Source organism: Chrysemys picta, chromosome 2, assembly GCF_011386835.1.
Source record: "Chrysemys picta bellii isolate R12L10 chromosome 2, ASM1138683v2, whole genome shotgun sequence".
NCBI lineage: Eukaryota > Metazoa > Chordata > Testudines > Emydidae > Chrysemys > Chrysemys picta.
The window spans coordinates 139,455,600-139,599,778 of NC_088792.1; the positions used below are offsets into that span (position 1 = coordinate 139,455,600).

At 41.7% G+C, this 144,179-nt stretch overlaps 1 protein-coding gene and 1 long non-coding RNA gene across 5 annotated transcripts; one reads left to right on the forward strand and one right to left on the reverse strand.

Annotated features, from left to right (window-relative positions):
• Positions 1-9,772: 9,772 nt before the first annotated feature.
• On the reverse strand, positions 9,773-15,057 carry LOC135981505 (uncharacterized). The gene is made up of 2 exons (XR_010598558.1): positions 11,220-15,057; positions 9,773-10,063 (listed from the first exon to the last, which is right to left on the reverse strand). It is a non-coding gene; the product is annotated as an uncharacterized LOC135981505 (long non-coding RNA).
• On the forward strand, positions 13,385-86,570 carry BASP1 (brain abundant membrane attached signal protein 1). Of its 4 annotated transcripts, none has more exons than XM_065584258.1 (2): positions 13,385-13,479; positions 84,970-86,570. In XM_065584258.1, the coding sequence occupies exon 2, from the start codon at positions 84,980-84,982 to the stop codon at positions 85,715-85,717; it is 738 nt and encodes a 245-aa protein (XP_065440330.1). In that variant the 5' UTR covers positions 13,385-13,479; positions 84,970-84,979; the 3' UTR covers positions 85,718-86,570. The 4 variants fall into 4 exon arrangements, with proteins under 4 accessions (XP_065440330.1, XP_005290264.1, XP_065440329.1 ...); XM_005290207.4 differs by lacking the exon at positions 13,385-13,479 and adding an exon at positions 15,003-16,109; XM_065584257.1 differs by lacking the exon at positions 13,385-13,479 and adding an exon at positions 15,063-15,521.
• Positions 86,571-144,179: the final 57,609 nt, after the last annotated feature.

The following is a 144,179-nucleotide window of genomic DNA, read 5'->3' on the forward strand; positions in this document are numbered from 1 at the left end:
TGTGCCAGTATATAATGCCTGCATCTGTAACTTTCACTCTATGCATCCGAAGAAGTGAGGTTTTTACTCACGAAAGCTTATGCCCAAATAAATCTGTTAGTCTTTAAGGTGCCACCAGACTCCTTGTTGTTTTTGTAGATACAGACTAACACGGCTACCCCCTGATACTTAATATCTGGGGAAGCAAACAGCTGTGCATATCTTTCTATCAGCATTATAGAGAACGGACAATTTAGGAATTTACGCTGTATAAGCTTTATACAGTGTAAAATGGATTTATTTGGGGTTTGGATCCCATTGGGAACTGGGTGTCTGGGTGCTGGAGAGGTAACCTCTGAGGTGTTTTTGGTTAAAGTCTGCAGCTTTGGGGGCGTGGCCCAGACCCTGAGTCTGTGTTGCAGCAGGCTAGCATGTCTGGCTCAACAAGACAGGGTTCTGGAGTCCCAAGCTGGCAGGGAAAACAGCACATCAGGTGACAGTCCCAAGGGTATCCCTGTGACCGAACCCATCACACCCATAATGAGCCAAGTGCTGTATACGCATAAATGAATCCCCTGCCCCAAAGAGCTCACACTTTAGGAAGACAGCAGAGACAAAGGTGGAAAGTTGGGAAAGGGGACCAAAACAACAAAGTGGCCAGGTGGTGACTGGAGACATTTGTGTCTGTATTATTAATTGCAGACTCGGCCTCTCTGTAACCCAAGAACCTCTTAATGCCAACTGGCCAGGGAGTGTAGAGAAGTTAAAGAAATATCCTGAGTCTGGTGTGTTCATTCTAGTTCACCAAATAATGTCATGTTAGGTCTTAAATAAAAGTCTGTGTCATGCTGGTCATTGATAGCAGTGTGAAATGTATGTACGGCCACTATTTAAAGAGTTATGTATATATACTAAAAATGTTCTTAGAATCTCTAGGAGGGTTGGTCACTAGCAATGGTGAAAAACAGGTTTTCTATCAGACAAAGAGATGTTTATCCACCTGCTTGTTTGAATAAATTGAGTATTGTCTGATTCACGGTGGGTCTCCAATCACCAGTCTGAATTGAATGCAAATGAATGATTGTGGGAACTTCAGAAAGAAACTTACAGGAAGAGAAAAACAGCAGGGGAAAGAAGAGAGAGAACCTTATCTTGAGATTTCCTTGACTATATCTGGGGGGGGGGGGGGGAAGGGGAAGAAGAGAGGACACCTGGGTATTCCCCACCTTGGAGGTAAATGGATAGCAGATTTGCTTCATGAAAATGTGATCTCAGCCAGGTTTGGTTGAAAATGCTGAGACCTTTGGGTGAGAGAAGCTTCTTCAGCAGGAGAAAAACTTGTTAGTTAAGTTTAGTGTCTAGAAAGCATGTTATGATTTTGTTTTATATGAAACTATTTGTTTCTAATATTCTCACTCAGTCACTTGAATCTGTTCTTTGATAATAGACACACTTATTCTTCTTTTTACTATAAATGTATCTAAGTGCTGTGTGTTCAGCAGGGCTGAGTTGTGAGGTATAACTAGTAAGCTGTGGTGTACTGTTCCTTCAGGAGCAGCAGGCCTGGTAGTTCTGTTAGTGTTCAGCGGATAACGGGGGGACACTACAGGGAATGCTCAGAGGACTTGGGGGTTGTTGTGTGCCTATTACTACATGTACAGAGACAGCGAGTCTTGCAGAGGCCTAGAAGGTGGTGCTTGTGTTGCCAGAGGCTGGTGGTTTCAGGGAGCTGATCCACAGCAGACACAAACAAGGCTGCTTCAGACTAAAGGCGAGTGGGAGTGAAGTGCCTCACAACCCTGGGTACTGTCACACTCTCCCAGTATAATGCTGAAACACAATATAAACACATATATATTACCAGTTTTGGGGATAAGAGCTTTGCTGACCTAAAGGGAGTGAAGGAGAAAAATGATAAGGGAGGGAAGGGTAAACAATAGGAAGGAAGAGTGAGGGTGAAGGCAAAGGCCAAAGGAATCTCTTAAGCTTTTATTTATTAAACACTTTACGTTTCAGCAGCTGTAGAGCCATTCTGGGTTATGTAGTTCTTCCCCCTTCTTTCATTTTAATTTGGAAAGTTTAATTAAAAATATTAGTATTGTATAATAGCTGTTTGAGGGAACTTCCTGTTAATTCAGGAATAACCATATACTGAGCTAACAAATTCCTTTGCTTTGCTTTTAACTTTCAAATTGTTAATATAAACAGCTCAGCTTTAGGCTTTGGAGTTCATTCTGTGCAGAATACCATTATTATCTAATATAGACAAAGCACCTTTGAATTATAACTGTATTAACCTCATTTTACAGCTGGCTAAAGCAAGGCACAGACAATGACTTAATTGAGATTATAGAACAAGTAGGGCTGGTTGAAAATTTGGATAGTATTGTCACAAACTGTTATGATGGTGACACTTTATCGTCCAAATCTGAAACTTGGGAAAATGTTGACCTGCTCTAACAATGAGTCAGCATATAGAACAGGAGAACCCTAGACACCTGAGCCTAAGCTCTTGCTGTCCCCAGCTGATGCCAGCTCCTCTGTGTGTAGCTCTCTGAAGAAGCAGAGAAGGGCTCACAATTAGCAATTTTTATACAGGCGTTGGGTGAACAGTCCAGTGACATTGAAACCTCGTCTCTACAGAATGTTGTTATTCACGCTTTCTGTTCAAACAGAATGCTCCTTGAATGGGCTTTGCATCAGGCTTGAAAGACAACGAGAAACCTTCCAGCAACTTCAGCGGATTTTGTATTAGGCCCTAATTTCTTCGTCCTGTATCCATAGTTTCATTGCCAGCATCTTTCCCTTAAACCAAATAAATGGAAACCTTTGCTGCCATTTTTCAAAATCAAGCTTGGATGGTCTTGGCAATCAATTGACCTTGCCTGAGGGACCTCGTGGTGTTGGCAGTTTGTGCCTGCCAGGAAGGCTGTTACCTGTCTCTCCCTATAAGTCCATCCATGTCACTCGGCAAGTAAACATCTGCCTTTGCGATGCACAGGCATGCAGGTCAGCAAGTTCTAATCGCTCAAGCAGTAGATACTTAGTGGTCTCTTCACTGTAGCTGAGTGCATCATCTGTTTCTCTATCTCCACAGACACCACTGGCTTCTCTCTCATTTCCTTTCTGAAGTTTTGTAGTATAGTTAGGGGATAGTCATTTCTAGTGTGTATATAATACAAATATCTAATACTGAAAACTGCCTTGATCCTGCCATATGTTTTAGGCCTTCCCCATATGTTCATTCATTTGTGGCATCCACACAAGTCACCTAATATAGGCAAAAGGTATAGCAATTAGATCCTCACTCAGTCAGAGATAGACAGCTGGTAGTACACATCTTCAAGATTCTTTAAAGCTCAAGTTCTTTCTCCCTCCATGGTCACTAAACTTAGCACATAAACAGATGAAAATAAACATCTCAAAAAAAATGGGGTAACATTTCAAAGCATGGCTCAGGAGACAGACAGCATGTCTCCCTATAACACAGACAAGAGTCCTGTGGCTAAATCCTTGGTGTACCACTGTGGGAATGTATCCTACTTAATGTGAGATAGCAAATTAACTTGTATGCAACCACACCTTAATGACCAATGTCTCTGTTGAAACTCAAGTCTCCCAGTTTGAAGGTCAGTAGAAAACAGTGACCATTGTGCTATATACTCTTCAGTGACCATTGTGCTATATACTCTTCAGAATCTTCTGCCAACATTTTCATTTAACAGAAGAGTCTCATAACTGTTGACTGTTAATTTGCCAAACGAGAATTCCATTACCAAATGGGAGCAATCTATATTACAGAATAATGTATTTTCTTGACACGGTCTAATCGTTATAGCTGAGAACTGACAGTCAGCATTCGCTGCTTTGCCAGCTTCTATGGGACTTTGGGTGAGTCACTTATTCCCAAATTTCTCCTTCAGTTTTAGATGCCTTCACTTTTGGGTGGTTAGCTTAATTTGATTGCTAGAGTTCAATTCCCAGCTGTGCCATGCTCATGCCCTAGGTGGATGTATGGTATATCTTTGTTTGCCCTCTTGGGTACTGAATTCTACAAAAATCAGATCTTTTGAATCACTTAGGCCCACAAACTCTTGTGCCCTTGCTTAACTCTGTGCACGTGAACAGGTATGTTGATTTCAGCAGGACTGCTAATGTGCATGAAGTAAAGCACGTGCATAAGTGTTTGCAAATTCAGGGCCTTGATGCTATATAGGAGCTATGAAAGGCTCATAGTGTAGTAAAACAAATGTGGTTCTTCTGGGCTACGGATAGGGTTGCCGGGTGTCCGATTTTTGACCAGAAAGTCCGGCTGAAAAGGGGACCTGGCAGTGTCCAGTCAGACATACTGACCAGACACCAGAAGTCTGGTTACCACTGCTGGGGAAAGGCACCAGGTCATCAACCCGCACTAGCCCCTGCTCAGCTAGGGCCACCTCCTACCTGCATCTTGTGGGCGGGCAGTCAGCAGACTTCATGTCAGGCTGCATCTCCTGTCCCAGCCCTGGACAAGAGGGAGCCCAGCTGGAGAGAGGGGAAAAGGAGGTGGAGAGGATCCAGCGAGGAGGAAGGAGGGGGAGAGGAGCAAGTGATGAGGGAAGGAGGAGGAGTGAGTGGGGGCAGGGCCTAAAGGGAAGAGGTGGAACAGGGAGTGGGGTCTGGGGGAAGAGGTGGAGCAGGGGAGGTCCAGTTTTCAGAAAGTAGAAAGTTGGCAACCCTAGCTATGGACCTGAATCTAGAGAGGTCATATCACTGAACATGGCAGCCTCCTGAATGGCACAAAGCCAATTGTTCTGGCAGAGCAGTCAACGGGAGCATAGAAAGAGGGGTGGGGAAGAAAGGGGATGGGCCTGTCCACACTATGCAGTAGTAACCACAGGGTGTCCACTATGGCAGACTGGGGCTGAGGATTGCCTTCTTCAGCGCCAAGTGCATGTGCATTCAGGTTGTGTGCTTTTTTCAGAATTTGGGATTTAGCCATATTGGAACAAGGATACTTGTATACATAAACATTCTGCTTCCAGGAATGGAGCAGGCAAATAGGGCCAGTCCCGGCAGACTTTTCTGATGTTATATTAATAAAAATCACATTCTTCTTTCTCTGGCCTGTCAATCAATCATCAAGTATTTGTATAATAAAGTGGAGAGATTTATGATCGAATTACTTAGATGTCAGATATCGCTCATGGGTGTGATATAAGAACCTAAATAGAATGGAATTTTTTGTATATATATATATATATATATTGGAATAGCGCCCAAAATGTGCTCAGCGCTTACAAACATATAGAAAGGCAAAGGCCCATATCTTCAAAGATAGGGAAGCTCCTAACTTCCATTGAAGCTAGGAGCCCAAATACCCTTGAGGATCTGGGCCAAAGAACTTTTCACAGGAATTTGCAGGCAACACTCTGATAAGATCACATTGTGCTATGAGCTGTGTTGTTGTTATGTTAAGGCTGAGCCCCAGTGCTTTAGAAACAAGCCCCAGTAATGACTAAAAAATACAAAAGGTTTCAGATACAAAACTTGCAAAAATACCTCCCCCATACTTTAAGCTTTATGGGCCCCCACTCATCAGTGCCCTGAATGTGGGGTAGTTAGGTATACTTGTGTAGGTGTGCATGCAACTGGATTAGAATAGGGTTTTACTCCCAGTCTGCACTGATTTTGCACTGGTGTAAATGACTGCATGAAGTGCAGGTCAACAATGAATTGGACTTTTAATGCATTTTAAAATCCTCTTCAAAAACCGGAGTGACAGACTACTAGCAGTGGTGCATTGACCTTTGAAATCCCAACAGCAGTGCAGCGTTGATCATCATATGGAAAAGGACAAATGGTCATCATTATTTAGGGAAATCTCAGCATGAGTGAAAATGGTACAAGAATTGACTGCCTTTCCTTCCGTGAAGCAAGAAGTAAAGGCGTCTTCCTGAAGCATGTGATGAACTGAAAGCACCCCCTTGTGGCCAATTCATGGAAATACCTTTGCAAGTTGCTCAGAATGAAGGATCTTCCAGATGCCAGGCCACTGAGGCAGATGGTGCCGTCAGAGTTGACAGATGCACAATTTTGACTTGGAATGGTGATGGGCCATTTCTTTTTTAGTTTTTATTTCTGATCACCCATAATCTAAATGGAAGGGGAGAAAGACTTTTTTCTCTTGCCATGCTACCCTCTTTCCAACATCTGGAGGAGGGGCAACTGGACATTTGTTCATCTCTTTGTTCTTGCTGACCTCTGCCAAGCATTTCTGCCCTTTCCCCAGAGGGTAAAACTGAGGAGGAAAAGGGAAGAAACCTTCACTGTTTGCAAGCTCCTGCCACTGATTGCCAGTACTGATGTGTATGCAGGTGTTTGCTTCAGACTGAGGCTGTAATCTGTATTTTCTTGGCATCTTCTTCAAGCTCCCGGGGGGCAGTAAGCTGCCACCAGTGGCTTTTCAATGTAACTGAAAGCAAACCATGTAGCCTAAGGCTTCCTAACACTTCTCCTGCTGACCCCTGCCTGTCCCTGCACACTTCCATTACTTGCAAGTAGTGTGTGTGTGTGTGTGTAAACTTTGTGGAATCTTTGCAGATTAGCAAAGAAAGCGTGTCGGGGCTATGAGCAAAGAAATCCCTGCTGTCCCAGCCCAGCTGTGCTGATTATCAGAGGTTAGACTGTAGCAGGGTTACTGAGGGGAGAGTGGCACACCAAGTGTGGGTTTGTGTTTGGTTTGGCCATGTGTCCTCAATTTGCATATCGTTCTATAAAGAAGATGGAGTGCTAATTGGTAAAGCACCTGCCTGGCATGCTTTCAGTTGTGCCCTCTAGCTAATTAGCTGAGAAAAGTCACTCTCCCAGGTGTGATAAAGGAAAACAAGTCAAAAAATATCCTGCAAAACCAGTAAAGGGGCAATTTTTGGCTTTGCCAGGCCTCTCCTTTGTTTGTCTTGCTTCCCACCCCCCGCCCCCCCGTATACTCAGCACACGTTGGTCTTTAATTCTCCAGGTGTGTTAGCTTCCATTTCACTCACTCTCCCTGCCCATTTTCCCCAAGATTATTCAATTGTGATTATTCAACCTATGAGATACCAGCTTTCTCTCCAGCCTGTCATTGTGTGTGCTTCTATTATGAATAGGGCCCTATCCTGAGCTGGACTCTGAAGGTAGCACAGCTGCAGAACTTCCTGCAGCTGGGGGAGGTACCCAGAGGTGGGTCTGATCTCCCCCCAAAGAGTGGCCATGCAGGGGAAGCAGAAGTCCCATCCCTCCCCAGCCCTGGAGACTAGCAGCTGGAGCCTGGTGAACAGTAGGAGTTCCCAGCTGGGGTGCCTTCAGCTCTGCCCACTAATAGCTAGATTTCATGGGAGAGGTCTGATTTCATGGTCAGTGATGTGTTTTTCACAGCAGTGAATTTGGTAGGGCTCTAGTTTTGAAGTACAGGAGGGAGGTACAAATCCCTAAAGTTCTTTAGTCTCCCCCCCACTCCCTTTGCGCGATGGGTGTACTGATGTAGGACTATACTAGAATCCCTACTTCACTGTTACATTGTGTCACTCTCTGCATTATCTGCTGATTGTCTGAGTGCATCACACAAAATGAGCACTGTTCTTTGTCAGCAACCCTTGAGACACCTGATAAATTCACTACACCCAACACATTGCTTTCATAGTATTTATCCAAAGAGGGTCCAGTGAGGTATCTAATAAAAGCTTATGTCAGATTGTTCTTCATAATTGTTGTGAGATGTATGCACAGATGATATTTAAGGAGTAATATGTAGGTACTCGGTTTAGAAACTGTGTCCCAAGCAGAGCTGACAAACAGGTTTCTTCCAGGCAGGAGATAAGATGTATATCTCTGCCTGGTTGTAAGTCAATACAATGGAAGCTCCATCTGCATGTGGCTCCAACAAGGCTCTGTGGGCTAGTCTACATTGGGAACGTTAAAGCGCTGTTAACGTGGCTTGTGTGGTCGCGGCTCTAAAATAAACACTTCCACGAGGGGCGTAGCTAGCAGTGCTGGGAGCACGCGCTGGTGTACTATATCTACACTGGCGCTTTACAGTGCTGAAACTTGCAGCATTCAGGGGGGTGTTTTTTCATACCCCTGAGCGAGACAGTTGCAGTGCTGTAAAGTGCCAGTGTAGACGAGCCCCAAAGGAAACCAACAGGGAAGAGTTAGCCAAAGAGCAAACAACAGGAGAGCATTTCAAAGATTTAATGAACTATAATTGGGAGACAAGTAAGACATTTGTCATCCATTCACAGGGGAAACCCTTTGAAGAGTGTGGGGTGTTCAGTTCATGGAAGTTTGAATCCTGATTTTTGACTGGAAATCAACAGCTTTGTCAAGGATTGAATCCTTGGCAGAAAATCTCTTTTATTAATTAGGAAACATAATCATTAATAAGTGTAGGGCTAGGATTGCATTATATGTTTTGTTTTATATTTGAAGCCATTTCTGTTTCCACTTATTATCCTCACTCACTGTCTCTTAAAAATTAAAGCTTTGATAATAAACTTATGAGTATTCCACTATAAATATATTTCAGTGCTGTAATGTTATAAAAGACCTGATCCTGAGTTGTGCCAGTCATGTATTGCACACAGTCTCTCTGGAGACAGCTTACCTGGTAATTTCTGTGAGTGTGTGATGGGCTGGATATGATAGGGGGACACTTTCAGAGGGGTTCAAGGATTGGGGGGCACCTATTGTTAATCTGCAAGGCAAAATAAGGGCTGGTGAAGTTCTGTGGAGATTGTTTGGATGGCTGACAGACTGCTAGCATCAGGGAGCTAAGTGCAAACAAGTCCCCCTCTTGCTGAGACAGGGATAACAAGGTGTCTCACAATTAGGGCACCCCAAGATAGCATCTCACACACTCCTTGTGGGATTCTGAATTCAGATTGAAGAAAGGAACATCACTGACTTTCTGTGAGCCTAAGTAGAGCTTCCAAACTCTAAGCTCAGGGCACCCTCTAGAGGTCTGTGCTGATAAACTTACAAACTTACACTCTAGGCCAGGGGTCGGCAAGCTTTCAGAAGTGGTGTGCCAAGTCTTCGTTTATTCACTCTGATTTAAGGTTTTTGCATGCCAGTAATACATTTTAACGTTTTTAGAAGGTCTCTTTCTATAAGTCTATAATATATAATTAAACTATTGTTGTATGTAAAGTAAATAAGGTTTTTAAAATGTTTAAAAAGTTTCATTTAAAATTAAATTAAAATGCAGAGCCCCCCGGACCGGTGGCCAGGACCCGGGCAGTGTGAGTGCCACTGAAAATCAGCTCGCGTGCCACCTTTGGCACACGTGCCATAAGTTGCCTACCCCTGCTCTAGTTCCTATAATACATGCTGACTTTTTCTTTTAAAAGAAAATGGCACATGTAGATAATAGTGCACACTGACATTTATGAAGTCCTCAAGAAACACAACCATTTGTTAAAATTCTGAAGTTCATAAAGAGTGTATTCTTATGAACTGTAGTATTTCTTCAAGCCTGGGAAAAATACCTAGCTTACTTTATCAGTGTGCTCTAGGACTGTAACAATGGCTACTGCTATGTAAGGCATCTGTCTTCTCTTTAAATGGTGTGATTTGGTAAATAATGAATGCTATTGAATTATACTTGTTGAACGGCATATCGTGTTTCACAATGCACCTGTTGTTTATTAATGAGAATTTTTTTGCAAGCGTATGAGAACCTGAAACCAAAATTGATTAAGGACCGGCTACTCACTGGATTTAATTATCCCAAGTGAAAAGTAAAGAACATCGTTTTGTGAAACACAGGCCAAATGCATGTTTTGTAACTCCTTTAATAACCTAGTCTCTCTTCTAAGTTAGGTAACTTTTTTTTTTAATTGAACAGTGCCCTCCTAAAACGTACAATTTATGAACGTAGCGATGGATGTAGGTTTCACGTGGTGCAGAGGTGAAAGGGAAGGCATGATGACTCTTCCCAGGAGAGACTGGATCGCAACAAAAGCACGTTTCTCCCGTCCTTTTAAAAAAAGGTAACTTTTCTGTTGTCACTGCCATTAGTCATTTCCTCTTTATGTGCTCTTTAAACCAGCTTGTTCAGTAAAATTCACTGGGGAGAAGGAGAGAGAAATAAATATTTGAATACTAACAACTCTGGAGAAACTGCTTCTATGTAATATACCAATTAAAGTATACTACCCCCCAAATGGCATCCATTTGATTTGGAAAATGGATCCCCTTGCCAATAACTCACAACACAATTTTGACACCATATCAAATAAGAGAGTTTAAATTTGATACCTTTTATAACTGATGAGAAATTTTCTTAAAGAACTTTTTTCCTTAAATCCTTGGGGCCAAATCCCTCTCTAAAGACCCAGGGGTTGCAGAGGAAATTACACAAATTGTAACATAAGAGTCTGGAGTTCTAGTTCAAAATACAGTATTTTGCTTTTTCTCCATACTCCTAGTATCTCAGGCTGTTTATTAATAACTGTAAGGGCATTAAGCACCCTGCTGATGTTGAGAGGTCCATGAGTCTGACATGACTCTGGCCAGTTTAACACATTTTAGAGTAGGGTGACCAGATAGCAAGTGTGAAAAATCAGGATGGGGTTGGAGGGTAATAGGCACTTATATAAGACGAAGCCCTGAACGTTGGGACTGTTCCTATAAAATCAGGATATATGGTCACCCTATTTTAGAGTAAAATCACTCATCTTTGGCTAAACAGAGTGTGACAGATTGGATCACAGAAACCACCTTGGGGCTGCTAACTGATGTGCCAAGACTACTTCTGCCCCTGCTTTCCCTGCCAGCTTGGGACTCCAGAGCCCTGCCTTGTTGTGCCAGACACGCTTGCCGGCCACAAACACAGACCCAGGTCTGAAGTACATCACACAAACTGCAAGCTTAAGTGAAAGCAATTTACGGAAGTGTTCCTGTCTTTAACACTCAGATGCCCAACTCCCAATGGAGTCCAAACCCCAAATAAATCTGTTTTAACCCTGTATAAAACTTATACGGGGTAAACTCATAAATTGTTCGCCCTCTATAACACTGATAGAAAGATATGCACAGTTGTTTGCCCCCCCCCCCGGGGTTAAATAATAAGTAAAAAGTAATTTTATTAAATACAGAAAGTAGGATTTAAGTGGTTCCAAGTAGTAACCGATAGAACAAAGTGAATTACCAAGCAAAATAAAATATAACACGCAAGTCTATGCCTAATACAGCAAGAAAACTGAATACCGATAAAACCTCACCCTCAGAGGTGTTCCAGTAAGCTTCCTTTTACAGACTAGTCTCCTTCTAGTCTGGGTCCAGCAATCACTCATACTCCCTGTGGTTACTGTCCTTTGTTTCAGTTTCTTCCAGGTATCCTTTGGGGGTGGAGAGGCTATCTCTTGAGCCAGCTGAAGACAAAATGGAGGGGTCTCCCACGGGCTTAAATAGACTTTCTCTTGTGAGTGGAGACCCCCTTCTCTCTCCTATGCAAAGTCCGGCTCCAAGATGGAGTTTTGGAGTCACACGGGCAAGTCACATGTCCATGCACAATTCAGTTTTTACAGGCAGCAGCCATTGCCCACATGCTATCTTGAATGTCTCCAGGAAGACTTCTTATGTGGATTGGAGCCTTCCAAGAGCCATTGTTCGTTAAGTGTTTCTTGATTGGGTTCTTAATTTGCACATTCCTTTCTCAAGAAGCTGGCCAAATGCCTTACTAAGGCTATTTAAAATCAAACAAGTATATAGCCAATATTCATAACTTTGAATATAACAATGACATATGCATACAAATAGGATGAATACATTCAGTAGATCATAATTTTTACATAGATATGTTACATGGCATATGTAGCATAAAACATATTCCAGTTATGTCATAGATACATTCATAAGCATATTTCCATAAAGCCTGATGGGGTGCACCGTCACACAGAGTGCATAGGTTTGTTAATGCATTTGCCTATGATACACTAAAGAGATTTTGGTGTGTAGGGCCATTGTGTGTGTGATGCAGTACTTACAATGTAAATATCAGTTGCATACATATCTGCACTAGCACCCCAGTAACCTTCCTATAAATAACTTCATTTCTGACTTCCATTTTCTCCTCTGTTCAGTATGCCTTTAGGAGGAATATTTTTGAAATACTATGCACATTTACCTGATAACTGCATTTTCCTTTGGTATATATGGTCGAATCCTGTTAACCCTACAAATCATGAGTAGATTTAGGGCCATGTACATGAATGAGCATGCATGTAAGAACTAGTGGTGCTCTGATTTTGTGAAGGCAGGAGTCCCACCTACCAACATTCAAATCACAGTCTGTTCAGAAGTTATGTACTCTTGTGGACATGGTATTTGTCCTACTGAAAAATGACTTGGAGAAACGAACACACGCACGTGTAATGTCTGTGGACCTGATTCTCCGCTTTCTTCTTGTATAATCATTTATGGCTGTGCAAAGCCAATGTAAATTGCTACCACCATTCTGAGTGGACTACTCTGATTTGGCACTTTGCACAAGTATAACTGATGACACAAAATGGAGGGCAAAGGGGAATTGAACCCTATGTTTGCCCATATATATAGATGAGTGTAAATGATGTGCAAGGATTGTAGCAAGGCACTGCAATTCTTCCTCAGTCTCCCCGCTTTACTTTTTCTGATCTCCATGTGAATAAGCATATCTGATCAAAGGTCTCTTATGAAACACCGAGGGCCAAATCTCTTTCAGAAGAGTATTTTTAATTCTGTAATTTTTTCACACTAAAACTAAGCAGTTCACTTTTGTTTCCCTGTCTATCTAATATGCACTCCCACCCCACCCCACTTCAATATCAGATTGAAGGTACAGCAGCAGGGTAACTCGCTGATGCAAGTTTGTTTAATGTCACCCTCTGCAGGGCAATAATGTGAAACTGATCAGACTCAAGTCAGTTGCACTCTGGTTCAGGTGCCACAGGTGAACACATAGGTGTGTTAGCACGAGCAGCAGTGGCCCTAAACACCTAAGAGTGGACACCTCAAAATGTTTGAGAGTGAAGAAAAGCAACATTGGGCTCTTGCAATCAGGCACCAAATGTAACTGTACTGTCTCACCCTCTTTCTTGACAAACTCTGCTGGGCGTTAGGAGACTACTAGTCTGCTTAGTCAACATAGCTGTTCCTGCAGTGTCATTGTACCGAACTCCAACCTTACTTATATTGGAACTGCTGCTTTAACTTGGTGGAAAATCCCTTCTAATTATTAAACATAAGTTTAACCCTAAATTTCAGCACTGGTTACCAATTAACCAACCTCCTTTAACCAAACAGACTGGTTTCAAGGCTCTGCAGTCAATTACATTAATGCAGAAAGGTGTCAAAAAGCCATTTTACATTACAGTATTTTGCCATTTCACTGTACCTAAATTGCAAATGATTGCTCGGTGGAAGAGGTGTGTGTGTATGTGGGTGTGTGTGAGAGAGAGAATATACTGTGATGTCTTCATACTGTCTGAAAAAGATTTAAAGGTTAGTAAGAAATCTCCGTAACTGTACACATTGGAAGCTGTCAGAAGACATTTTTTACAAGTACTGAATTGTTCTTGGTTTACAGGCTTAAAGATATTAAGGGTGGCATTAGTTAAACACTGATTTATGGTAAGACTTTGAATATCGAGATTTGTTACGCTAATACAACCATTTAATCAGTGCATACGAAGAGCGCAGCATTTTTGATCTTGATAAGAACAGCTACTAGGAAACCACAAGCTGTATTCTTGTGAATTTGCAGCTCTTAATCCCGATGCAGGCTCTCTCTCTAGTTTCTATGGTAACTTGTGGATCTATATTCCAATCGCGTTCTCTCGGGCTTGCTGTCCCCAGCGTGAAAGCGAGCCAGCAACACAGTAGGTGTGGATTTCTTGACGCTTTCCATTTTTGGAAATGTACGGGAATGGCATAAACTATTGTATACTGAAAGAGGCAGATTAGCTAGATTGAAAGGACAAATTTGAAAGCGGAAATTTGCATGTCGCACACAGACTGTTGTATTTGAATTTCTACAAAACCCTGGCTCGTCGTTACTCCTGAAATATCGACAATGTATTGTACATAATACTCGAGTGCTATCACTTTAGCGAGATCTTTGGCTTATGCTCACTAACTCTCACCGTCTAGTGTATTTATGTAATTCTTTGTATTACAAAGCGTCCATATCAGGAAAATGGGAACTGCATTACTTTGCTAGCTATGCGCGCCTCTCTAAACAGTGTGATCTATTGATTTGTAGACGATGTGTTTGGAGTGGGGCTGTATATACATATAAGTAGAACCTTCTTACAGACGTCTTCCATTCAACGTGACAGTAAACTAATCAGAAGTCCCTAATAGCCACAGCTTGTACCTTGTGGTACCCAGAAACAATTCATTTTACTACGTTATAAAACAAGTCCCGCTGTATTCGAGTTCACTAGAAGTAGGTCTCCTTGCATATACCCCTGCAGCAAACCTGCTAGTATAGTCTGGTGTACTCAGATATTTATTCTCCTTGCCTCCAAATCTAATATATTAGAAGATAATATTTTGGTTTCCTGCCTTTTAAAGTTCTGGCATACCTGTCAATTCCACTTCGTGACTATGAAGCAGTCAGTCCCCCAGAGGAGATGCCACAGCCACTATTTTAACATTTTGTTCAATGAAACGGGTCCAGATTTACGATGTCCGATTCTTCTTCCCTTTCACTAGATCGCAAGATATACTCATCAACGCTGTAGCTAATCCTATCCCGTTACTTGTATTTACAAACTGTCCTGACTCCCTTTAAGGCGCAGAGGGCGTCAAAGTGCTGCAAATCAAAATATCAAGTGAATAGGTTTTTTTTTTGGGTAGCAATTTCATTGACATGTAGACCCTTAATCAAATAAACAGCTGAGTTAACTGCAAATAAAGTTGTTCCCCTAAACTCTGTGTTTGGGGAAACACTGAAATTCCAGAATGCGTGTGGCATTCATTTTCGTGTGTGTGTGTGTGTGAGGGGGGGGGGTATGATCCGAGGGCAGGATTGCCCTACGGTCTATGCAAGCTCTGAACATGACAAGAACTGCGGTGAGGTCAGACCTTACAGAAACTTGCGATCTCCAGGCTAGCTCGGCAACTGCGGGAGCGATCGAGTCAAATCCTCTCCGTTCTCTTGAGAAACGAGTGGCCTTCGTGGGTTTTAAAGGGCAGACCTGGTCCTTAGCTTGTTAATGGAATACACGTCTGGTTAGAGCTCTCCTCATCTCCCCGTTATGCCCCTCACATCGGGCTTCTTTAATTTCCTCCAGCAAAGGTGACACTTGAGGCAGGCAGCCCGGCTTGCAACTGAACGGACCATCGCGGCTCCCAACACCACAATGCAGCCTCCTGCTACGGTTTGCCGAGCTCCGCCTAACTTTAGGAGGCCGCTGATCTGCGTGTACTCCTGTGAGCTGCTGGCCGGTCTGCCGCACAAGTGCAGTGTGTGGAAGGCTCTTTTGTTGCTGTCTCCAGACGCAAATCCTGTGTTGGAAGTGGCGTGGGAGCTGCGGCTGGTAAGGAACAGCTTCGCCTCGCAAAGGGCACCTGCCTCCCTCCCGCTCTCTCTAGAGAGAGAGACGGGCTGTCAGAGATCTCTTTGGGCAGGAGGAACGGTTCCTCGGATCCAAACAACCCACCGCCAGGATCCTTTCTGGGATTCTATAATTGTACACGAAAAAGAGGGTTATGCACCTTCCCAACAAATCTTCCTCTAGCGTGCAAGCCTGTATTTAAAACCTTGGGTCAGGGCGCCCCCTACGCGTGAGCGTGGGCAAGCACCTCGCCTGGCTACGAGCTTCTTAAATAAATAAGAGTGCGTGTGGCTTTTGAACTGCCCACAGACTGTCACAGAGAGGGGGGGTGGGGTGGGGTGGGGTGGGGTGGGGGAGAGAGAGAGAGAGAGAAATGCAGAGGCAGCAGCAGTAGCAGCGGCGGCGGCATTGCTCCAACAAGCACTAGTCACTCCAGTCCCAGCAAGCGAGCAGGGGAGAGCCACACACCAACTCAGCCCAAGCCAAGCGGGCGCTAGGCTACCTAGGACTCTCCCTGTGACACCAGAGCACACAAACACACAAAGGGGGAGAGAGGAAAATATAAAAAAGGTAAGAAGCAGCGTCTCACTTATGCCATTTCCGTGGCAGACACCACGAGCTTTGCATTTGATTCTTTTCTGTCTAGATCTGTCTCAAATGTGGGGAAAGGATTAATTTTTTTAAACAGCTCCAGTGGAGAAAGCATAGCAGATTTGGAGGTGCTTTAACACTCATCTCTCACCGGGCACGCTGGGAAGGGTTATATTCCTCGAAAGGGAGAGAACGTTTGAATTCATGTGGGGCTCAAAAACGGATTAAAATCCAGTCCTTACATTTAAATGCCTGTTACCACGCTTTGGGGAGTGTGTGTGTGTGAGGGTGGGGGAACAGGGTGTTTGTAATACTGCGTAATTTTTAGTGGCTTGAATTTTCTTAGGAAGGTTGCTTTAAACAACACACCTCCAAACCTACCCATGAAATGAAGCACATAGAGAAGAAAATGCATCCATGTTAAGAACATGGAGGGGGAGGAGGCGAAGAGACACCATAGCGAGATAACATATAGCTGCTACAAGGGCAATGTCCTAGATTTGGAAGGATGGTTTTCTATTTTACCAATGGGGGATTTTGGCTTTTGGAATAGGATGAGTTAGGGAATGTGTTTGATTAAAATATAAATCTTGACGCAAACCCTCACTAACTGGGAGCTAGATCCTTTTAAATGGAAGCTCAGCCAGTTAACCTATTGTGGCTTTTAACAATGTGATTGTTCTTGATTAGGCAATAAAAGAGCTTGCTTATTGCTTTAACAATCACGGGTTTGCTTGAAAATGACAGCATACGCGGCAACAATTTTAATCCCCAGACTTGTCAATGCTTTATGCAAATTTTTGGAGGTTTAGCAGCGTTAGTTCTGTCTGGGCAGCAGCTAACAAACCAGACGTCCCATCAGGGGGAAAAAAGAGAGAGAGAGAGAGAGAGAGAAAAGGACCATCTCCTCTCCTAATGCAGCCTGTATTTCAGTAAATGTGCATGACTCCTAAACGCATTTTCCCCATGAATATGCATCGAATGCTTTCTCTCTACTCCAACAGATCTTTTTTTTTCCCAGTCAAAGCTACGTGTCCATGTATTTTTTTTTTGCCTTATTTTCTCCCTCCATCAACCCCTTATGATGCAGGGAAGGATCACCTCACCACACACACAAAATCTATTTACAATGAGAGACTCTCTCGCAACTAACTTCCAGATGTCTTTATTGTGTTTTTAGTGACTAATCCCAACACACACACACAATCCGTCCGCCACATCTGGTGGGTGTGAATAAGCCCCATGGTATTGGTTCTCTTTGCTAACAGAGCAATACTGCAGTGAAAATGAATGAAACTGTACTGTAATTACCTATTCCTTTGTCTTTGCCTCACGCATGCGCCGGAGAGCAGGGTGTGGAGAGAGGGACAAGTCAGAAAGATCTCTCCATCATTAATCAAGCTCATATCAGAATCAATGGAACAAAGGCATTCAGAGATGTTGCAATATACACATGGAAGCCAGGATGTTAATAGATTTAATCCCCATCACATTCCTCTCCCACGAGCTCAAATAATGTTTTAAAGAGCATAATATTTTGCTAGGATCTTAATTTTTTTAATTGGAGAATTTAAAGGGGGAATAAATTGCACACCCCTCCAATTCCATGTCATTTTTTTTATCCCGGTAACTACGCCATTGTTACACTAAGGAAATTTTTACTGGTTTATTTTTTAATGGTACTAAACCTATGTTTTGGGTGGGGGCAACCTTCTTGCCTCCCAAATTTTGATCAAGAAAAAGTGACCATGAAAAATGAGGTTGGGGTTTTTGCAGAATTCGCTATCATTGCAATGTAAGTCTTCTAGCAAAATGGCCTTTCGAGGTCTGTGCTGCAAATGGGGTAACCATGTTCGGCTGGCATGTCTCTCAATGTTCAGTTTCTTGTGGGAACTGCTGTCTGGCCAGCTCGTAGACAAAGGGGTATTATGTAGCAACACTAATGAGGCAGATCCATTTGTGAGTCCTCGTGGCTGAAGACGATTAAGTGGGTTTAATTTATCTACTGCAGTTAAAATCCACGTTAACGATCTTGTTTTTTTTTTTAAAAAAAGGCCATGCTGTGGGTGAGGGGGACACTTGCTGTGACAGATCCTACCAAGACTCCATCAAGAGGGAGACTCTCGTGGTTTTTAAGGCAGTCTCCTAAAGCACCTCCCTCTATTTTACTGAGATTTCCATGAGACATTTTCTCTCATTCAGATTGTCGCATCTTGGCAGCTGATCTGGTATTTCTCTTTCCACTCTCCTCCGAACAGACTCTTGTCAAGGATTATGATGCAGACTGTGATTGTTTCCTGGTGGAAAACTCTTGGAGGTGGTGCAGATCTTGTAGGCTTTGTAAATTACGACTGTTTAGACGATGTGTCTACAGTTACAGAGCGAGTGGATCTGTATGATTAGCTTCTGCCAAAATGTGTTCTTTGTAGGCGACTCTCCCCCTCCCCTCCCAAAGCCGCAGTCATTCACCAGACCGATCTTGGCTGTGGATTTTATTACCTCTTCTCAAACCTCACTTATGAGCATTGGCTGGAAATCTCACATTCCCAGGCCTTTTGTCCCCAATGGATGATTACCTCGTACTCTTTAATACCATCATTAAGGGCACTTGGGGGGGGGGGGGGCGGGGGGAAGCAGATGCACTGTCCATTATCAGAGCCTTTGAATTTGACTGGAGCCTGTGTACGCCTTGGCGTACAGACGCATGCCAGACACACTACCTGCAGGGCTGAACAGACTTCAGACACGCAGACGATTTTTAAGCACAACTGCTTCCCCCCTTCCACCTCCTCCAACAAAAGCCTCGCAGGAGAAGCAGCAGGAGGCTGGGGGCGTGGGTGGGGGGAGCTGTCAGTGAGGCTGCCGCGTCAGCTGCAGAGATGGAGTTTCCAGTAGAAGTACCTCTACCAGCAGCCTCTGTCAATTGGTTCTGGTGCTTAATATAGAGTGGGAGAAGGAGGGAGGAAAATACAACAATAATAATGAATTAATACAACTGGCTTTAAAAGGAGGTGGGAGTAGGGAGGGAGAAAAGGAACAAAGGTTCTTGCGTTTGCTGTCGTTCTATCGTTTCTTACAGGACAGGAACTTCCTATCAAGGAGATGCTTGATTTTATGATCTTCCTCCCTGCTGGATTAGTGAATGAGCAGTGTGTGTATGTAGGGGTTTCAGTTTCAGAGGGAGAATGTTAGCTACATTCCATGGTCTGGGGGAAAAAAAACCCCAAAACACCCCATGCAGAGACAGGAAAATCATGGTGGTTCTTTCTCTTGGTGTGCCTTAATGTATAAAACAGCTGATTGTGTAATTCAGGGAATTTGTTAGTACATAGCTGCTGGAACTGCACACCACACAGCATTTTTGTATCTAACTGAACCCCTGAGAATATCATAATTGTATCCCATTAAAATAAAATCTAGGTTAAAACATGAGACTATTCAGTTCTGTTTTTTGTGTGCAGTAAGTTTTCTGCCTTTGCTTGTTTTCCTATGGATTTAAACGTGTTTCGTTTAAACAGTGTGCCAGCAAGATAAGTTAAGTGATATGTTATCCCTGTTAACTATTTCTGAAATGAAGATTTCAGTTTTTATCCTCCCACATACCTTGAAAATGTAACCCTGAAATTACATAAGGAGCATGCACTCCTTATGAATTTTGAACCTTCCTAAATCTCCATGAAAATATTTGTGTATAATCACCTTTAAACATGAAGCCACTAGAATAAATTGTATTATCTAACTAATGCTTCATGTATTTGTCCTATCTTCCATTTGTGGATTTTCCCCTAATACAACTAGTCCTGAAAACCTGCAACAGAATGTTCTGTGTGCTGGACAACTTTTAGTCTGAAAAATACCATTCTGTGACTGTAAAACAGAGCCATTTTTTATTGGACACATCTTTACTGAAAACACCAGTATTACAAAAACCTTTCCTGAAGAACTTCCCCATCTCAACTTGTCTTTATCTCTTTAGCAAGATTACTTCCGGCTTAGTGGCTAAATCAGCTGATGAGACAGTTATCAACTATTTATACAATTAAGACTAACATACACTAATCAAACTTGCATTTCATAGGCCCAATATAGATATGTACGCTATCTTTTGATCAGTGTAGTTTCATTGCTCTTTGGATGCTCAATCTTTTGATTTACCTAGAATATTTGTTCTTGTATCCAGTCTCATTACAAATGTATGAGTTTATAGGCATTAATAAATATGAATTAATAAATTAAATAATGTGTGAGAAGTAACATCTAAAAATGAACTGCAGCACCAAATGGCTTAGATTCTTTAATATACTGGAGACTACTCTGGTAACTGATGCAACGATCTTGGCTTTACTGGTCTTATCAGACAAAATTCCTTGAGATGTGCATAATGCTAGTTGCTCAGGTTTATTAGACATTAGAAACATCAGTGTTCATATTACATAATTAATCAGGAAAGCTATATTTTGAAGAAGAGTTAAGACAGGCTCCTAAATCCATATTCATTCTTGGGCATCCATTTGGCCTTGGGGAGCTGGAGCTTGGTTTAGGTCTCTAGATACTACTGTAATTTCTTCTATACTTCCTAAATCTAAAGACTAGATCTTAGTTTCACAAGCAGGAAAATGGGCAATAGTAATTGTTCAGATACAAAGAAGTGATGACTACTTAGTTTTTTCAAAATCATTCTCTCTTCTCTTCCCTGCACAAAAAAGAGAGAGAGGAGGACCATAAAGGACCAAGACAGTTCCAAAGTGTAGATGTGATGGAATAGTTTCTTCCTTGATCAGAGTTTGAGAAACAGAATACTAAGGGGGAGACTCTGACAAGGAATAAGCCAACAAATCAGTGTGAATAGGAGTGAGCCAACAACCAGAGAAGTCGAAGAAGTAATTCCTGAAAGCATTAAAGCCCTGAAAATAGAAACCATATGCAACATAATGGAAGCTTAATGAATTAGGAAATACTTTCAAGACAAAATATTTAAAAAGTTTCTTATGGAGAATGAAAAGAACTTAAGATTCATGTCTAGCCTACAGCATTTTAACATCTTGCTAATCATAACTTTCTTGCTCAAAATAGTGATGCCAACTAAGCATCTTTTTTCAAAATGGAGAAACTTGGTTAGTAGAAACATGTAGATGTTGGTTTTCTGATGTAAAACTCATAACAATTTTAAAAATTGAAACTGATTATATTTGGAAAAATGTGCACTATTCATATATGTAAAGGGATTTGTATAATAATTGGTGATTTGGTAGATTTTGAGAATTGCCCACTTCCCAGAGGATGTCTGTAAAAACTTTTTCAGCACATCAGTAGATATAAAGAGAACTAATTTTCAACATGTGCCATAGTCAGAATTTTCCTGAGAGCAAGATGTGTAGTAATTCCTACCTCAAATATGATTGAATGGACTTTAATTCTGGGGAAACAGTTTTAATAACAAAATCCTTCTGACTTAGATTTGCCTTCTTATCTAAGTACTGTCTTCTGATCTGTTTGGTACACTGCTCTGCAAAATGGACCTAGCTAGCTTGCATACGTATATTATCCAACTTTCTTCTAGGTTGCAGACTGCTGTGTACCTTCACCATAACTGAAAGCCATATGGCACTGTCACTTATATGCTACATAGTTTGAATTTTAAGCTGGAAACATAAGTGTCACATGATTTATGTCAGACTATCCTGCTGATCCTGGGATTTTTCATTTTAGTTGTGTCCACCACATAGGAAGTTGGATATCCTTTTGTAACTAACTCTATGTGAATTTCTCCTCTAGCTATTCAGAGAACAGCACCCATTTGGTGCTGCATACCATGGGCTCTGGCAAAGTGAATTTCAATATTAATTAATTATAGGCATAATCTCAAGGGACTCAGCACTAACATTGAAACTTTTAAATGTAATAAAATAATCAGATTTTCACCTCCCCTCTTCCCTCATTCTACAGGTATCTCATTACAGAATAATTACTTATAATGTGTTAGAATAACAACTATAGTGACTTTACTTGCTCTGAATAGGAGATACTTTAATGCTCCATTGAAGCATAACTCTCAACTACTGGCAAAAGTCAAGTGGCTACAATATAAAACCTGTAAAGTTTCTTTAACAAGGCTTCGTTTTAATGGCAAAAACATGTGCCATCAGCACCAAGTGAAAAATAGAAGTTGCTTTATGTGAAAGTAGTAAATTCAGTGACTAATATCCAGGTTACATTTAAGTAAACCCTAAAATACTCAAAGGGAGGACTCTTTTGGTTGTGTAAGGCCTTATACCTTCACAGAAAATTCTAAATTGACAGTTGTAACTCTTCCTTTTATTTAATTGATGCCTTGATGGAAAAAGTAGAAATAGGGGCCTGTATTCAACATTATATGTTGGAATTACTGACCAGTTTAGAATCAAATTAGTATTCAAACAGCAAGGTGCAATATGTGATCACATTCTAGACAAAGCTAAAATGGCTACAGGGGCACAGAGGGCAAACAAAACAAATCTACAGACACAACAGACTAACAATAACAGGGCTGCTACACATCTCTCCTTACTATTGGATGGACTACTTAGTAAATATGCAGAATGCGATCACCAACTGGAAGGTAGAAATGCAGAGCATTATGAATGGGTAGTCAGCATGTCAGAGACTGAAACCAAATCGCAGCACCCAGATCCATCTCTCTGTCCCAGATACCCAGGAGTGCAAGAGATGTACTTCTTCAAACTCTCAGAAATAATAACACTTCCTCAAAGCAGAGAAGAGTATAATTGTGGGAGAAAGCACAATAGTATAGAGTAAATTGCTACTGAACTGGCAATGGACATTGACCAAAAAAGAGAGGACAAAGCCCAATTCACTATTGTTATTAAGGGCTTTACTGGACAAATGTTTGATGTACTGAGGAATTTCACACAAATACCTCAAAGCAATTTTTTTTGTTTTGCTGACCGGAAAATGTATGCAACTATTGGCAGATGTGTGTGTTAGTTGATTACTGATGTGAATGACTTATTTGCTCCATGTTTGTTCTGAAGGGAGCAAAATTACACTGGATAGGGAGGAAGGAGAGAATGGGCAGAAGGGAAAGCAGTCCCTCTGGGAATCTCACCTTCTCCTAATGTGACTGAGGTAAATGGGGACGACCTAGTTAATAGCTGCTCTAACAGTATGGCTGTGTGTGCAGACTGAAGCTGGCAGGGTAGGGGCATCCTACTTAGAGCAGCATCAGTTAGTTTTGTGCACGCACTCACATCAGAGTAGACATGGCCCATGCTGCCACTGCTGGGAATATGTGCCTGGCTGGGGCATGGGCTAGAGTTTCCTATGGATCTCTGCTTTTTTCTCTTTTTCTTCATGTCTGCCAGCTTACTGGGATGCATTTTCTGTTTTGCTTCAAAGACTGGAAATAAAGATCTTTATACAGCTACTTAGTCTCTGCCATAATCTAAGAGGGAGGATGGAGATGGGAGCATGCTGCTGACTAATCATTAGCAGTGTGCATGCAATCACTTTGGCCGGGACTGTCCTTTCATAGGTTTCTTCACTACCAATGCTGAAAGGGTGGTGATGTGGTGTAGTGCTGCCTTGTGGCATTCTCTCTTTCCTTGGCACATTGCAGAAGCTCTCCTATGATTCTGCACAGAAGCTGCTTGACTAGGTTTGTGGAGAGATGTCTTGGGGCAGTAAAGAGCAGGTCACTGGTCATATTCCATGTTCTCTGTGGACTGGCTAGATTTTGGTGTCAGATTTAATGCAACAGTTAATGGCATTAACACTCTGCCTTCCCTCCATGATTTCATTAACACTCTGCCTTCCCTCCATGAGCACCTCCAGGGGGCCTAGCCAATGGCACCATGGCACTTCCAGAGCCATGTTGCCAGAATGAAGAGCGTGCAGCTGAGCAGTTTGGAGATACAAGTCATCCATGTAGATGACTTATCTCTATGGATCTGGTATTGTCCTTCCTGTGGATATGAGAGTCTGGGAGGCCTGGTCCCATTCTCAGGCCACATTCCTACCTCCAGAAAGATTTCTTCCATATTAAAGGGGCAATTTACAGTTTAGAGATCTCAGTAGGAGCACCCACAAAAAACCTGGAATCTAGCTTGTGTACATTACTTTACCTGTTTAATTCATTCTTATGTAAAGGGCTTCCTGTAAATGCTATCTCTTCCTTCTTAGGATGCAGGAGTTGAGGAACATCACATCATCTCAGAATAGAAAGCTGGAAGATCCAATTTTAAGCCCAATTGCCCCCACCTTAATCGCACTGTCCCAACGAACAATATATTTTTCAGAACTGACGTCAGTAATTGCTGGCAGGCTCAGTCAAGTACTGTAGTTCACTAGAAGGTATTCAAGAGTTCTGTTCATAGAACATTGAATAAAGTCACTAGAATAGCTCCAGAAAATGAACAGCACAGTAGCTTTTTTCATAGGCATTTGAGTAATTATTAGGTTATAGAAAGTTCAGCTGTCAATGCTCTTCTCTAGATGAGTCACGCACTGACAAACAGATATCTAAACAAACTATTGATAGTTATGGAAGGAGAAGTGTGGAGTTCCTCATAGCAACTCAAACTTTGCTGAACTGTGTACAGTATTGACAGAGTCCTTTAAGGCATGACATCTAAGCTCTTGTGGTAATGGGTCACTTCCCGCAGTTGGTAGCTTATTTCCAAGTGCTCAAACTTTGCTGCATAACATGTAAAGGTATTTCTTTGTGTGAACTTCTCTTTTAATAGTACTGTCACCAAGCAATATAGCCAAGCACAAACATCTCCAGGTTAACAAACCACTAGACATTTTTGTAAGGTCTCTCTTGTATAGCTGCTATAACAGCATTGTGGAGTTAGACTTGGGCCCAAATGTTCCCCTCTGTTTGGAGCCAATATGTGGAAGCAGCTCAAAAGTTGGAGGGAAGGAGTGGAGTTTATATTGCATGTTCCTCCACAGCTAGTTGGGAATAAAGTTGGTTATGTGGGCCAAGAAGTTGAATAGCCCTCTAATCACACCCCCCCACCCTCCCCAAGGAAGAAAAAAAATCCCCCAAACAACCTGAATCCTGTAAAAGGACAGGAACTGCAATCCAGAGGAACTCCAGTAAAGAAATACACTGGGGAACCCTGACAGTGTCTCCATAGGCTGATAATAGAAATGTTTCCTTCAGCAGCTTCCCCGAACTTTCTGTAAAGAGCTCTCTTTGGCATGAAAGCTCAGGCTTCCTCCTAGTTAAAGGATAATGTCTTAGGCAAAGTGTGCGCCAGAGTGTCATGCTTCACAAAAATTTGTTCTGTGGTGATATGCCTTGGTCTTCCCACCCACCCAACTACCATATACTTTGTGGCAGAATGGTGATGTTTTTGTACATATGAAGACCAATGCATTTTTATTTAAAATATTCATTGGTCTTCAACAAAACCTAGGTGCCCATGACTTTTTAAAACATTTGAAAAGGCTGGGTGGTTAATCTTGGAGTTACTACTACTAATAAAGAGCTTCATGAAGTCTCTAGCAACTATAAATTCTTCAGGAATGTGTAACCTACTCTCTAAACTCCATAAAACTAAGTAGCTCTTCTTTAAGGAGCTTACGGCAGACATTTTATCAACATGCTGAACAGAGCCCAACAGCAGTTCTGAAAGAAATTGATTGCCTCTGAGTGGTAAGGTTGTAAGTCTGCAGGCTTTGCTGCCAGAGCTTACAATGCCTGCTGGTGCAGCCCATCCTATGGCTCCCTGTGCAAGATGCTGACCACCATGGATGTTACAAGATACTCTGATTTTATCTACAGAGTTCCTTCTCAAAGTCTACACACATTATCGTGATCATGAGAGTAGGGCAAATAACTGATTTTTTTTCAGTTTGTTGGCAATTTCAGAAAAATCAAAAACAATTTGTTCTGGGATAGACCGAACACAAACATATTTTAAATTTTTTTGGCAAATTGAAAAGTTGAGAAATTCATTTTGTGGTGAACAAAACATTTTGTTCAGCTCAAAATGAAACCCTTTTCAAGCTTATTTTACATTTTTTAAAAAAACCTTTAAAATAAAATTAAACAAAATTTCAAAATGAAAAGTTGTTTCATACCAAAAATCAAAATGTGTTTTGTTTTGAAAATGTCAAAGTGAAAAAGTATTGGATTTTTTAAAAAATGAACAGTTCAGTGAAACTTACATGAATTCATGAAATATTCACTGTCACCAAATCTGCTTTAAAAAAAAAAATGTGGTAAGTAAAATTTTGTTGGGCTCCATTGACCACTTCAGAGTCCTTTCAACTCTTGCAGAGCTGAGCCTGTGGACCTTTTCCTGTTCATGTGACGCACTTTGCTACAAATGAAAGAACCACATGTGCCAAAATAGGTCAGGTTTTACTGTCTCCCCACAAGGGTGGGGAGGAGGAGACAGCAGCCAGCAGTTGTGTAGAATGTAATAAGATGTTGTTGTTTATAGTAAACATTTTCTTGTATAACATTAATATACTTGTATATCCATGTGACAGGCAGGGATATGGGATTAGAGCTGTTCATTTATGGAACCTTAATTCTGATTTCATTCCCATTCTAAACTCTAAACAAGAGTTGTTAGATCATAGTAGTTCGTGTGTGTGCGTTAACGTCTAACTCAATTCTCTAGGTTATGATATTGTCAACTTAAATGCTTTAAATTCCATTTAAGAGCAAGCTAACACGTCTAACAAAATGTAGAAATCTTTCACCCCTTCAGTCAGCATAAAGGTTTCTGCATCTCTAATCTTTTAGAATTTGGGGACCTTTTAATTGTGAGTAATCCTTACTGATTGAAGATGTTCAGGGAACAGCATTTTGATTTTTTTTTCCTTCCCTTTCTAAAACTGATTTTGGTTTTTAAGGGTAACGTGGTGGCTTGCCTATACCGACACTTTCTAATTTTCAGAATAATCAGACCTCTGTGATTCTTGTGGGGTATTAAACAAATCGCTGAATTAGTGCATATATATCGTGATGAATGGCAATTGCTTTCCAAAGTGGTGCCTGTGTAGTGGGAATCGACATCATATTACAATGGGTATGGGTTGTTTGGCAAGCTTGTTAAGGGTAGCTATTAAGTAAAGGGCTCTATCCTGTTTGCCTTATATTGCTTGCACTAAAGCAGGCAGCACACTTTCTTTGGATTTGTTTTAACTGCTTGAAACTGCCATCGTGCTTGATTAGAGTACAGCATCTATAGATGATGGGTGACATTCGCATGACTGCTCTGAGAATTCATTATGAATGCTGTCTAGACAAATGCCGTGCTTGGGCCAAATGAATTCATGATGGCAAACTTCTACAGTAAACATTTCCCAGCTACTTCTGATAGAGATAAATACACTGAAGACAGAAGGCAAAATTCTGATTTCAGTTACAATCTTGCGACCACGTTGGCTTCAGTGCGATTGTTCCCAAGCATAGCACTTGGTCCAGCATGCTTGGCATTGTCTGCTGTGGTAAATCAGAGAGTCAGTAGCAATGTCGGATGAATACTTGCATCATATAGTAAACCTGATGGTTAACAATTAAAAAAGAAATACTGTAAATGCTTTGGCAAACTTTAATTAAACCAGCTTTGTGATTCTGGTCCCTGATTTAATTAGCTGGGGAGGCAGTTAAATATAATCCTGTGATTCTGGACTACTTTAACTGGCTCCCCAGCTAGTTAAATCCACTTGCAGTTCCTAAGAGACTAAGTTGTCAACGTTAAATATCCAGGTTTAGAACACTTCCTAGCTAATTTTACTGCATGTTTGCCAGAAATACAAATGTGCCACTTTTATCTTAAATATTACACCTAGCACTCTTGTAAAAGTGCTTTACAAAAGCTGGTAGGTATTTTCCCTGTTCTCTGGGTGGAGAAACTGGCAAATAATTGTATTTCTAGTTACTGACTGGTATTATGGCTTCCATCATTTGAGAGGATGCATGCAGCCTTAAGACTTCCTAGTGTGGACTCTGCACAGAATAGGTTAAACTCCAAATCTGAGGTAGATTCTGTCCCCCTCCCACATTCAATTTAATCAAATTTAACTGATTAATACGGGGTGTAAGGCAGTGCGAAAGGTAGAGAGTAATTTGTGAAAGAGTTCAAGTAATTCAAAATTATCTTTAAATTTGATTTATAAACTCTCTTGGTGAGATATAGACATTCCCCTATGATGGGCCAGATACTCTGCTTTGCTAACGGCTCTTTGCACCACCAGGAAAGCGCAAAGGAATCTTAAAACTGTCCAAAATGAGCAGCTGAGGATTCCTCTGGCTTGTTTTTGCTATTTAATATTCAAAATGTGTTACTTAGTTGTGATGGGTCACAAGCCACATGAAACAGAAGTGTTGTCCTAATGCATGAGAATGCAAATGTGTCTGATGCAAACACCGTTTTCTGTGCAGGTAAGTGGCTGAAGTGATATTTCCAGTTGCATACCACAGGCTAACCATGCGGCAGCTGCACAGCACGACTCAATTGACAAAAATTGTAAACCTTTTGTCCCTGAAGTAGACCTGATATTTATTTAATTTCCGTACCTGCCCCTGTTTGCTTACTGGAAATTTGCAGCATGCTCTTAAACATTTACAGGATTCACATGGTATAAGAAAGCAAAGATTCTTGTGCATTTGCCAATGTCTTAGTTTCACTGAAGGTGGGAAGTATTCACCTATATGCCAGTTTCTAACAACGAAAATATTAAGCTGTCTAGTCTCTGAGGCATGCACAAAAGAGTTGTGATAGGATTACTTCCATGTATTAGGGCTACTAATTTGACTGTAAAGATTGCATTCAGATCCATATGTATGTGTGTCTGGGGTGGGGGGAGAGAAATAGAAGACGCTATGGGCTTGACCCTGATTTTATTTATGCCATTGTAAGTCATGACTATTTCCATTGAAGCCAGTTGAGTTATACCAGTATAAACAAGTGCAAATAAAATCAAAATGAGGTCTCAGAGCTACAGTTGAATTTTGGATGAATAGAAAGAAACGGTCTGAAATAGTCACTGGGCATGCTCAGAACTGATATGAGTACAAAATATATTCGTTTGTTTGTAACCACAATATACAAACACTTGCAATAAAGCTAAAGAAAAAGAAACTTGCTTATCTTCATCCAACACACTGACTCCTGTGCATCTTTCTCTTCTCCCTCCCCCACAATATTTATTTTAATGGATTGACTCTTTGCACAAAAGGTTCCTACATTAACTTGTAACAGGACAGTCTCTAGGTTCAGATATACTAGCTCTGTTCATGGTCCTTCATTTATTCCAGTACACTAATGCAAAGTCAAAGAAAAACTAATATAGTAGTCCAATACTGATTCCATTGAAGTTAGGGTCAAAAGTCTCATTGATGACAGCAGAAGCAAGGTTGTCTCCTTTATCTCTAGAGGACACCTATCTGTAGGAATGCAATTCCTCCACGATGGGCAGTTAGGTCAGGAAAAGCCATAACTTAGAACAAAGCTGCTGTAGGACGGGATTTTTCTGATCAGTGGCAAAAATCTCCTGCACCATGCCCACACAGTCACTTCCTAGTATTAGAGTTGAAGGCCCATATAACGGGTATAAAGGGGATGTAGGGCACACATAAACCCCTTCCTCTCAAATACCCCAGTGTAGGGGGCCTGTATACTAGGAACAGACGTGATGGTGGTGTGTATTGAAGGAAGGGGAGTGTATAGCAGGAGAATAGGGGGTGTGGGCAGAGTAATCCACATCGCTGCAATAGACTTCTGCACAGAGGCCATTGAAGCAGGGGTGTGTGTTAGATTAGCCTCAGGGCTGCCCTAGCTTGCACCTGGGGCTGCCTCAACCTCCTGTGACTAGAATGGGTGACATTCTTTGCCTGAAACTTTTTTTTGCTGAAAAATGCAGATTTGGGTTGATCGAAACAGTTCACAAAGCCATGTTGGTTTCCGCTATTATTATTATTTATTATTATTATTACCTAAGCAAACAGAAATGGTTTGACATTTCTGGAATAAACCATTTAGCTTTTTTTAGGCTACATTCACAAGGAAACTTAAGCACCACTGACATTCACAAAATAAGGGTTGTGGTGGTAGTGCCCTGTAGCCCAATGGTTAGTGCACCTAGCTGGGAGTGGGAAACCCAGGTTTGAATCCCAACTCTGGAGCCAGGAACTTGGGCTCAGATTTGCCACCTGCCAGATGAATGCCCTAACCATCAGACTATTGGGCATTCTGGGGGTATTCGGGTATTCTGGGATCAGCTGCTCTCTATGTCTCCTGTTGAAGCTATTCCACTTTGTATAAATATTCATTGGAACTGGAACCTGTTCTGTCAAAGACTATTGTCTGTCTATCTGTCTCTCTCCCTCTGGATCAATAAATATTGAAGTATTTCATGCTTCAGTAGGAGTGATGAAAAGAGATCTGTCCCAGAATACCCAATATCCCACTGATTTGGGCACTCACCTGGAAGTGGGGGGAGTTCTGAATTCAAATACTTCCTCCAGAGTGGGGATTCAAACCTGAGTTTCCCACATCCAAGGTGAGTGCCCAACACTTGGGTGATAGGGTATAGTGGGGGCACCATTTTGTGAATGCCAGGGGTTCCTAAATCTTCTTGGCAGTCCAGCACCGTTTTATTTAAAAGGGGGGGGGGGAATGCCAAACACAAAATAATTTTTCCCAAACCCTTTGATTTGCTTAAATTCTGAAAATATTTGATTTCAGGTTCTGCCCAACTCCCCCACAATCCACCCAACTTCCAGAACTGCCAGTAAACTGAAAAATGAGTTAGTAGCACACTTCTAACAGCAGCCACCCATCTGTCAATATGCTGGCCTGAGCAGTGGTGCAGCAAATGAATCTGGCCTGGGATGAACTGCCTGTGTGTTCATAAGAAGTCCAATCAGTTTTTAGTAAGTGCTACTGGAGAGCTGTAGCACAAGCAACAGGAGTGTAGGATGAAGTGCTAAAAATGCTTGTCAGAATTGAATTCAGAGTTAACATGTCCTAGAAAATTTCTGCATTTCCCCACAAAGTATTATGTGAATGCTGAAGATTAAACTCTAGAGCTAAGCAGCACTGGTTTGTCATAGGAAACGTCTGACACGTATGACCCAGTTATATTTGACATAATTGGTGTGCCTCTACCAAAGCCTTTTCTGCCAAGAGACAGAAAATAAACATGAACTTTAGAATCAACCCTGAAGTTTGTACTGAAGGATTAAAATGTACTTTTATCTGCAGCAGTCGAGAGGGAAAAATTGTCTCCACTTTCCAACATGATGTGACTAGCCACTTTCCACAATTCCATCTTCGTGGGGGCTTTGGGACGCAAGGCCTTGAAATTTGCAACACTGCACAATCCTTAAGGGCTAATGAGGATTTGTGGAAAACCAAAAGAGCCCAGCAGTATGACAGCTCATGGGATACAATGACTATACTGTGAATTATTTTAAAATTGAATAATTCTAGTGGGTATTTGGTGGCATCCCTTATAGCCCCAAGTCTTCCATACTTGTTCTCTGATCAAATGAGGGATTTTTGAGGAAGGCAAATTTGTCTAAAATCTCATCAACAGTTTTGAGTGCAGTAGTGATATAAAAATACTTATTTTAAATTCTAACTATTTATTTATTTATTTAATTTATTAAGAGGGCTATAGCCAAAAAAGCTTGAGATTTGAAAATTGGCAATGACATCGTCTTAAAGGCTAATGGCTTTGCTTGGATTTGTAAATCAAATTCCTATCCAGGCGTATATTTCCCTCACTCCCTCTTCAAAAATACCATGAATGTTTGAAAATAGCAAGCTGAAAACGCTCAGAAGATGTTTTTCCAATAAAATCTGTAGGTGTATCCTTAGTTATACTGTGTATGTTTAGCTAAGGACTTGATACTGCTTCAGTTTAAGTAAATGGCAAAACATGAGTTGAAGTCCTGCCTTCCTCCTCCCCGCCCAAAAAATGTCTGTGGCCAGAATTTCACTCTGTTTCTAGAACTTCTAGGATTTTTTTTGGGGGGGGTAATTCAATCCCTTTTTGGACTCAAAATGTTTTTTGAAAAATGTGACCTTAAAAAAATTATAAAACTTTTTATCAAAAACTTTCATTTCTTTTTTTTCCAAATTGGTGTTTAAAAAAATTTAATTTTGAAAAGACCTTGTGATGTTTAGTGTGTCCTAGTTACATTGTGGAATTTTTGAAAAATATTTTACTTAAAAAAAACTTATTTTGCAAATTAAAACCAATAAATGAAAACTTTCAGTAAAAAAAGTTCTGTTACAAAGACTAACACAATGAAAATGATTTCAAAATGTTCGAATTTTTTAAGAAAACTGTTTTGATCAGCTCTGCTATTGACTTACCAAGAGTGCACTAAGGTTTCAAGACCAAATTTGTAAGTCAAATTATAACTTGCTTCAGAAGGTGAAGTATAGAGCTTGCTTATCTGCCGCAACTCTTGGTTTCCAGTAGACATTAGCTTATTCAAAGTATACTGCTTGATAAAACTAAACAAGATCAGTGATCAATAAATGAACATATTAAAATATTTGAATTAAAAACAATCACGATCTTTGTGTGCTGATACATAACAAACTCAACATAGATGAACCAAATAATGTAACATACTCCTTAGTCTACATACATCTGATTCATTATGAAAGATTCCAAAACCTTTAGTAAAGAAGGGTCTGATCTTGAAAATATTGTTAAGCATAGGGCTTAGTAGTTTTGATTCACTCTGCTTAGAAGCATTTCTAGGATTGGTCCTAGATAAATTCAGGTATTACACAGCCACCCCTAGAATAGAATGTCAGCCATTTTGGTCCAGCAACACCATGCAAATCTCTCTTAAGAAGGGAAGTGAAGAATATTAACTAGGCAGGATATAGTTACCTAAACTTAAGTTTCAGAGTAGCAGCAGTGTTAGTCTGTATCCGCAAAAAGAAGAACAGGAGTACTTGTGGCACCTTAGAGACTAACAAATTTATTAGAGCATAAGCTTTCGTGGACTATAGCCCACTTCTATTAGAGCATAAGCTTCAGTGGGCTGTAGTCCACGAAAGCTTATGCTCTAATAAATTTGTTAGTCTCTAAGGTGCCACAAGTACTCCTGTTCTTCTTTTTGCTAAACTTAAGTCTGGCCATGGCACTGAGGCAATACCCCTACCCTTGTGAAACATTCTGCTCTGTTATGAGGCTGATCAAGCAATTACATGCCCATCTCTTCTAATAACTCATCAGTCATGTCTACCCTACAATGACAACCAGTGCTAGATCTCTTCTACATGTGTACAGAGACTAGATTTTAAAAAAATATTACTACTGCTGTAATTTTTGAGAAACCAATTAGGAGCAAGCCTTCCTGTTCCAAACATTGGGTGAAAGCTGGATAACAGTTGGAAATATCCTAGCCTAGTAAATTTAGGCCTCTGTCCATTCATTTTCTTTGAAGTCATTAAAATGAGTATCAATGTTTCAATACTAATAACGGCTGCATAATACAGACTATTGAATGTCTTTATTCAGTTGTTTAAACTGAATAAAAAAGTACTGTACATAATCCAGCTGTGAGTGTTGCATAGATGTGTAATGCTAAATACGTTGAATGCGTCTTCTCTAATTTTATTTAAATGCTTTGATTTGGTGAGCTTAGCTCTCTATAAATGGTTATACATTCTAAGTTCTTAAAATGAGTCTGAACTTTTAAATTACTGAATACTTAAAATTTGTATCCATATGTTGACTTGAGAAATTGCAGGAGAGGAGTCTTGTTCTAGCCAGCTCATTCATTATATTAGACTTGGACAGGTGCACAGGTCTTGTATAAATGAATGACATGAGTGATTTTCAATCTCTAATATAAATGTTGACTTCGCAGGAGTCAGTTCTCTAATATGGCTCACATATATGCAATACTGTTATATCATATCATAATGGTGTTTTAAGACTTTGGCTCCAAATCACTTGAGGCGCTAGTCACTAATTGATAGTACTGCCTATCCATAAAACACATTTTGCTTGGCTCCCAAAGAATAAGGGAACTTAATCATGTTAATGATACAGTGTAATTTTATATTCAGATAACAAGTACTGTATACGTGAGCATATTTGTTTCCATTATGTTTGTCAGGGATATGAATCTATTAATAATAATGGTCTAAGATGAAATTGAAGTTTTGCGAATAACGTTTCAGGAGATTGTGATCAGATGGAGTAATCCAGTCTACTGCTTGATTAAGGCAATGTGAATGCCCTTTAGGTCTGAGCTCAGATGGTTAGCCTGAGCTACGGCCTGTGCCACAATGTCCACACTGCTATTTTTAGTGTGCGACCTCGAGCTAAGATAGTGCAAGTCTGTCTACCCAGGCTGAGACACGTCTCAGCTGCAGTGTAGAGATACCCTTAAGGGCAGGGCCGGCTTTAGGCCGATTCCCGCGAATCAGGCCCTGCGCCCACGCCTAAGAGGGCCTCGCACCCTAAAGAAGAGTGCCTAACTTAGGCACCTTTTTAATTTTTACTCACCCGGCGGTGGTCCGGGTCTTCGACGGCACTTCGGTGGCGGGTCCTTCACTCGCTCCGGGTCTTCAGTGGCATTTCGGCGGCGGGTCCTTCAGTGCCACGGAAGACCCGGAGTGAGTGAAGTACCTGCCGCCGAAGTGCCGCCAAAGACCCGGACCGCCCCTGGGTATTCGAATTGGGCTCCGCACTTCTTAAAGCCGACCCTGCTTAAGGGCCTCATTCAAAACTTGAAATCAGTAGAAAGACTTCTATTGACTTCAGTGGGTTTTTGATCAGGCCCAAAGGGCTGCTATGGCTTATCATAGTAAGAAAGTTGGGTGGGTGAAAGGAGCCTTTTGTGAGAACTGGAAGAAACAGATTCTATATTAATTTTGTAGCAGAACTCCATTTTAATAGTATCTGGTCACTACAAAAATCTAGTGTGGATGTTAATAGTCCCCTGCACTCTTCTGGAACGACAAACCTTTCTTTCTAAATTGCAACAAAGTGAGTTTCCAGTGTGGGTCAAATGCAAATCTTGTTTATGAAAAAGCTGCTAAAGACAACTTCATTTTTAATTTCAATGAAAGAGGCTCTTTGGTGACCTTTGAAGACACGCCAGTGGAATCTTCCAGCACATGCCTCAGTAAACAACAAATGATTCAGTGAGGTGCTCTAACAAGGATTGATGTGTCCACCCAATTAGAGGGATATAAAGAGTTCTCCATTGAACTTCTGAGTTCATTTAGGTTGCTCTGTCATTTACACAAACTAATGCTGAAGCACTGCTTGAAGGATATTGTTGGCATCAACAACTGACTTGTGCGTTAATTCTTATGTATAACAAATGTTATTCTGTCCATGCTGAAACAGCTACTTTTTTTTTTTAAATCTGAATATTGGAATGAAGCCAGCCATTACTCTCAACTTAAGTACAAGAGCTTCTCTAAATATAGCATCACTATAAAAACATCTGAGAAGGCTCTTAAACTGTAAACATCTATTTTCAGGTGTTTATAACTTTCAAAATTTACTTTTTGGACACCAAGTTTTTCATGCCAAAATTATGTGGTTTTGGTTTTTGTGCATGGAATGCTCTTGGTACAACGAGGTTATCTCCAGTGGTCAGATGGAGCAATGCATGGAAAGTTCATCAAGATCTTTCAGATTGTTTCCTTTTTCTTTTGGAACATTTCTTCCATTTTCCATTTTAGCCCTAAGTGTTGACTTGTATTGCTTCAGAATGAGTTTCCTCATGCCATCTTAATATAAAATGAGAAACAAAGGCCATTTTCTCCAACTATAGAGAATATTTCCATTCCTGAACAAGCACACTATGTGTCTTTTATAGAACAATATTTAAAGCAGTCATATGAGGGACATTAGGCAGGACATTACCAAAATACAACAAACCACACAGAGATCAGGTTACATTTTGTTATTTCAGCCAGGTACTCAGTGGTGTGACTCCTACATTAGTGCCTGAAGCACTTCAGGGTATGCTCTTAAGTCTTGTAGACACTATTTAAGCCTTCACTGTGACAAAATGTTGCAATTAAAGATGTACTACCTTAACTACAGTTCCAGCAAAAGAAAAGTACATCATGTGCTGTACAGGGTGCACTGAAAGTTCAGAAATACATGACATTGGCATGTGTGTAATGCTGTTTCCCAGACTATAAATGAAACACTAACTTGTGAAGCAAATAATCTAAATCTAGCAGCAAACCATTACAATATAGCACATCAAAAGAAGATCAGCTGATCTGCTTTTTACTTGTAAACCTGTGAGGAGCCAGCATACATGTAGGAGGATGGACCTGTTGGGTTGTAACGGATAGATGTGTGGACCTCATCTCTGTAGAGAATGATTTAACTATTTCCGTGGGGGTTTTTTATGGGCAGTTCTTCCCTTAATTATGATCATCAGTGATTTAATTCAGATATAAATGTTTCATATGCATAGCATTTTGCAGGACCAGCTAACATAAAGTCTTTGACTATTTAAAAAAAAGAACAAATATATTTTTCCTAAGAGAAAATCTACCAAGTCTCTTCTGAACCCTTTTGTCATAATGTGTATTTGGCTTTACAAGGGAAGAGGAAATTAATACTCCAAAACACATCATCAACATTTAATGAAAGGCCCTAATATCTCATTCTATTACTTACAGATTATAGAGAAGTTTAACACTTAAATGATAAACTCCTGAGGTTTAAATAGACCATCACTTCCTTTATGCAGCAACATGAAAACTAAACGTGAGATAAACAGAAAGATATACTGTAATATATAGTCCTTACCTTTTCATACAATAAAAGTTCTAAATATATCAGTGTGATGGGGTATACAACCCCACACTGGGCTGGAAAGGGTTAAAGGACAGTACTGGGCCCAGGTTGCCCCACACCTCTGGCCGTGCACATTACACTGGTCTACAATTTTTGAGAAGTCATCTGCTTCAGAGATAAAATGTGATATTTATTATGTATTTTGATGTGCTGAATTCAAATATGACAATTAAAACAACTGATTGGCAACTGTTTCTAAGATATTTAAGTTTTTACATTTTATGTCTATGTATATTGTGTAGATAGTAGAGTTTTAATCATAAATTGTAAACCTAGGACTTTTCATGTGTTTATGGCTGCTTTACATGATAATATTTCACCTGTCCTGTTTATGTCACACTTTTTAAAAATCAGCAAAAGGGTTATATAAATAAAATTTATAATGAAACAAAAGGCAAAAAACTATTATGTACATAGTTTAGTCCTATTCAGTGTCTACTCGGCACTTCTTGGCTTGTCTCTTGTATTCATTAAATGGAGCATCTCTTGTCAGTGTCCAGCAATAGTCTGCAAGCATTGATGGGCTCCATTTGCCCTGATAGCGTTTCTCCATTGTTGCAATGTCCTGGTGAAATCGCTCGCCGTGCTCGTCGCTCACTGCTCCGCAGTTCGGTGGAAAAAAATCTAGATGAGAGTGCAAAAAATGTATCTTTAGTGACATGTTGCAACCAAGGCTTTTGTATGCCTTGAGGAGGTTTTCCACCAACAACCTGTAGTTGTCTGCCTTGTTGTTTCCGAGAAAATGTATTGCAACTCACTGGAAGGCTTTCCATGCCGTCTTTTCCTTGCTACGCAGTGCATGGTCAAATGCATCATCTCAAAGAAGTTCACGAATCTGAGGACCAACAAAGACATCTTCCTTTATCTTAGCTTCACTTAACCTTGGAAATTTTCCACGGAGGTACTTGAAAGCTGCTTGTGTTTTATCAATGGCCTTGACAAAGTTCTTCATCAGACCCAGCTTGATGTGTAAGGGTGGTAACAAAATCTTCCTCGATTCAAAAAGTGGCGGATGCTGAACACTTTTCCTCCCAGGCTCCAATGACTGTCGGAGTGGCCAATCTTTCTTGATGTAGTGGGAATCTCTTGCACGACTATCCCATTCGCAGAGAAAACAGCAGTACTTTGTGTATCCAGTGTGCAGACCAAGCAAGAGAGCAACAACCTTCAAATCGCCACAAAGCTGCCACTGATGTTGGTCATAGTTTATGCACCTCAAAAGTTGTTTCATGTTGTCATAGGTTTCTTTCGTATGGACTGCATGACCAACTGGAATTGATGGCAAAACATTGCCATTATGCAGTAAAACAGCTTTAAGACTCGTCTTCGATGAATCAATGAACAGTCTCCACTCATCTGGATCGTGAACGGTGTCGAGGGCTGCCATCACACCATCGATGTTGTTGCAGGCTACAAGATCACCTTCCATGAAGAAGAATGAGACAAGATCCTTTTGACGGTCACGGAACATGGAAACCCTAACATCACCTGCCAGGAGATTCCACTGCTGTAGTCTGGAGCCCAACAGCTCTGCCTTACTCTTGGGTAGTTCCAAATCCCTGACAAGGTCATTCAGTTCACCTTGTGTTATGAGGTGTGGTTCAGAGGACAGGATGGGAGAAAATGTGGGTCCTGTGACATTGATGGTTCAGGACCCGAAGTTTCATCCTCTTCCTCTTCCTCGTCTGACTCAAGTGAGAATGATTCTGGTGCATCAGGAACAGGCAGTCCTTCTCCGTGGGGTACTGGGCATATAGCTGATGGAATGTTTGGATAATGCACAGTCCACTTTTTCTTCTTTGACACACCTTTCCCAACTGGAGGCACCATGAAGAAGTAACAATTGCTGGTATGATCTGTTGGCTCTCTCCAAATCATTGGCACTGCAAAAGGCATAGATTTCCTTTTCCTGTTCAACCACTGGCGAAGATTTGTGGCACAAGTGTTGCAGCATATGTGTGGGGCCCACCTCTTGTCCTGATCTCCAATTTTGCAGCCAAAATAAAGGTGATAGGCCCTCTTAACCATAGTGGTTATACTGCGCTTTTGTGATGCAAAAGTAACTTCACCACAAACATAGCAGAAGTTATCTGCACTGTTCACACAAGTACAAGGCATCTCTGCTCACTTTGGCTAAACAGAAATGTGTCCCTTTGCAAAATCAAACACTGACAAATAAGAGAGCACAACACTGTATGATTTCTAGAGCTGATATAGGGCAATTTGTTCAGCAGAGTGATGTAAGCTTCATTATGATTGCATCATCCGTGACTTCTAGGAATAACATGATGCAATTCATATCATGTATGACGCAATACCAACTTCAGATTGCATCATTCATTGTTTTGCCTAAAAAGCAAGTACTGTCCAAACCCAGTCATAGATTTATTCATAGATCCAGTCAAAGATGTATTTTAGTCATTTCTGGTTTAAATTGAGATCCCTTCCCTTTATAACTCACTTATCCTCCGCTGTTCCCAAGTCAAGGGTTGTATATACTGACCTAATAGCATATCTTGAAAACTAGAGCCAATCAACAATTTTAAGCATCATTTTCGTTCTCAGTGACCCAGAATTAGTAAAGTTTGACTACATTTATTTCAGAAGCATTTTGGCTGTAGAGCACACTAACTGGGTTGAAAAAGGGAGCAACCCAGCTCAGAACGGGGAGGCTGGAGCGGAAGGTTCCTGAGAAAAGGGCTGGAGAAGCCTCCCTGAGGGAACAGTACTATACGCTGAGTGTAGTTGGGGTTGATCGTTTGGTTTCTTTTTCTTTTACCTTGTCTGGGACCAGAAGCTGAGGGAGGAAAGCAGCAGCAGGAGGTGACCCAGGGAGGATAACTTAGAGGCCCCTTTAGAGGCTAAACATCTAGGGCCCTGGGTTAGATCCTGGTGGAGCAGGCAGGCCTTGGCTCCCCTACCACTGCCCCAACTACTGGGTGGCCGCCAGTCACTAGGCTACCCAGCCCTCCAAGGACCCTATTGCAATTATACAATATAAAAACAATTCACTTTACTTAAAAAAAAAAAAAAAAAGGAGGGGGGGAGGGGAGGAAAGAACTGACATGTTAAAAGTAAGTTAATTGAAGCCAGCAATTGTAAAGCCTGATGTAGGCTTTCTCCTGAACAAGCTTAGCCTACTTTGCTTGGATTGACCTATTCTTGATTTGAAGTTCAACAGAAGACTATCGTGTTAATGGATTCCCTATGTGTGAGATTATTTTGTTTAACTTTTTTGTGTGTCCATTACTTATGGAGTTTTGGGTCACTGAACCACTAGCAATTCAATAGTATACAATTCAGAGGTCCAAAGTGTACATATTGGTCTTGAGTCATTGGCCTTTGTGTCCATAAACTTATTTGCTGTTGTCTAGTCACAATCATGGTTGCCAAGTATGCCTGCATGCCAAAGCCTTGAGTATATAAATGAATCAATGTGTGTTTAATATTGAGGTTTTTTTGTTTAAGGCTTTGGCACAGGAAAATGCTGAAACTAAAATTTTGAATTAATTTCAGTAACACCATATTGTAGTGGTGACTGAAATACCATCTTTAAAGAATGAATAATTCTAATAGAATCAGATTGAACATTCAGTAGGGTGGAAGAACTGAGTTGGAATTTGTGCATCTGATGCTACTTCATTGCTCTTCACATTCATTTAGAAAATACTTACACTTAGAGGTCTTGTCTCTATATATTACTTGCTTACATGTGTTAATTCCTACTGCATATCACCTTCCTGTCCCTGAAGATATAGTAATGAGTGCACTGTTACCTGGTAGGCATACAATTAAATGCCTTAACAATTGCAGAGTAACCTGGACCAAGCAGCTGCTCTTTTTAGTTGGCCAGTGCCACTTTGTCAACTGGATCTTGTTGAAATTCTCTTGTGGGTCAGTTAACCCCCCTGGGTTTGATTTTTTTTTCTACTTATGGTTAATTATTTTCTAAATGAATACCTCAGAGCAGGAGTTTCAAATCCTCTATAGGATTTGGATTAGCCCCATTATTGGAGTTTTAATTTGTAAATGCCTTGTTTTTAAATATTTGGAGGAAAATTCTTTCATATACATTTCATTATGTGCCCCCAAATCTTGGGCCAGACACAATGTGTAAGCTTGAATGTTTAAAATAGAACTTAACCAATTTAGTTTCAGTGAATTCTCTCAGTCCTACTCTGCTGCATGCAAAAGTTTATAATTTTTATATTTCAGTTTATACTTCTAATATAAAATTCTAACTGAGGCTCTAGGCATCATTTAACTCCACTTTGTCAATTACAATCTCTTTCCCTAGGGCAGCTTTTGTTCCTCCAAGAGGACATTTACTGCAGCAGATCTCTTTTTGCACCTTGGCTTTCATTTTCCATCGGCAGGAGCAAGGGCCACTCTACCTAGAGGCAAACGAGGCTAGCATATTCTTCTTGAGGAAGTTGGGCCAAACCTGAATGGTGCTGTGATCCCGTGCACCAGGGTGCAGTGCCACTCTCATTCATGACAGAGGGTTGGCTGGGTCAAACCTGAGTGAGTGGTGGTATGACCTGGCGCTTGGTGCTCCCACATCTACCATAACCACAGAACCATCAGAAGGCTTGCTGTGCCTCCCCACCCCTGAAAGTCTGACATGCCCCCATGTTTGAGGAACCTCTCTTCTCAAGATAAATAAAAAGTTTTGCCCAGGCAGCCTTTGGTCAGGAATGACTGACACCATCAGGCACGCAAACTCCTGTCATTTTCCTTTTTTTTAAATCAAACCCATTGCTGCAGTTGTCATGGTCAAGCAGGGTGGATTGATGTAAATCAAAATGATTTAAATAATCAATTTTAATCATGATTTAAATCAGGAAGCCAGAAACCTTGATTTAACTATTCACTTTTTAATTGTGTTTGTACTTTTTAGCTATTTTTCTAAAGAAAGTTTGATTCTCATTGATTGGTAACCATTACAATATGTTGATTTGCCACTAAAACATAGCCTTTACACTAAATTTGGTGCTTCTTTTTACTAATCAGGAAGAGACATTAAATGTGTACACATTTTATATAAGCAGTTATATAGCTTAACTTATATTTATTCAGCTTCTCAATTTTTACATGATGAATGATGCATTTTTTATTTACTAGATAATGAACTTGTTTTTTTTGTGATTTGTGTCAAGTTCTATTTGGATGGAAATTAAAATTCAATGAATGCACAAAATCAGGATTTTAATTTTTTAAAATTAAATAAAAGTACCTTAAATTAGCTGGATACATGAGGAAAAAAGGTTATCTAAACATGTTTTGCATGTTATCTGTAGTTACTGAATTGAACTGATTGTTTCTGATAAACATGTCCTTCAGAATTTTCAAACTAGTAGATCTCATCCTTTCACACCTAGGTTTTTATTCACAGATTGGAAAAGGAAAAGAATCTTTCCTGCTTTTTCAACTCTCAATTGGTTTTTCAACTTTCATTGAACTAGGCACTACACTGAATTAGTTGAATAAACTGAAATGAAAAAAATATTCTCTGCACATGCAGAACAGGGTGATGTCAAAAGCTGATTTAGCACTTCAACAAACTCTGTTTTCAGGTGCTTAGCCAGTGACTGCGACCAGTTCAGTGGTTTGACTTTCTTTAAAACTTGGCAGCAAACACATATTGCTTAATATTATTTTTGGATATAATAGATTATAATAAATTTAGGCTTTAACATATGTTGTCAATTTCAAATTTAATTTTAAATAGGTTTATTCTTAAATAAGCCTATATTTAATTTAAATAAAACAAATCTGATTTAAATAAAAAATTAAAACTTTTTAAAAAATCATGTATCTTTTATCCACCCTGTTGTCTGGTACCAGTAAGTTTTTCCTCAAAAACTTTGTCTGCAGTGAGTGGTTCAATCTTTCTTCAGACTTTGGATGCTATTGACCATTTTTTGGTAAAGGAATTTATATTTTTTTCCCAATGCACACAAAAAACTAGGGGGAAGAGAAAAATATAGAGCTATTAGAACGAAAAGACCTCAGCTTGGTCAAAGCAGTTTGGCTGGCTTCCTCAATATAAAATGGATGTAAGCTGTGTTTGTATCATTAGCTTATCACTCTTCAATTTGTTGCTGCCCACATAAGAAATCTAAATCAGAGATCTCAAGTTGGTAAACTTGCAGTGCATACATTTTTCTGATAAGTAACATGATGTTACAGAAACTTGAGTAACCTAGCTGGTTGCTGAGGGGAGGACAGTGTTTTAGCAAAGGTGCTGATGCTTCATACTATTGCTTCCTCATCAACACAGGCTTTGACTACGCTACCACTCACCTCCAGCTATTGGCTACCCATTACCTGATTATTTGGGAGCTGAGAGTCGATTAGGTTCTGCTCAGGTCCCCTCCAGCAGTGGGCAAGGGTACACCTCAACCAAAGCAGATGAAGCAAGAAGAGCTGGCTGGCGTTCCGTACTGGCACGTTGGGCAGCCGGACCAGATTTGAGTGGTGTTATGATCCGGCACATGGATTCCTGTTCCCAGTCCTGGGTTGCACTCCATGAGTTTTCATGAGATAAGCATGAGTATGTGAGACAGGGTTCAAATGCATGAATCTCACAACTCAGTTGTGAGACCTCAGGTGTTTGCTGAGTGCACTTAGAAGTTGTAACCCATTATAAACCATTTGTCCCTTCTGTTAGGATATGGATTAGTGATCTAACCTCCCAGGCTGAATCTTTGATCTGCACACAGTTCTTACAAAACCTTTCAGTTGAGGTTTATTCTCCTATTGAGTGGCAGCTGTACCAAAGTCATAAACTGCCTTTTCTGCTACTTGATTACATTGACCCACATCTATCAAATTTATAGGCTTCCATTTGGAAGTTGGAGCCAGAATGTGACAATAGTACTAGGCAATGGAGCCTTAGTTTTGGAGACATTTTGAAAATATATAATGACTAGTGCTGGAGTGGATTTGATGTCCTGGCATGAAAACAAGACTATCCTACTAGCTCATGTTAAGTCAGTTCAAGCACTAATAGTTGTATTTATTATAGTAGATCAGGAATGCCAAACACAAGCCTGGCTCCAGCTACTAAGTACTTCAATCTGGACTGGATTGCCAAACAGTTATAAATTCTTTCTCTGGCTTCCAGGCTGCTGTAGCATTGACTTTGCACTGCTGGAGGCAAGGCCATCTAGCATGTGACTGAGAGAAAGCCAAAACCTTTCCCCAAACCATTAATTCTGCTGGGAATGCACAATTCAGATGGAGAGGGAGCCTTCATCAATTTATTTCAAAGCCCAGAAGATACAGTTTAAAGAGTAGCCTTACTGCAGAAAGGAAGAAACATGCTCCTAGATCTGGCCAGCTACTAACTTCAGTAAAGCAAAAGTAGCAGTTGGCTTAAATAAGGTTGGTTCCTTCGCAATAGTGTGTGGCAATTTGTAGTTAAGATCTCTGGAGTTTCTTTTAGTTCTATTTGTGTCTGAGTATAACAACTGATTTTTTGACAAGCTCTTGTTTCTGGGCTGCTCAGAACTGATGATTTATTCACTTATTTTTTGGTCATCTTACTACTGTTCTTTGCTTTGGAAACCAATTTACACAGTTGGTCTTCGTATTGAGAAAAAATAACATTGTCATTCCCTTCTCCTAGCAGCCCTAATGAAGTCCAAGGCTGAAGTATTTTTCGCTTTCACACTTCTATTGGCAGGTGCTTACAATGTGGCTTGCCAATCAGGTAGAAATAGTTTTCTTCTGCTGCTGCCCCTACTTTTCTCTCTTTGGTATGACCAGTGTATGGGAAGGAAACCTGTGTTCTTTTGCAATCTGGGATTGGTTTGTTTGTTTCATGAGACTCTTAGCTACAAAGTCTGTCTGTGCCAATGCCAGAGCCAACCAAAGCGGAGCCAGGCGAGGTACTGAGAATTTAACTTAATTGTTTATATGACTGATTTTTAATTATGGAAGACTGTAAATTTTGTGGAACTATTTGGAAAACATTCCCTCTCCTTGGAGATCCTATGGGAAAAGTTGCAAATATGCTACCAGTACTGAAGCTTACTTTCTCCCAGGATCCACTAAACACAGCTCACTAGCCTGTGAATCCTCCTACTTCCTCATGCTTTCAAAATGCAGTAACGCGTGAAACGTAACTTGTATACTTGTTTAGAGACTGAATTAAACTTCATGATCTTGATCTGAAAAATACTTTGGGAGTCCACTTAGAAAGGTTAGGCACTTAGGAAGTATCATCTATGTGTGTGGAAAGTTGTAATGTGCACCAAATCTAGTTGATATAAAAGCATCCCATCTAGTATAGTTCAAGAGTGATATACCACTTTAACTTGTCAAGAGTCCATGGTGATTGTGTGTTTGAAGATGTGTGGGAGCTGTAGAAATGTGACTTTACCGGGCCATTCCTTACACAGATATGTATGTACTTCAGTACTTGAATGGTAGTACAACATTAGGATTAATGATTACCGAATGACCTACATGAGTCTTATTCTGTTAGACCGCTCTTAAAAAGTGCTGGGCTAAAACAGGTTTTTGCAAAGTGTTAGGGCTTGTGTATTAAGGCTGTTTATAAAAATAAAACAGGCTGAGTTCAATGAAATCTCCAGAATATCAACCTGTTTGGGCCATCTATGAAATTATTTAATTCTAAAATCCAGTGGTGTCACCAGGTTTTGAATTTTTTTTCTTTAACTTGCATTTATATTTTTTTCCTCTCACTATGTAGTGAATATTATCAGCTTGAACTTCCTTTACCACTTTTCAATTAGCTTGTACACAGCTACATAGCAGAAACCACAAATGTACAGTAAGATTACTTCATTGGCATCCAATTGCTTGCATTGACCCAATACTACATTATCTTTCTGCACAGGCATTTGGCTGTGAATCTCTCCTCTTTATGAACTATGCTCTGGGGAATGAACAAGAGGTAGCCATGTTGTAATGCTAAGAAAAACAGCAATTTAAAATGTCTTTGTCTCTAAAACATTCCTAGCCCTCAATCTGATTATTCTGATTATCTTCTTGAAAACAGGTTGAAGGTTGGACTAAGGTGCTATTGTTTGTTCATTTATTTTAACTTTGACTATCCCTTAACTCCTTGGTGCTTGAAATCACATGGCCACCTTAAAAAGCCCTTCAGAATTTCACTTATGTGCAAACTTGAAAGATAACATTCCTGCATAACAGGATCCTTGTGTAAATTGTAAGGTTAGGCAGACTTGGAATGGGAGACGACTGGAAGTTGTCTATTTGTGGCAGAATAGGAGGGGATGAATAACTGGCATAGCCAAGGCAGGTACTGTCTCTTTTAGTGAAAACACTTGTGTGTTTGAATTAAAACAAGGTCATGTTAACGTACACGTTCTGATTGTAGGGTAATACTGGGTTCTTAGGAATTATTACGCTTCAGGTTATAAATGATCTGAATCACAACCAATACTAATGTGCAATCTTGTCCTCATCCTTTTTGCAGGACAAAATACTTCACATAGACTGAGCCTAGGCTATCTTCTCACCTAGAGCTGGTGCATCCAGAACAGCAATGTGATGCATAGTTGGGGCCTGAACCAAAGTCCATTGAAGTCAATAGGAAAACTCCTGTTGACTTTAATGTCCCCTTGGTGATAGGGAAGGTTGCACAGTCACTACCTATGCTGTATCTGTTCTGTGCAGGAACAAAAGACTTCATTCTTTGGTGATGTCAAGTGAACATCTTTTGCAAGTATTACAAATTCATGTATGAACCTTTCATGTATCCACACAACCCAAACTTAGCAATGACAATGCAATTGTTAAACATTTGTGCCACACATGGGGTTATGAGCTTGCATAAACTGTTATGTTAGTAATACTTCAATATGTACAGTTTGATTCTGCTATCTTCCTGGAATGTCATAAGGATACTTCTGAGAGTTCTTTTTTTTTTACTGAGGATTTGTTTTTAAACACATTAAACTTTTCTTCAGATTACTGCTAATTTGTGTTTACAGACTAATTTGAAATCCTACCTCTGTTCTATAATATATAGAGGTTAAGGTGTGGCTTAATCTATTTATTGTTAAGGCGGGAACCGAACACTCAAGTGATCTACTGATTTTTTTTTTCTTTAAACAGTTATATTTGATGTGAGGGTGGAATTAGGTTGTTCATGAAAAGTAGGTTATTTGTCAATATCCTCAACAGCTGATTTTTAGGTCCTGATCCTGCAACATCTTGGGCAGGGCAGACTCCCTTTGAAGTCAATAGTATTATGGTATGGTATGGTATTTATGTTGCAGGACTAAAGGCCTTAAGAACCAGGATAAATCTTATTGAAATTGATAGACTCCTATTGACTACAGTAGAAACTGGATTGGGGCCCTAAATCAGAATCCATTACAATAGGTTGAACTTTACATTGTTCAACAGCAGTAAGATTATATAGAAACTGTACTCTTGGCTTGCCAAACATTATCCAATTAGCTGACTCACAACATATTGAAGATCAAAAGGCTCTATACTTGAGACAATGTATTCTGTGTTTGGTGAAATATTTGATGAGGCTCATCTTGTTCTCTTAGTCACTGTTGGAAATAAGCATATTTGAAGTGAGGAACACAAAATTGCCACTAAAAACTGTAACTATTCTGAGAAGCATTGTCTGGGAATGATTTGGGGGAGAGAGCATGGGAAAAAGGGGGAACATACATGGCTATAAGGAGGGTTGATTGACCCCTTGCCTCCCAAAAAAGGGTGTGTGTGTGTGTGTGTGTGTGTACTGTGTGGTAGTTATTTCTGCTGCAGCTTGATTGACTTAGGTACCCAGCCCAGTGAGCAAAATAAAAACAACAGCGAATCTGTCAGGAATAGCCTTTAGTGAGAAGCACTACTGCTCATTTGGATTGGAATTGGAATGATGGGACCTGAAAAAGAACCTGGACTACCAGAAGTCACAGGCCTATAGCCTGTTGGTAATCATGTCTCCACCCATGAAACAGCCCTCCCTTGTAAACAAAGCATAGTCAGTCTCCAGTTGGTGTGGAAAGAGAAATCATAGGAATAGGCAACTTGTATACTCCATAAGGGAGTGGGTAGGTATGTAAGAGGAGGGGCTGGTTTTCTATTATAGTACTGTAGTTAGAAACCGTGGGATTATTAATCCTTTAGAATAATTTCACTTAACCAAAATACCTAAATTTATCTTTCTCGGTAAATTGAGGGAAAATACAGTTTACTATACTGTGAATCTTTAAGTTGATATGGATGTTGGTTTTCCTTGTTGCTATGGGAACAGTGCTAATGGATGCTGCAAAAAGATCAGAAACATCAGTATTTGATTTGAATCCTTTTCTAGAAGCCTGACACCATGTCCACTGAGGACTTGCGTCTCTGGAGCCTGAAGCTCTAAGACTCTTTTAAGATTGTCTCACTGGTACAGACTTCTTCCCAAAACAAGTCAGTCCCTTTCCCCTGTATGTTTGGTCTTTCATCCAAATGCCAGCAGAGCTCTGTCCATAATGGCTTTCCTGGTTACCATATCTTGGCTTGGCTAAATAAGATGCAGTTATAGAACTTGGGAAACAATAAAAATGGAATGATCAGAAATAGTTTTACTATTACAGCTTAATATGATCTTCATGCTATCAGAAAATTTTGTCACAGAGTGACATAGGCACTCACATACTACAGTGGGAAAGACCATGTAGCTCCCTGGACAGAGTGGATTAACAAAATAAATCCTAAAAACAAATGCTTGTGTTCCTTTATTTCTTGCAGTTGCCAGTTAGCTTTTTGCAAGTGATGGAGCTGGAAGAAGAAAATACTTCCTAAATATGTAATGTTCAAACTCAATGGTAAATATATGTACAAGTGCTTGAAAGTTAACTCTTTATCTAAATATAAAGAGAAATGCCCAATTTACTATAAGAAGTCTTGTCAGCATAAAATTTAAATTTTGACTGTAAAATATAAGTTGACGTTTAGATGGTGTCCTGCATTATACTATTGGTGTCTCAAATACACTATACTCTGCATTGCTGTCCCCGCTCCCTCAAGAACTGTGGCAAAACAAAATGTATGTCTTATGAGACTAGCCTCGTCAGAACAATCTTAAATAAATATGGGGTGTGTGTGTTGTGGGGAGAAGTAACAAATTTTACCCTATCAAAGTGTAACATATCAAGAAGTATGAGGCTGGTGTTTATGATATTACTGTTTACAAAATGAGCCTCTCAGACTTTGGCATAACAAACTATAAAAAACTCACTGAAGAGAACAGGAGGACACAGGATAACCAGAGTCCATTCTTAGCATGCTCATGAATTATGGACAAAATACTGCATTAGGAAAGAGCTATGGAATGGGATTATACACTTCCATCCTGTGAAAAGAAGATCTAACTCATAATCTTCAATTTGGGTAGGAATTTTAGTAGAGATCAACCCAAAGCAAGACCACACATATATTCACAACCTATTCTTCCTGTTTCGGTGGGAAGAAGGGTTGGGTTTGAATTGCCAGAACCAAATCCAGCTGTATGATATTTGGGTGTGGGTCAGATCCATAACCAGAAATATCCTGTTTCCTGGGAAATAAATGTTTGCAGCTATCATCCATAAAGTCTGATATGCTGTTCCTTGTTTCTGAATATAGTTTACAGCAAAAGGATTTCTTATTAAAAATCACCAAGGATACAGGATCCCTATAATCTTGCAAGACCTCTACTGATTGTCTACAGCTGCAAAAGTTAAACTCTGTGCTTAGAACTGCAACAATGTTGACATGGATTTTTCCTCAAAAATTACAGTGAAGGCCTTAATAAAATGAGCTGAAAATTAGCTGAGGAAGGAGGGAAGGGAGCACTCAGATGGATAGGATGTTTGTGGGGCCTCAACCTATGACAGTAAGACCAGCTTGTGGCCCAGTCTCTCAAGCAGTGTGCATTGGCAGGGAGGGGAAGATTTTTGCACTGATACACTTCTTTCCTTTGTCTTCCAATCATACCACTGGGGATGGGGAAGTGCAGTTTGCCCATAAACTGCTGGGTTATTGTGGAGTGCCCGAAAGACTAGTGTGCTGAACAGAACTGGTTGGAACATTTTTAATAAAATTTCATCTAAACTTACATCCCCACAAAACATTTATCTGTCTTAACAGTTTTGATTGGGAAGAAGTTTTTGGATCCAGGGTTCTTTGGTCATTTCTGATGGGAAAGAGAGAGACTTTCTCACACACCCCCTGATGGTTAGGGCACTATACTGGGTGTGGGAAAACCAAGTCCTTTCTCTGTCTGATTTGCAGCAAAGTTTTTCATCCCAGATCATACTGAATCCATCAGAGCAGGGACTTGAACCTGGATTAGCCTCATCCCAAGCTAGTTCCCAAACCATCAGGCTATCAGCATATGGAAGCATATCTTTTCAGAAGTGACTTTCTGGAACCGCTCCCAGTTTCTCAAATTGAAAAGCTCATGTTTTAGTATAGGATTCTTAGAGGCCCACTCAGTCCTCCCCATCAGTCAGAAAAGGTAGTTAATGGCTCATCACGTTAGCCAACTATTGCATATGTTATCTCTTAGGAATCAAAATGCCACCATAGGAGCAAGGGGCTGTCATTACCGGTCCCGTTACTGCCTCTCAAATAGATGGCTGTGAGTTTTCATGTACACTAGTGCTCCTCTTAGTCAGACTGCCCTTAATGAACAAACTAGAAATATTAGGCCAGATCTCAGATGGAGTAAATCCATAATCAACATTATGATACACACCAGCTGGAAATCTGGCCCATTATGTTCCTGCAGTGAAAAATCAGACAGCACCTTCTGGGTTCTAGGTCACATTGGGTACTTGACCAAATGGTAACGAGGGAGGCATAGATGAGATTATCTTGGTTAAGTATTTGGAGCAGAATTGTCTTACATCTATATACCTTCAAAGATAGTACAAAAGGCTTGCATTGATGAGCTGATAGCAAGATTCTTCAACTCTAACTCTTACCAACAAGTTTTTCTAAAACTGTCCATGGCAATGCATAGCAGCAGCTATACTCTAAACCAGCTATGTTTAAACGGTGGGATTAGTCTTTCCAACATATGGAATGTTGGAGGTGCAAGTGTGAGAATATAACAAAGCAATGAAGCAGGAAATGCTAATAGATGGGAAAGTATCAGAAGTTCTCTGGCTGATTCTAAAATCCTGCAAACTTCTGATTTGTAAATTTGTCAGTAAATGTGAGCTGTACATGAAATGGAAGGATATTTTGAGCCAAAATGTGATTATGGCAAGTGTAGTGAACAGGGGAAAACTGTGGCTTTAATCAAGAATGCATATTGCATAAGGGTTGCTGGTCTACACATAGTTCTTGTACTCATTTAAGCGTAGAAACCTATATGAAACTAAACTGGTGTAACCATCTAGTGTAAACACAGTTATGCCAGTAGAAAGGTGTAGTATAGTGTAGTATTTTAGTACAGTATAGTATTCAATAGCATATAGTATTTCAGTAAAGTTAATCTCACATGCTCTTTAAAAAACAAACAAAAAAAGTTCTCGAACAATGGCTGTGTTGCCAAATTATTAGTCTAAAGTTATTAAATTTATGCCTAGGGTTATTTAATTTAAATGCTATGGATGAAATTATGGCTGAGAATTTTTAAAATGATGTAAAGGATTTTTATACCCATTTTCCATTAACTCTGGGAGATCTGATGGCAACGGGGCATCCTAATCCCTTAGGCAGCTTTGAAAATCTAAACCCGAAGGCATAATATTGTTAGTTGTACCATTGCCATTAACAGAAGGAGTGAACATGCATACTCTAGCTTCCCATGAACTCCGCTGCAGACTTGCACCTAGATGTCTTTTTTGCAGGTACTTGTTCTAATGTAATTGATGCCACCCCACTGCCAATAAATGTAATTCAACAGCCAACCTTTTTAAAGAGGCAGATTAAAGTATTTTAATGTTGCCAGTGCTGAAACAAATATGCTAAGGCTGCAAAGTGCTTTTCCCCAACGCCGGAAGTGCTACTGACCAGTCTACAAGAGTAATAATGCCTTCATGCTTAAACTTGTATGTTTCTCATCCAACTATTTTGATTGTAAGCTGTCTAGGTTAGGGATCTGCTTTCCTGTGTTTTTGTGCAGGGCCGAGCACAATGAAGCCATTATTCCACTTGGCTCCATGGATTGTGGGTACTCTTCACGTACTGAACTCCTACACAATAGGGAGGTGCGCGTTGCCTTTGTGGGCTGAATATAACTTATCTGTGTGTGAGGAGGGAGATGGGCAGGCCTACTAGCTGCATTTCACTCCTACCTCCAGCAACCAGTGGAGAACCCACTTAGGCTGTGTCTATGCTACACACCACTTTTGGTGGCATATAGGGTGCAGGGCTGGATTAACTTTTTGTGGGCCCAGCGCCAAACATATTTGTGGGCCCCATGGGGCAAGGTGCAGGGGGACAGAGGGTCAGTCTCCAGCAGAGCCGGCTCCAGCTTTTTTGCCACCCCAAGTGGCAAAGAAAAAAAAAAAAAGCTGCGATCGGCAGCACTTTGGCGGCTGCTCTACTGCGCCGCTTCATTCTTCGGTGGCAATTCGGTGGACGGTCCTTCCCTCCGCCCCCCGCCCATAGCCCTCCCCACTGCCCACCTTCCTCACAGTCCCACCGTCACAGCTGCAGAGCACCTCATGTTCCTGAGGGGATTCTGCACCAAAAAATTAAAAATTCTGTGCACAATATTTTAAAATTTTGCAAATTTTATTTGTTAAAAAATAAATGTGGAGGCAACAACATGGCAGTGGGGAGCTAAGGCCACTGGTTGCATGGAGGTGGGAGATCACCCTGCAACCTCCCCCCACCACACTCCGGGACAGGGACTCGGCAGTGAGGCTGCACCCGACCCTGACACAGTGCAAGGGCCAGGCCTGCCCCAGAAACACCCTGGGGCCCTCCTCCCGCGTGCCAGGCACACCAGGTGTGGGTGAGCAGGCTCAGCCCGGCAGCAGGATCCAAGTGCAGAGGGACTTAGTGTGGGGGGATCCAGGTGGGGGTAAGAGAGGTCTCTGTGGGGCAATATGGGTGCGGACGGCTCAGTGGGAGATCTGGATGCACAGAAGCTCATTGGGGGGTTCGAGGTGCAGGGGCAATGGGACTCTGCAGGGGATCCAGGTGAAGGTGTTTGAGGCTCAGTGGGGGGGGGGTCTAGGTGCAGGGAAGGTGGGGTTCATTTGGCTTGGGGTCCAGGTGCAGGTGGTTGGGGCTCAGTGGGGAGGGTGTGTGTGGGGGGGCTCATTGGGGTGGTACAGATGCAGGGGACCTGGGGCTTGTCAGGGTGAGGGTTGGATGGGCCTGCTTAACAGGGGAGCCCCAACTTCTGCTAAGAGGATGCTGCATGCTGGGCTCCAGCTTCCCCCATCCCCTTCTCTTCCCCATCCCATGCCCCTTCCCCACCGCTCCATCTCCTCCCCAGGCTTGGGGGGCAGGGGGAAACCACCCCCCAGCACAAGCCGGCGGAGCGGACTGGGGCCGGGTCGCTCCACTTCCTGCTGCCTGTTGAGTGCAGGGTGGGCCCGACCCCTGCTGCAGTCCCCCCAGGATGCGTAGCTCGGGGGGTCGTGGGGAGCGTGGGAGGGAAGGGAAGGGGCGGGGACGGAGCAGGGGTGGGGGCGGAGCAAAGGTGGCTTAGCTTGCTGGGGGATTGGACTGGCCAGGGCCCCTTCTGACTCTGGGCCCGGTGCCATGGTAAACCCGGTACTGCACATATCTACACATTGCAGTGAAAAGCAACCTGCGTCCACGCTGTGGTGTGTAGCTAAGCATGTCAGTGAAAGGCTCTGGCAGAGGGAGGCAGCAGGGAAAGGCTTCAGCAGCTCCCTGCTGCCGTCCCCGTGCCAGTCTTTCCCTTTTGCTGGACCCTTTCCCTCTGGAAGGGGAAGGCTCTAGCAGCAGGGAGCTGGTGAAGCCTTTCCCTACTGCTGGAGCCTTTTCGTGCAGGGGGGAGGCAGTGGGACACTACACTGCTAAAAATAGCACTGTAGCTGGGGAGATACAGCTTGGGCGAGTAGAGAGAGACATGTAGGGCATGTACATGGGTACATACCCACACCCTTCAGGCGTGTCTTTACTCACCTAAGCCGCGTCTCACTGTCTACACTGCTACTTAAACCCTTGCAGGGAGGCTACCTGCGTACATACTCTATATGCCGCTGAAAGAAGCATGCCGTATAGATGTAACCTAACACAAATAAAACCTTTGGTTTTCCCTCTCACATAGAACCTCTGGTCTCAATTTCCCACTGCCCTGTACTTTTATATAGGGATTTATGCCAGTGCAAAGTGAATGTAAAATTATATTGTTTGGTGTGGGAAGAAGAGAATCAGGCTTTTCATATGCTGTGAGTTACACAGAAAGCATCCAGTGGTGAGGGGAGACCATTATTGGCATGGTGTAGAGCTGAGATTATTGGGACAGGGGAGGGGGAAATGGTTGGGGATGGGGCTTTAGGAAGTCACAAGGAAACATATCTGCAGGGCCTCTGTATGCACGGGTGTGGCCTCTGGCGGAGATGGAGATGAGAGGAGGTCTTAGCAGAGCTCAGGGCTGAACTTCTGCCTACTCTGTGTGAGGCACAAGATGGAATAACCTGTCGAAAACGCCACAAGGAAGACCTCATTGGATTTTCCTTCCTCAGGTCCTTTCCCCATATTTTTGCCATGGGAGGGGTGATCTGGCTTGTGACAGTGTTTGATATAAAACAAGAGATGGGATATAGCCCTTCTAGGAATGTTCTCCAGAGACTAGGCTCTCTTCCCCTCTAAAAACAACCAACAAACAAACACAACTCCCCAAATGAGACCAAAATCATACAAAACTTTACTGCACACTACTCTCAGTTTTTAAGTTACCCTCTGTTGTTTAGCAACCAATTGGCTTCTACAAAAATCAGTGGTGTCTGAAAGCCTTGGTGGGCTGCAAAGATGTACCTTTGACTTAATGCTTAGGAAACTCCTGAATAATGAAAATGACAATGCTTTTGGCATAAAACCCCCAGAAATATCAGTGCTAATCTGATATATTTTATCTGACATGAACTAATTACACATTCAATTCACTTTCTGTAGAGAATCTTGCAAAATAGAACTTCAGTTTCTAGAAGCATACTGATCAATGCACATTCATCCTTCACAATAGAACAGCCACAGCACCAATATACAGCCTTAGTGTAGTCTCTGTTCAGAACTTCTTTTTAGTTTTGTAACCCAGCACCATCAAATCTTTTGCCGTCAAGTTCAACACACATGATTTTCTTGGCGACCAATCCTCTTCTAGTGTCCAGCTGTGACCCCAAATGACTTAATATGCTTGACATCCGAAACACAATGCTGTAGGTAACAGAGCCAGAATGCTTCAATAGACGAGTGTAAAACAGAAAACTGTGGGAAAAGTAGAAAGTAGACAAAATGAGTTCAATCATCTAACCAAACTATGCAAAAAATCCACTGGTTTCATTACAAACATGAAACTCCAGCTAGGTTTCTAAGCCTGTGGGATGGGCTATTTTTCTTATGAGGGGTGGGGGGAAATAAACTCAGGCAAAAGTGGTTTTGGTTGTTTTTTGATTTCAGAGCATAGTTGAAACTTTAAATCTGAGTGGGAGTGAGGGTTGCTTGAGAAGACAGAAACCCACATAGACCTATAATACTCATGTTAGCACTTAAGTATCTGATAAGGTTTAGTCTTGCTTAACTTTATGGAGACCTGCTAGTAATTCGTGAAGAATGATACATAACTAAAGCTTGAATATGTCCATGCACTAAGTTTGAGGAAATGGCTTAGTGACCATTGTTTCAGTATGGAATAGATGTTTTAGTCTTTGACTGGAAGTTCTGCCTATAAAGCTGAATAAATGGTCTTTAGGAGTGATAATACCTCACCTTTGTGAAAGGATGGGTGATGAGATATGGAACCTTTCAAACAGTGCTTAATTTGCAATGAAAGAGGTGCTGGGGCTCAAGCAATTTTTTTTTACTTTCTGTACTGACGCGGCAAACCTAGAGGTGTTGGTAATTGGTAATCCTGGCTGGTTAGGGTGTAGCTGGAAAGTAACAGCCAATATAGTTCTTTGGATATTTGTGATACACCCTGTTGCTCTCAGCCCATTCTTGATCAGCAGGTGTGTACATAACAACTGGCATGTTTCAACTTCTAAACAGAGAGGCCAAGGACTCTGCATGGGAATGCAGAATTAACTTTGCTCTAATCCTAAAGTGAATAGTTTCAGGTCAGATTTGAGGCAAAATGGCAAGATAGCTTGAGGAAGCTTGCTGCACCATTCCCATACTGAACTTGCTCTATAGAGAGGGAACAACGTTTTCCAGTACAGTAGCTTTGTTTCCTTCTTAGAAAATTTAAGTGCCCTTTAGATAATGGAAAACTTTCTTTCCTGGTAAATCTAATCTCAGCTGTGGTCTTGTATTTCCATTGATTAAAATACAAAATATGTCTGACAAAAGCTACTCTCCATCAGCCCCTAATCCTTTTTATTAGCAGATCTACCAATAGCCCAGTCATGTTATATGAAGGAGGATTAGGCTTTGTTTCTCTAGTTCAGCCCAGTATTTATTTTCCATGAGAAAGTTCAGACTGTAAATCAAGTCAGGTTTTTAATTTTACCATGTGATGGTACTGTAGTATTCCACACACTGTGACTTATATATCTCTGGAAGGTCAGAGATGTGATGTGGCCTCATAGTAAACACTTTAGTTACACATACTTTTTAAACAATTACTCTGAATTTGTATGTCTGATAACACTTTGCAGCATATTGCTGAGATGTTTGCTGAGGCAGTGTTGTAATTCACAATGCTTGTCAATGTAACTCTCTGAAATATGCGCCCTGGTTCTACAATGGGAAAGTAACCCTCTAGAGTTGTAAAACTTGTTTTCTTTGGCTACTAGCTTGCAGGGAGCAGTTCTTGGTCTTCATCTAGGTACAGCATTTTGGTATTTGAGTCCTCTCATCGGAGCCTATCTCCAACAACTGAGGATCCTGAACAGTATCTGTGGATATGACATGTTGGTATGCAATACCCTGGTGACCTTTTGATAAATTTGTTAAATCTAGAGTTTAGTAAAGCAAAACCAACTCTAGTGTCTTTGAACTAGTATTCCTAATTCAAAGCCCATAATTCAGTTACCCAACCTGACACATCAAGTCTTCTGGGTCTCCTTGTGCCCCTATTGGCCTCAGCCAGCTTCCTTATTAAGCTGATTGGAAGGGGCTGTCATTGACAGAGCCCAAGCCAGTAATGCACTCCTGATTCATCCTTTCCTGAGAGCAGAGTCTATTCTCCTCCTCTTTTCTGAACTAGGGACACTGACCCCCAGCCCTGTAAAGCTACTCTGTGTGGGCAGACCTCCGTGAAGTCAATGGGGCTCTGCCTGTGCAGAGGTCCCTCCCCTACATGCTGCTTACAGTAGTCGGCACCATCAATTCCAAAGCATCCAGCCTTGAACAAAATTCTAAGGTCCCAGTTAAAATTCAGTCTTCTAAATTTTGAATCATCACCCTTTGAAACAGTTCTCTTAAAATGACAGAATTGCATCCTTTTGTCACCGATTACTGAAATGTGTGTTTAGCATTGCTAACAACTTTTACTATTTGAGTTAAGCAACGCAGTTATTCTTAACGGAGTCCTTTTGTAAAGGCTGTATTTCAGCTTTGCAATATTAACTGTATAACCAGTAAAGCAGGTGGGAAGAACTGTACCGATCATGGCTAAAATTTTCAAAAGCACTTAAGTCTTAAAGATTTTGGCACACAAGTCTTTGGGACTTAGGTTAAACAGTGACTGAAGTGCTTTTGAAATTTCCCCACTATATAAATAAAAATGAGTACTTCAAAAAACAAATTAACCTTTCCTCTCTTCCTTATGTGGAAAAACCCGGCTCTCTGTTGCAGCATTGTAATAACACATTGATTTATACATTAGTTACCTAGTGAAGAGGATAATACATAATACAAACATGCCATTTAGAAGTGGCAACAGTACTCTGAACAGATTTCAGAACTTTTTTTTTCTACTTTAGACAATAGAAAGCAGCTACTTGTAGCAAAACAGATTTGCTGATTAACCAATAATTGTAGTGTAATCAGGTGGGGGGAGGGGTGGAGATGAATGTCTGGAACAAACTGTCAAAATGGCCTACCAAGCAGCTAATTTCAAGTTCCCATAGATTCAATTGTGGTTCCTTTATGCTCCATAACTAATTAACGTGGCAGTAAGGGCTGGTCCACACTAACCCCCCACTTCGAACTAAGCTACGCAACTTCAGCTACGTTATTCACGTAGCTGAAGTCGAACTATCTTAGTTCGAACTTACCACGGGTCCACATGCGGCAGGCAGGCTCCCCCGTCGACTCCGCGTACTCCTCTCGCCGAGCAGGAGTACCGGCGTCGACGGCGAGCACTTCCAGGATTGATCCCAGAAGATCGATTGCTTACCGCCGGACCCGGAGGTAAGTATAGATGTACCCTAAATTTCAAACGACTAATGTATTAAAATGCTCTAAGAAAACTAAGAGAGCAACAGAAAGTGCAAGTGAACAATGAAAGGTATATAGTAACAGACTCTTAAAAACTCAGAAGACTGATGGATGAGAATGAATTATGTATGCAATCCTGCAGTGATTTACAACTAGTTAGTAGATTACCTTATCAATGTCACAAAAGTGAGGGATGGTAAGACTCAACTGGTGTTGAGTTTCTGCTCCCCTCAGAAACTTAAGGATCTCTGATTCAAGACTAAAAAATTCATATCTTTCTAGAAATTATAGTCACTTGAGAGTGATGTCTTTTTAAGATCTGCTCATGTTAATTTGAGGATGAAAAATTGGTAAGCATGTTCTTTCTTTAGGCTAGCATCAGCAACATTGGCAGCCTCTCTCTCCTTCCACACTTTTGAACATATCATGTACAGGGCACTTCAGCTACCTTTTCTCCATTCCCACCCCTTCTTTGTGGCCTTATTCAGAGGTTCTTTGTCAGGCTTGTTTCTACTGACAAGGAATGATACCAGCTGCGTCTGAATCTTGAATGCAGAGGTTAATTAATTCTTTAGCTGGCTTCATTTTACTTGGTGCTCATCTCAAGAGAAACAGAGGCATATGTAGTCTATACATATGGATTCTAAATAGTTGACTAGTTACTTAGCACATTATTTGTGCTTTGCAATATTCTTCTGAATGACAGGTTAGTAGTGATAGTGTCTCTGTGTAAAAACATTAATATATCCAATTCACTTTTTATGAAGGTTCCACATGTTTCCCCCCTCTTCCCCATATGCATGCAGCATTGCCAACCCTAAGCATTCAAAAATTAGTCATAGCTACAAGAATCATGAGTAGCTTAAAAATCATGAAACTTCAATTGGAAAAAAAAACTATATATTTCTTTTCTGTTTTTTTTTAACCTTTTAAGGTTCCTGATTTCAAAGTTTTCTCTGCAACTATAAGGTCTAGAAATGAAAGCTGAGATTATTTTGTAATGACTCCTGGAGCTGGTCTTTAAGAAAAACTCCAGATATCATGAAACTTGTGATAAAATCCTGTGGTGACATTGTGCATGTGTTTTTAATATAACCGCATAGAATTCACATGGAACTGAACACCACAGTTATAATACAAGCTGATTTGCAGTCCGAACTCCATGTTCTCACTTACTCGAGAACCTCTACAAATTCTTTTTGATATGCATGACATTCTCCATGCTTGTCTCTGACTTTTTCATCCATGTTTGTAACTTTCTCAGTTAAAAAAAAAAAAAGTCTACTTTTTTTTTTTATTATCTTTTGCACTTACACAACACAGATGGCTGAACCTGGAAATTTGACCTGCAAATAGTGCTTATTTTTGAAGCCTATTCAAATTTTAAAAAAGAATTTGACTGTCTAGCTGGCAACTGGAAAGTAAGTTCTGAATATGCTCAGTAAATGCTTAGGATGGGATTTTCAAAAGCATTTTGTTGGCCTAACTCTGCTCCCATTGACTTTAATGGGAGTAGAATTAGGCCAAAGTTGTGTAATTTTGAAAATTTTATCCCCGATGGTTTTTTTTGAATAGAGTCCAAACAAGAAATGCATTTCTTGACTTTTTTAAACTGTGCAGATTTAAGTTTGCAGTAACTGTCTTTGTAGTCATACAAAAATACCTGCTACTTGTATGTAAAAAGAAATATATTTTATGTCAAAATTTCAGGCCCAATTTTAATAGAATCATAGAAGTAGGACTGGAAGGAATCTTGAGAGGTCAATTAGTGCAGTCCCCTGCTCTCATGGAAGGACTATGTAATGACAAGACCATTCCTGGTAGGTGTTTGTCTAACCTGTTCTTAAAAACCTCTAGTGATGGAGATTCAACAGCGTCCCTAGGCAATTTGTTTCAGTGCTTAACCACCCTGACAGTTAGGAAGTTTTTTCCTAATGTCCAACCAAAACCTCCCTTGCTGCAATTTAAGCCCATTGCTTCTTGACCCATTCTCAGAGGTTAAGGAGAACAATTTTTCTCCTCCTCCTTGTAACAACACTTTATGTACTTGAAAACTGTTATCATGTCTCCCCTCAGCTTTCTCTTCTCCAGACTAAACAAACCCAATTTCTTCAATTTTTCCTCATAGGTCATGTTATTTAGACCATAAATCATTTTTGTTGCTCTCCTCTGGACTTTCTCCAATTTGTCCATGTCTTTCTTGAAATGTGGTGCCCAGAACTGTATACAGTACTCCAGATGAGGCCTAATCAGCACTGAGTAGAGCAGAAGAATTACTTCTTGTGTCATGCTTACAACACTTCTACTTTTATATAAAGTCAAAGGGGAAGAAGAGACTTAGAGGTTCCCTAAGTTGACCCTTGGTTTAGAGCTGAATAGATCTCAGAAAGTTCATTTGAAACTTCACAGCTGCAGGTTTTAAAAGCATAGCATTTTAAAAGCATACCCTGTGGCTGTTCATATTTAACTGCTTGGGAGTTGGGGTTTCCAAGCAAGATTTGCTGCTTTCCAGGTCTACCAATACTATTCTCTAATTCAACATATATGGACTGCTCACTTACATACAGGTCAAAGCTTTTAAAATGGATATTCAAATTGGGAGTGGAGAGGGTATGTGAAAACATACAGTAACATTCCTGCTGCTCCTTAAAGCAATTTATCCAGGTTCTCAGGGTTGAGCCAGTGCATTACAAATCAACAGAGCCAGAAGTGTACCCAGAAGCCTCCTGCAAGCCCAAGAAAGAAACCAGCAGAACTCCACTGGCCATCACCTACAGTCCCCAGCTAAAACCTCTCCAACGCATCATCAGTGATCTACAACCCATCCTGGACAACGACCCCTCACTTTCACAGGCCTTGGGAGGCAGGCCAGTCCTCGCCCACAGACAACCCGCCAATCTTAAGCATATTCTCACCAGCAACCACACAACGCACCATAACAACTCTAACTCAGGAACCAATCCATGCAACAAACCTCGATGCCAACTCTGCCCACATATCTACATCAGCGACACCATCACAAGACCTAACCAGATCAGCCACATTTACCTGCACCTCCACCAATGTAATATACGCCATCATGTGCCAGCAATGCCCCTCTACTATGTACATCGGCCAAACTGGACAGTCCCTACATAAAAGGATAAATGGACACAAGTCAGATATTCGGAATGGCAATATACAAAAACCTGTAGGAGAACACTTCAACCTCCCTGGACATCCAATACCAGATTTAAAGGTAGCCATCCTGCAGCAAAAAAATTTCAGGACCAGACTTCAAAGAGAAACTGCTGAGCTTCAGTTCATTTGCAAATTTGACACTATCAGCTCAGGATTAAACAAAGACTGTGAATGGCTAGCCAACTACAAAAGTAGTTTCTCCTCCCTTGGTGTTCACACCTCAACTGCTAGAAGAGGGCTTCATCCTCCCCGATTGAACTAACCTTGTTATCGCTAGACTGATTCTTGCCTGCATATTTATACCTGCCTCTGGAAATTTCCACTACATTCATCTAACGAAGTGGGTATTCACCCACGAAAGCTTATGCTCCAATATGTCTGTTAGTCTATAAGGTGCCACAGGACTCTTTGTCGCTTTTTACAGATCAGACTAACATGGCTACCCCTCTGATACTTGCATTGCAACAGAAATTTCAGTTCCTTGTTCTGTAGCTACATGATAAAGCATCTCTTCTAGCAGCCATGTGGCATATCCACAGCAATGCTACATTGATTGCTGTGGATATATAATGCACTTGCTGATCCCTCCACATGAGCTGAGGTGTTGAAGGCTGTCCAAGCAATGAAAACTAACCAGCCTCCTGGTTCTGATGTCATTCCAGCTGAAGTTTTCAAACACAGAGGAAATTTTCTCATTGACAAGCTTTTTGAATTCTTTTCACATGTCTGGCTTCAAGAAATCATACCACAACAACTGATAGATGCCAACATTGTCACTATATATAAGCATAAAGGCTCAAAAAGCTATTGTGGTAATTACTGCAGCATGTCCTTGCTCTCTGTGGCCAGTAGGATTCTTGCACAGATCCTCTTGAACCAGCTCTTGGCCCAAATCAGAGTTACAGGGCAGCTTTTGTGCTTAGCGGAGCATTGTTGACATAATTTCATCACTGGACAATTACAGGAAAAATGTCACAAATAGCATCAAACTTTGTACATTGTGTTTTTTGATCTAACCAATCTTCACTGCAATGCTAGAGGAAGCCCTCCATGGCTCTTCAAATGACGTCTTTATATGCGTTTGCACTGGCAAGCTTTTAAATCTCTCGTCTACGTGTAAATACCAAGGTGATTGTGTTGATCCAGGAACTGCTCTACACTGATGGTTTCCTTTTGGTGGCACACTCTGAAGCAGCACTAAAGATATTACAAACTGCTTTGCTGTGGCGGCTTGTAACTTTTCCTTACCATCAGTTAAACAAAAATGGAAGCTTTGTACCAGCCAGCTTCTCAACAACCTTAGCAAGATCTATCAAAATGTTTGGAAGTTACCACATTCCAAGCAGTCAAACTGTTTCCTTATCTTGGCAGCATGTAAAACAATGAAATGACAATCACTTATGAAGTAGACATGTGAATTAAGAAAGCCAGCACCATTGCATATGGTCGCCTTTATCACCAAATCTGGAAGCAATACCAAATCTGCCTATAAACAAAAATCAAAGCATATAATGCTGTTGTTTCACAACCACAGAGCAATGCCATGACAACATGGACTTGTTATCAACAACACATTAAAAGACGTGACAGTTTCCATTTGTGACACCTACAATTGCTGGACATCAAATGGTGGGACTGGGTGTCCAACATGGAAGTCTTGGCCAAAGCTGGTTCAGTCAGTATTAAGATTCATTTGGTTTGATTTGCCTGGACATGTAATTCATATGCCCGACACCTGTCTGTCCAAACAAATTCTATATTCCAAATTAAGTTCTGGCAACTGTAAGCATGGAGGGCAGATGAAATGCTTCAAAGATACCCTGAAACAAAAGCTGCACAAGACAAAATATTTCTGATTTGATCTTTGAGCAACTGATAATTGATCATATTGCCTGGTGCTGCGCTGTAAGGGTGGGTGTCCATGACTTTGCACAAAGGTGTTCTTCTCAGTTGGGAGTGCAGCACCAGATAAGGAAATAACATGCAGCTTAAGCAACAAACCAGGCAAAGGACTGTGGTCAGTGCAGTAAATGTTGTAGTTCTTCCCAAATTGGTCTCTGGAGCTGTGCAGAGACCCATTAGTACAAACTATGACTGTTGTTGATGTTGTTGTCCTTGAAATCGGGGTGACTAGTGTTGCATTGCTGCATCTGTACTGTTGAGATTTTAATTACATAAATGGAGGAAAGTTTAAAACTTCTGGTTTTCAAAATGATTCTGCCTTATTGCAAGTATGGAGTAGCTACAACTCAACACCTTATGCAGGAGAAAAGCTGCTATATGCATAACTTTGAATTTCCTAACTTGTGTGATTTTTAACATTTGTGTTGATATGGAATTTAAAGAAGAAGGAATGTTGAAGCACTTCTGAACTTCCTCATACAACTCTGCCTGTATTCAAATGATCATTCTGAAACAAATGTCTTTTGAATAGTGTTGTGAACTTCTACAGGTATAAACATCCATACAGCATAGCACTGTTCACAACCTCTCAACTTGATTCCTGGAAACATAAGGAAAGCAGCTTACTGTGGATGTGTCAAAGTTTATTCTCAAACATTCAGAACTTCATATCTGAACAAAATCACTTCAGCCTCCTTATGTCCATAGTCCTCAGTAAGGGCTAGTGGAATGTAACAACAGTTTGACTTATCCACTTGAGCTTTCTTAACTTGTGAAAACATTCCCCCTTTTCTAGTGCAGAACTAAAAGCTGATAGAAATGTGTGTATTTGCAGTTTTAAACTGAAATTTGCATGCACAGATTTGCCTGTGGGCCAAGAACAAGTAGGAAAAAGCTCAACTCCAAAGGCAACTTTACAGAAGCATCTGAAAACCTTGAGCTGCTATGTGTCTCTATATTGTGACTTGCATCATTAATGCAATATTACTAGCATGGAAAGTGCTTAATTAGATTTTATCATGACTAGAGTAAATTTGATTGCTAAATATGCACAGTAATAATAAATCAATGCAACTATAATGTTTGGATTGTAAGTAGCACATTACATTGTTCCTAGACCCTTTCTCACAGAACATGGTGCTTGTATCGATAGCTACGCATACTCCATACAGAGGTGTTCTCAGAAGTGGGGTCAAAATGTGCAACTTTTAACTCTGACCATGTGGTGTGGTTAGAAAACAAGGGATTTTTTAAATGAATAGAATTATGTGGGTCTTTCAGCTAGAAATAGGTCGTTTAAAAAAAAAAGTCAGTAGCTCTTATATAACAGTTCTCATGAGTTACCTGCCTTTGTAAAGTACTTTGAAAGCAAGTAACACTAAAGGGAAACTGAGGCACAGAGCGGTGAGGTGACCTGCCAAATGTTGATGCAGGTCAGTGATAGAGTTGCGATTAGAACCCAGGCCCTTGACTCCCCCTTCAGTGCTCTGTTTGGATCAGTGCTTAAAAGCAGAAAGTAATAGGGGAGCCATAATGAGGACTGGGAAATCCTATTTACTAATTTGAATTGTGGTAGCCCCTGGAGGTTACAGTAAGGGAATAGAGCCCTATTATGTTGGTACTGTGTGTATATATGCACACACTGGAAAGATGGTTCCTGCCCCAAATGTGGGTGGAGGCGTAGATCGAGGAGTGGGGATGTGTGCGGGGTACGCTAGACAGCAGGGTTGTGAGGCAATATTGAACTTTGGACTCTGTTGCGGGGGTGGGGGATTGAGCTGAGATAGGTTCGGGCTGTGACGAAGCCTAGGGGAGAGTAATTACATTCTGACACCCCCCCTGAGGATCATCAAAGTACAACTCCACATGCCCACCCAATCCCTCTAGCTCCCTCTTTACATGGCTGCGCACCCCAGGGCTGCTTGGTGACGATTTGAGAAGGATAAATAGGGATGTGGTATGGAGCAGAGTGGGGAGCAGGGTTGTGAGGTGGTGCATGGGGAAGAATTGGGGCTTAAGCTGCAAAGGTGGGAAGTGAAGAGGAACTCTGATCTAATGAAGCAGAGGTCACAGCTGGCATCTACAGGCAAACCATAGGCTTCACGCACAGTCCTCACGTACAAATCTTCTACTGCCCAATCTCATTCCTTCCCCCCACCTGCCCATTGTCCCTCTGAGAAGTGGCAGGCGAGAATGGGAGTAGATGATGGCACTTGATGGTGACTTTGGTAGTCTTGGCTTAATGCAGTTGGGTTATCCTGAATAAGGGGAATAACTCTCAATGCATCTAATTTTAGCACTTCAAAAGTAGTTTATGCCCAATAGTTATTTAGGGGTGGGGGAAGGGCGGAGAGAGAGATTTTTGGAGTTTGAGGATTGTGGTTTAGTTAGTAACCCCCCATCCCCAAAGCAATACGGGGTAACAAGGCAAATTTTCCAAAAAGAAACATTTAAAAATCTTTCTGCTGAAAAAGTTAGAAGCTGTTATCCTAGCAAGATTAAAATTGCCATAAGAAGAGTTAGTGGGCCAAATTTGGAGAGTAATGCAATCACTTAAACACAAGGGATTTTTGTCCCGCTTTAAATGCAAATTGCACAATACTATGTAGTTACTGCCAGTCCTTCCATGATTAGAAACACCCTTCTTAGAATCTTTAGGTAGTACATGGGGCAAATGCAAATTATGTGGTTGAGTTAGGGGGCTTCTAAAATGGTCCTATTTCTCATTCCTGTAAATTGGTTCACTTCTTTAATTTGCACTGAAGCAGTTTGAGGCTCTTAGGCATCCACATTTGGAAATATTGGCTCAGCTTTATGCACATGAATCATATCTAACTTTAGGCTCCCAGTGTGGGAAGTGTTGATCTCAGTGCTTAAACTGGATGTAAACAGGGTGACCATATTTTCCCTGCCCAGTGCTCCCCCTCCCCCTCTGCAGGGCCCATCCCAGTCCTCCCTGGCTCCCACCCACAAGGCTGGGCTGAGGTCCCCCAGCCTCCCTGCTGCACCCCCCAGCCCGCCCCCGCACATGGGCTGCCTGTGGCCACCCTCCCCCTCCCCCCGCACATGTGGGGCTGGCCCAAGCCCTTCCTGCCTCCCGCCCATGCGGGACGAGCCTGAAATCCCCCTCCCCACGGGCGCCCGGGGACAGCCCAAGCCCGCCCATCCACCTACACCCCTCTTCCCCCCACAGTCCTGGTCCAAGCCCCCCCACTGCCTGCCTGTGGATGGGGCTGGTCCTCCAAGCCCCTTCCCATCACGCTGCCCACCCATGTGCAGTAAAAATGCTGCTCGCAGCCTGATTCCCCTGCCAGAGGGCTAGCGGAGCCTCTCTGCCCGGGAGAGCAGGGATCTTCCTGCCGGGGCTTAGCAGGGACCCCCTTTCCTGTGGGCTGACCCAGGCGCTGGGCAGGGGGCACATCAGGTGTGAGGAGGATGGGGAGCATGCCATGCCCCGGCTACTCACCTGTGCAAGGTGGGAGCTGGTGGGGATGTGGTGGGGGTGCTGCCCGGAGGGGGCGGCGGGACAGGAGCAGCAGTGGGAGTGGGGGGGTGGGGTGCTCTTGCTGCCCATCCCTGCTGCTGCTGCTGTCACTGGAGGAGGCGGCAAGGAAGACTCCGGTGCGTGTGTGCGCTGGGGGAACCAAAGGGGGTGGGCAGGGCCGCTTGCTGTCCCCCGCTGCCGGCTCGGTACCATGATCCCTTCACAGTACCTTCCTGCCCGTCAGTCCGGCCCCAACTGTTTCGGAGCCCCTGCAGGCAGCAACTGAATTTTGGGTGTCCCGTTACTGTTTCTGACCAGACACTGTCAGGTGCCCTTTTCGACTGGACTTTTCAGACAACCTTACACACACCTATACCCCTCTCTCACACATGGGGGGCTGAGGGGGGTGACTGACCGATCAAACCCTCCCTGACTGGTGCCCTCCTAGCCCCGCTGGGTCCCCGGGACAGGCCCACCTCTCCCAGTACCTGGTGTTGTATCTTCCTAGCCAGAGTCTGCCACCTGCTCCCATTGACCAGCTGCCACAGCTCGCAGCACACAGCCAGCATTAGCGGGAAACAGGATGGGGGTTGGGGGGCTGTGCTGACTGACCAGCTTGGTCAGCTTCCTGCCACCAGCCTTGCACCCCCACCCCCATCGTCGACCCCCCACCCTCCCTCCCACTCACCACTGGTTGGGACACCTGGAAGAGGGCTTAAATACAGGACTGTCTCGTTAAAAACAGGACATCTGGTCACCCTAGATAACTGCAGTGAATAGACTGGTTGTTTGTGGGTGTTATTCCTGTAGTGCTGTGTGCTCTTTTTACTGGTGGCAGGCTGTTTTTCCATCACAGGAAGCATACTTTTTTGCCCCAAAACAGCTCACCCAGAACTAATTTTCTCTCTTTTCATCCCTCTACTGCTAAATGAAACAGAAGGATGGAGGAAAAGGAGTCACCATTTACTATCACTTCCCTGATCCCCATATTGCCTATAATAGAGCAGGCCCGAGGAGTTGTCAATGCCCACACATACAATTGATCAGGAGGGATATTTTGGTGGATCCATGCTGCTGGATCTCTCGCTGCCTTGAGTGGGAGGCAGGAGAAAGGGTGAAGCAGTACACTGCTCAGTACAATAATTTCTGCTTTGCCATTCAGAGTCAATTCTAAACAAGCTTAGGGAAATGCGTATGGAATCTTCTCTAAAATGAATATCTAAAATGGATAATAGGGGAGAATTTGCAGTTAGGTGCTTAACTCCCATTGAAAGTTGGTGGTATTTAGGTACTTTCCTTCCTTTTGTTCCTTTAGAACACTGGAGGAGATTTTTAAAGTGACACTGGTAACTATCGTAGTTCAGATAGAAAATGTAGGTTTTGTAAAATTTTTCAAAACTTAGTATCAGAGGGGTAGTCGTGTTAGTCTGAATCTGTAAAAAGCAACAGAGGGTTCTATTAGTCTTAAAGGTGCCACAGGACCCTCTGTTGCTTTTTTCAAAACTCAGTATGAATCAAAATCTAAAAAATGGACTCAGGATTGTTTTTTCTGCGGTGCTGGAATTACACAAACATGTATGAGAACCAGAAATGAAATGCACCAAATAGACTAGCGTAATATAATTGACCTCACTAAAGTGAAGTGAAAAATGGAAACAGCTCAAATGATTGCTGGGAAACATAAATGTAAAACTTTTTTTTCCCAAAGATCTTAATAACTTAAGATGTTAAGATTTCTGACTTGCATCTTTCTCGGTATCTTTGGCCTTGTCTTACAAAACTTTATTAGAATGCAACTGTGTAGAATTGAGGAAGCTAATATGATGCTGACCCTTGATGATGTCATCACAAAGCTCAATGGTATTTAGCATCGTGTAAACTACTTATGATTCAATCCAGATCCCAGTAAGGCTTAATTGCAAGTAGTTTTATATAATGCAGAACATGACTTGCCTTGTGTACACCTAATTCATTGTTGCATTCTAGCACAAAATTTTGTACTGAAGACAGGCCTAAAAGGCTAAGGATTTTATTCCAAAGATGAAATGTAAGCCTCTGCAGAGTCCGTATAGCATATAAATCCCACTGTATGGTTAAATTACCACTTAATGGTGCATAGACTTTGTGCTAGCCCTCTGCAGAGGTGTAAATTTCAACATGGATGCACATGAAGCACTCAACAGTATTACAAGCACACAACAGTACTGTGTATGTATGTGTAAATAGCATGATATATAGCCTCATTCTGAAGCCTTAAATATATCCTGCCTTCCTAAGAAACTATTATTTAAGGACAAAGGTTAGCTTCCATGAGCTATCGATTAGCTTAATGGTCTCTGAGGACTAAGGCAGAGCATATTCCAATAATTAAACCAATTATTTGGGATAATTATTAATAATCCCATATTAACTGGAAGAGGGACATGGCTTAATTCTGTGACACTGCATCTGTTTTAATTATGTAAGACTCTTCCATTTTGTGTTCAGGGGTGAAGAGTATTCACATGAATGTAGGTGTCTAAGAACCGTCCTTCTTTTCCCACGTCTCTTTCCCTCTTTCTTTGTGGTACAGTTATGATGTCAGTATGCTGGAGTCAGGAGTGCTGATTTGTAATATAATTGGAGTCAAATTCTGCCTGTGGATACACATGTGGCTCCCACTGGCTGCAATGGGAGTGCCATGTGTTAGAATATAGATATTCAGGCCTACCTGTAAAGGCCTATACTCTAAGAACTCAGGTGTATTTTTTATCACTCAGGCCTTGGCTACACTTAGGAATTCCCAGCGCTGCCGTGGCAGTGCTGCAAAGCGCAAGTGTAGTTGTGCCACCAGTGCTGCGAGAGCTCTCTTGCAGCGCTGTAAGTACTCCACCTCTCCCAGGGGAATAGCTTGCAGTGCTGCGAGCGAGCGTGCAGCGCTGCAGGCTCTGATTACACTGGCCCTTTACAGCGCTGTACTCGCTGCACTCGGGGGGGGGGGCGTTTTCACACCCCTGAGTGCAGCAAATTGCAGTGCTGTACAGCACCAGTGTAGCCAAGGCCTTAGCTAGTTACAGGGGTATAAAAACAAAGAATCAAAATCGCAGTTCACCTGTATATGGGCCTTCTCTCACTAGGATAGTCTAAGGCCTTGGCTACACTTGCAAGTTACAGCGCTGTAAAGCCTCCCCCAGCACTGTAACTCACTCCCCGTCCACACTGACAGGGCACTTACAGCACTATATCTCCCTGGGTACACCGCTGCAGGTACTCCACCTCCCCAAGAGGAATGACAGCTGCAGCGGAGTGGCTACGACTCACAGGTGTGAGTGTAAATGCTTGCAGCGCTGTACTAATCACCTTGTCAAGTGGCCAGTCCTCTTCATTGTTGTGACCGGCTGCAGGAATGTGGAAGTGCCGGTTTCAAAGCTCGTACCACAGAGAAAAGCAAACAGTTTGCAGCTTGCTTTGAGTGAGTGAATGAATGAGCAGGGGGCCGGGAGTTCAGAACTTGCAAAATAGAGAGCTGACATGCTCCAAAAAGTACTGTCTCTCCCCCCACACTCCCTGTCACAATCCACGTCTCCCCCCCCACCCCCGTTTTGAAAAGCACGTTGCAGCCACATGAATGCTGAGATAGCTGCCCATAATGCACCGCTCCCAACACAGCTGCAAATGTTGCAAGTGTGGCCACACCACTGCGCTGGCAGCTGTCAGTGTGGACAGACTGCAGCGCTTTTCTCTACTCAGCTGTACGAAGACAGGTTTACCTCACAGCGCTGTACAGCTGCAAGTGTAGCCAAGGCCTGAGGCTTTGTTCTTAGGTAAGGTCTTTGGCTTAGCAGCAGGGGCAGCCATAAGCTGGGAAGCATACGGTCACATCCTCACATCCCAAACCAGTCACATTGAAATAAGGTGCTATTGGGCTGTTAGGAAGATAGTGCCCATCACCACCAGATAAAGAAACAGATCTTAAGATGGTTAAAGAAAACTTCATTTGATAGCATCCTGTCTGTCAAGAAATCACTTATCAATGTATGTGATGTATGTTTTATCTTTCTTTATGTCCCCCACTTTTCTATTGTTAATCTGTCTGGTTCTCTAATTGTTTCTGTCTGCTGTATAATTAATTTTGCTAGGTGTAAGTTAATTAGGGTAGTGGGATATAATTGGTTAGAGAATTATGTTACAATATGCTAGGATTGGTTAGTTAAATTTCAGTAAATGATTGGTTAGTTAAATTTCAGTAAATGATTGGTTAAGGAATAGCTAAGACTATTACTATATAAACTGGGGTCAAACAGGAAGTGGGAAGAAGGGCAATTGGAATCATGTTTGCTAAGAGGGGGAATGGGGAACAGGGACACAGGTAAGGCTCTGCGGTGTCAGAGCTGGGAAGGGGGATACGGAGTAAATGCTCTGCGGTGTCAGAGCAGGGAAGGGGGACACTGGGGAATAGACTCTGTCAGTGTATAGAGATAAGCCCAACTGGTGTGAAGGGCTTTGAAATATGCTTACTTGGAAACTAATCCCAATAAACATTGCATTGTCTGCACTTCGAACTGCTGGTCTTTTGCTGTTTGCTGTCTGCGTGACAAGAACCAGGGAAGTGGGAGGGTTGAGGGAAAGCCCTCTAAAACTATGCACAAATGAGAAGAAAAAATATAGTTTGAGGAGACTTGGGAGCTATTGCAAGTATTCACTACCTCTTTGTAATCCTAGTCCCAGTTAGTGGCTCCATCTCCTTATCGTGTGCTCACACATGACATTTTTAGGCAACCAGCATTGTACGAGAGCAGACTGTAGTCAGAAAGGAAAAGTCTCTGTAAGAACTTAATAATTACTTTGAAAATCTAAAATTATATTCCATAACTAATTTTTCCACTTGAAATCTGAGGGAAAAAAATGAAATGATTACTTTACAGTATTGTGCCAAAGTTTATATTCCAAGAACTCTGCCTAAGCTGATGCAGAAAGTAGAATGGTCTAGCTTAGTGATCTCCAAAGTGGGGTGCGTGCACTCCAGGGGGTGCGCAAGAGGATCCTTGGGGGTGCACGGCAGGAGGAGCGCTTTTTTTGGTTTTTGGTTTTTGCTTAGTCAGGCGGGAGTCTGAGCGGCTTTTTTGCCCTTTTTTTTTCCTTTGGCGCGGCAGGGGGTGCGTGCTCAAAAAATTTTTACTGATAGGGGTGCGCGATCAAAAAAGTTTGCTAGTAAATACATAAAGTTACATATAGTTGTAAGTGAGAAACATTAAAGGGATATAATAACAAATTACTTAGATCCCAAAACATACTTTATTTTGAGGGAACGGTTATTAACATAACTTTCTAAAAAGGCTTGTGTATTGTATTTGTGGGCTGAGTTAAGACTACACATCGGTTGCTCAGGATGAGGGTAGGGAAATGTGGGCAATGTGTGCTGAAAGTGCTGCCCTCATTTTCCAGCACACAGAGGCACCAGGGTGCTCTGAGGAGTCCCTCAAGAACTGAAGTCTTCACCACATCTCTGCTCTTCCCCAGTGCTGCACCCCGCAACTTTCTGTTCAGCTCTGGCTGCTGCCTGGACCCAAGCCTTATACCGTATTTTCAAAAGTGACTAGTGATTTTGGGTGCCCAATTTCAGACATCCAAAAGATAAGATTGGCAAGTACATCTTATAGAGGCGTCAATAAATGTGGGCACAGGATATATGGGAGGGACACAATATGAATAGAATACTTGTGATGATGGAATTGTCCCAAAGCATTGAGGCTCTTGTTATCTTAAATATTTCTTTAGCTAGACATTTGGATTGTATATTAAGTATTAGAGAGGTGGTTTGGCCATAAATGGAAGCTGGCCTGGAACCCTGTCTGGTTTCCAGAGGAACTTTGTTGAAACATGTCTCTGTGGAATGTTTTGATTTTGACAAATCAGCAAATAGACAAAAAACTGTTTCATCGGAATTTTTCTGACCAGCTCTATTTTTCAGAACTAATTGTGAAAATTCTTTGGATCTGAACCATATTGGGAGCTCTGGATGTTCAACACCTCTGAAAACCAGGCCATTTCTATTTAGAAGTCCAAATACAGATTTAGGTGCCTAATATTAGGCATCAAGGTTTGAAAGCTTTGGCTAATGTTGTGAAATTATTGAACAATATTTCTTGGGGAGAAATGCACACTGAACAAACCAATATGGCAGCTTGTAATTAGTATGCAAAAGGAATGTGCCAATTTTTGGCTGTTGTTTTAGTTTATTGTTAAAGACCTGGAAAAATAATTGTTTTCAGAAAGGTTTTCTTGTAAAATCTATTTCTATTAAAATCATCTGAAAAGAAGGAGTTTGTCAAAATCCTTTCTTCCAGTTGTGAACAATGGTGTGATTAAGATCTCTGGTCTGGGGCAGACTGACTTTTTGCAATACATTTTTGCAATGTTTAATTTGGTGCAAAGGTCCCTTTTATTGGAAGCTGACAAAAGAAAATGATCCCGAAACCTGAAACATCCAGTATTGTAGCCAACGTCTTGCATAGCTGATGGCAAGCTGGACCTCCATTGTGTAGCAAGTTTCCTAAATTCTGCAGCACTCTGATGTAGCAAACTGAAAATTCTGTAGCTGCTTGTTTTAAATTAAAAAGGGAAGTTTTGAATGAATGAAACATGAAGATGAATAATTCAGCCAGTGCGCAGTATTTGTTAAAATAATCTCTTATGCTGTTCCTTCACTTTACAATTTTCCATGTGCCAAATCTTTCGTGTGGACAACGCATAACTGCCTTGTGGAAATTATGGAGGAGGAAATTGGAGTCTTTGGCAGTTGTGCAGGGGACAGTTGGTGCATTTTTGTTACATGGAAAGTCACTGGAGGCAGTTTGGGATTGCATGGCAAACACATTAGTTGATTCTGTTTAAAATCCACAGTAGTGCAATAGTTAACAATGGTGACATTTAAAGATGACTTCTCTGTTGTAGAAAATGCAGTGAGGTTAATGTAGCAGTTCACACCTAGCAGAGCTGTTGTTTCAGAGTGCCTGTGAGCTCAGGAAGGCACATTGGTTTACACTGTGTTCATGTATTCAAGGTTTTCTTTGCAACCATAAGGCTAGAAACAAAGCCTTTTTTTATAGACCACTGTGCATCATGCTGACCAATATAGTTTCTTTGCTTCTTTTAACCCCCCTGTAATCCTTCTGTTCTTGTTTTATACTTTGATTGTAAGCTCTTTGAGGCAGGGATTGTTTTTTATTGTTTGTGTAATATCTACCACAATCTGGTCCTGGTCCAAAAATGAATAGTAATAAACGATGGGTTACATTCTGGAGTACAATTCTACAACAAGTTGTGGATTCTGCAACAAATGATGTGATCAGAGAAAACAGGGCCGAGGCTGTACAGTACCAGACCAATATGACTTGAATACAAAGTGACAAATAATATGAAACCACAAAATCAAACACCTTGAGCTTTTGGTTTCCTCTGATAGAATCAAACATGCTTGCTTGTTTCTATGGCTACTCCTAAAACCAAAATAGTTTGAGTATCTGAAGCCAAGTATATTATGTCTTCAGTGACCATACGGGCTACAATATTCAGCTATTCCATTAAAATGCCTCCTGAAACATGAACGGTGTTGGGAAAAATAAATGACCTTGCAGCATTAGGCCAACAAGCCATGTTACATGGAGCAGAACAACCTATTAGAAAGGCTTGAAGAATGTTGCTATTTGAGCCAAGGCTACTATAATCTGAAATACATATGTATATTTAACTAATTTAATTCCACTCCAACACTTAATATTGAAGTAACACACTTGATCAGTATATCTTGAAATATTTCAGTCACTTAATTGATCAATTATACTTTATTTGAGTACTTTCTAGCTGGCTGGCTTTCTCCAGACGTGGCGATGAACATGACTCATTCGAGCAGATTACATGTGATTTCAGTTTGGTGCTAATTGGATGTGGTGGTTTTGGCAAGTCTAGTATTTTTAATGAATCTGCTGGCCCTGAGACAGAGTTCCATCTCTGTTCTTTGAATAACAGATTCCTCACCTATTTTTCATTACTGTATCAACAAGTATCTGAGATCAAGTATTTCAAGTAAATGTGGACAATATCTCATGTATTTTTTTCCCTTTTTGATCTGTTCGCATAATATTGATAGTTTTTCCATGTGTGTGGGTTTTTTATTTTGGTTTATAGCTATAATTGTCCATTCCCAGCTGGGCTGGTTATTCAGTACCTTGTGGATATTGTTCTATGAAGAGACATTGTGTTTGGACTAACAGAACTTGGCAAATTCTTGAAACTCTGCATTTGACAGTTGGGGTCTATTGTCAATAATCAGAACTTCTGATATTCCATTTCTTCCATGAATTTGGAATATCTCTTAACAGAATCTTTTTGGCCATATCCAAATAAATCCTCACTCAGCTTTTTCCATAATATACAAGGGATTACATGACCCTGCCCTGGCTATTCTGTTGGTATTTTTCAGAAGAAATTAAATGTATCGCAGTGCGTTAGTCTGGGGGGGGAGGGGGGGGTTAATGGAATAGTAAATTACCTTCAATCATTAATCAGAGCTGTATTTTTAAAAATTATGGGGGAGACACACTCCACTTCTACAAGGAGAGAAGTAAGAGTGAAATGTATCCGTCTGAGAGCTAAACACCTAGTCTTGAGATACTACCTGCTGGTAGTGCCATGTTGGCTTGCACATAAAAAAAAAATGTCAGCTTCGATAAGGAACAAAGGATGGCCTATATCTGCTTAATATGGCATGTGGGAAATTAGGTGACCACTGCTTTTGTATTTTAAGGGATATCTCCCCTTACAATAGAGTTCCTTACCAGACGTGGAAATTCATGAGGTTTTTGAAACAGTGCCCATGAGGAAGAGGGGAGAGAGTACCAGCGGCAGGAGTGTGTGCAGCCTGAGGAAGCGCCAGAAAGATCTTTGTGGCCAATATAAGAAACAGGCTGACCCTTTACTCAGTGATGGCCAAAGTCAAGAATCTCCCATTTTATTATCCTATTTCCCACTGCAATAAACAAATGCAATTGCTAGATTTTAAGAACTTAAATTGAACAATTTGGGGCATCTGGAGACGGCTGGCCACCTTCTGTTCTGTTACATCCATGTAATTAACTCCACTGATGTTGATGGATTTATTTCATATATACATCAATATACCTCCAGACTTTGATAACTAAAATTTCCCAAAGCCGCTTAATTTCTTTGTCTTAAGAAGCCTGAACTTGAGCTAGGGCCACCTTAATCATGTCCATCACGTTAAGCAATTAGGTCAGGGTTAGCATAAGGGTGATTGAGGATAAATGTGAATGGGTGGGGAACCATGGGCTTTTGGCTAAGGATCAGGACTGGGAATCTGACTCTGACAGACTTCTGTTGACTTTGGACTAGCCCAGAGGTAGGCAAACTACGGCCCATGGGACCGTCTAGTCCTGCTGTTGAGCTCCCGGCCGGGAAGACTAGCCCCCGGCCCCTCCCTTGCTGTCTCCCCTCCCCCGCAACCTCAGCTCGCTGTGCCGCACTCTGGGTGCGAGCTCCTGCCGGGCAGCATGGCTGCGAGAGTTGCTGGCCTGCCCCGGTGCTCTAGACTGTGCAGTGGCATGGCTGGCTCCGGCCGGGCGGCATGGCTACTGATCCTGGTGCTCTGAGTGGCATGATAAGGGGGCAGGAAGTGGGGGGGTTGGATAAGGGGCTGGGGGTCCTGAGGGGCTGTCAGGGGACAGGGAGCAGGGGGCAGTTGAATAGGCATGGGAGTCCCGGGGGGCCTGTCAGGGGGCAGGGGTGTGGATAGGGATCAGGGCAGTCAGAAGACAGGGAGTGTGTGGGGGGGTTGGATAGGGGATGAGGTTTCAGGGGGGTGGTTAGGGGTGGGGGGTCCCGGGAGGGGGCAGTCAGGGGACAAGAAGCAGGGGGGTTTGGATCGGTCGGGGGTTCTGAGGTGGGCGGGAAGTGGGAGGGGGCAGATAGGGGCAGGCCAGGCTGTTTGGGGAGGCACAGCCTTCCCAACCCAGCCCCCCATACAGTTTCAGAACCCCAATGTGGCCCTCAGGCCAAAAAGTTTGCCCACTCCTGGATTAGTCACTTCATCTCCCTGTACTGGTGGTGGTGGGAATTTCAGAAAGACTCGTTGGTTTTGTTGTGAAACAGCAAGTTAGTAATTTTTTTTTCTATTGCAATGGAAGTAGACCATCGGGATCCCAATTTTCAGATTTTCAAAAGTGTGAAGTGGGAGCTGTTGAGTGCTGAGGTACTTGTGAAAATCTGGCCCTAAATGTATATGTAACTCTATTGCTTGACTAAATGCTTTAAACACTAGAACTAAGTTCTTAATACACACCCTTTTTTTTTATGTTAAACATCTATGGCTTTTTCTAAAAACATGAGTACAGCAAGTCATTGAATTACTGAGCTCCATCAATGTTTGATTACTTACAGTTTGTTGCAATGCCTTTATTAAATGGCAGTTGGCTGGGTAACCTGCAGGAAAGGTACCTATCTATTTATTTTGCAATGTTGAAATTCTGCTTTGAATTGTAGACTTTTGTTGCATAATACTTAAAGCTGGGAATGAGACGGGAAGTAGCTAATAATGAGGTAGCTTGGCAGCTGATTTTTGTAGTTGGTATAACTGAGACTGACCTGTTACTTCCGCCAGATAATCGGTTGAAGCTTACTTTCATTCTTCTATGGTATGCCAAATGTGCTAGTGTAGGCCTCAGTTACTTAAGCACATGCTTAAGTCCCATGGACTTCAATGGGATTTAAGTATATTCTTAAGTGCTTTTCTGAAGTGGGGTTTGGGGCTTAATGTTTGTAGGTGCTGAGCACCCCACACTCCCATTGAAGTTGAGTGGGAACTCTGGGTGCGTAGTTTCTTCTCAGAAGCAGACTCTTAGTTTATGGGGTCGTAGCCTTTCCAGCCTGTAGTCTTTCTAGCCTTCCATCCATCCTGGAAATGTGCAGTTCTCTCTATTAAGGATGTTGGTAATGGTCAGTTCTAGTCTGGTCGCTCATTAAATGATCTGACCCTTTGCTGCAATGTGAAGGCTTTTACTAAATGATGCTTTATATAAAATATGTATGTGTATACAGGAAGTCATAACTTTATAGCTGAAACCCTGAAACAGATGGTTATATAAAGAGAGAGGTCTATTGACTTTTTTCAGAAGGATGCAATTTCATTAGAGAGGCACAATTTAATTATGACTCTTAAAAACTGCTCAGTCAGATTTTTATACTGTACTTTTTTCCAGGGTCTGTTATATTGGCCTATTTAAAGACCAGTTGAATTTTTTAAACATTATATTCTGTGAATACATTGCTGTAATCCATGATCTTAGATTTAAAATTTTGTGACGCTGTCATTTTAGGTATCCAGCTAATCATGTATATTCCATCTTGGGGGCGTGTTTGACAGTATGTAGTGGGGAGAGGAGAAGGATAGTTACTAATTTACTGATATAGAAATGATTTTTTAAAATAAACTGTGAAGGATACTCAATTCTGGTGCTACTTTCTGGGAGTGATAGAAAACCTCAGGGTGAGTACTTTAATGCAGAGGACAAAGTCCCAGATTTTTAAAAATCTGGCCCGAGAAGCTTTTAGAAGGAGTTGAACAAAGCCTATACATATCCACTGATCTTCTTTTAGAACATCTTCATTCTAATATCTGCATACAGGTTATTTTTTCTTAATGTTTCCTCTACCTTTGGATGAACACTACAGTGAAAAAATTCTGAATGGATTGAAATGCTTTTTATCTCCGGTGCAGCTTGTAAGTCTTTTACCTCACTCTACTTGGCTGAACTACTGCTTTGGAACCTCAGAAAATTATTGCTGTTCACCACTCATACAGAAACAGCCTATATACTACTTTGCTTTTCCTATTTCTCTCCAGCAATGGAAGAGCACAGATATCAAAATTCAAGGGACCTCTTCACAATAATACAAACTGGCCCTCTCTTTGAGAGTGTTTGATTACACAAATTAAATTTCACCACATTCAGTTGGTAACAGCTAGAGAGAGTTCCAAAACCAAACTTTGGATTTTGCGTACCCCTCAAAGTTTGGGGAGTGTTTTGAACCAAACATGTCTTTTGAGGCTTGAGGCCCATATCTTTCAACTGTAGCTCAGTTATGATATTAACCTCTATAGATTTGTAAACTCTTCAAGGACCATCTTCCCAGATACATAGACAGTGTTTAGCATATTGTGGATGCTACCACAATACAAGTACACAATAATACATTTACTTGCATTGAATGTAGCTCTCCATATTTTTCTCATTCTTTTGAAATTGAAAAATTAAACAAAACCAAATGGGCTACACAGTTGGCACACTGCAAAGTGCAGGGCAAAGGCCTCTACATGTACATGTGCATCTGCTTTCTCCCACCTTTATTTGGGGTGGTTTTGATCCTTGAGTCAATATGATCTAATAGATTATTCTTTAGAATACATTGTTTTTCTTTCCATAATGTCATGTGGCACATTTTTCAGCTTAGTCAGTTGGGCCTAGATTTTTGAACCTGGTTGCCTAAATTTAGGCACTCCACCCCACATTAGGAATTGCAGTAAGTGGCCAGACTTTTAGCAAAGCTGAGCACTCATAGCTCCCACTTAGGTCAATGGAAGCTATGAATGTGTCTCTGAATATACACCCTTTTCTTTACCTAAACATGAAAACAATACCAATACAAAGGACTGTCTTTTGCTCCTGCCTCTCATAATGAGGCCATCTAAAACCAGCGTTATTTCCATAAATGAGTCTTTTCTCCTCCTTTTCTCTCATACCAGAAGGGACTCTGTGTGGTGGCCAAAAATAAAGCAAACCTTGGTATGTTGTCATTAAATTTAAGATTTAAGATGTTGTCATTAAATTTAAGGGTATATTTAAGGAATCTTTTTTGCCTTTGGTTTGAATTGACCCAAATGTGCATATTAAAGTTGGTATTTGACCCTTCAATAGTACAATACTCTATGGGAATGGCCTCAAGAGGAAGCCTTGTATATACATTAGACACATGGTTACCTGGCACTAGACATCATGGGCTCTGCTGTAGTCTCTTTCTTCTGTAGTCTCTTACCAACAGACCAGTCTTGAATTCTGCTTGCTAAGTTTCTTCCCCTCTGGTTCCTGCTCCAAACGTTTTTTTTAATATTCTGTTCAATTATGTGCAGCAGGAGCCTTTTGTGTCTGATGTACTGCAGGATTCTTTACACTAGATACTGAGAGCCTTCTTTGAAGCATGGCTAGAATGGTGGTAAGCGTTCTGGGGATAATAGCACCCACTTCAGACAATGGTAACAGAAATAAAGACCCACTTCTGGAGGAGGAAATCAGAGATAGAAAGCGAGAGGGGACTTGGTGCATTGAGAGAAAGAGTAATTGACTGGAAGGTAGGATGGGTTGGGGAGAAGAACATCAAATCCCATCTTTACCTACAGCACAAATACACCTCCATGGTAGCACTGATGGTTCCTATGTCCTCATTTTGTGTTATACCCTGATAAGCCAGGAAAGGAAAAGCAACAGTTCATTTGGTTATAAAATGAATAGAAACAAGGCAACTGGAAAACTTACTGAGAGGATGAGTGATCTTCATGCAGCGCATTCACTTAAGTAAATGACCGTTACTGCATGACTGGTAACAACACCTACTAGCTTAGGAAACAGCTGTCTAATAAGCTGGCCTACAAGTTCCAGAGTGATCTGTCTTTTTTAAAAAAACCTTATCTGCTTTGGTTAGCTTATTCTCAAGGCTGGAAAGTAGCAGTCCATTTTTAACTCTAAGCGTCTATAAATAGATCTGAAAATAGTTTGTACATCATTCCCCCTCCTTTCTGTCCTAATGCATAATACCGATTGGCTGCAAGTAAATCTGGGGCACAGGAACCACACAGAAAATACATCAGAACAAATAAAATCTATTTCATAGGTTCTTGAGCATGCATTTTTCTTTAAAGCATGTATTTCTGCTTCTTGAAGGACCTCTACCCTAGAGCATTTTGTGACTAGCAGTATTCAGAGCAAAATAATTTGTATTAAAAAAGCAAGGTTGGCAAATTGCAATACATGTTATAGTAAAATCTGGAAAAATACAGAAGGTGCAGAAAATGAAATTAGGCTCCTGGTATTTGGGCACTAGTGCTGGAAAACAAATAGAGGCTTAGTTAGGGATTGGAAATCTGGAAGTGCACACAGCTCTGGTATAAATCTCTGTTCCTGCTGAATTGCAGAAACCCTCTGAAGCTCACCAGTTGTACAAGCGTGTAAACCACCTTTTGTTTCTATAAGAAGTGCTGGAGCTGAAATCAATGGACTAGACTAATAAGTAGTGAGAATTGGGGAGGCCATGATGTTATCAGACAGCAAACAAAGTCCTTGGCCTTTTTTTTAAATAACTAAGAGGTTGAACTTTCTTCAACAAAAGTAGTCCTTAGAATCCTCCAGTATTGTTCACCTAGGGTTAGAATCCTTTTACAGTGGTTCACCCTTCAATCTCTTTGAGAATAGCATATTACTTCTCAGCATAAGGCTCTTAAGATACATTACCATTGCGGGACTCCACATTTCCCCATTACCCACATAAATAGTTTCCTTGTGATTACTCTCCTGTTTGAGGCTTGAGACCTGACAGGTCACTGTCGATCATAATTTCCAATTTCAACTGAACATATACAGGGGAGCCACTGTTAGACTGTGCATATGCCTTGTTGATACAGCAGCAGGAAATCTACCTCTCTGCAGAAGGGTCCCTTGTCCAGGCTGCTGAAAACGAATGGTCTCCATCGAGATCAGTGGTAATATGCTAATCCAAAGAAATGAGGACTAAAATGGCATATCAGTGCTACTTGTCAAGTAATGTACTAATTAATGGGGGTTGCATTTCAAAATCTGATAGGAAATGGGTAGAACATCACCAGATGGTGTGTAACTTGAGTGTATGATGGATATTTTGGCCACCATGCAGAAGGATGGAATGGATTATCCCCTCCCCACAGTTGATGCTATCGCTATTTTGGTAAATTTGATATAGAGTGCTGTTGTATCTTAAAGGGACACTCATAGTTCAACTTCTGCCCTAAAATTAGATTTGTGTTTGCAGTAAAATGCTAATAGAAAGATGTCAAGGAAACAACATATTGCAGTCTTTACAATATAAACATTGCAGGATTGTACTAGAGTAGAATTTGACTAGTCAGTTTCACTTTCATTTTTTTCTAGGTTATCTTCATTTCCCAGGCTAGGAGAAATACAAAAAGAGTATAGGTGGTGCAAATTAAATTAGATTTTTGTAAAAGGAATTTCAGGAAGACTAAGATGTTAAATTTCAGGTTTCAGAGTAGCAGCCGTGTTAGTCTGTATCCACAAAAAGAACAGGAGTACTTGTGGCACCTTAGAGACTAACAAATTTATTAGAGCATAAGCTTTCGTGGACTACAGCCCACTTCTATATGTATCCGAAGAAGTGGGCTGTAGTCCACGAAAGCTTATGCTCTAATAAATTTGTTAGTCTCTAAGGTGCCACAAGTACTCCTGTTCTTTTTAAGATGTTAAAGGGACATAGTTAACTTGAAAGGTAGTCACTTCTAAAAAATGGCTTAAGAGTAATTCCTGATACTATATCTGCCCCTGATTTTCTCTAATAATTGTGAATGTAAAAATACAAAAAAAATTCATATATATTTTTTCTCCACTATAGCTGTGTGAAAGAACCACCCAAACAAGGGAAACTTAGTAATTTGACTCTACAGAGGAAACTCTGAAATGGAACATGTATTTGACAGTACATTTGATTGTTCGCTGTCTTCTAAATATAAAACTGAAAGAGAGAATTTCCCCGCTCTAATCTTTCATTTATGATGCTCTCCAGGTTGCAACAGTAGTATTACTGGTAACAATAATGGGTAAATATTTTTCAAATAGAGTGTGGATTTTCAAGTTGGGGGCCCATTAATAAGGACATCACCTTTCAATCTCTCCTTTGTTTTAACCAGACCAAATTTGTGTTTCAATGTACAGTTCAGGAGTAAAGATCTTGTTAGCTAAGACTTGAGTCTTTACTCCTTACCAAGGAGATATAAATCCTTATATCAAATACAGAGGTACACACCTATTGACAGAAGCCAGAATTTTCAGAAATGATGAGTGATGTTGGGTGTCTTCGCTTTGCATGTCCAGCTTGAGGCATATTTTAAAGGGGCCTGACTAAGGGTGGGGACTTGGAGGTTCTGAAAGTTGGGTCTCTTTAAGGTGACTCAGGTTGGGGATCCAATCACTAGTACATCTAAAAATCTTGGCGAGAAGCTGTACGAAAGAGGTATAACATTTTAAACATGTTAAATAGATTATATTACATTGTGTACTACATATAAACCTGCATGTAAAAAATCCCCACATTGGGTTTGTTTCTCTCTATTAGAAAAGCGGTAATAGCCTTGCTGTATTTCAGGTTGTCAGTGTTGCTGTTTCTTAACTCAACCTGCTGTGCCCAAGTATTGCAGCTCATAAGGTTCCTTATGTGACAGAATTAAAACAGTGGGAGATTTTTACATACCATATGTGCTGCAATATGAAGGAACAACAGGATAAATTGCGCAATAAGCCAGGTCAGTCCTTATACCAAAGTCCTTCCTGATTCTTGATTCCATTTTAATTTTGGACATATCCACTTAATCAAACTTGAATTTGTGTGCACATTTTTGTCCTCTGTGCATACACACCCAGTGAACAATCTGCCTTCTTAGTGGGAATGAACTATGTAAGTCACAGGACATTGTTGTGAAGTATATGCAATCTTTTATGTTGGGTAAAACATAAATCCGTTCAGTGTCACTGTTAGTTGGGTCAGCACTTTCATTCTAAAACAGTTTGAATCAGTTTATAGCTTGGCTGTAAAAAACAACAACAAAAAATTCTTTCTAGGCTAAAACTTGGCCTGTGGTCTCAGCTCTGGATCAAAATATAAATAGCCGAGTTATTAACATGTGAAATCTGGCTACTGAACATACACTATTTGTTTGTGGTTTTTGTTATACCAAGCACCCCTAGTATGGATCAGTGCTGTCAAGTTGCTTGTATGTGATGGATTCATTTCAATCACTGAGAAGCAATGACCACTTTTATTCTCAAGGCCTCTAAAAGCATTTCTGGGGACTAGTAAATCCATAACAAGTTTTGTTAAGGACTGAGTAATAGTGGACTTTTGTGCTAACCAGACATGGATATAGCAGCTAGGGTTTGTAAGGATTCAAATTTAGTATTTGTCTAACTTGAATGGTACTCCTGAGCTCTTCTTCTTTTATTCCTCTTGAATATAGGGTGACCAGACGTCCCGATAAAATCGGGACTGTCCTGATATTTAGGCGTTTGTCCTACATCCCGACCGATGTTTGGTCGGGATGCAATTTGTCCTGATATTTTGCAGCACTTCGCTTTTTTGTGTGTGTGTGCTCCTTTCGGTGACCCCCCCCCTCCCATGTGTCCCGATATTTTCTTCCTCTCATCTGGTCACCCTACTTGAATACCTTTCCGAGACATAAGAGGATAGGGTTGCATGCTTCCTCTTCCTCCCTTTTCAGTTCCTCCTGACATAAATTGGAAGGTGGAGGGGTAAATAGCACTAGCAGATGATTCTTCTTGACTTCATGGGGTGATGATTTAAGGATCTGGTGGCACAAGTATTGCAGGGCCTCTGGGGCAGGGCAGATAGTGCCCTGATAGGTGTTTGGCAAGCTAGTGGATCATTGTGTTCAGTAGCTAATCACTGATCAAGTTACTGCATTCTCTGCTGGAATAGTCAGCACCCAAACTTTCCAGCTGCTGGTGTGAGAAGTAGTAAGGAATTTAGCTTTGAGGAGGTGAGGTAGAGGTTTTTGTTAACCGTCTTTTTTCTCTTTTTTTGCAGAACTCCAAACATGGGAGGCAAACTTAGCAAGAAGAAGAAGGGGTACAATGTCAATGACGAAAAAGCTAAAGACAAGGACAAGAAGGCTGAGGGAGCAGCTACTGAGGAAGAGGAGACTCCAAAACAGAATGAGGATGCCCAGCAAACCACAGAGACCGCAGAAGTGAAGGAGAACAACAAGGAGGAGAAGGGTGATAAAGAGTCCCAGGTTGCTGCCAATAAGACAGAAGACAAAGAAGGGGAAAAAGAAAAAGCCGTGAGCCAGGAAGAAGTCCAGAAATCTGAAGCAGAGAAGCCAGAGGCTGTTGTCGACGCAAAAGTGGAGCCACAGAAGAACAATGAACAACTGGCACCTAAGCAAGAGGAACAGACTTCAGCCTCTGCTCCTGCGACCAGTAGTGAAGCACCTAAAACTTCTGAGCCCAGCAATGATGCAAAAGTTTCCCAGCCTTCAGAAGCCACAGCTACTAGTAAAGCGGATGACAAGAGCAAAGAGGAAGGGGAAGCCAAAAAGACTGAGGCTCCCGCAGCACCTGCAGCGCAAGAAACTAAAAGTGATGTGGCCCCAGCTTCAGACTCAAAACCTAGCAGCAGCGAGGCTGCACCTTCTTCCAAGGAGACCCCGGCAGCAACAGAAGCACCTAGTTCTACTCCCAAGGCTTCAGCGCCTGCAGCCCCACCAGAGGAAGCGAAATCTTCTGAAGTTCCAGCGACTAATTCGGATCAAACCATAGCAGTGCAAGATTAAATTGGACAGCCTGTTGAAATTAACCACTTAAAACAACCTGTGTCTTTTTTTTTTTAATTTTTTCAGCTATACTAACTTGTTTCAGATCTGAAATAACAATATGTATTGCCCAGGGGGGGAAAAAAAGGATGTCCCATCAAGTTGGGAGGGAGCAAGGGAGGGGGGAAGAATCCAAATAGTATTTTTGTGGGGAAATATCTAATATACTTTCTGCCAGGATTTAAAAATAATAATGAAAAACATGGATGTCTGAAAGTACAGCACATCTTTTGTATCTGAACTGCTGTAAATGCACTCCACCAATGTATCAAAATCTTTTTTTTGTTCTGTAATGGGGTTTGGGAGTGATGCGTTTGATTCTGCCCGCTGGGCTTGTGCCAAGGCAATCAGATCTTTATGAAAGCAGTATTTTCTGTGGGTGTTTTTTTTTTTTTATTTACAGCCTCTTATTTTGATATATTTTTTATGCAGTGGATGAATGCCAACTTTCAGACAAAACCCACTTAGCTGTCCACATTTTTCTCAATGCCAATCCTCCAATTCTTCTTCCTCTCCAAATATTTTTGGGAGTAAACAGCATTCTCATCCTACTTAGCCTACCTAGATTTCTCATGACGAGTTAATGCATGTCTGTGGTTGGGTGCACCTGTAGTTCTGTTTATTGGTCAGTGGAAATGAAAAAGTCTGCGTTCATTGCAGTTCCAGTTTCTCTTCCATTCTGTGTCACAGACACCAACACACCACTCATTGGAAAACAAATGAAAAACAAAATGTACAATGGATGCATTGAAATTATATGTAATTGTATAAATGGTGCAACAGTAATAAAAGTTAAATAATTTAAAAAAATAAAGGTGTAAAGATTGATAGTTTATTTAGACTAATTCTTCATATTTACCCCTGACAGCCTGGCATCCACAATCCACATATTCAGAGGAAATGGATGATTATTTGAGGGCAAATCAAAATCACTGTGGTCAGGATTCAGCTACCCACATTCACAATTAGTACCAGTATAAAGTGCTACTCAGCATCAGTAAGGATATTCGAATCTGACCCTAGAGATATTTTGCCATAAACTCTCACATGTGGCACAGAGCTCCATGAGAGATAGTGAGTGAACAGGAAATACTTTATATCCTATGCATAAGCAGAATATAAAGTCTGTCATATGCCAATGCCATTTTTAGTAAAAATAATGCCTTTTGAATATGCTCACTTGCTATTATACACAGCTACAGGTGTCCTGGTTGATTTTAAGTTTTACTTGGTGTAAGATGAATAGTCCATCAGAAAAAAAAATGATACAATACATTCTTTTTTGTAAAAGATGCATCTTTTAAAATGATGCAATAGAGCTTAATCCTAGATTAGTTGGTGTCCCATTAAAATACTTCTTTCACTATTAAATTTGGTTAATTTCTCAATGCTGCTATGCAGCAGATGACCTTGAGCTCATGACTTACAGTAAGCCAAATGCTGCTTCCTTCAAATATGGCTATAGGTGTGTAAGTGAATAGAATTTATCAAATCTTTCTTTCAATAGAATTTTCCATGTCATGTCATTTTTAAAATCAGTCTGAACTGCAAGATAATCACAGGCAAGGTGTCCCTGTCTGATGCAGCTCAAGATTACCATATGCAATCTAGAGTTCATAAAACAAGGTTTAGAAAGATTCCTGCTCTGGGATATTATTCAGGGGCATTATAGTCTGTCATTCACCATACTCAATCTGCTGTTCAGTGATGAGAGAAGCAGGGCAGTAGTAAACAAAAACAGAGTAACTTTTAGACCTACCAAATGCATGAATGGATATGTTAAACAGGAATCTTGTTTTAAAGGTAATATAGATAATACACACACAATCCAAATATCAGAAATCATGACTCAACATGCTTCCTTTGGGTTTATCCTTGAAGGGTTTACACAGAGAAAGGGGAGGGGGGGTTCATTTGTGATTAAAAATATCTTAAAATTGCATTCAGAACATGTTGTAGTGTTTATGTATTTCATTCACATAGAGGGAACAAAGCACCATGGGCCTGATGCAAAGCCCATTGGAGTCAACAGAAGTTAGTCTTATTGACTACTGACTTTTGATCTGGCTCCAGAGGCTTAAGTGGAACTTAAGGCCAACACAAGACCAATGCATCCTTGTGCACATTGGTGAATTTCACTCCTAGTGTGTCAAGATCAGATTTGCTTTTTCATGTACCAAAACTTCAAACAACTCACTGTTGATTACTTTTTAAAAATTCAAAGTAAATGTGTCTTCCACTGAATGACAATACCTAAAGAATAGCAGAGTTCAGGCAGCCAGTGTGCAAGTTAGTCCACCAAGTTCTGTCAATACACCTGCCACATCCTTTCCTTGTCAATCTTTAGGGTTCCCTGCAAAGTCTATTGCACCAACGTGGATACATTTTTGGAGATTTTTTAAATTCTCTCCAGCACTCATTGCCATAATATCCGATCATCTTCCAGTAGTGCATTAATAAATGTGACTATACATCTTGTCATGTGGTGTTTATTCTGTCCTGGAGATGGAGAAGCTAAAACAAGAACCCCAAACTATTTTTTCTTACCTTGGTTGAAACTAATTCAAGATAGAAAGAGGTAATGCACTGAATCTAGCAGACAAAGGTACAAAAAGACTCAATGGCTGAAAGCTGATGCTAGCCAAATTTAGACACTAAGTAAAGTGTGCGTTGTTCAGCAGTGAGGGTAATTAACCCCAGGAATAACTTACTGAGGGTTGTGGTAGATTCTTTGTCACTGGATATTTTTATGTCAAGATTGGATTTTTCCCTGCCCAAAAGATATATTCTAGTTCAAACAGGAATTAATTCAGAGAAGTCATATGGCCTATGTTATACAGAAGGTCAGATCAAAATGATCACAGTGGTCTCTTCTGGCCTTAATCTTTGAATTCTCTTAGTTATCTCTGTTAATGTAGTATGTGAATCAACCTGGATTTATTGGGACAAAATCTGCACTCTGACCCTGTTGCCTTTGAATGGGAAAGCAGATGCTGAAGGAGAATAGGTATGTAACTTGTTGACTATGGTGATACTCAAATAAGCATATTCCTTCTTCAAACACGTGGCACCTCATGGCTGGTAACAGTCATACTCCAGCACTACACTTTCACCTTCTATATAATGTATAGAAAAGCATTTTAATCTCTCCCAACTTCATACAGACTGAACAAATACTTTAGCTTTTGATTGACCCTGGGATATAGAGCAATTAGAAGAACTTAGATGATTCCTCACATTAATGCTTCATCAGTGATGGGAGACAAATGAAGTAAACCCAAACACTCCACAGCAGTATCCACATCAGACAGACTCAGCAACACTTGGCAGTAAATCCACCCACAAATTCCACAGACTTTGCAGTATGGCTGTTTCCTCCTTATCTTGTAGATGACAATGGGTATGAGGTACTTTTGCGGACAGTTAATCACGAGACATGTTCAAAGAAAGTAAACACATGCTTGCACTTGAAAAATGGGGAAGGGTTGAGGGAAATGCAACCACAAGTAGGTGTCTTAACTAACCTGAAATGGCTGGGCACTTCTTTTGCTATTGTACATATGGTTACAAAATTGATTCTGTCACTGCAGTCAAAACTTTTGGTGACTTGTATGTATTATACTAACACTTAGACACCCCACCAGAGATCTGGGCTCCATTGTGTACTCTTGCATTAAGAGACAGCCCCTGCCCCAAAGAGCATACATGCTGAGCAGACATCAGATGGGGAAAAAGGAATTGGTTTTCCTCTGGGAACCTGAAGCACAGAGATTGATATGTCTGTGGTTACAGATAGGTTGACCAGATGTCCCAATTTTATAGGGACAGTTCCGATATTTGGGACTTTGTCTTATATAGGCACTTATTACCTCCCATCCCTTGTCTGGTTTTTCACACTTGCTGTCTGGTCACCCTAGTTACACATCAAGTATCAGAGGGGTAGCCGTGTTAGTCTGAATCTGTAAAAAGCAACAGAGGGTCCTGTGGCACCTTTAAGACTAACAGAAGTATTGGGAGCATAAGCTTTCGAAAGCCTCTGTTAGTCTTAAAGGTGCCACAGGACCCTCTGTTGCTAGTTACAGATGTGTCTTGTGCAGGTAGTGTGACATGCTCCTTAGCTAAACCACTACATTACTTTGGGCATCAATCAAGGACAGATTTCATTTAAAATAAAATCCTATATTGCAGTACGTTAGAGATGTACCATAACATGTGTCAATGAGACCTTTGCTGTACCTAGAACCTACATAGCCTAAAAATGGGTTGTCATGTTTACAGAAGGGTTGGGAAAATGTCAAAAGATTTGGCAAAGCATCAAAATATTGAGATGGATTAATGCTTACTAGTTGGATCTTGCTCTGCATTTTAATACGTGTGGGCCAAATTCTGCTCTGTCACCCCTGGGTAATTCTGAAATAACCCCATTGAAATGTTCATACCAATGACAGCAAAATTTGTCACTATAGTATGGTCTTGGAATTGTCATCAGACTCTGTACAACTGCATTTTCAATGGTTCCTGTGTTTCAAACTGGTGTGCCAAATTTTTGGCAAACAAAAGGTGTGTTTCAGTATCTGTCCATTACGGAATTAACTTTGGTATAAGTTACAAGTGACAGACTGAATCTGGAACATAAGTGAATCGCACTGGGTTCTTTTCAAAGGGATGGGGGAGGGGAGTATGTCCTATCATTCACTTTTAAATCCTATCATTTTTCAATGTGTATTTATATTTTTATACCCTGAATTCATTTTTAAATAGTTCTTCTGGACCGTCAGCAATACTCTGTGGTGCTGCCATTTTGTAATGTAGGTTGTTATGTTGATTATGGGGTAGTGAAGCACTTGGCAAAGTCACAATAGCATGCACAGTCTCATGCCTTTACTACTATCATTTACTCAGAGACTTTGAGGAAATCTAGAGCCCAATCCAGTTCCCATTTAAAGTTAATGTGGGACTATTTCTATTTACTTTAATGGGAGGCCTATCAGGCCCATAATGTCAGATATACACAGTTTTACCTGAAAGTTTGGTGTAAATTCAGGAATAACCCAGCATACTGTGAAGAGGTTAAAAAATGTGAACACACCAATGTTACCAAAATGTACTTACCATCTGTTAAGTGGCTTGGGAACCAAAGTGAAATGAGTTGGTGATCACATTCCAGTTCCTTGTGGGCAGTAGAACCAGAGACCATCAAGGTAAACAAAACTGGTTTACAATCACAGCTAGAGCTGGGCAGGAAACAGTTTTCTCATCCCATGAGAATTTAAGATTTTAAAAATTTTCCCCATCCCAAATCTGGACAAAAAATGGAATTCTCAAAAATATTCACTAACTGAAAATTGGAGCAAGTGCTGCCCACACTGTAAATCCTATAGCATTAGAATGGTGGAGGCTCTTAATATTTAATGTTTTGAATACAATCCACAAAGTGGCTCTCTGAAAAATGGGTTGTTTACCTACAGTACTTCCCAGAGGAAATCTACAACTGAGATGGACTTCTGTACCTGAGACCACAAAAGAGACTCAATGTAACTAGACTAGAAGGTAGGCTTACGGTCCTATATTTCAACTACATGTGATCGGAGAATTCCATGATACCTACCCTCCACTAATTAGATTTTTCCCTGCTTCTCAATTGTGTTTGGACAATTTCAGTGGTCTAGGATTTGGAACTAATGAGATCTCACACAATTCATCAATCAAATGTGGCTAAATGGATCCAGTGGGCTGGAGAGGTCACAGATTTTTATATTGATGAAAATTGGTACAAGGTTGAAAGAGCAAACCTTTTGTTTTACAATAGCCCTGGATTCTGAAATGGAATGCTGTAAGCTAAAAGACCCTGCATAGATTTCAAAAGATATCACGTCTGTGTGCTAAACACATTGTTGTTTTAAGCTCCGCTGCCCTATCTGATTATCGCAATTTTGTCAGCTGCACTTTATTTTTATTTTTAAATAAAAGGAAGTATTACCAAGCGAGCCTTTTGTGTTTCAAAAGACAAACTACAGTAGCTCATAATCAGTATGGTGCACAGGAACAATTTCAATCCCATTAAACCTTAAATAACCTTTCATAGTATAAGAACTTCTAAAATGTATTATTTAAATATTTTATCTGACATTTAAAACATGTTCATTGTTGACTGAAGCTTCAATGGTACTGATCAATCCAGAAAAAGGCAAATTTTCAAAGATTAGTCATAGTTAAGCATTTGACAATCCATTTAGCATCTTACTAATTAGATTCTGAGCCAGATCCTCAGCTGCTGTAAATGGGCGTCATTTCAGCCAAGTCACGGGAGCTACACTGTTTACACCAACTCAGTATCTGGCCCCCTGTACTCAAGACTTGTCCTCCATTTTAGTTTAATGAGCTTAGAGTGACCAGATGTCCCGATTTTATAGGGACAGTACCGATTTTGGGGTCTTTTTCAAATATAGGCTCCTATTATCCCCCACCCCTTGTCCTGATTTTTCACACTTGCTGTCTGGTCACCCTAAATGAGCTATTTCATACAATTGTGCAAAAATATTCTCGTAACTATCATTTTGCATTACAATATGCTGTCAGGCACAGGATGCTAGAGAATTAAACTCTTATTCTTGGTGATAACTTAATTACTGATAAATTTGGATCTGAATTGCAGTTGTTTATTGAGTACTAATTATATGAATGTGCACAAAATCTCATAGCAGATTTCAGAGCTTATTCAAGACTTTTCATAATCTGCTTTTTATGAACACTGAAAATTGTATATATCTATGAAATTAGTGGAAAAAATTAAAGATACAAATGCATGCACACAGAGTGAGGGGAGAAAATTCATAATATAAAGGGAAGAAAGTGATATAATTTTTTTTTATAGGTATGAGTTGTAGGATGGCTGTATTATTTGAGCAGTGAAGCTGTATCTAGTACTTCAGGTTTGAATTTTACCCCACTCCACCTGCTACGTTTTGTCATAGCTTACCTGTACAATACATATTGGACCAGATCCTCAGGTGGAATTTTGATATTGTCTTCCCAAAACATCTTTAGTTCAAGTAAATGGTACAGTTATGGTTCTGTGACAAATAACGGGAGAGAAGTTAACATGCATTGAAAGGAGAGAAAAGAGAAGTGTTTGGGGATTTGATTAAATTGATCATTAATGAAGCAGAGAGGCACAGTAAGAAGGTTCTGGACAGTAGAAGATGCAGGAGAAAATAGTCTTTCACCACAGTAGTAAGACTGCATGGAGGTAGAGAGAAGAGACCACGACATGAATGGCTAGAGGAGCTAGGAAAAAAAGGGTCTGTCAGATGCTGCAACAAGTTCATGGGGAGCTTTTAAAAAAACATTAGGGCAATCTGGAAAATGAATGAGAAGCCAATGAAGTAATTTGACATAGGAAGCAACATTCTGCACATGCTGCCACCTGGAGAGGACTAGGATCTGGGGAAGCCTTAGATGAAGAAATTACAATAATTAAGATTAGAAATTAAAGCCTTCATTCTGATTTCAGCAAAACTGGAATTAGGGCAGTGAGTGTCATACATGGATGACTCCAAACACAGGACAAGTGATGGTAACTCAAAGGTTTGACCTGAGGAGAGAGTTCCTTTGGGAAAGACGAATAGCACATTCGATCTCTCAAATGTTTATTGGAGAAGCCACAAATTTACTTGGTCAAGGCAAGCAGAGAACAGACAGGGAAGAATCATGAAAGCCATCATAGATAGTTGGGTATTAGTGCAAAAGTGATAATTTAGGTTAAAGATAGACTTAAAGATGAAGATGTAGAATATATGTAGAGAAAAACAGAAGGGTAAACATTGAATCTTGTGTGATGCTACAAAGGAGGACTCCTGGTGCAGAGATGTAGCAATCTTGAGAAAGAGAAAAGACTGTTACATAGGAGCAGAACTATGCTGTCTGCATAGCCCCAATGAGATCTATAGGGACGCAGGGATATACTCACACCTTCAGTCAATTGCAGCATTAGGATCCAGATTTGAAGCCTACCAACAGGTTTTCCAGTTGAGGGCTTAAATTTTCTAAAATTGACCGTTTCATGTAAAATCTGAAAATTTTGCACACTGAAGCCACTTTGATTTTGCACACTGATTAAAGGAGTTGGCCTTATTTGAGATTTAATTGACAAATGTCATGCCCACAGGAGAATTCATCTATTCAAATAGATCAGTGTGACACACATGGTTACAACAACACTGCACATGATGCAACACATGCCATTTTGACAAAAAGAAAATTTTCTGCTCCATGAAATGCCAGAAATGAAATTACAATGATGTTTCTCAGGAAAATCTGTGGGGGATGGGAGGCGTCATTTTTGCAGACAGTGATCACAATGATCATTGCCGACTGATCTGCTGAAATAAATAGAAGCTAGTTACCTTTGAGGATCTGGGGCCCAAATCATTTTGAAAATGAGATGTAGGATATTAAGCCAATTAGGCACCGAAATATCTTTAAAAATTGGGCCTTGTAATATTATCAGTAGAATTGGAGTCAGAGAGCCCATGTTTATGCGGGGGGCGGGGACGGAACTGTTAGTGATGAGATAGCAAGATAACAGAGAAGATGGGGAATTAGACTGGAAGCAGCTCAAGCTACATGGACAGAACAGTCCACGGGGTTTAATAATGTTCTGCTTGTTCAATTTAATCTGCATTCAGCTTCCTTCTTTGTGAATGATGCCTGGTGGCAGTGGGTGAGTTCTCTGCAGTGCAGCACCTGGCAAGTGAGCTATGGAACTCAGTCTGAAACTTCCCCGAGGCCTGGATTTTGCAGGCACAAACTTAGGAGGAGGAGTTAGAGCTGTGTACAGACCTAGCCACGCAGGCGGACGACAGCAACAGAAAAGTAAAACTCCTCTTTTACTTCATTGGGGAACAAGGAAGAGAGGTCTGTGCTAATCTGAAGCTCATCACTGCCTAAAACCACACAGCTGTCCTAGCAGCCTTCGGGGACTATTGTTCCAAAAGAAAAAAAAAAAGCAGAATGAAACTGTGCAGTGACATAGGTTTTTCGCTCGATACCAATCCAAAGGGGATGGGATAGAGTCATCTGTTACTGCCGAGTGCTATGTGCAATTTGGGGATTTAACAGACTCCCTAGTTTGGGACAGGATAATCTGCCACACTTGAGATCACCACCCGCAGGAGTGGCTGCTCTGGTAAGGCAAGCTCACGTTAGACAACACTTAGACATGAGGCATGGAGTGGAAGCTTCAAGAGAAAGGATGGAAGCCCTAGGAGGCCCCTCACCCTCAGAAGTCCATGTAGTGAGACAACAGCAAAGGAGAGCAGGGGGCCAGAGTTCCATGTCCACAGTAAGATGCATTTCCTGTGAGAGAGAATATGAATGGGGAAAGGAGAAGTGCCCCCACGAGGACAACATTGCAAGGAATAGGGCAAGTTGAACCATTTCAGTAGAGTGTGTAAGAGCAGAGGAAGGTCTTGAGAAGATTCAGTCAGACTTGTACAAGAGGGGGCAGACACATCAGACATCTTGACTCTCTCCAAGAGCAGGTCAGGTTCAGACTGTCAGGAAAGGAAAGCAACAAGGACCAATATTAACCTCCATGCATGCAGCAATGTTAATAGGGAAACACCTTGTGCTGTTTGAACTGGATACTGGGGCCTTCTGCAGTGTGATTCCTTGGGGTGAATTGGACTCAAACACACCCATTACAAAGAGCATCCACAGTCCAATAATGTACAATGAAAGCATAATGCAGCCTGTAGGAAAACTTAACCTCATAATAGCTAACCTGAATAACAGACTGTTCCTTCATGGGGAATACAGTCATACAAGCCATGGATCTGATCAGGGCACATCATCAGAATTTTATAGCTAGAGTGCAAGAAGCGAAAGGGGGAATCTCATGGACAATGGAGACAATTTTAAAAGTATATGGGGATGTTTTCACAGGTAATGAGTGCCTCAAAGGAAAGCTATGACTGGAAGCAGATCCCACAGTGGAACCTGTGTGCTTACCATAAGGAAAATTCCAGTGGCACTATGTAATCCAGCACTGAGGGAGCTCAAAATTCTGCAAGGCAGGGATATCATAGCACCCATCAAGGCCAGAACAGCCTGGGTAAGCAGCATGCTGGTGGTAAAGAAACCATCAGGCAAATTATGTATCTGCATAGACCCAAAGCCACTGAACTGGGTATTGAAAAGATGTCACTATCCAGTCTATGATGTGAGGAATTGTTTGTGACACATAAGCCTGGATAAAGAGTCCAGCACGCTGACAACCTTTGAAACTCTGGCATGCACAGCCTTCTGCAGTGACCAAGCAATGTGCATAAGTCCAGCACCAGAGGTGTTTCAGAGAAGATTCATCCGAGTGCTGGAAGGACTGCCTGGGGTGAAAATACTTACACATGATAGTCTTATTGTAAGTAAATGGACCAGTGATAAAGAAGTTGAACGAGACCATGACAGAAAACAACAAGCTTTTCTTCAGCGATAGAAGGACAAGAACATAAAACTCAACTCAGAAAAAGCATAGCTCAGATAGCATGAGGCGACATACATTGGATGTCAGCTCGCAGCAGAGGGACTGAACGCAGAGTCCAACAAGATCAAAGCAGGCAGCTCCAGTAGATGTGACAGGGTAACAACAATTCAAAAAATGATAAATTTTCTGTCCACACCTGGCTGCAGTAGTGGAATACGTATGTGAGCTCAGAAGGTAGGGCTGTTGAGTGGGACTGGGCAGGTCCCCAAAGAAAATATCAGACATGCTGTAACAGATTATACCAACCAGGACAGTAATTGATGCTCCAGTATGATACATGAGAGAAAGGACTGGGTGTAACTCTTTTGCAGTGGCAGTCCATCGCTTATGTCCTGTCAGAGACTGAACAGGGGTAAGCCCAAATGGAAAAAGAGCTTCTGCCTGTGGTATTTGGAATGAAGCAATTCCATCAGTACACCTCTGGCCGCCCACTAATAGTTAAATCAGACCACAAACCCCAAGACCTAACAATGGCAAGGCCCTTTCATAGTGCTCCAAAGAGATTGCAGCACATGTTGATCAGCCTCCCACACTACTAGGTATAAATCAGATGTTGTGCAGGATGATTACTGGTGTTAGCTGACACCCTGAGCAGGGCATATATAGCCAGCATCTGTGAGTTGGAGGAAGACAATCAAGACATGGAATCTATTACAACGCTGCACTTGCTCCCAGTTTCAACAGCAAAACTGTTGGAAATCTAAGAGGCTAAAAAAAAAATAGGCCATTCAACTACAGGCACTCAAGGAAGCAACAGCAGGGTTGCCAGAAGACAAAAGCCAAGTAGGAGCAGATCCATATTTTCAAATTAAAGAGGAGCTGAGTGTACAGGATGTAATAATATTTTGAGGACAGAAAGCTGTTGTCCCCACCTCATTACCTAAGGATGTCATGGAAATAAATATATGCCTCACATCTGGGCATTAAAAGCAATCTTACATGGACTCAAGAATGTGTTTACTGGCCAGGAATGAATACACAGCTATCAATGTTCACGAAGGGTATGACATCTGCTGGTCATGTGCTAACTATGAGCAGAGAGAGACTTATCACATAAGCTGCCCAACTGACCAGAGGAAAAGGTGGGAGTGGACTAACTTACTGTCAAGGAAAAGCAGTACTTGATTTATAGTGGATTAATCAATTTTTTGGGGATGTTGATGCCCTGCCTGATACAAAAAGCACATCAGGGACTAGAAAACCGAAGGCCCATTTTGCAAGATACAGAATTCCAGACACTGTATTCACTGACAACAGACTCCATTTTACCTCAGAAGAATTTGCACGCAAATGGGAGTTTGAGCACCACACCCCAGAGTAATGGTAAGATGACTCACCTTTGAAAAAAGCTAAGAGACTGATACACAAGGATGTTTCTTCCGGTTCAGATCCCTTCTTAGCATTTTTGATAAACTGCAATACCCCATCACGGCGGGGGGCGGAGGGGGCGGCAAAGCAGTCCAGCACAGGCCCTGAGAGGATGAAGGCTCAAAATCTTACTACTAATGAGGGCAGACCTGTTGCAAACTGAAGGATGGAGGCATCAGCAAGAGGAGACGGCCATGAATCAGAGAAAGCAGGCACTAGAGTACCACAGGTCAGCCAAGGACCTCCTGGCCCTGGAGACAGGTACTCCTGTGAGAATCCAGCCACTAGAGAGACACCAAAAGAAGTGCACTAAAGGAGTCATGAAATGGCACTCAGGTCATACAAGGTGATTACACAAGAGGGGCAAGTGATCCAAAGGAGCAGGAGATATGAGCGTATACACACAACACTGAGAGAGAGTCTATAGAGATCACCATAGAATGGAGATATGGAGAACCATCTGGAGGCCAACACCACTGGCAGGGAGGAGACTCCACACAGAGAGAGTCTGCTAGACTAGAAGAGAAGTGACAGAGAGAGGTCATTGCTGGTGTCATTGCCAGTTGAGGAGATCAAACTATGTAATCAGTGAGTCTGTGGTAAAGAGGAGATTCCAACATGGCTATGTGCTAACAACCTCTGGCTCAAGAGATGCAGGTGTCTGTGTGTCAATTATGTGGCTTTAATGCTTTATTAAAATGTTTGTAAAATAGGGAAAATGTATCATGATCAGTGAATCTAAAGTCAGAGGGCCCTTGTTCCCTGGAGGGATTGTTATTAATGAGATACCAGGAGAACAGGGAATGTTGGGAGGTAGGATGGAAGCAATGCAGCGACATGGACAGCATTTAATAAAGTTTCACAGGTTCAACTTAACTTGCATTCAGTGTCACACTTTGTAAAAAAGCAGGCTTAGCACTTAGCCAGCTATCTGGGCATTCCCATGTGTACGGGGAATTGTTGGGTGACATAGTAGCTCTATGTAACCTCCAATGCCATCCTTGTCACTGAGGTATGGTTAGGGAAAAGGGTGCATGGCTGGAGCCTCACTCTGCTTTGGTAATCCTCATTAGGGTCCTAATTAGCAATCTTGATTAGCAGGGCATAATTTAGAACACACCTGAGGCTGCTTTAATCTGCTGGCAAACTGGCTGGCAGATGGATGTGGGACTGAGAAGTGACAAAGGAAGTGCAAAGTCACCTTTGTCTCCCCACTTCCTGTGGTCCTGCAGCAAGTGCTGTTGGGCCAAACAGCCTGTGTGCTTTTCACAGATGTAGGCTCATGAGGCACAAAGTTCGGTTTCCATAGATTTTATATAGAGCCCCTGCAGATCCTGTCTTCTTCATGAAGAGGCCCAGGTTCCAGGAACTGAGGGAAATGTCTCTTTGCAGAGTAGGAATCACTCCTCTTAATTCAAGCAGAGCCACGTACTGATTTTTTTGGGGTAATAAATAATGACCCAGATTCTATTCACTGGTTGATTTTAAAAGTAGTTGCTCAAGACCTACACTGAGGTAAATGAGATCTGAATCTCTCCCTCCGGGTTTTAAACTGTTCCATGAGTATGCTGCTTTGTGAGGAAGGTAAATGCTGCTGGCACCTTCCATTGTGTGGAAAGATGCCAACAGAGAGAGTGAGTGAGTGTGTAAGTAACAGAAAAACCTGCATGCAATTTATCATACATTTCTCTCCACTCCCTTTCTGCATCTCTGAAGGCAGAGGAGGGAGAAGGGACAGGGCTGCCAGTTCATGCCCACAGCTGGCATGATACTAATTTGCATTTTGGAACACTTAAAGGGCCCAATGGAGATTGGGACCCATTAAATTAGGTACTGTACAAATGTATAATGAGAGAGAGAGTCGAGGCCCTAAGGAGCTGACCCTGAATTTCTGCAGTGTTGCTGTAGGTCTCAACCAGGGATGGTAAGACTGACCTTGTATTTGGCATGTAACATATTGGCAGCCCTGTTCATGCATTCTTCTGCTTTCAGCTGGCCTACGGGCAAGGAGCTGCAGTTGCTCCTCCTGGCCAATGCAGTGCCTGGCTTCAGGAAGCTGGGACCTCTGCTTCTCCACTCCCTCACCCCCATTGCTGGTTCTAAGTCAACATCAGCCTATGGGGACGGGAAGTGGCTGCTGCTAAGGAGGTGAAGGAACCGGTAGAGAGGACAGGCTGGAGGGTAGTGGGGAACAGAGGACAGAATGGGGGTCAGAAATGGGGAATCTGGCCCAGATTCCTCCATCCCCAAACTCCTTCCTCCCTAGGGCCCAGACACTGTCTACCTCCAACACTCCCCTCTCCAGGCTGCCCCATGTTTGCACCCTCCTTCCCACTAACACTGTCTCTTCTACGCCAACCCCCATTCAGCATTCCAGCTCCCTCCAAAACTGTGGTTCTCACTGATTTCCCAGGTGCCTTGGTTACCTTCCAAGCCCTTGAGGTGCCTGGGGAATAGGTTCCTGCCTTCCCACATTGGCTGCCACTGACTGGGGGAACCTGGAGGGGCAATCAGTGATTTTTTCCCCTGACACATGGAGCTGCACAAAATTTGGCAGTTGTTCATCACCCACACGTGTGTGTGCTGATACACAGTTGGGTGCAGTGCACAGTGGATCTCTCCTTTCCCTGTCAACAGCATTTGTCTAGAGGAGCTCACTTCTCTCAGAGGCTCCTGATTTTCTCCTTGTTTATTATTATGTAGTATTTGTATTACCATTGCATTAGGAGCCTTAGTTATGGACCAGAGCCCCATTTCGCCAGGCTTTGTACAAACACAAAACAAAGACAGTCCCAGTCCCAAAGAGCTTACAAGCTCAGTATAAGAGAGGAGACAACAGATGGTTATAGCCCAAAGAGGGAGTATGAAGAAACATTGAGACAGAGTTGTCAGCATTATAGGCAGTAGTCTCAGCACACTAGTGGCTTAACAGTTGTTGTTTGTTGCAGGCAACATGGAAAGAAGGGGTTTGAAGGAGTTTTATGGACATTTATGGGGAGCTCCTCCCAAGTGTGAGGGTGAGCCTGGGACTGGGAGAAAGCACAAAATGTGAGAAATGGGTGCTGGAGGCTGGCATCTCATTACTGATTGAGGGATGATAGATGGCGGGGGGCGGGGGGGGAGCCGTGGAGGGCTTGGAAAGTGAAGACAAGCAGTTTACATTTAATGCAATAGAGCTGGGGAAGTCAGTGGAGGGCTGCAAAGAGAGGAGGGACATGGTCAAAGAGATGGGCTGGGAGAATGATCTCAGTAGCAGCATTCTGAATGGGCATGAGCAGGGCAAGCTTGCGTTTTGTCACGGACTGAGACGAGGCTGTTGAAGTAACTGAGATGAGAGCCTGGATGAGAGTTTTAGCTGTGTGGATGGTTTGGAAAGGCTGTATCTTAGAGATGTTATGCAGAAGAAATAGGCAAGATTTAGACATAGCCTGGGCGTGAGGACCTAGAGAGCGATCTGAGTCGAAGATAAGGCCCAGGTTATAGGCCTGAGTGACAGGCAGGATGGTGCTGTTGTCCACAGTGATTGAGAAAGGAAGTTGGGGTGAGGGCTTAAGGTGGGGAAGACCAAGCGCTTCCTGCCTTCCCTGTCCTCAGTGACACCTCCTCCTCAGACATTCTCTAATTTTACCCACCTAATTAGGTGACAGCAATGCTGCTCTTTCCTCTCAAACTCCCTACATATATGGCAGATTTCCCTTGCTTCAGTACTACAAAATCTATTTGCTTGCCTTTCCTTCCTTCCCTCAGTCCAGCTTCTTTCAGCTCCCTCCAACTCTTTATGACATTATTCTCTCTCCTCTCCCTAAGGTGCACACAGCTTTACGCATGCCAGACAGCATTTTCCTCAATTGCTCAGTGCTTATATCTGGAGAGAAGAGCATGCTGTGACAGGTATTACAACCTCCTGCAATGTCTTGGTGGGGACCATATTGCAATCTAAGTTTAAAACACAAAAACCTAAAAAAAACCCACATTATTTTGAGATGGGCCAGATGGTATGAGCTGTAGAATATTCATAGCCCTTTGGACTGATGCAGGTGATGTGTATTTGTGTGTTCCTAGAATCACTAGGGGGCAATTAAGTCAAAATCCCAAGGCTGGCTTTGAAGCTTGTCCTCCTGTGGAATAAAGGGAGGGAAGGTTTATCTGTTTTCAAGAGACTAGGAGACAAAGCAAGAGTTTTGGTATAAAAGGCTAAGTTTAAAGAGACTTGGGTTTAGCATACAGGGGACCCTAATCCTTATTTGAGGTATGGAAAGATTTTGGCCTACCTGGACCCCATAGGACTGATGGTCTATTTCTGTATCAGAGGGGTAGCCATGTTAGTCTGAATCTGTAAAAAGCAACAGAGGCTCCTGTGGCACCTTTAAGACTAACAAAAGTATTGGGAGCATAAGCTTTTGTGGGTAAGAACCTCACTTCTTCAGATGCAAGTAATGGAAATTTCCAGAGGCAGGTATAAATCAGTATGGAGATAATGAGGTTAGTTCAATCAGAGACGGTGAGGTGCTCTGCTAGCAGTTGAGGTGTGAACACCAAGGGAGGAGAAACTGCTTCTGTAGTTGGATAGCCATTCACAGTCTTTGTTTAATCCTGATCTGATGGTGTCAAATTTGCAAATGAACTGGAGCTCAGCAGTTTCTCTTTGGAGTCTGGTCCTGAAGTTTTTTTGCTGTAAGATGGCTACCTTTACGTCTGCTTTTGTGTGGTCAGGGAGGTTGAAGTGTTCTCTTACAGGTTTTTGTATATTGCCATTCCTGATATCTGACTTGTGTCCATTTATCCTCTTGCGTAGTGACTTTCCAGTTTGGCCAATGTACATAGCAGAGGGGCATTGCTGGCACATGATGGCATATATAACGTTGGTGAACGTGCAGGTGAATGAGCCGGTGATGTTGTAGCTGATCTGGTTAGGTCCTGTGATGGTGTTGTTGGTGTAGATAGGTGGGCAGAGTTGGCATCGAGGTTTGTTGCATGGATTGGTTCCTGAGTTAGAGTTCTTATGGTGCGGTGCGTGGTTGCTGGTGAGAATATGCTTAAGGTTGGCGGGTTGTCTGTGGGTGAGGGCTGGCCTGCCTCCCAAGGTCTGTGAAAGTGAGGGATCATTGTCCAGGATGGGTTGTAGATCACTGATGATGCGTTGGAGAGGTTTAAGCTGAGGACTGTAGGTGATGGCCAGTGGAGTTCTGTTGGTTTCTTTTTTGGGCCTGTCTTGTAGCAGGAGGCTTCTGGGTACATGTCTGGCTCTGTTGATTTGTTTCTCTATTTCCTTGTGTGGGTATCGTAGTTTTGAGAATGCTTGGTGAAGATCTTGTAGGTGTTGGTCTCTGTCTGAGGGGTTGGAGCAGATGCGGTTGTACCTCAGCGCTTGGCTGTAGACGATGGATCGTGTGGTGTGTCCGGGGTGGAAGCTGGAGGCATGAAGGTAGGCATAGCGGTCGGTCGGTTTTCGGTATAGGGTGGTGTTAACATGGCCATTGCTTATTTGTACTGTGGTGTCTAGGAAGTGGACCTCCCGTGTAGATTGGTCCAGGCTGAGGTTGATGGTGGGGTGGAAGTTGTTGAAATCATGGTGGAATTCTTCCAGGGTCTCCTTCCCATGGGTCCAGATGATGAAGATGTCATCAATGTAGCATAGGTAGAGAAGGGGTGTGAGTGGACGAGAGCTGAGGAAGCGTTGTTCCAGGTCAGCCATAAAAATGTTGGCATATTGTGGGGCCCTGCGGGTGCCCATGGCGGTGCCACTGGTCTGGAGGTACATATTGTCACATATTGAAATAATTGTGCGTGAGGATAAAGTCACAGAGCTCAGCAACAAGTTGTGCTGTGTCTTCATCAGGGATACTGTTCCTGACAGCTTGTATTCCATCTGTGTGTGGGATGTTTGTGTCGAGAGCCTCTACATCCATGGTGGCTAGGATGGTGTTTTCTGGGAGGTCACCAATACATTGTAGTTTTCTCAGGAAATCAGTGGTGTCACAGAGATAGCTGGGAGTGCTGGTGGCGTAGGGTCTGAGTAGGGAGTCCACATATCCAGACAGTCCTTCAGTGAGAGTGCCAATGCCCGAGATGATGGGGCGTCCAGGATTTCCAGGTTTGTGCATCTTGGGTAGTAGATAGAATAACCCTGGTCGGGGTTCTAAGGGCATGTTGATTTTTCCTGTGTTAGTGTAGGGAGTGTCCTGAGTAGATGGTGCAGTTTCCTAGTGTATTCCTCAGTGGGATCTGAGGAAAGTGGCCTGTAGAATTTGGTATTGGAGAGTTGTCTGGCAGCCTCCTTCTGGTAGTCAGACCTGTTCACGATGACAAGCACCTCCTTTATCAGCCTCTTTGATGATAATGTCAGGGTGGTTTCTGAAGCTCTGGATGGCATTGCGTTCTGCACGACTTAGGTTATGAGGCAAACGATGTTGTTTTTCCACAATTTCTGCCTGTGCACGTCAGCGGAAGAATTCTATGTATAGGTCCAGACTGTCATTTCGACTCTCAGGAGGAGTCCATGTGGAGTTCTTCTTCCTGTGTTGTTGGTGGGAGGGTATCTGTGTATCAGTGCGCTGTTCAGTGTTATCTTGAAAGTATTCTTTGAGTCGGAGGCGGTGAAAGTAGGCTTCCAGATCACCGCAGCACTGTATCATGTTCGTGAGGGTGCTGGGGCAAAAAGAGAGTCCCGAGATAGGACAGACTCTTCTGCTGGGTTGAGTGTGTAGCTGGATAAATTGATGATATTGCTGGGTGAGTTAGGGGTACCCCTGTTGTGGCTCCATGTGGCAGGTAGGATTTTAGACAGCTTACGGTCCTTTTTCCTTTGTAGAGAGGTGAAGTGTGTAATGTAGATCTCCTGTCTTATTTTAGTAAAGGCCATTTGTGTGGAGGGTTGGTTATTTATGAAAGTCTCCAGGTTGGAGAGATCTTTCTTTATGTTTTTCTGTTTGCTGTATAGGATGCTGATCAGGTGGTTCCTCAGTTTCTTTGATAGTGTATGGCATAATCTCTCACTGTGGTCTGTGCAGTAAGTAGATAGCAATGGATTTTTCACCTTCTGTCCATTTGGTATGAATGGGCAGTCACTACGCAAGAGGATAAATGGACACAAGTCAGATATCAGGAATGGCAATATACAAAAACCTGTAGGAGAACACTTCAACCTCCCTGGCCACACAATAGCAGATGTAAAGGTAGCCATCTTACAGCAAAAAAAACTTCAGGACCAGACTCCAAAGAGAAACTGCTGAGCTCCAGTTCATTTGCAAATTTGACACCATCAGATCAGGATTAAACAAAGACTGTGAATGGCTATCCAACTACAGAAGCAGTTTCTTCTCCCTTGGTGTTCACACCTCAACTGCTAGCAGAGCACCTCACCCTCCCTGATTGAACTAACCTCGTTATCTCCATACTGATTTATACCTGCCTCCAGAAATTTCCATTACTTGCATCTGAAGAAGTGAGGTTCTTACCCATGAAAGCTTATGCTCCCAATACTTCTGTTAGTCTTAAAGGTGTCACAGGACCCTCTGTTGGTCTATTTCTGATATTTTTAAGTGCATAGGATCTTTTGATTGTTTTTATATATTTTCTCTGTATGCTTTTGTGCTTGCTTTGGAAGAGGGGGGAGGGATAGCTCAGTGGTTTGAGCATTGGTCTGCTAGACCAGGGTTGTGAGTTCAATCCTTGAGGGGGCCACTTAGGGATCTAGAGCAAAATCAGTACTTGGTCCTGCTTGTGAAGGGAGGAGGCTGGACTTGATGACCTTGCAAGGTCTCCTCCAGTTCTAGGAGATAGGATATCTCCATTAATTAATTTATTTTTTATTTATTTAGCTGTGTGGTAACTTATAACTATTGGCACACAGTGGTCATAGCCCTTGGAGAGATAGCACAGCATAGGCACTTGCCACTAGGCACACTGCATGGCAGAGCACTGTGCAGCCTTAAAACCCTGCTCAGAAGGAAATGGTATGTGGGTGTCTGTCCAGAGACAAGGAACAGCTGGAGGCCTGAGACTTAGCTGGGCACTCCTGGAGCAGAGGAGGAACACAGATGCAATTATCCTGTACTGTTACACATGTGAAGCACTCCACTCTTCTGGAGAGGTTTGCATGAGGATCCTTGCTCAAAGAAGCAGCTTGCCCTAAACAAATGTTCATGCATGAAACAGTGATATTGCAACTTCCCCATTATGTGGATTATTTTAAATGGGGGCTTTTTTTTGAACTATCTCCCCCCACTCTCATTGTTAGAGCGTTAAAATGTTTCATTCTGAAAACTAGAAAAGGCTCTGCAGATCCCTGGTGACCATTAGCTAAATAAAGAAAGGCTAGACTATCCTTGTACACTGAGAAGTAATGTACTCTGCATGCAGTCCATTGACTTCAGTGGGAATTCTCATGGTGTAATTAAGCAGGGCCGGCTCCAGGATTTTGGCCGCCCCAAGCAGCCAAACAAAAACAAAACAAAACAAAAAACAAACTCCGAGCAGGAGTGAGGGACCGTCCGCAGAATTGCCGCCGAACAGCTGGACGTGCCGCCCCTCTCCGAAGTGGCCGCCCCAAGCACCTGCTTGGTAAGCTGGTGCCTGGAGCCGGCCCTGGGTGTAAGGAACTGTCCAGTGTAACGAAGGGGATTACAATCAAGCCTTAAATAAATACCACTGTGATCCACTACAATTGTTGCAGAGATTTGGACCATTACTCTGAAATACCAAGGTACTTTTTTTTTATAAAGGGGCCTGAACCTAGAATAATGCTTTTTTAAGCTTCTTTTATTTTTTCTCTAGAATGGATCCTTGTCCCCCACTCTGCCTAAATACCAGAGAACAATGTGCAAAACTCAGTTTTCTCTTGTTTACATTCAGCCAAACCACACATTGATCATTCACAGCACGAGAAACATTATCCCTTGTATTAGCTGTGACATGTGTTTGAAAATAATTTTTTAGATTTACAGTTGGTATTTCTAAGTCTGCTGTTGGTAATGACCATCTTGCTAGGAAAAACTAAAACAATGGGCCAGACCACCAGCTGGTATAAATCAGCAAGTGGCTATGCCGATCTATATCAGCTGAGGGGAGGGCCTGATGCTATTTTAATGAGCTTTATGTACAGTGCAATTCACAGTTGATAGCTGTTGCAAAATGCTGCTCAGCCTGTGAACTTTCAGGGTCTGCCCTGTGCAAAATGGGTGAGACTTTCTTTTAAGAAGCACATCTGCTGATCTGGCAATCGGGGCAGCAAGTTGCAATGATGAACTGTATAAAAATGACCTGGAAAAATCCCTGCATGATATACAGTGCTGACTGCTGAGTAATCATACCACAGAACAGCAATTTCTTTGTGCTGGGCTGTGCACAGAGATATTAATGCTGAGTTAACACACAGCAGGGGGAAAAACCCCACACAAATGTAATTTTTTTTAAACCTCTGATTTTTGTGTATGGGGTGCAGTGAGGTAAGAGACTGAGCTCTAGTTAGACTTTCTCAACAACCTGTATCTCTCCCTACACTATGTGGAGTGGAAAGAAAGAGAGGGCCACACACTTTTCAGAAGTGATTCATCTGGAAGTACAACAATTAGATCTGTCTTAAACTCAGCATCTGGGGCTTTTGAGGAGTCTTGCAAACACTTTTTCACTTTAAAGCTTTGTGGGTTTGCACCGCTGCAATTTGCTTTGATGTCATGCCTCCAACAACCCCAAAACTTCAAAGCAACATCTGCTAAAACAGCCACGTGTTTCCTTGGTTTTGTGTCCAAACCATTTGAAGCCACCATATTTTTGCATATTTCCCACCTGAAATTATAAACTGCCTCAGGCTCATGTGGGCCAAATTCATTGAAAGGTTAGAAAACTTGGCCTAAGGGCCACCCTACATGCAAAGCATGTCTTGGTTTAACTACAATAATTTAAAATTTAATTAGAATAAGCCCTCCAATTTAATAACCAATTGTAGTGAACCAAGTACAAATTTTGTGTGTGTAGGTAAGGCTTAAGTTTCTGTTTTGTAATGAAAAATAGAACTGTGCAGGGCTTTTCTGCGTGGTTATACCTAACACTGGCACATTGATACTCACGTGCTACACATTCCTGCTAAGTTAACTCACTTGGTATCTGAACAAGTGGGTGTCTGACCCTATCACTCTATAGATATTTTCTTTGTAAATGTGGACACATGAGCGGGTGTGTAGTATTTCAGTCCCTGTCTGTCTCTATTTAGAAGATGCACAGAAAGTGTCTAATCTTTATTGAACACCTTTATCTTTTTTCAAATAAGAAACATGAATTATTTACGGAATCTACAACTGGACCTGTCAGGAGGAGTTACTGAATAACTTGGATGGAGGGCAGGGTTAGCAGTATTCCCTGAGCCATTGTATCAAACCTGAGCACATAAACAGAACAGATAGAGTTGCTATTCTCTCGGATGCTATGAACAATGGCCAATGGCTGACAGTGAGCAAACCACTGTTCACTGTTTTTTCTCTTGAAAGTTGCAATGTTTTAACTTTTTTAGTAGGGGGCAGAGTAAAATGACGCTGTAGTCCCTCAAATGCTCATAATTTGCTGAACGGAAAACTCCCAAACTCCCGCTACAAGCTCACTATTTATCAGTAAGAAGGATTCTAAGCTCCCTTTAATGCTAGTTATTCTTCATTTGTGCAGACACAATATTGTCTTAAAGGAGTGAAGTTGTTTAAGAGGTGCACCTGGTAACTTGCAGGGAGATCAGTGCATCTGCAGATGGAATTGAAAGGATCTCTAAGTCCTAGCTTTCATGATGTAAATGGCAATACATATGCTTCCATTGTAATAGCTGTCATGATGGGCCTAGTCATTTCGCATACTGTGCCACGGTGGCAAGTGGTAACTGGGATCCCATGCTGCCATGTGACAAGTACATCCAGCCCTGCTGTAGCTAATAACCTATACAATGGCAGATATCACCATTCTGTTTAGTTTAATGAGGCATTTAACTCTCAAAAATGGGAGTTTGTATTTCCCACCTCTGCTTCAATTACATCTCAAACCACTGTACAAGCAGATAATGATACATGCTATCAAGGAATGCTGGGAGGGAAGAGGAACATCTTTTTCTTTAATGCTTTCCTGATTATTCAACATTGGGCAGTGTCTTTACAAAGATTGTTTCTTTCAAAAGGGTACTGTACTTAATAGTCATCTTTTTAATTATTAGGTCTCAAGGGCTTGAGTTTGGCCATTGATTTCAATGGGCGCAAGACTTGCCCCATAATGAGGCAGAAAATGACCACCAGTGTTCAGCAAAGTTCTATTGATACAAGAAGAAAGCCTGAAGTTAGTCTACAGCAAGCAGCTCCAGATAATCTTCAAATGTAGAGCCAAATAGTTTGTGTCATACTGTAATTGGCAGTCTGCTCCACTTTGTCTATTATGTAGACGGACTGGAAGCAACATGATTTTGAAGAGGCCCACATGTCAGACAAAATGTCTCTAATCGTTTCCACTAGTAAAATGTTCTTTATTAACTGCAACTGCTGTTCTAAGGGTGGACAGTGTGCTGCTACACAATATTTAAAAAAAAATCCTTTTCGCTAGTACTAATAGAAATACATTTCTTTCCAGGTGGTGTGATCTCTTTACTTAGACCAGTACCACAAGGATACAGCTTGGAGTTCAATGGGAGCTAGATTGGTAATATTATTCAGTACTTTTTACAAAAGTGGTGAATTTTGGGACCCTGTCATATGAATGATAAAAGGAAGGACTGGTCTAATTACACTTCACAGGTATCGGGAGAAATTTTATGCATGTTTTTATAAAACCCTCTAAGTTGCCTCAGATCACTGCACACTGTAAAATTCTGAAACAGCACATAACCACTCCTCCATATTGTCAGATCACTGAAGTAGTCAGGTCTGAGGAAAGGTCAGAATGCCAAGAGCTGGATAGCAGGGGAAAAAAAAAGTTCTGCCAACCCTTACCCCAGTTAATAGTAGTTTATCCAGTGTTTGCGCAGCATTTGATGAGAGATCAGCCATTCTGAACCAAAGGGAAGTTCTTTGGCTGAATATTAGGGTGGGGGAAGCAGAAGTTCTTCAGGAATACATTCTACTCCCTCTCATCCACATACCTCCCATCCTATAGTGCACTGTTTTGAGTGTACCTCATTTTTAGAGTCCAAGAGGATTCTGGTTTTAAAACTCAGCAGTCTGGCTAAACCAATTGGTCTTGTCTGAGAGAAAAAAAATGAGGTTGTTATGTCTGGTCTGGCCTATGGTTTGGCATGGAAAGCATCATCCTGGAAGAGAAACCAATATGGTGAGATGCTGCACTTGAATAGCTTTAAGATTTATATTTTCTTGTATCTTTAGTAGTATTTATTCCCTTGATTTCTCTCCATATATAGGAATTTACTGTGTCTGTGTACGTGTTACTGTATCAACCTTTTTTTCTATAGTACCTACATTATTCCTGCACATATCCATAAAATACAAGCCAATATTTGGAAAAGAGATTAAATGATTGGGTTGAATTCAGGAATGACGTAAATGGTGGTGTGAATTACATTGGTGTAAATGAATGTCTGCTGATTTAATTTGCCTGCTGAGGACTTGGGAGGACAGGGGGTATCAGGAAAAGCAATGAATAGCAGGGTCTGAGAAGGTATAAGATAAACTGGGGAGACAGAGGAGGATGCTACTTTATCTACAGACTCCTATTTTTTTTCTCTCTTCACATATAGGCTCTCACCAATTCTTGACACTTCTCCCGCTATAATATTTCTAAAATCCACTGTTGTGTGACTCCTAGTTCAGCCTTTGGTTCTGTACCATACCCTCCTCCCACTCCCTTGCCTTCCTGACTGACAATTCTTTTCTACTTCAATTGAATCCTCCAAATACACCAGAACTAAAATATTCCTTTCCCCACACTGACCATGTGTCCCTACTGGTTCGCTTTATGTTTCTGCAGCAAAGACATAATCATTTTAGACTCTTGTACCTCAGGTATTGAAAGAATGTCAGGAGGAGAGAAAATTTTTTCAGTAAAAGTAGATCTGAACAAGGGAGATATGGGAACAAATGAGGCCAATAGAGAACAGGTGAATAGCACATCTTTTTGGTGTTAGCTAAATGCCTGGTCACTAGTTATTGATGGGACAGTTTGGGAAGTGGTTGTAAGAGAAAAATAGATGCATTAGGCCCAAAGCCAAAAAAGAGGCATAAGTCAGAGGTTTAGAAACATGGCTCACATTTACTGAGTTCTTAGAAAAGGAATGAAAATATTTTGAAGTACAAGGTCATAATGGTAAACTGATGGATCTATTGATTTCTCGTTGTATGGCCTTTTCATGAAACCTTGAACACGGGGACTTGACTGCTTTCTCTGCATGAAAAAGGAGTAGTTGGGTTTTGTGAGGACAGTTATAAGATTCCAGTTAAGTTGTTTTGCTTCACACTCTAGAAGGATCCACTGTACTTTATTATATGATCCATTACCCTCTGAACTGTCAATATTTGTTCTATTCTGTATTATGTGGTACTTCTTTGTACAATGAATAAAGACTAAGTGGCCTAACCCTTCAACCATTAAGATCCATGGGAGTTTTGCCATTGCTTTCAAAAGCAGCAACATGAGGTCCTTATAAACTAGGGTCTGATTCTTCACCATGGTGGTCAGTGGAAGTGTAGCCACTGATTTTAGTGGGTGGCAGAACAATCCCTAAGTCTCATAAAATAAGGAATTTTACAAGCACCATTTTTTATTTGCTAGTGAAGTCTAGCTGAACTACAGTTGTGAACAAAGTGGAGGGCACTAAGGGTTAATGGAGGAGGACAGAGTGCTTAAAAGAGTTGATTGCCAAATTCCTTTGACCTTTACCTCAGGGAATAGCTGATACTCATTTCATTGTCACAGTGAAAGGCAAAACAAATAGATAAGTACTATGCCTGCCTGGACAATGATATGTAGAAATCTAAATTAATGTGCAGAATAACCACAGTTGTCATTTGATTACTTATTACAGTCTGTCATATAATGGGTCATCAGCTGATCAGGACCGCATGTATTCTGCAGGACTGGAATCCATTCATCAATTTGGAATTAGGATCCAGAATCTCATCTTTCAATTTTTTTAAAAAAATTGTTTCTAGCCTTCATGGTTGTGAAGAAAATCTTAAAAATATGAACTAATGTGCATTGTAGCAAAGTTGTTTTCTGCAAACAGCTTTTAACAATAACTCTGAGAGTTGAGAACTGCCCCGTTCATTTCAGTGATATAACAGTGAAATCCTAAAATGGCAATTTAAATATCAGCATAGTGTAATATTTCACTGATCATTTTAGCAGAAGTATTCAGTTACTGTGGTTTTTCTTCAATCTCAAACCACCTACCACACCTTCTTGGATGCTAAGAGCCCCAACTGCCCCATGCCCAACTGCCAAAACCTTTAGCTTCCTCTTGACAACTTCTCTGATGTGGTAATGCATTATCTATACCAAAAAAAAAAAAAAAAAGAAAAAAGTTGGCACATTGAAAATGTGGGGACAGTGCAAATGAAATTGAATCTCGTATCATAACATGTAATTTCATATTTAATTAAATGAATCCTCAACTGCTGTAAATCAATATAGCTCCACTGACTTCAGAGGTATGCCAGTTGACATCAGCTCAGGATCTGACCTTTAATTCAACTGCTACAGAATTACCATTAGGCCCCAGAAACAGGGGCCCTTCCTGAAGAATTTAACTTGGCTTGCCACATTGTACACAGAGCCATGGCAATACCACTTATATACCTACTTTGTAAGAGGTATTTGAAAATTAATAAAGTGCTTTGAAGATTTATGACACTGTACAAGTGATATTTTTACTTTATTATTAATCATCCAAATGGCCCTACCACCAATCTCTGAGGTTGGAGATTTATCAATCCCTATTTATGAGTTTCCATTGAACACAAATATCTGATGCATCACATCTTGTTTGAACACAGGAAATTATTGTTGCCTTTAAAAGGCAAGATTAGTTTGTGAACACTGAGAAACCTGGCAAGGGAGGGACTGTATTTATACAACGGGCGTATGTTGTAAATGAGGGTGTTGAAAATTAGATTTCCATGTTTGCTGATGACAATAACTAGAAGGAACAGCAGATATTAATTGCATAGCTCAGTGGTTCCCAAACTTGTTCTGCCGCTTGTGCAAGGAAAGCCCCTCGCGGGCCGGTCTGGTTTGTGTACCTGCCGCGTCCACGGGTTCGGCTGATCACGGCTCCCAGTGGCTGCGGTTCGCTGCTCCAGGCCAATGCGAGCTGCTGGAAGCGGCGGCCAGTAAGTCCCTCGGCCTGCGCCACTTCCAGCAGCTCCCATTGGCCTGGAGCAGCAAACTGCGGCCAGTCGGAGGCGTGATCGGCTGAACCTGCGGACGCGGCAGGTAAACAAACCGGCCTGGCCCGCCAGGAGCTTTCCCTGCACAAGCGGCAGAACAAGTTTGGGAACCACTGGCATAGCTTCTTCCTAACAACCCCTTAGTAGAGCTGGTTGGAAAACAGAATTTCCATTCTGCAGAAAGTTCTGACGTGTTGAAATTTGTTGTTGTTCTCAATCAGAACAAAAAATTTCCAGAGACAAGAAAATTCTGAAAAAAATTTATATGGAAACATCAATGTTTCATTTTGATACTATCAAAATATTAGAGAAGATCAAATTTTAGAATTAATATTTTGATATAATGTCAAAGTAGGTGCAAAATTAATTGAAATGATAAAGTGGAAGCAAAATGTTAACATTATTGAAAAAAAGAGCCCAAATGATTAGTTTTTATTTCCCCCCCATCAAAAGTTTGCCAAAAATCAACACATCCCTGTGAAACATTTAGATTTTAATTCAACTCTTTTTCCATGGAAAAGGGTTCCACTGAAAGTTTTTCAACCAGCTCCACACCTTAGATAGTTGTATATTCCTTTGCTAATAGATGGCAAAGTAGATAAACAGAGAGCATGTTTTGGGGCAAGAACTAAAGACCAAGAGAAATGCTGAGCACTCACAAAATTCATTGACTTCACTAACTGTGCATGTACTCAGAACAGTGCTTTTCTGAAAGAGGAAGTTTTGCTGAATCAGAGTCTTAATGAGGGTCTATCTAATGGTTAACTACTACAGGACAATGATAAGAAAAATTCTTGGCATAATGGTGGAAAAATCCTTAGTTCAATTGCACAATGAGCTGAAAGCTTTAAGTGAAGGTACTGAGCTACACTGTTTAAAGGAACCATTAAAAAGAAAAACACATAATATTATTTTTGGCATATAAATCATATTTAAATTCACTTGAACTTCTCTGTCCCCTGCATAGTAGTGACTGACATTTTAGAAAAAAAAATAGGTTATTTTTTGAGGCGGTAAGAGGTGAGGAGCAAAATGTAAAAAAGTGACCATGAAGATATCAGATTTTCAACGTATTAAATCTAAATTTATGGTGCATCAGGAATTAAAAGGTCAGATCCTCAGGTGACGTGAATTAGCATATGTCCATTTACACCAGCTGAAGATCTGACCCACAGTATCTCTGCCCTGGAAGAAAACAGAGTTTTGGCTACTTCACAGAAACATTTATACCTGAGAAAGACCCAAGGAGTTAGAGATGCCCTCTCCCGCCCCTAAGCAACATAACTAACTATGAAAACATGAATCAGGGCAAAATTGTCGAAGTGGAAAAAGAATGAGTGCTTAAGCAAAATACGGCTCATATGGCTGTCAGTAGCAAGGTGGTCACCAAGCTAAAATAAATGACAATGTTCCAGGGGACAAACATTTCATTTTTTAAAAAAGGGATATGTTTGAAAAAGAAAGGAAAAATAGAAACAAGGTTAACAGGAAGTAGAGATGGGACCAATCAAAATCCCAGATCAGGATTAGAGTTTACATTTCAAATCCTTTGAAGGACTCCTGCTCTCTGTTAGCACAATGTCTGATTACTGCCAGGGCCCTATTACTGCTAATACCTGTTGGGCAAAAAAGCCAGTTCCTGATAGCAGTGGAATTTTTGTTCTCATGATTCATTTAAGTGGTATTGACTCATTGTTCCGGTGCAAGCATGTTTGGTGTGTGACAAAATTAGTTGTTTTACAGATTAAGCATTAACACAAATATACAACAGGATCTCCCAACACCACGTTACATAACTCTGCAAGCACAGTCACAATTTTAGTGCCCTATTTATTTAGTAACAAAAGCATTTATGCAACGTTATCACAGCACCCAGAATGAGCCATTGGCAACCCCCTAGAAGAAGCTGCCATCAGTTATTGTCATTTTCTAGAATGGCAGTTCAGCAATGTAAAACCTAAGAAACAATAAACCCAGAATAAAAAAAATCCAGCCTTGGCAGGCTCTCATTTTGAGGTCAGGTGACTCATTTAAAGGGCAATCCAATTCAGTCATGAGACATTTTTTGTAGCCACAGCAGCTTTCCAGCATTTGCTGCAGCTCCCAAGTGTTCATTGTGTTATTCATCAGATTTATGAATGCATTGTTCAGAGTTTTAAATTACAACCCTTGGAGAGCATCATGTTCATACAGATACCCCAGTGGCAAATGGTAGGCAACTCTTAGCAGAACAAACAAGTTAAATGGAGGCTCTCTTTCTTCACTACAGGAAATTCTTCACTTAAAATACCTCTGTTTTAAAAGAATATCTTAATGTCCCAGTTGTGTGTCTTTATGTGCAGGTAGCTAACTCGTATTTCCTAGCTCTGAACACTCTTCTGTCAGGGGAAAAGTTTACATCTGGAGCCAAATTGTGGGCCAGACCTTATAGCACAAGGATTCTGAACCAGAACCCTGATACTGAGTCAAGGTTCAGGAGCATTATGTAAAACTTGGCTTGGAAAGAGTTGGCTCCCATTTTGGACTCATTGCTATGTTTTAATTAGCATTACTAAGGCTAAGGCTCTTAATAGCTTCCAGTGGCAAAGATCATTTAGCAATCCATGGCTATACTTTCCTTCCATCATGCACAGAAATCCAACTGTCATCAGTGGAAGTTCTGGCACAGATTGAAAGCAGTGATATGTGGACTTTTGTATGGAAATAAATCAGCTGTAGGTTTGCATTACTGGAAAAGGAGTGTTTAGGGATTCCCAGTGTTAGAAAGGCCTTTTTATTGTTCTTTTCACTCCAGAAAGAATCTTCTTGGCAGTCTCAAATGAGATTCTAAGGAGTGACTGGACATAGAAACTGACCGATCCTCTCATCTACAGGTAGATCCTCCAGAATATTCATGAGGCACACTGATGGAATAGTGAGCACAGGCACATTTTCCTTCTTCAGAGACAGCCTTTCTACAAGGTGAGTTTGAATACAGAACCTAAGCTTTCCAAGGTACTACCCTCAAATATAATTAGGCATTTATAAAGTTCTTACCCTACACCACATGAGGGATAGCTCAGTGGTTTGAGCATTGACTTGCTAAACCCAGGGTTGTGAGCTCAATCCCTGAGGGGGCCTTTTAGGGGATCTGGGGCAAAAATCTGTCTGGGGATTGGTCCTGCTCTGAGCAGGGAGTTGGACTAGATGACCTCCTGAGGTCCCTTCCAACCCTGATATTCTATTTGAAAGCTAGGGCTGAGGCCAGGAGGCATTGGTCAAACCTCGATTAGGTTCATGCTTGGGTCTTGAATAAGATTTGAATTTAGGTTTATGCAGTGCTAAAATCTTCCACTCTGGTCTTGTGAGATTATGGCCCCTAATGGCAAAGTTCTTGTGAGATCAATTGTTAATGCAAGATCTTTGCTATTCTGGCCACAACATAATCAGATTTAAAGTTAGACGACTTTGCTTTTGGATCTGAACCAGAATCAAAGTTGTGCAGATTGGTTTGGATCAAGGGTTTCAGATGTGAACCCCCACAAAATTGGGTAAGGCTCTGAATTGAGCCCTTGTTTGAGCTCCTCGGACATTAGGAGCAGGGAGAACCAGGGGGTGTTGGTTGGTATAAAGCTAAATGGTTATTCATTTCCAAGAGAAATGGGAAGGTACACACCAAATGCAGGATGTGATGTGCAGAACTGGTTTCTCCTTTCCTTGGAACGAATAGATTTATGCTGGAGGAGCGAGGTTGGCACCTTGGAACTGCAGATGACTGCAGAGAGACTCCACTTTGAGTAGGATGGAAGGGCTGATTGATCAGAGCCGGAAGGGAAGGGACTAGGTGTGATAAATCGGGCCCTACCAAATTCATGGTCCATTTTGGTCAATTTCACGGTCATAGGATTTAAAAAATCATAAATTTCATGATTTCAGCTATTTAAATCTAAAATTTCACAGTGTTGTAATTGTAGGGGTTCTTACCCAAAAAAGAGTTGTGGGGGGTGAGAGCCACAAGGTCATTGTAGGGGGTGTTGCGGTACTGCAACTCTTACTTCTGTGCTACTGTTGGAGAGTGATGGCTGCTGGCCGGGATCCCAGCTCTGAAGGCAGAGCCGCTGCCAGCAGCAGCACAGAAGTAAGGATGGCATGGTATGGTATTGACACCCTTACTTCTGCATTGCTGTTGGCGGGGCTCTGCCTTCAGAGCTGGGTGCCTGGCCAACAGCTGCCGTTCTGTGGCCGCCCAGCTCTGAAGGCAGTGCAGAAGTAGGGGTGGCAGTACTGTGACCCCCCCCTAAAATAACCTTGTGACCCCCTTGCAACTCCCTTTTGGGTCAGAACCCCCAATTTGAGAAATGCTGGTCTCCCCTCGTGAAATCTGTATAGTATAAGGTAAAAGCACACAAAAGACCAGATTTCATGGGAGGAGACCAGATTTCACAGTTTGTGGCGTGTTTTTCATGGCGGTGAATTTGGTAGGGCCCTAGTTATAAAGCCTGCTTCAGTTTTAAAAGAGTGTAGCCTGGGAGCTTAGTATAGACAGAGGGCTGCTCTAGCTTGGGAATGAAGTTGGCCTTTAAAGTCTAGTTTAGGCAGTGCCCTGGCCAGCTTGAAAGATTTGTTCCAGTCCTGAAAGACTTTGATTAACCTGGAAGTCTGGCTTAGGCACAGGCTTGTTCCAGTTTTTTTAATACATTCCTGCCTGGATGTCTGATTTAAGAGAGGAGCCTGCTGCTCTAGATTTTACAGAACAGAGATTATTTGGGAAATCTGGCAAAGGCAGAGTCCTGCTCCCATTATGAAACATTGCTTACCTGGGAATTTAACCTAAGATTCAGTCTAACCTGGGGATTTAACTGAAGCAGAAGCTTGCTCTAGTCTACCAGGGGAAGCTTGATTTAAGGCAGATGCCTGTACTGGCCTGAAAACATTTTGCTTAGCCTGGACAAAGGCTTGCTCTAATTCTGAGTGGTGGGTTTTTTTGTTTTTGTTTTGCTTTACCTGGGAGCTACATTGTCATTAACTTGTATTGGCATTTTTGTAACCTGAACTATTTCAGTTCCCATGGATCTTAAAATTAAGAGGATTTTTTTCTACGCTCCTAAGTCTTTTTTGTCTCTTTTTCTCATATGTGTCAGATTGCTGTGTGTGATTCCCTTTCTAGCAGAAAGATGGGAATTCAATTGCCAAAGTTTTTCTTTTAAAATAAATTAAGAAAATTGTTGGTTAGGAGAACAAAACCATAGTAATGGAAAGGAAAATCTTCATGGACTAGCATTAGATTGAATGAAAGAGGAGAAAGATTATTACAATAAGGATTGTAGGCTCTGGACTAAAGAGAGCTGAAATAGGATAAAAATGATATACCTGTCTCTGAAGAGCAGATGGTGGTCTTAGTATTCTGCACCAATCATCTGTATCAGATATATTGGCCAGAGCTTGGCTACCAAGGTTACAAATGGCTCAGAACTAAAGCTCATTGAAATCTTATGAACAAAATATTTTTTTGTTGGAAAAAATGGTTGCTTTTTTAAAAAAAAAGATGATATTTTTGCAAAATTTTATTTTATTTTCCACTTTTTAATGATACCCAAACCCAATTTTAAAAACGACATTCATCTTTTTAAATTTTTTGTTTTATTTTCAGTCCCTTTTCTGTGGTAGAGGGGAGGAAGGGGGAAAAACAAACCAAAAAGTATTAAAAACTTGAACTCTCCAAAAGTGGAAATTCTTATGAAAAATGTTGAATAAATCTAAAAATCAATCCTCTGAAATCTGCCAAATGAAGCTTATTTTGAAACTTTTTCATGAACACTCCTCAGTAGTTTCTTCTCAGAACCCAGCAATCATTGATTGATTCCTAATGATTCTGTCAGAACATATGGAGCAAAGTGTTCTCTCAGTAGCTTCTACCCACTCCTTTCTGTGGACCGAGCTATGGTCCTGCTATCAACTCCACCTGAAAAACTAATTTAATTAGTCTGGGCTGCACCACTTTAAATCTCAACTGGTTGCTGGTGGAGGCAGGCCAAAAAAACAGCAGTATTTAATTACAGGATAACGTTTTGAGTTATATAACACTTTCCAACTGAAGCGCTCAATATAATTTACAAATATGGAGCTTCACATCACAGCACACCTGAGAATAGAACTGTAGGAAAATGGTATTTTCCCACCTCATGGAAAATTTTGACTTTGCCAAAAAACGGAGTGTTTTTGAGACAAGATAAAAAAGCATTCTCAGTTTTCCAATGAAAAAAATCAAAATTGTTCTAGGAAAGCAAATACTTTGAGGGAAAAAATTAGTTTAGTCAAAAACAGTTTTCCCTTGAACAAGATTTTGATAGAAAAATTTCAGACAGCCCTATCTGAGAGGTATTTTAAAGATGGGACAACTAAGATTCAGAGATCTTAAGTGAGTTGCCTGAATTTCCACAGGAAGTCTGTGGTAGACTAAGGCTAGGTCTACACTATCCGCCTGAATCGGCGGGTAGAAATCGACCTCTCGGGGATCGATTTATCGCGTCCCGTTGGGACGCGACAATCGATCCCCAAATCGACGCTCTTACTCCACCAGCGGAGGTGGGAGTAAGCGCCGTCGACAGAAAGCCGCAGAAGTCGATTTTGCCGCCATCCTCACAGCGGGGTAAGTCGGCTGCGATACGTCAAATTCAGCTACGCTATTCACGTAGCTGAATTTGCGTATCTCAAATCGACTCCCCCCTGTAGTGTAGATGTAGCCTAAGAATAGTACCTATATCTCCATACTGACATAGACTCCTGTTCCTCAACCACAAGACCACCCTGCCTCTTTAAAAAGAACTGCCCTAATTATGGCTGTTCTGTGATATTTTTTAAAAACCTGATATAAGCTTCAAAATGCAGCCTCAAGTTGTGGGAGCCCTGTAGACTTGGCAGGCATAGAATTCTCCTATTAAGTTTAGAAGAGGCACTTTCTCACTTCCACCTGAGATGGCAGTGGCCAGTAAGAAGCAGCAGTGGGTGGGAGAGGGCAGAGGCCATAAAAGAATTGCACTTCAAAGGAAAGAGAAAATGGCCAAGCTTTGCAGCAGCACTGAAACTTTTATGAAAAATGAGGAAAAATCCTGTCAGAGTTATCCCTTCAGTGCACTATGAAATGGATAAATATAGGACTGTCAAACTAGATTAAAGAGACTTGATGGTATTTACCTTACAAGGAAAAGCTTGACTTTCATAAAACCTGTAGGACCATTGATTTCATGGTGTTCTGCAAATAACACCATGGAAATACCTGAGCTATTTTCCAGAAAATTGTGACCAGTGTAGAAATATTTTGAATTAGCCTGAAATGTGATGAGTTGTAGCTAAGGGTTTATTCAAATGTTTTTGAAAAGTTGTTTACCTTGGTGTCCTTGGCCCATGTTCTGCTCTTGATTGCACTGGTGTGAATCCAGAGTACAATCCCTTGAAATCAACGGAATTATTGCAACAGAGTAGAATTTGGTCCATTAACTAGACTTACTTTAAAAAGCAACAGAGGGTCCTGTGGCACCTTTAAGACTAACAGAAGTATTGGGAGCATAAGCTTTTGTGGGTAAGAACCTCACTTCTTCAGATGCAAGTGCCACAGGACCCTCTGTTGTTTTTTACAGATTCAGACTAACACGGCTACCCCTCTGATACTAGACTTTATTTGAATCTGCATATAACATTAAGGGCTGAATTCAGTGGAGTTCTGCCAGTTTACACAAGTAGAGAATTTAAACTATATGTCAACAATCCAACTAAGTAAAACCCCCCCAATACATCTGAAAAACCCTCAGTGCAACAAATACAATAAAGCATATGAGTAATCAGTACTCATGTTTGTGAACAAATATGAAATAAACAGATGGTTTTACTTTAATTTACTGCTATTACTTTACACATTCACTGTAATTTCTGGAACAGAGAGGAACTACTACAGAAGACTCTACTCTTCTAAATGGGAGTGGGATTTCTAATATGTCGACTTAACCAGGGCCGGCTCCAGGTTTTCTGCCACTCCAAGCGGCAAAACCCCCCGCAAAAAAGCCGATCGGCGGCACTTCAGCGGCGGCTCAATCGCGCCGCTCCACTCTTCGGCAGCAGTTCAGCGACGGGTCCTTCACTCCCTCTCTTCCTCTTCGGCAGCACTTCGGCGGCAGCTCAAAGAGGAAGAGAGGGACTGAGGGACCCGCCACCGAATTCCCGCCGAAGACCCGGATGGGCTGCCCCAATAGCGGACAGAGTGCCGTCCCTTTGTATTGGCTGCCCCAAGCTCCTGCTTCCTTAGCTGCTTCCTGGAGCCAGTCCTGCACTTAACTGTAGGGACACACTGAAGCCTGCTCAATGCACATATCCATAACCATCCCGCCAAAGGCAAAACTCTTAGGAGTAACAAGAAAATTATGGAGGGCCTGATTCAGCTCTAACTTACAGCAGTGTAAATTGGTAGTAGATCCATTGGTGAATGGATTGACATAAGTGCAAAGCCAGTATCAGTAAAAGCAGAATCAGGCTTAGACTCTCCACTTGCTTTTATACCCACCAATGAAATGATGTCACTTCTTATCCAACTGAAATGATCTTAAGCCTACTACCAGATAATGGAGTTACTTCTTTAACTCAAGAAGTACAGACCCATACTTTTGGTGCTAGAGAGCCCAGATTCTATTCTTGGTGGTGGCAAATGGGGAGGGATTTTACGTAAAGACTGGAGTGACTATCAGAAGCCTTAAGAGATCAGATAGGGTTGCTAGAGGAAGGAGTAGAGGGGGGCTGATAAGATAGTTGCTGTAGTGTTTCCTGGGCAGAGTTAGTCTTATTATGTTTTTCTAAGTGCAACGTTATATGTAGTCAGATTGGCCTGTATTATATATATCAAGAGAACTACAAAACTAAAAAAAAGAAAAGTAAGATCTCCATTAGTGAGTGCCTGGTGTCTACCTGCACAGGAGCTATTTCCATGGAACTCTATCTCTCCAAATGGCTGCCTGCAGCTGCAGACAGCAGACTCCTAGGACCAGAAGGACCAGCCCAATGGTAATAGTGGGTGGCTTTATGCCACCTGTGCACCACCAAGATTCTGGGCTGCCATAGAGACCAAAATGTTCTCCAGTGTAAGTTAGAGCAGCCCCAAAGGATGCCCTAACTTATGGCCGTTGATCCCATAATATCTTCTGCGCAAACTCTCCATAGCACTGAGCTTTGGGGCTACTCCCTCTCCCACCCAGTATACCAGTGGTTGCGAAGAGGTCAGTATAGGGCCGCTTACTTCAGCCCCACACTGCACCTGTGGCAGGGTGTCATGGTGTATGCACACCCCATTCCCCTTTTGGGCAGTGTAGTCTCCCTTGTGGCTCTTGGGGCAGCTGCAGTACGGCCCAGAGGCCGAGGTTATAGCCTAATGGCTAGACTCAATATGGTGGCCCTCAGACACAGGGCTGCACAGCCTAATGGCTAGAGTCAATATGGTGGGGGAAGGTGAGGGCCACCACCAGGGAGGTGATGGCCTGGGTAGGGGGGTCTGGACCCCCTTGACTCCACAGGGCCCCAACTCAGGGCCCTAACAGTGATGGAGAGGTCCGTCACTGGGTCAGCAGGGAATCCCACTGAAACACACTAACCTCACTTGGGTGGGAAATAACACTCGTTCACCCTCCCTGAGTCACTTCCTATCATAATTCCAGAAGCTGCTGTCCATAGGGCATCAGGGTCTCCGAGCTCCTCAGCGTGGATGGTGCTCTGGGGCTCCTTGGGCTCCAGGCCTCCAATACGTCTCGCAGGGTCTCTGGCTCTTGCAGGCAAAGGCTGTGGCAGCTCTTCAGCTGGAGCTTCGGCCGAAGGTGCTTCCCCTCCAGCAATTAGCCCAGAATGAGCTCGACTGCTCCCTTTTATACTGAGGCAGCAGTTGGCTCATGCCCAGCACTGCCTGAGGGGCAGGACTTCCACCACCCATAGTGTGGGGTTAACCATTTTCTCTCTAGTGCAGGGTATGCACACCCCGACACACAGGGAAAATATCCCCTGGCCCTTTGTGGCTCATTTACAGCCCTATTTTCCACCAGAGCAGTGTATAGGGGCCAGGATCACACCTCTGCCAGAGACTGAAAGGTGCAATACACAGAAAATGAGTAAGGATAACACTGCTCTACAGCCAAAATGCTTCTGAAATAAATGTAGTCAAACTTTACTAATTCTGGGTCACTGAGAACGAAAATGATGCTTAAAGTTGTTGATTGGCTCTAGTTTTCAAGATATGCTTTTGGGTTAGTATATACGACCCTTGACTTGGGAATGGCGGAGGATAAATGAGTTATAAAGGGAAGGGATCTCAATTTAAACAGAAATGACTAAAATACATCTTTGACTGGATCTATGAATAAATCTATGACTGGGTTTGGACAGTACTTGCTTTTTAGGCAAAACAATGAATGATGCAATCTGAAGCTGGTATTGCGTCATACATGATAGGAATTGCATCATGTTATTCCTAGAAGTCATGGATGATGCAATCATAACGAAGCTTACATCACTCTCCTGAACAAATTGCCCTATATCAGCTCTAGAAATCATACAGTGTCATGCTCTCTTATTTGTCAGTGTTTGATTTTGCAAAAGGACACATTTCAGTTTAGCCAAAGTGAGCAGAGATGCCTCCTACTTGTGTGAACACTGCAGATCACTTCTGCTATGTTTGTGGTGAAGTGACTTTTGTATCACAAAAGTGCAGTATAACCACTATGGTTAAGAAAGCCTATCACCTTTATTTTGGCTGCAAAATTGGAGATGAGGATAAGAGGTGGGCCCCACACATATGCTGCAACACTTGTGCAACAAATCTTCACCAGTGGTTGAACAGGAAAAGGAAATCTATGCCTTTTGCAGTGCCAATGATTTGGAGAGAGCCAACAGATCATACCAGCAATTGTTACTTCTGCATGGTGCCTCCAGTTGGGAAAGGTGTGTCAAAGAAGAAAAGTGGACTGTGCATTATCCAAACATTCCATCAGCTATATGCCCAGTACCCCACGGAGAAGGACTGCCGGTTCCTGATGCACCAGAATCATTCTCACTTGAGTCAGACGAGGAAGAGGAAGAGGATGAAACTTCTGGTCCTGAACCATCAATGTCACAGGACCCACATTTTCTCCCATCCTCCTCCTCTGAACCACACCTCATAACACAAGGTAAACTGAATGACCTTGTCAGGATTTGGAACTACCCAAGAGTAAGGCAGAGCTGTTGGACTCCAGACTACAGCAGTGGAATCTCCTGGCAGGTGATGTTAGGGTTTCCATGTTCCGTGACCGTCAAAAGGATCTTGTTCCATTCTTCTTCATGGAAGGTGATCTTGTAGCCTGCAACAACATCGATGGTGTGATGGCAGCCCTCAACATCGTTCACGATCCAGATGAGTGGAGACTGTTCATTGATTCATCGAAGACGAGTCTTAAAGCTGTTTTACTGCATAATGGCAATGTTTTGCCATCAATTCCAGTTGGTCATGCAGTCATAGACTCATAGACTCATAGACTTTAAGGTCAGAAGGGACCATTATGATCATCTGGTCTGACCCCCTGCATGCTGCAGGCCATAAAACCATCCCTACCCCTTCCCTGGACTCTGCTGTTGAAGTCCCCAATCCTGTTTTTAGTGACTGCAATCGGCAGAGACCGTCCTGCTAGAGATCCCTGCCCCATGCTGCGGAGGAAGGCGAAAAACCTCCAGAGGCTCAGCCAATCTGCCCTGGAGGAAAATTCCTTCCCGACCCCAAATGTGGCGATCAGTAAGACCCCGAGCATATAGGCAAGAGTCTCCAGCCCGACCCCGTTAGCCATTATACTATTTACCCACCATTGCTTGGCTTTCCTTGACTACTATGTTTTACCATTAAACCATTCCCTCCATAAACTTATCTAACTTTATCTTAAAACCAGACAGGTCCGTCGCCCCCACCGTTTCCCTCGGTAGGCTGTTCCAATATTTCACCCCTCTGACGGTCAGAAACCTTCGTCTAATTTCAAGTCTGAACTTCCCCACGGCCAGTTTGTATCCATTCGTTCTGGTATCCACGTTAGTACTAAGCTGGAATAATTCTTCTCCCTCCCTTGTATTAATCCCTCTAATATATTTAAAGATAGCAATCATATCCCCTCTCAGCCTTCGCTTTGTCAGACTAAACAACCCAAGCTCCTCTAGTCTCCTTTCGTACGACAGCTTTTCCATTCCTCTGATCATCCTAGTGGCCCTTCTCCATATGAAGGAAACCTATGACAACATGAAACAACTTTTGAGGTGCATAAACTATGACCAACATCAGTGGCAGCTTTGTGGCGATTTGAAGGTTGTTGCTCTCTTGCTTGGTCTGCACACTGGATACACAAAGTACTGCTGTTTTCTCTGCGAATGGGATAGTCGTGCAAGAGATTCCCACTACATCAAGAAAGATTGGCCACTCCGACAGTTATTGGAGCCTGGGAGGAAAAGTGTTCGGCATCCACAACTTGTTGAATCAAGGAAGATTTTGTTACCACCCTTACACATCAATCTGGGTCTGATGAAGAACTTTGTCAAGGCCATTGACAAAACACAAGCAGCTTTCAAGTACCTCCGTGGAAAATTTCCAAGGTTAAGTGGAGCTAAGATAAAGGAAGGTGTCTTTGTTGGTCCTCAGATTCGTGAACTTCTTCGAGATGATGCATTTGACCATGCACTGCGTGGCAAGGAAAAGACGGCATGGAAAGCCTTCCAGTTAGTGACAATAAATTTTCTCGGAAACAACAAGGCAGACAACTACAGGTTGTTGGTGGAAAACCTCCTCAAGGTATACAAAAATCCTGGTTGCAACATGTCACTAAAGATACATTTTTTGCACCCTCATCTAGATTTTTTTCCACCGAACTGCGGAGCAGTGAGCGACGAGCACGGCGAGCGATTTCACCAGGACATTGCAACAATGGAGAAACGCTATCAGGGCAAATGGAGCCCATCAATGCTTGCAGACTATTGCTGGACAGTGACAAGAGATGCTAATGAATACAAGAGACAAGCCAAGAAGTGCCGCGTAGACACTAAATAGGACTAAACTATGTACATAATAGTTTTTTGCCTTTTGTTTCATAATAAATGTTGTTTATATAACCCTTTTGCTGATTTTTAAAGTGTTACATAATCAGGACAGGTGAAATATTATCATTTAAAGCAACACTAAACACATGAAAAGACCTAGGTTTACAATTTATGAATACAATTCTACTATCTACACAATATACATAGACATAACATGTAAAAACTTAAATATCTTAGAAACAGTAGCCAATCAGTTGTTTTAATTGTCATATTTGAATTCAGCACATCAAAATACATAATAAATAGCACATTTTATCTCTGAAGCAGACGACTTCTCAAAAATTGTAGACCAGTGTAACAGATACAAACTACCTACACCACTGTTAGATAGGAAAAATGGATCCTTTTGTTCAGGACTGATGCACTGACATTCACATGACTGGAGCATTTTTATATTTCTGCTCTTCAAAGGTTACTGTGCCTAATGATGTCAATGGCAAAAGCTTCCATTGACTTCAGAGATGCAGAATCAAGCCTCATATAATTATTTTTTTAAAACCATGTGTAGCAGAGATTTTGATTCCCTAACATATCACATTATAATATTAGACGTTAAAGACAAGTTTAGAAGGAATGTGTGCTTCTGGCATTACAGTCATGTCAGATTTTACATGACATAAAATGGAAAATTGTCATTAAAATTGGTAAACTGATAACACTATTGTGGCAAATATTTCTAGGATTAACAGCTGGTAAATTTCAGAAAGTCCCCTCCAACCAGTGGAATAGCAAAACAACACATTTCAAACATTAAGATAAAGCTAAGGAGTCTCAGCACTGTTGCTTATGCACTGCATTTAAAAAAGACTGTTGTGGATTCTGAAAATACAGCCCTAGCTCCTCACCCCTCTGCATTTCTGTGAATGCTTCCTCCTCCTTCACACTGCCTGAATGACTGAGGTGTGAAGGAGGAGGAAGGTCACTGAGCATAGGAAAGACAGGCTCCCTCCTCTCAGTTCCTGTGCCTGACACCACAGTAGCCCTGCCAGGTACAATTGCAGGGAAAGTCGCACTCACCCCATGTAGACTTGGGTTGGTGCATGCTCAGTGCAGATGCAATCTTCTGAGAATTTAGCACTCAAACAGTAACAAGTCTCTATTGAGTGTGTGTGAACTGAAATAGTTAGAGGCTCATAAATTGGTCACATTTGGGTGGATTTTCATGGGGATGGTAAAAACCCCTGACACCAGGGTGACCCATCTGCCAGATAATTAAGTCACTGCTCCAAAGCATGAAAGTGTTAGAGTTTTCAATGAAATGGCTTGGGGAATTTTTTATCATGGGCAAAACAATGTATTTTTCACTAACTTGGTTCTGAGAAACAATCTTTTCCCTGAATTTTTCAATATTATTATTATTATTATTAAATGAATTAATAATTACTAATATTCAGCCCAAGGCAGACACCCAGCATGGAAAATTTCAGCCCAATGATTAACATCTGGCAAAGTTACAAGTATAGGCAGAGCTACTGTGCCTCCCATAATGTATATAGTTTTGAAGTCAGGTCTTGCAGCATGGAATACTAGCTTGAGATAAAGTGTCCTGAATGAAAAAGGTCTGTGAGAAAATAAAATCCACCCACATTGGTTGCTATTACAATGTGGAGTAAGGTGTTTTGGATGGTTTTGTTTTTTAGTCCTAGCTTATGAAAAACTATTTGTTAGAGCAGATTGAAGTCAAATATGAGATACTAAAGTGCCCCAGTATCTAGGGTGACCAGATGTCCCGATTTTATAGGGACAGTCCCGATTTTGGGGGCTTTTTCTTATATAGGCTCCTATTATTCCCCACCCCTTGTCCTGATTTTTTACACTTGCTATCTGGTCACACTACCCAGTATCATTCTTTCCTAATATCTCAACATTCCAACAGGGGGCAATTGCCACGTGCACTGGAGACTAGAGTGGAAACTCCACTTTGAAGTTAGCTGAAGTTTCAGGTTTAATTGGACAGTAGAGCTTTGGGCATATTTTGTTTATTTAAGTATTCCTGTCAATACACGTACAGGCTGACAGGATAATGACACAGATACAAATTCAAGTTTCTTATCAGACAGAAAAATGCTTCCATCCCTGTTTTGGAGAAAGACGAAAGAAAAATACTCCAAATCAACATATTTTTTTAGCTCTCTCCCCTGGTTGTTGCAGTCCTTTTTTGAGTTTAATATTTACAGCATGTTAACAACAAAAGAGGGTAAATGTCATGGACTGTGCAGATTACTGCACTCTTCATTATAAAGCTGTCTTCTAACTTTGCTGTGATTAAGGGTTTGCCCACATACCCAAAAGAGCACTCTTTTTTTTACAGGGAGTTATCTGTGACCCTTGGAGAACTGTTACTGGGCTGAAATTCAATTTAATAGATTTTAAAGCCTAAAGGGACCATTAGGATTCTCTAGTCTGACCTCTTGCATGACACAGGCTATGGAATTTCACTCAGTCATATATGCAAGGTTCAGTATGGGAAGTTCATAGTTCTTTACACCTAATTTGGTTTAACTTGGTTCTCTTAACTTAAAAAAAAACCCTATATATTAATAAAAGCTAAAATATAAAAATGGCAAATGTGGCTGTTGTTCAGTAATTTCTTGGTTCTGCCTCACCAGGAATCCCATTAGAATTGTCTTTCTAGGAATATTTCAGTCCTGTTTATAGAGCCTTCAGTAATCTCCATGAGGCCATTTAGAGGTATCCAGGCCTCATCCCAGCCTGTCCACTCCTCCCTGGCCTGTGCATTCTCCATTCCCTCTTCCCTTGTGGATACCCAGCCTCTAGCACCAGAGAGAGGTCACTGACTACTGAGCGTCACTTCTGCACAAAAGGGACTCTTCTCACAGGATTCATAAGATGTTATTAGACCCAATGTTATTACACCAGGATAACCAATGATGTCTTGGTATTATTACTTGAGTAAAAAAATTCCACTCTTTGGCAGGACCATCTTAATGAGGAATGACAGAGCACTCCAGATACCAAAGTATGAGACATTTGGGTGGGTTGGAAGAGGAGCAGGCATGGAATAATATTTTTGTCTGTTGACTATGAAGGGTAAATACTTTGTGAGCTATGCATATGCTATAACTGAAAAATTAAGAGAAGAATAAAATGGGTATTTTTTCATCAGATATATACCCACAATGTGCATGATTAGAGTTAAGATGCGAAGATGTTTTCATTATAAAAGTCAGTCTATTCAGAGAAAAGCTTCACTTTAGGATGAAACTACACGTATGATACTGTCATCTGAGAGCTACTTTTCCTTTCTTTTTATCCCATCTAATTAAAACACAATGGGTAAAATCCATGAAGTCAATGGGAGTTTTGATTTCAGTGGAGCCAGGATTTCTCCCCATATTTTTTATGTTGTTTAATTTCAAAATTTTACAACAATGTGATTGAAAAGAGAGACGTCAATACAAAGTTAAAGGTTAAGAATAATAGATTTAAAAATACTCTTACCATTTTAATAGAACCTTAGATTAATAAATTTAAACTTCTGATTAAACTTTTCATTATTTATTTTGTTTGTTTAACTTTTGCGATTTTTGAACATGGAGAATAGATTAGTCAGTTTTATTTTTATTCCCAGCTTTGAGGGGCAAAAAGATTCTAAGTTTCACCTATTAGCACTGTACTGCAAAGTTTGTTCTTATATTTATTTTTCCTTCCAGTGATAATTTATTTTTATAAAAAGCAAGCAAAGATTTTTGATACAAATTTGGGGCCGGATTTGCTCTGTCAGTGTCCCTTTAACTAGCTAAGGATTCTTTTTTTGTGTTTCTGTAAGTAAAATGGCTTTGATTTTAAATAAGAAGTTTTACAATTCATTCATAATATATTCTAATCTCTCTCTTTCTTTCTTTGGCCTCATTGACTCTGCTAATTCAGTCTCTGTTGTGGAAAAATGCTTTGACAATATTTCCAGCTGGATACAATACAGCTATCTTGTCCTCACTTATAGGAAAACAGAAATTGTATTTTGATGGGGAGAAGTAGCTGTTATGAGAATATTTTCTCTTCTTTCATGTCCTGGGTTATCAATATTGAGAAGAATTGGTCAGAAGTAGCAGGTAAATTTCAACCATGTTCTTTGGACCATGTTTCCTCCATAGAGTGTGTTGCACATTGTCTGAAAGTCTTACTGTCAAATATATAATTTGCGAGCCTCTACATTTTTTGAATTTTAATAAAGATGCTTTAAAATATTTTTTATTGTATTTTAATTCCATTTTACTATGTTATGCAGCACCTCAGTTGCGGAGGGAGGGAGCACTCTGATTTGTTGCATTAACAAATGGGGAGAGGGATAGCTCAGTGGTTTGAGCATTGGCCTTCTAAATGCAGCGTTGTGAGTTCAATCCTTGAGGGGGGCCTCTTAGGGATTTGGGGCAAAATCAGTACTTGGTCCTGCTAGTGAAGGCAGAGGACTGGACTCAATGACCTTCAAGGTCCCTTCCAATTCTAGGAGATAGTATATCTCCATTGATTTTTTATTTTAACAAAATGACTATTTCCCCCTGTCATTATTAGAAGTGTGATATTCTCTTTGAAATCAAAAGGATTTCATAAAAACTAATGGTAAGATAAGACTAAGCAGGGGTAGGGAAATGGAGGAGACAGGAGCTGGAGTCGGGGAGAGAGAGAGAGAGAGAGAGTGTGTGAGAGAGAGAGTGAGTGAGCATGTGGTGGGTTAACTTAGAAAATTGAGGGTAATGTAGCAAATGAAATGAACAAAACACATGTGCAGTTCTTTAAACATCTTAGATCTTGGGCTGAAATCCTGTCCCTTTGCCAGTGCTTGCTTTCCCAAGGGATGAGGCATACTTTAAGGCAGGGCTTAAATTCTGAGATTATTTCATGGAGCCCACTCACCCGCCGCATTTGGGAATCTGGGCTTCAGCTGCAGGGTGGGAGGTCTTAGGGCTTTAGCCTCATGGGGGGGTGGGGAGACTTGGGGCTTCAGCCCCATGCGGGGAAGAGGTGCTGGGGTTTGGGGATTTAACCCCGTAGTAGGCACCGGGGCTTGGAGATTCATCCCCATTGGTACGTGTCAGACACCAGGGCTTCCATGGGTTTGAAAATATTTACTGGAGCTCTGCTCTGGTGGGCTGCAGCTGAATTTAAGCCCTGCTTTAAGGTATGTAGCTAATTAAACCTCTTGTATTTTCTGAACTTCAGAGAGTGTCTGTCAGTATCCTATTAGAAGGGTTTGTTTAATGTGTGGTTGAGTTTTAAGAGGATCTTTTCCTCAAGAGACCATCTGACTCTTTATCACTAAACCAACTGAGGTCAAGCAACTTAGTAACTGAAGGAAGCAGTAAATTTTTAAGATCCATGGATTCCATTCAGGCATTTGTTATGGGAAAATTGTAAATATTAGAAACTTGCAGAGGTCCTGACCCTCAAACTTGCAAAAACTGTGTCTGTGTCAAGGTGATTAACAATCATGCATAAAAATACAAACATATTTCATTTTAAAACAAGATTACAGTTTGAAATCTCATAAAATATTGGGACCTGTTTGTTTTGGCACCAAGACAATTTCATCTGTATGTTTTATTTGGGCTTCCCTCAAAAAACAAAAAAACAAAACCCCCCAAATATTTAAATCTGCTCAAGAAGGGGAAACATTTGAACTGGGGGTATTTCCCAATAAATACATGGAGAAAATGCTAGAAGAGATACCATTAGAGAAGCATATGTCCTCCCATCCAGTACCCCTGGCCTTACTTAAGACCCAGATCCTGAAAAGATATATGCATGTGCTTAATTTAATGCACCGTGAGTAGTCCCAGTTGTATTAGTGACATTGGCATCACACACATATTTAAACAATACATGACATTGTTAACCATGAATATAGGTTTTTGCAGTATTGAGGAGTAAGCTTCTTTGTGAGCGCTGAGCCTACCAACTTGTTAGCTTTGTGGGCAAGTATTGGATATTGCTTGCTGAGGGGTATTTTTAAACAGTTTCAGAGTTTAAGGATCAAAGCTGAAGAGACAACCATCTCTCAGCCTTCAAACCAACTTCCAACCGGGCTCTACCCAAAGTCTCAACAAAAGTTGATTTTAGTATTTACAATTTGCATGCCATCTTTTCAAAAAGTGTAATTTTAATTCCTACATTGTCTTAAGGTGATACGTCTAGGAAAAAGGATGTTCATATTTCTTTATTAACAATATACCAGCATTCCCATAGAAATTAACCATTTGATATTGCTTTTAAGGCATAGTCTTGAGGGGTACCATTCTTGCCATTAAAAAGTCACCATTTACCAATAGTTACTACTGAGTGATGTGTGTGATATCACAATATTTCCTCTGTACTTAGAATCGAAATCAGTTGTGGCATCTCAAATACCACTCTGTGTGGTTGACAATGTAATGGTAACCACTGTAGGTTAGAGGGAGAACAAATCTATTTCTACTTATGTGTTGTTTCATTTCCCTTTTTCCTCTGCTCTGCAATTATTTCTTTCTGAGGCAGATTAAAGAGACTAAGGACATGGGGTACCCAAACTCATTTGTTGGTGAACTGAGGGCTTATGAAAGAGGTGAGGTAGACTTTAAGTGAGTGCAAAGGAATACTGATCTAGGAATGTGAACCTCCAAAGCTCTTAGAGGTCCTTTTGTTTAGTTTTTATTAGACTAGAGCCTCGCAGTTTTTTCACCAGTCCAAAAGCCAGTTTTCATCCAATGATTTAAAGGCCAACTGAAATCGCTACTCCTAATGCCAGAAAATCTAAAAGAGGTCAGAGAACAAAGGAACCCCCCCGAGCCAATGAGAAGACGCGCAAAGTACTGTAGATTTGAATTGGGTGCGTAGACCCAAACTGTTGATGGTGGAGAGCTGGTGTGTAATTAACTAGCCAGCACAGAGAGGCAGGGAACCTTTTCTGAACTTGCGTAACCCATCTCTAATTGGATATTTTTTAAAATATATATTGCAAGTAAAGTCTTGAGCCTTTTAGAATTGATTTTCACACATGTTCTTTGTGTCCTGGATGACCCCTTAGACAATCCAGAGGGATCAATTTTGCTCTTTCTCATTGGCAGGATTGTGACTATATTAATTATTATTATTATTTATTATTTTTTTATTTGTATTATCATAACATCTTCCAGCCCCAGTCAAGGACCAGGATCCCATTGTGTTAGATGATGTAAAAGCACAGAGCACCAAATTGTTGCTGCAATACTGCTGTTTGAATGTTTTCATTTACACTAGCCTAACATTTGAGGGCTTAGTTCCGTCTTGATATCAGTCATAGTTAATGTGGTTACACCAGGGTTGAATTTGGCCCGGTGAGTTCACACTGACACATTAGAGATAGAAACAGTGGATCCTAAATGGCTGCACTTTCTGCAATATTTTAAAGTACTACGGTGTTTTCCAGTCAGTTGAGCAAAAGCTGAAATGAACAGAAATAAAGGACACATCCGCATTTCCTGTAATTAGATTATTGGTTACTGTGTAAAAGGCTCTGTATTTATTGCCTGAGTGAAGGTACTAAATTCACTGCCATCTGGGCTACAATGGGAATGAAGTCTAGCAAAGAAAAACTTTCTTACAGCTTTAAATGCTTAACTCACATTTACTGGCCTAGTGGCTGGGAGGAAGCAGTGGATGTGATTTATCTTGATTTTTCTAAAGCATTTGACACAGTCCCACATGACGTTGTCACGAGCAAGCTAAGAAAATGTGATCCAGGTGAAATTACTGTAGGGTGGGTGCACAACTGGTTGAAAAACCATACTCAAAGAGTAGTTATCTATGGTTTGCTGTCAAACTGGGAGGACGTAACTAGTGGGTTCCCAGAGGAGTTTCTCCTGGTCCTGTACTGTTCAACATTTTCATTAATGACTTGGATAATGGGATGGGGGAGTATGCTTATAAAGTTTGCAGATGACACCAAACTGGGAGGATTTGCAAGCATTTTGGAGGACGGGATTAGAGTTCAAAGAGATCTTGATAAATTGGAGAATTATTCTGAAATCAACACTATGAAATTCAATGAAGACAAATGCAAAATACTACTCTGAGGCTACATCTATATTTGGAGCTGGGGATATAATTCCCAGCTAACACAGACATGTTTGTGCTAGTTCCCATTGAGTTAGTATGCTAAAAATAATACTATAGCCATGGTAACATGGACAGCGCCGAGTAGTGGCGTGGGTCGCCACCCTGAGTATCCTGGGCCACCATTCACCTCTGCCCATGCTACCACAGCTACACTTCTACACTTAATCCATCTCCACGAGAGGCTGTAGCTATGTCAGTGGGAGAAGCTCTCTCCCTCCAACACAGCGCTGTCTACACTGGTGCTTAGGTCGGTATAACTACATTGCTCAGGGGTATGAATTTTTCACACTCCCGAGCAACGTAGTTATACCAAAGTAATTCTGTAGTGTAGACCAGGGCAGGATCAATTCCACTGAACTCAGTAGCTTTGTGCTTGCTCACACCAGCAGCCTGCCCCTGGAAGTCAGTGGGAAGTTTACACAGGATCACACCTCAGGACTGAATTTGGCCTACACTGAGCTCTCTGGCTTTACTCCCAATTAGAATAGAAAAGGCTGGGCAAGCTTAACTGTGGAGTTGCTACTAGTGATTAAGTAGTACTGAGGCTAGAGGTAGGTCAAAATGCCATTTCTCACGGCAAAACTAAAGGTTATTGCAGAATTTCAGAATCATGAGGTCAAAGTTCACAGAGCTGGTTCACACAGCCAAGCTTCTACAAAATGGTAAGCAAATTATTTATTGAAAAGTTTCTTCAGTGTACACTTCAAAGTACAACCACAGGAAAAGACAGATTGGTTAGATAAGTTTAGAGAGAAAGTGAAACAAAAATAAATTAGTTAGAAACACCTAAATGGGTGTACACATTTACTTCTACAATCAGTGGGGCAGGGGTTCTACAGGCAATAATCTCTTTACTACACAACTGCAATTCATCCCCAGAGCTGCTCTAGCCTGTGTACTGACTGAGGGAAGGTCCTATGAAAAAATAGCATGTGATCACGTAATTAAAGACTGTATCATAACGCATATGCACAACGGGGCTCAAGTAAGGTTGCACAGGCAACCTTAATTCCAATATTTTCTAACTTTGCTTCACTTTTCATCCTTAATAATGATTTTTAACAAGGATTTTTGTGTGCAATTCCCTAGGTTTTAACAAAACCCAAACTGATGGAATTTCTGGGGGTTTTTCAATGTGGCATCATATTGACACCTTTGTGTGTCAGAATCAGGATAGGAAACTAGATCAATGGCATAGATCTCTGCCCCTTGTGCTAACAAAGTAACTGACAGCAATAGTAGGTTGTCATCTTAGATGTGGACAAACATTAGAAGGAGATGAGGCGCATACTTTGCCAGTGACTTTCACAGCCACTTGCTGACAGCAGAGGAATGGTGAGATTTAAGATTCATAGATTCATAGATTCTAGGACTGGAAGGGACCTTGAGAGGTCATCGAGCCCAGTCCTCTGCCCGCATGGCAGGACCAAATACTGTCTAGACCATCCCTGATAGACATTTATCTAACCTACTCTTAAATATCTCCAGAGATGGAGATTCCACAACCTCCCTAGGCAATTTATTCCAGTGTTTAACCACCCTGACAGTTAGGAACTTTTTCCTAATGTCCAACCTAGACCTCCCTTGCTGCAGTTTAAACCCATTGCTTCTTGTTCTATCCTTAGAGGCTAAGGTGAACAAGTTTTCTCCCTCCTCCTTATGACACCCTTTTAAATACCTGAAAACTGCTATCATGTCCCCTCTCAGTCTTCTCTTTTCCAAACTAAACAAACCCAATTCTTTCAGCCTTCCTTCATAGGTCATGTTCTGAAGACCTTTAATCATTCTTGTTGCTCTTCTCTGGACCCTTTCCAATTTCTCCACATCTTTTTTAAAATGCGGTGCCCAGAACTGGACACAATACTCCAGCTGAGGCCTAACCAGCGCAGAGTAGAGCGGAAGAATGACTTCTCATGTCTTGCTCACAACACACCTGTTAATACATCTCAGAATCATGTTTGCTTTTTTGGCAACAGCATCACACTATTGACTCATATTTAGCTTGTGGTCCACTATAACCCCTAGATCCCTTTCTGCCGTACTCCTTCCTAGACAGTCTCTTCCCATTCTGTATATGTGAAACTGATTTTTTCTTCCTAAGTGGAGCACTTTGCTATTTGTCTTTGTTAAACTTCATCCTGTTTAACTCAGACCATTTCTCCAATTTGTCCAGATCATTTTGAATTATGACCCTGTCCTCCAAAGCAGTTGCAATCCCTCCCAGTTTGGTATCATTCGCAAACTTAATAAGCGTACTTTCTATGCCAATATCTAAGTCGTTGATGAAGATATTGAACAGAGCCTGTCCCAAAACAGTCCCCTGCAGTACCCCACTCGTTATGGCTTTCCAGCAGGATTGGGAACCATTAATAACAACTCTCTGAGTACGGTTATCCAGCCAGTTATGAACCCACCTTATAGTAGCCCCATCTAAATTGTATTTGCCTAGCTTATCGATAAGAATATCATGCGAGACCGTATCAAATGCCTTACTAAAGTCTAGGTATACCACATCCACAGCTTCACCCTTATCCGCAAGGCTCGTTATCCTATCAAAGAAAGCTATCAGATTGGTTTGACATGATTTGTTCTTCACAAATCCATGCTGGCTGTTCCCTATCACTTTACCACCTTCCAAGTGTTTGCAGATGATTTCCTTAATTACTTGCTCCATTATCTTCCCTGGCACAGAAGTTAAACTAACTGGTCTGTAGTTTCCTGGGTTGTTTTTATTTCCCTTTTTATAGATGGGCACTATATTTGCCCTTTTCCAGTCTTCTGGAATCTCTCCCGTCTCCCATGATTTTCCAAAGATAATAGCTAGAGGCTCAGATACCTCCTCTATTAGCTCCTTGAGTATTCTAGGATGCATTTCATCAGGCCCTGGTGACTTGCAGGCATCTAACTTTTCTAAGTGATTTTTAACTTGTTCTTTTTTTATTTTATCTGTTAAACCTACCCCCTTCCCATTAGCATTCACTAGGTTAGGCATTCCTTCAGACTTCTCGGTGAAGACCGAAACAAAGAAGTCATTAAGCATCTCTGCCATTTCCAAGTTTCCTGTTACTGTTTCTCCCTTTTCACTAAGCAGTGGGCCTACCCTGTCTTTGGTCTTCCTCTTGCTTCTAATGTATTGATAAAAAGTCTTCTTGTTTCCCTTTATTCCCGTAGCTAGTTTGAGCTCATTTTGTGCCTTTGCCTTTCTAATCTTGCCCCTGCATTCCTGTGTTGTTTGCCTATATTCATCCTTTGTAATCTGTCCTAGTTTCCATTTTTTATATGACTCCTTTTTATTTTTTAGATCATGCAAGATCTCGTGGTTAAGCCAAGGTGGTCTTTTGCCACATTTTCTATCTTTCCTAACCAGCGGAATAGCTTGCTTTTGGGCCCTTAATAGTGTCCCTTAGAAAAACTGACAACTCTCCTCAGTTGTTTTTCCCCTCAGTCTTGATTCCCATGGGACCTTACCTATCAGCTCTCTGAGCTTACCAAAATCTGCCTTCCTGAAATCCATTGTCTCTATTTTGCTGTTCTCCCTTCTACCCTTCCTTAGAATTGCAAACTCTATGATTTCATGATCACTTTCACCCAGGCTGCCTTCTACTTTTAAATTCTCAACGAGTTCCTCCCTATTTGTTAAAATCAAGTCTAGAACAGCTTCCCCCCAGTAGCTTTTTCAACCTTCTGAAATAAAAAGTTGTCTGTAATGCAGTCCAAGAATTTGTTGGATAGTCTGTGCCCCGCTGTGTTATTTTCCCAACATATATCCGGATAGTTGAAGTCCCCCATCACCACCAAATCTTGAGCTTTGGATGATTTTGTTAGTTGCTTAAAAAAAGCCTCATCCACCTCTTCCACCTGGTTAGGTGGCCTGTAGTAGACTCCTAGCATGACATCTCCCTTGTTTTTTACCCCTTTTAGCCTAACCCAGAGACTCTCAACACTTCCGTCTCCTATGTCCATCTCTACCTCAGACCAAGTGTGTACATTTTTAATATATAAGGCAACACCTCCTCCCTTTTCCCCCTGTCTATCCTTCCTGAGCAAGCTGTACCCATCCACATCAACATTCCAATCATGTGTATTATCCCACCAAGTTTCAGTGATGCCAACAATGTCATAGTTGTATTTATTTATTAGCACTTCCAGTTCTTCCTGCTTATTCCCCATACTTCTCGCATTTGTATATAGGCATCTAAGATACTGGTTTGATCTGTCCTCCCAGTTTTGTCCTGACCCTCCTTTCTCTCTGCCAATATAGCCCACTCTCCCTCTCGTTTCCGACCCATCTCCCAGGTCTCCATGTTCCCCACCTACCTGTGGGCCTTGCTCACCTGTCCCCGTCGAACCTAGTTTAAAGCCCTCCTCACTAGGTTATCCAGTCTGTGTCCAAATAGGGTCTTTCCCCTCCTCGAAAGGTGAACGCCATCTCTGCCTAGCAGTCCTTCCTCGAATAGCATCCCGTGGTCTAGGAAGCCAAAGCCCTCCTGGCGACACCATCTTCGCAGCCAGGCATTCACCTCCATGATGCATCTGTCTCTGCCCGGGCCCCTACCTTTGACAGGAAGAATCGAAGAGAATACCACCTGCGCTCCAAACTCCTTCACCCGTACTCCCAGAGCCCTGTAGTCACTCTTGATCCGCTCAGTGTCACACTGCGCAGTATCATTTGTGCCCACATGGATGAGTAGCATGGGGTAGTAGTCAGAGGGCTGGATAATCCTCGACAATGCCTCCGTAACGTCTCGGATACGGGCTCCCGGCAGGCAGCATACCTCCCGAGATGAAATGTCAGGGTGACAGATGGGCGCCTCCGTCCCCCTCAGCAGAGATTCTCCGACCACCACTACCCTACATTTCCTATTCGCAGTGGTGGCATCAGACGTCCCAGCCTTAGGGGTACGAGGCTTCTCCTCCTTTACTGTAGGGGGTGATTCCTTCTTTCCTGTATCAAGAAGAGCATAACGGTTACCCATTACCACGGCAGGAGGGTTCGGAGCAGGGGTGGAACACTGCCTGCTGCCAGAAGTAACCAGCTGCCAGTGTCCACCCTGAGCCATCTCCTCCTCCACCAGTGGTGTATCAGCAGTCCTGTGTACTGGGACAGCTACCTCAGCTGTCTCCACATGGACACTGTCCAGGAATTGCTCATGGATTTGGATGCTCCTCAACCTAGCCACCTCCTCCTGTAGCTCCCCCACCTGCTGCCTGAGAGATTCCACCAGCAGGCACCTCTCACATTGGATGGTCCCCCCAGCCTGGATATCAGTAAGTGGAAATTGCAAGTTACAGTCTCTGCAAAACCACACCAGGCTCTGTCTGGGTAGAAGCATCCATGCTCAGGCGCTCTGTCTGGCTACAGGCACAGGTGGAGGAGACAGAAGCAGTGCTGGCACAGGTGTTGCGAGTCTTCCTAACCATCATAAGCCTCCCTCTGTCAAACTCCCGTCTGCAGCCCCCTGTCCGCTGAAAGGGTTGTTTAAGCAAGAAGTTTTGAATGTAGTTGGTTTATAGGTTTTAAGGGGAATAAAGGGAAAACAGATAGAACCGGCAAGGAACCCTCACCCCCTTCCCACTCCCCTCCAACTCCCTTGCGAAACTCCCTGTTAGCAGCCCCTGTTCGCAAAAGCTCCCTGGTCGCTTGTGCGCTGCTTTATAAAGCCCTGGCCTGTATGAATGCCCCGCCCACTGATTAAGGCTCAGCCACTTACCAGAGGCTTCTAGCTTTCAAACCTTCCTTTGAAGCTCACAGCTTCCAACTGCCAGCCACAGCACACGGTCCTTCAAACAACCAACCAAACAAACAGACTGACAAACACAAGCTCAGCACACAGCAAGTAACACCTCAAACACAAACAAACACACACTACAGAAAAGATTATAAGGAGGAATGGTGAGACATCTTCTAATCTTCATTAACTTCATACTGTTTCAGGTTTCTAGCACCCAAAGGAACAAGTTGTTTGGTTCTAGATATTTTGCTAACAATAAAGTCCAATTCTAGGAAGGGGTAAGCTTGGACTAGATCCAGTATCTAAGGAGCAGGGTGGGAACATCACTAGCATGCAGCATGTCTGATTTCTGGCTTTGAATGTGAAGCCTCAAGTCAAATTCTGATTTTCAAATAGGTGCACTCTTAAAATAACTCCTTTTAGATCTATAGAAATATTCTATTCTTCAAACTAGAGTAATCTCCACCACCACCAGTCTGGTTTTGTATTGAGTTTCCACATTCTGAAGTAACGCATGTGTTAGAAATGCATGTGTTAATAATACATTAACTTTATTTTACTTACTGTCTCTGAGATAAGTTTAGTCAAATGGAGTGAGGTTTGATAATATAAAACATTAATTAATTAATTATATTAATTACAGTATCTTTGGGAGTCAAAGCCTTGGCCATTTAAAAATCTCTTTAGTGGGATATATTCTTTTTAACACAAAAGGTCAAAACCTACTATTCTTTTTATTTGTTTTTGTTGTTGTTTATTTAAAGAAAGCTTGCAGATATTCAATGACAAGTATGAACTTTGTTCCAGACTTTGAAACCTAGTTGTCTAAAGATAGGCTTCTAGATGAATCACCTGATTTTTTTGGCCCAATCCAATTTCCATTGAAATTACTTAACAAAGGCAAGGCAAATAAGCCTTTTGAAGGAAGAGGTTTGCTGCGTGCATTTTTCCCATGAAAAGAAGTAGGTGAAAGATTGCCAAAACCCATTTGTGTGTTTGGCCCCTTTTTTGTTTTAATTATATTAATTACAGTATCTTTGGGAGTCAAAGCCTTGGCCATTTAAAAATCTCTTTAGTGGGATATATTATTTTTAAGACAAAAGGTCAAAACCTGCTATGCTTTTTATTTGTTTTTGTTGTTGTTTATGTAAAGAAAACGTGTGGATATTCAATGACAAGTATGAACTTTGTTCCAGACTTTGAAACCTAGTTGTCTAAAGATAGGCTTCTAGATGAATCACCTGATTTTTTTGGCCCAATCCAATTTCCATTGAAATTACTTAACAAAGGCAAGGCAAATAAGCCCTTTGAAGGAAGCGGTTTACTGAATGCATTTTTCCCATGAAAAGAAGTAGGTGAAAGATTGCCAAAACCCATTTGTGTGTTTGGGCACTTTTTTGTTTTAATTTATGAAACTTGATGTATATATGGTAGATAAGCAACCCTGTCAAATGAGCAAATAACTGAATTAGCTTCCTTATGTTCCCTAGCTCTTCTCTTCGATTTTTTTTGCCAAGCAGAATCAACTTCTACTAATCCTGTTTTTCCACCTTTAGGTCACAGGTCAGGAAAACATATGAGCATGTGCCAAAATCTCATTTAAGACAGTGCTTTGCTGAATTGGGGCTTTAATAGGTCTTTACATCTTTTTCCCCAAGATCTCTTAAGATATAAGTGGGGTAAAAGAATGCCACTGACAGCAAAGTATCACCATATTGCAGGGTACTACAATAATAGCTGGCAGAGTTATGAGGGGTCACATTCCTGATGTCATTCTATTGATTTCCCTGGAGTTACATCCAAATTAAATTTGACCCATCATTTCTCCCTTTATTTTTGCCTTATAGTGAGCACTTATTTTTCTGTTGCTGAACTACAACCATTGTGGATCAACCAGAAGTAACAATGGAGATGACCAGCAGCCATGTAAAGAGTGCATGTACATTTATATGGCTCTCTTTGGTTTTCATTTACTTTCCCAATAAAACTCTTGTTCATTGAAACATCCAGGGCTTGGATATATTTGTAGCTTTTGCATCTTTAAATGCTTTCAGGCTCACAGTACAGTTTCTGAGAAATTGCACTCCCAGGGGCCTCACTTCATGACAGACACGGCAAATCTCTAGTTAAGAAAAAAAGTGACTATTTTTTAAAGATAGTTACAACAAAGTTACAGCTGAAAACTAATTCTTTACATATTTTCCCCCCAGCTCTGTTGAGATATGAGTGGGGTGAAAGAGTGCCACTGGCTGCAAAGTATCACCAAATAGCAGCGTACTATACACACTTTTATATATTTGGTATTGTGCTCTGTGTCCTGTGAGCTCACAGTAGAGTTGCCAACCCTCACAGTTTCACCAAGAGTCTCCTGGAATCAGGCTCTATCACCCAGAGGCTACTGAAGCCAAACTGGGAGATTTTAGGCGCTAAAAGTCCGGCAGCACAGAAGGCCTAAGGAAGGCTCCCTACCTGCTCTGGCTCTGCGCCCCTCCTGGAAGCAGCCAGCACGTCCCTGCGGCCCCTCGGGGGAGGGGGGGGGCAGAGCAGAGGGTCTCCGCACAATGCCCATGCCCTGGGCGCTGACTCCACAGCTCCCATTGGCCGGGAACTGTGGCCAATGGGAGCTGCGGGGGTGATGCCTGCGGGCGGGGGCAGTGTGCAGAGACCCCCTGCCTCCCCTCCCCCTCTGCCTAGGAACCACTGCCAGAGAGATGTGCCAGTCACTTTTGGGAGCCACCAGAGATAAGCACCGCCCACACCCCTTTTCCCCTCCTGCACCCAGCCCCCTGCCCCAGCCCAGGACCCGCACTCAAACTCCCTCCCAGAGCCCACACCCCAAACCTCCTCCTGCACCAAAACTCCCTTCCAGAGCCCACACTCCCTCCTGCACCCAAACTCCCTGCCCCAGCCTGGTGAAAGTGAGTGAGGGTGGGGGAGAGTGAGCGATGGAGGAAGCGGGGATGGAGTGAGTGGGGGTGGGCCCTTGGGAAAGGGGTGGGTCAGCGGCATGGCCTCGGGGAAGGGGTGTGGCAGGGGCATGGCAGGGTGTTTGGCTTTGTGCGATTAGATGATTGGCAACCCTAGCTCACAGGCAAGTATCTGAGGCAGTCTTTTCACTAGGCTGTAGACCTTAGCAGGTTCCCAATGGTCATTCTCACACTGTTAGTAAGTATAGGAGGATTCTTTTCTAGGGCCGTGTGACAGAGTGCTATCTGTAGCATCCTGGTCACTGAGGTTGCTGTAGCACTGAGAAGATTGCCGGCTTTACTGAAGTCAATTAACCAGTTTCTGTTTGGGATTATTGACACTTGGGTGGCAATTGCTGGGTTCATGAGGCAATTGGCTCAGTAATTGGGAGAAGTAAAGGGAAGTGCTCAGAGGGTGAGCCGGGAAGAGGAGAATAAGCTGTGTGGAAATCGCCTCCTGCTGCATACCTGTGGTTCCTTCCGTTGTGCTTTGAAGCTGAACGTTAAAAGCACGCATGGTGAGGGGGAAACAGCCTGTATGTGCTTGTGGTTAGGACACCACAAGAAAGTAATACTTATAGGGTAAGTGAAGGGATGCCTGTGACAGGCTGACAGGAAAGAGGCGGGTGCACATACATTAGGTATAAGTTTTAGTAGTCAATAGAACACACTAGTTCCTAACTTGTCACTAGGCAGCAGCCTGATGAGAATACAAGGGTAACTGTCTTCTGAGGCTCCTGAGGCTTAGTAACTGGGGTGCCACTTCCAATCTATCTTTGTGTTTAATTGTAACTTAGTCTTGGCCCATAAATCCTGCCAGTTTAAGTCCTGTCTCATCATATCTGGGTTCACTGAATATATCCCCCTATTGTCCTGTGACACTTGCCTCCCATATCCCACGTACAGGTTGCTCCTTCAATAACAAGTTGCTGGTTGGATCCTGATAAACACAACCAACTTGACTCTCAGCTTCTCACCCAGCCTTCTCGTTCTTGCTGCCTGCTACCTGGCCTTCCCTCTGCAGCCAGGTACCAGGTTGTTGCCTGCAGCTCACATACAGTCCTCTGGTTCTCTCCTGATCTTGATATCTATGCCTTCTTGAAAAAAGAACAGGAGTACTTGTGGCACCTTAGAGACTAACAAATTTATTAGAGCATAAGCTTTCGTGGACTACAGCCCACTTCTTCGGATGCAAGTGGGCTGTAGTCCATGAAAGCTTATGCTCTAATAAATTTGTTAGTCTCT

Excerpts from the sequence above, each read along its gene's own strand:
- BASP1 (XM_065584258.1), top strand. The coding sequence starts at position 84,980 with ATGGGAGGCAAACTTAGCAAGAAGAAGAAGGGGTACAATGTCAATGAC.